The sequence below is a fragment of the Cupressus sempervirens genome, chromosome 10 (assembly GCF_028749045.1).
Source record: "Cupressus sempervirens isolate cs-2001-9-10 chromosome 10, ASM2874904v1, whole genome shotgun sequence".
NCBI lineage: Eukaryota > Viridiplantae > Streptophyta > Pinopsida > Cupressales > Cupressaceae > Cupressus > Cupressus sempervirens.
The window spans coordinates 169,762,189-169,906,367 of record NC_143127.1 but is presented as its reverse complement, the minus strand read 5'-3'; the positions used below and the strand labels follow the sequence as shown (position 1 = coordinate 169,906,367).

General features: G+C 33.8%; 1 protein-coding gene, 1 non-coding gene and 1 pseudogene across 2 annotated transcripts; all 3 read right to left on the bottom strand.

Annotated features, from left to right (window-relative positions):
• Positions 1 to 4,100: 4,100 nt before the first annotated feature.
• On the bottom strand, positions 4,101 to 7,203 carry LOC149533157 (alpha carbonic anhydrase 7-like). Its single transcript, XM_089803736.1, has 7 exons — positions 6,997 to 7,203; positions 6,639 to 6,841; positions 6,347 to 6,453; positions 5,160 to 5,262; positions 4,891 to 5,064; positions 4,743 to 4,796; positions 4,101 to 4,414 (listed from the first exon to the last, which is right to left on the bottom strand). Exons 1-7 carry the CDS (start codon positions 7,079 to 7,081, stop codon positions 4,322 to 4,324), a joined length of 819 nt encoding a protein of 272 aa, XP_089659862.1. The 5' UTR covers positions 7,082 to 7,203; the 3' UTR covers positions 4,101 to 4,321.
• Positions 7,204 to 14,091: 6,888 nt separating this feature from the next.
• TRNAC-GCA (transfer RNA cysteine (anticodon GCA)) lies at positions 14,092 to 14,163 on the bottom strand. Its single transcript has one exon. It is a non-coding gene; the product is annotated as a tRNA-Cys (tRNA).
• Positions 14,164 to 60,503: 46,340 nt separating this feature from the next.
• Positions 60,504 to 104,592, bottom strand: LOC149533155 (alpha carbonic anhydrase 7-like; annotated as a pseudogene).
• Positions 104,593 to 144,179: the final 39,587 nt, after the last annotated feature.

Sequence of the window (144,179 nt, the reverse complement as noted above, 5' to 3'; positions counted from 1 at the left end):
GATTTTCATGGAAAATTTTTGATGAAGATGATACCTACAAGTACTAGACTAACATTCACTAGAGTGCTTATCACATATTTCATTGTTTCAAGATCTACACTAAATTGGCTATCAATTTTGACCATCAATTTTTCTTTCATTTGGGTGAGAGATCCAATCATTTTTTTAGTCATTCAAGACTTGAATATTTCTCTAGGTTTCCTTATTTTTCATGGTAATGCACCCTTGGTTCAATTTCACACCCTTTTTCCTCTTATTCTTGGCATACACTGACAAGCCCATCACTGCATTTTCCTACATGATAAAAATCAAAGAGAAAGTTGACTAAAATGAATCGACGTACTTCAGGGCTTTCACAAGAGGTCTCTATCATTTCTTTACAAAATGATTTATATCTTTTGGTTCAACCACAAGAATCTCTCTCTTATATCCTAACATTACGTTGTATTATTGCAATTCAATTAGGTATGCCCTCTAAGGGTCACCATTCCGATGAACAAAAAATCAAATGATTCCAAGATTTGTAGCCTAAGCTAAACTTTCCTTGTTAGAATTGGAATTTGAATCTTTGTATAAAATCCACTGTGCATCATCCCTCCACCACACTCCTTTTTCGGTGAGCTTTGGGCGCAATCTTTCATAATATACATATTTTCCTTCTTCTTTTTTTGAGTCCTCTCGCAAAATTCTGAATGAGACAATGAACTAATTGAAAAATGTGATGGTTCTAATGTGTGCCATGCATGGATGATTCAAAGTGTAAAACTTAGGATTTAGACATTTTTATATTGCCTTAACTAATCCAATTATTTATTTGATGAAATCAATCCATTTTTAGGTAGTTTGTTCTTTAAATAGGCCTAATTAGGCCTATTAGGCCTTTGAACAATTGACTTTGCTTTTATATAGACATAATGTGATCGTGTTATGTCTAATCTAGTTTTACTAAACAATGCTATCACGTTATGTCTAGTATAAAAGTTTACTCATACAAAGCATAACGCGATCACATTTTGTTAATAAAAAAGAATAATCACATTTAGGCTTGGTAAACTATTCCTTGCATTTTCATTGCTTTAGATATTTTTTCATCTTCTAAGATCAATTCTCATCTTTGACTTCATCATATTTGTAAATGGTGAAATGGGTATTTCTAAAATTACCACCATAATCTCACACATTTTCTTATCTTTCTAATAATATAATTTTATTTTTTTTTGGACAAGATTAGCATTGTGAAGTTATTTTTTCTATATCAATGTCTTGACAATCCTCTCAAACATACATCTACTATTTTTAAAACATTTTGATCGACTAACCAAATGGAAAATAAATTACATATTAATTTTTTAATCTTGATTCTATACACTTTCAAAAAAAGGTGTTGATTTTATATTATTTTGATACAATTTATGCCCATCACATGAAGAGGTATGAAAATTTTAGGATGGGATCACTTCGAAAAATCATAGAAAAAAATTACTCGTCAAAAAATTATAAGAAATACACAACGTCTACATCTCACTCTTACCTATCATCCTACCAAAGTTTTTTTTTAAATAATAAATATAAAGTTATATATTTTTTGAAGCACATGGAAACATCTATGTTATGTTTTTCAGCGAAAAAATAGGAATAGTTTTTCTGCGCATGGGGTTCGACCCTCTTAATCTTATCCATTTTGAGTGCATGACCCTGAAATGGGTCTCCAATGATTAGGTTTACCTAATTTTGGAAAACAAAAGGTGTCCCCTTATACCCCCATTTTTGCACACCATCTTGGTGCACTTACCCATTAAATAAATGTTCTCATATGGTAACACCATTTTTGACCATGATAAGTGACCAATGTTATTTATTTCCCTAGTAGAGTGGGAACCACTACTCATGAAACATGGGTCAATGACTTTGACTCAAAAAATTATATTTAATTGAATCATGATAGCAATATCATAATTTGACTTGTTGTGAAAAATATTTCCTACTTATAAAAAAAATTGTTTAACAACACTTATGAACTAGGAAAATAAATACATGTATTGAAATATTATTTATGTGCATAATTGGTCATTGGCCGATGAACTAATACAACCTATAGTACTCTTTTAGTAAACTCTTGTACAATTTTTTTCTCAACTAGTTTGTTGTACTTGAGATACAAGCTGAAAGTGGGGGTTTTGTATAGAATAAAGAGGGGGCACAACATTTTCAAGACTAGGCATGGAGACCCTTGCTAAGACAAATATAGAGCATGTCATGATTGCTTCTATTGTGAAGGGGAGTGTTGAGGTTGAGACCTTACAATTCATCATCTTACTCACTTAAATCCTTTTACATAATATAACACCAGTATTTTAGCACATGATGACAAGTGTGAGGCTTCTACGTCTTGGCATTCGCCTCACATTTTCCAAAACTAGAAGTCTCTTTGAGATTACGATTTTAAGGATGATTAGGATGCAAGTGGTATGGAATAGGATAAATCAACATAGATGAATTAGTTATCATATATGACACACTAGATTATATTTGACATTGATGGATCATAGATTAATTTGAATAAGGCCAAAGATCCTATATCATTTAGTACCATTATTTTGATGTTTACATGAGCACACCACACATATAATTATGATTCATCAAACTCATTACATCAAAATGTTAATTAAATATAAATTTTATTTTTCATTATGAATAAGTTTTAATTTCAAATAACTCCTTTTTCAATTGTATAAATAATATTTTCAAACATATTTAAAAATAAAAAATTAAAATTAAATACATATAATTACCACCTACTTTACAATCAAATTGAAAGTGTATATCTTTACCTCTTTTTTATTTGAAATAAATACTTTCTAACCTCACTTTTTCCTTTTTTAATATTTGTTGATAGGCATATACTATTATAATCAATTTTGGCTAACTAACTATTAACAAAATTTATTTTAACCAATTAGAATCAACTATTTTGATTTTCTTTTTTAGAGGGTTTTTTTTTTCCAAAGTAATGTGTAAAACATTTAAATAATAAAATGATGAAAGTTAGAGCATGATTTAACAAAAGTGTGCTCAAATGTAGAAAAAATAATAATGAAAGGAAATATGCTCAAATGTAAAGTTTATTTATACAAGTCTTTGCATCAACAATTTATAAATGATAATTATAGGTACTCAATATTCACATAAATGTGTATATCTTGCTTTATCATTGTTTTTGTGAGGGAAGCTATATTAATGTAAAAAAAATTTAAAACATAAGGCTTTACTATTTGCGTTGGATACAAATAGTGTGTTAGTGTTAAGATATGTAGAAATATTTCGAGGACAACTAATAGTAAAAAATGAAAGGAAAACATAAGTCAATAGACTAATAATATGTTATATGTTATGAAAAATATTTAAATCATTTTATTTTACACTTTTATTAATAATGATTAACTAAATATATTACTTATAAATATAATTTTCAATAAATTATTATAAATAAGATTATTTTAAATTTTATAATATTAATACAATGTTAATTTGTTTTTCTTTTAATATTATATCAATTTCATGTAATATTGAGAATAGGAATGGCTATTCCAATAACAGCTATTTTTTGGAATGGGTATAAGCTCATTTTAGAGGCAAAATGGGAATACATATTCCTATTCCCTATTCCAAGTGACGAACAGAAAATCGAAAACGTATTCCAACTTTTCTATTCCTATTCCAGCAACCAAACGAACCCTACGATCACATTTCAAAGGTAAGTTAGTTGGAAACAAAATAAGCAAACGAGGTTAAATGCCAGAACTTTTCTATTCCTATTCCAGCAACCAAACGAACCCTACGATCACATTTCAAAGGTAAGTTAGTTGGAAACAAAATAAGCAAACGAGGTTAAATGCCAGAATTCAAAACAAATTCAGTCTTTAAATACCAAAAATAGTAAAGCTTAAAAAAACCAAGGCAAACAGAAATAAAAGTCATAATATAAAATGGTTTATGATTTTAAAAAGAAGATACCCATGGAATCAACAGCAAGTGAAAAACATTAATCTCAAAGGTGACAGATACGCTCAGGCTATGTTCCAATATAATGTACTTAAAGATTTTTAAATTTTTTTTTTAAACTTTAGATTTCAAAAAATACAGTTTTTTTCTTAAATTGTTTTGTTACAATTGTCTGGTAGATAGCCCCATCCAGCATAATTTACTATTCACCAATCTCTATTCCTCTGCTATACATTTATTTTAATTTCGATTTTATATAAAGATGCCCAAAAGAACATATGAAGTCCCCACTAGCGGCCGAAGTAATGGATTTGTAAAGTCAAATATGCTTGGAATTACGAGTGCGTGGGGTATACAATCCCACAACTCGTCCATTTTCAGATTGAGTTGGCCTTGCATTCTTTCCAAACCCCTGCAAAATCAATCACCACCTTATTATCATTTCAAAAGGAAAAATATCTTACTCTATTGTTTTTTCAAATAAATTTACATGGCAGCCTTTGATTCTGTGAGAGATTTTTAATGGACATTTTCATTTTTCTTGTTTCCTTTTTCTTAATAAGATTCATACATGACTCAATATGTTGATGAATACAATCAATTTAAAACATTTCATCCATAAATACATCTAAAAATCTACAAATTCCATCTCAGACTTTTTGGAAAAAAACTTTTATGAATATAATCAAAACAAAAAATCTAAACAAGAGTTGGAAAAAGCAAAGAGGAGTATGACATACATCATGCACTGCCATTATTAAATTTCTCACTTGATCCCTTGACACAGTTCTTACCTGCATTAACTTCAACTTTATCAGCTCATAACTAACAAAAACTTCTAGACATTTTTAAATTCATAATAACAGCTATTGAATTCATTAAACTTACCTTATGTACAATGATCCAGGTGACTCCTTCAGTACATGGAGGAGTTGTTAGAGAACCTGTGTATCTGTAATATTTTCTGCTCCCAAGCTTTATATGCTTGGGATCTATGATTCCTAGTGTCTCATCAGCATCTGGTTCCATGTCGTGACTAAGGGCTGAGATTTGATTCGTCAGCTGCACATAATAATACATGGGTCTTCATTAAAATATGATACACCCTCTGATCTTATAGAAATTAAGGCATACAATGAGAAAATGAATAGAAAAACCTCTGCAAGGAATGTATCATGTCTCCCATATTTGTATAGGATTCCGATGACCACCGTTCTCTTGTCTTCTGTTTGGTGGACCATATGTATTTCCAATGGATATCTACAATACACCAGGTTTCATCACAACCAAACGTTAAACAACATCACCATATTGTTAATAGAAAATGGAAGACTATAAAAAGCACAAGTCCAGATTAATGTAACAAATCTTAAATCCAAAGGCATCTTTCAACAAAATGTGCCTATCATCATAATGGGACACTTGCATTCTTGGATAGGTTATCCTATGGATGAAGAGATTATATATATATCATATAATACGATTTATTTTTTAATGAACAATTTGTAATAGATTATCATTATCAAATAATTGTTTAATTAAAAAAATTATTTATCAAATGTAAGTCTAAGCCATCACCCATCAAAACAGAATATATATGGTTATCTTGTATGCATCTGTATATTATGTCTTATCAGTCAAAAAATAGAAGTCAAAATATCTTTTACTTTAATATATAAAAAAATAGACATCATAATTCTAAATGTTACAAATAAATATCCTACCTATTACAGCAAATAACTTACAAAGTCTTTTAATTAGTTTTTCTATTATATCCAAATATATATAACATAATAACAAAATATACTAGAAAAGGATTATGAAAGTCTGTTAAAAATTATACTGCAGATTACTACTTTCCTAATATTAACGAGGAAAACTGAATCAGACTTCTTAAAAGTTGAATATATTCTAGCAGATATTTTAACTAATGAATATGGTCAAGTATTTGGTCTTGATTGTAAGTGAACTGTTTTGGTGAAAGCTCTTTTTATACAGGCTGCTTTTCAGACTGGATTGCCACGGATTGAGTTGGATTTAATTCTAATAAATCTGCTATCAGTCAAACAGCGTGTCATAATAATCGGTATGAATTAGTATAATAGATGTATAATAATTTTGCCAAAATTATTTTTCTTTCAATCAGTAGATCATACTTAATCATATTTTCTATTTCTAAATGACGAGGTATCCAATATGATTGAAAATGTTCGTATACTCCTGATTAAAACCAAATACTATCGTACAAGATCTAATAATTCCAAATGACAAATCACTTTTTAAAATGATAGAAATCATTTCCATTTGGGCAAAGGGATAATGGATCTCATCTCATACAATATACCTTGTGCCGTAAAGAGTGTGCTCAGCAGGAGAGTGCCAATGGCATTGCCTGAGAGTAAAGTTAGTTCCATCAACATGAATGGTGCCTGCCCCTTTTGTCCATTTCACCTGTACTATTAAAAATGTTAGCGAAATCAGATTTCCACAATCTATATCAATGAATTCTTATTTCTGAGTTTGATTGCGTAATTTTTTTTATCATCAACATTTCAGATCACACTACACGATCTAAGAGAGCCAATACATTTCGAAAACATATTTTTACTTTTTCAAACACAAACAAAACAGATTACCATGATGTAATGGCCCATGTTCACAAGAGATGCATTAGCTGCTTTATAGCTCTTGTGCAACTTTCCCAGGCTGGGGTATATCTCAATATCTCTCTTTATCACATCAATAGGAGATTGATGTCTACCATCACCACATCTTCTCCACTCTTCCTTGAGATCTCCCCAGTGTGAAGGCCCCCTCACACCATTGTAATCAAACTCCTCTGCTCCAACATTAACCATTCAAACAAATCAAAATAACAAAACATACCCATCCCATTCCCTTCAATCAAGAATTCTAAAAACAAATGAAAATAACATGCATACCCATTCATTCCCTTCAATTAAGAACACAATAAGGGATCAGCATTACATTTACCTGATTTTGCTGCTTCAAAGCCCATAATGAAGCCTACAAAGATAAAAATTCTCAATACAGAATGCATCATCTTCTCCATCTCCATGAATCTGGATACTTTGCTAGTCGAAAACTCCAGAGGCAGAAGTAGTTATTATATTGTCACAAAACTTAATTATAAATTGCTAATGGTTATTAAAGTGGGTAATATGGGGTGTTAATCCCTTTTGTGTTTTTCTGGGTTTGTACATTAGTTGAAGGGAGTGGAAAAAGAATCCAGGGTTTTTCCACTTTGCTTAATTGTTATTCATGCAGCATTTCTGTTGGGTCCTTCATGTCAGTTGAGATTGTGACATTAAAGTTGAATTAGTGATCTGCAACAGCATTCACAACAGCCTCTCCTCAACATTGAGTGGACACTGTGACATTTTCAATGTTTCTTTTGCGATTCCTACGTACAAAAGTGGATTGCAGATGTACGAGGATATGGTGCTTTTCTTCCGCTGTGGGGATGATGCCAATGCCGACCTTAGAATAAAGGCAGTCATATGAAACAGCAGTGTTCCTTTCCAGTCATTTGATGGAACATTTTAAGTATAAAATATTTTCTGATGCAAGAGCATAAGAACAGATGCATCGCTTATGACTAGAGCTTACGAACTATCAGAAATTGAAGGGAAATTAGTTTCTTAATTGAGTTTCTAGACTGATGTACGCGTGAAGGAATTTGTTGTTCATAACCTCTTCGATCTCATGTAATGAGATAAATCAGTACCTTGTTTTAGCACATGATTAGGAAGTTTGCCCAAGAATAGGAGTGGTTTAGATTTTCTATGACTGGAGAAATTTCAATTAAGATATGACACTTCGTTATTGAAGGGAAATGAAATGTCAATAAGATATGACACTTCCTTATTAAAGGGAAATGAGTTTGTTAATTGAGCTTCTAGACTGATGTATGTGTGAAGGAATTTATTGTTCATAAGCTCTTGGATCTCATGGAATGAGATAAATTAGTATCTTGTTTTAGCATATCTTTAGACCGTTTTCCCAAAAATTGGAGTGGTTTAAATTTTCTATGATTAGAGAAATTTCAACAAGTGCCACATGGTGGCTTAATACTTGTCTTTAGTTTTTATATAAATTTATTATACTATGTTTAAAAAATTATTAATAAATATAATTATTTATATATTATAAATAAATTATAATATGAAATTAGTAATGTTTTCATAATAATTATATAAAATAAATAATATTAATATTTTAGTATTTTTTAATGACAAAAGTTATATTATAAGAAAATACCATATTAAAATATAAAAATATAAATCAACGTAATTATATTCAAAAAATCATTAAACAAATATGAATCATATTAGTTTTTAAAAAGAATTAGTTTTAAAATTCATAGGCCAAATGAGCTCACCCAATCAAATAATTAATTTGAACATGTAAAAATAAAAAAATTTAATCACTAGTAAGATATGACACTTCCTATATGATAGAAGAAAGGAAAAGGAATTGGAATGGAATAATGTGTATGATTTTATGGACCATTCATTTTCTCTACTAGTTCAGTAGTGTGAAATAATAAGTGCATACTATATTTTAATTTATTATACATATATTAGTTTTTTTTTTTTCTAAATTCATATAATTATGAACTCAATTATCCATTTCAATTACTTTATTCCTTAATATTTTGGAAGAATTTTCATTGTAGCTATGTACTGTTCTATTTGAAGTAATTATTTAATTTATTTTTTATTAGATGGAAAAATAAATAATTATAGAGATAAATAAAGAGTATAATAGAAAAATATAAAGAGCTCCCTTCAATGGTTTATATTAAAACATAATTGTATTTTATTTTATTTAATATTGATTGTAAAAATTAGTCAATAATTATGTTATATATTTTTTTATAAATAGGTGTGTCACAATACACTATATTATGTTTGATTTTAACTATCTTAAATGGAAAATAATAATCACATATCACATCTAAATACTTACATAAAAGTAGGAGGGAAAAAAATACTGATAAAGACGTGATAAAAAATGGTAAAACATTTTTTAAAACCAAAACTTACCTAAAGAATAATAAATTAAAATTACGTTGTCCTAAAATCTTGGCTTAAGATTATACATATAAAATATAAAAGTCTAAAATAATTAAGCCACCTTACCGATTTTAAATGAGGGAAATGGTTGTGTTTTCAAATTCTGAAGAGGAGTATTTTTGCTAATACTACATTATGTTATCTAAGATAAGCCAATCATTATAAGTGTTATGTATAAATTAATTGAAATTCTCACTCTTTTTGTCTTTGGTTTTGATATACAAGTCTAGGTTACATGAAGAAGATTGTTGATTTAAGGAAATCTCAATTGTATGAATAGATCAATCATACTTGATTACAAGTTTTCTTTGACTTTTTTATTACTTGCAAGCCTTTCATTCAAAGACTAAAAATATGTGAGAAGAAGAATATATATAGCTTCAAGAAGAAAAACTAGAAAAAGAACAGCTTAGATCTTAAGAGAATATATGACTACACCACCATCTTTTTTCATTCATCGGGTAAAACCCATAGGGTCTTCACTAAAGGGGCAATACAATACCATGTGTGTTCATATTGGGAGGTTTAAAATCAGAAAAAATAAATGGGGAGGAATGTATTGCTTGAATAGGGGGAAAGGGGGTATATTGGGGGTGGGGAGGTGGGGGTTTGTATAGGAAAATAAGTTCAGAGGATATTGGGTGGGTATTGGAGGGGGGTGACAAAAAAGAAATTTGGGGCAATATTTTTTGAAAAATAGGTGGATTCTTTTGTAAGAAACAAACACATCTACTATGACTCGGGCTCACTTTATGAATCCCCATGGGTTTTAAGAAACAAAAGATAATTTTAAAATGTTCACTAAAAATAAGGACACAACCACACCAAATGATTAACCATGCTACAAAATAGCATCCACTAAACTCAAAAGCCCAAATAATATACTAAAATAATAATAATCCTAGAAATTTTTGGCATGCAAAGCCCCAAACATATAATGGAGATTTATTCAAACGAAAACACATTTGCAATAATGATATAAAAAAAATTGAATATATAAATGAGAGTGTGATGGAGGGAAATTGGATGGGTTGAGCTAGGCTAAGAACCCTATCGTCCACCCACATTGGAATACAAACACACCAAGAGGTGAGTATGATTGACTAACCCTTGGTGAAAGAGAGTCAATTCAATACTTATGCTCTTGGTTCTTTCATTCCTTGAATTTATTTCTTAGAATTGAGAGGAATGGGCTAGGATTTCTATGCAAATAAATATAACTGACAAAAGCATACTTTCTAAAAGCACAAATTAAGTACAAATGTAAATTTTGAAGAGATTTTGTACACCTATGACTCAAATCAATGTTGCCTTAAAGTGGATCTAATTTTCTAGCATTCAAGATTGCACAAATTGATGTCCTTTCAAATCTAGGTTCCTATACTATTTAAAACTAGACCTGAATTGAATATCAACTATTTTGGAGATGAATAAATTAGCTACGATAATTTGTTATGTGACTGAGTCATCTAGGGTGATTTGATCCCTACAGATGAGATTAAAATTCACAAATATAGAAATATCTCAAAATGAGGAGTCAAATTTCCCTACCAAAATTGAATCTCAACTATCTCTACACCAAAAAAAATAGAGAAATAACATATTTATGTGGTTATATGGGATTCTCCTTAGTAAACCCCACATTATTGTGATCCTTCTTCTATGGATAGCCAATATGATAAAAACAAAGTGTGTGTGTTCAAGTGTGTCTAAGATTGCTATGAGCTAAGTGTAAAAATGTAAAACCTATAGATCTACTCAAGTTTTTAGAGTAAAACCCTATATGAAAATGTAATATTGAATATAGCTGAAATCATGTAATTGAATATAAATATGAAGCCTAAATGTATGGGTCTGAAGATAATGAGAAACCATACCAACTACAAGGGTAGAGTGTTGTATTTTAATCACCAATCAATGATCTCCTAGTCATCTTCATAATTTTGTTAAAGCCTTGTGTTGACAATGTAGTAGTTTAGTGTTTATGCATGGAAATGACCCTTGATCATGGTGCTTGATTCAATTTAACTTGATTTGTAGATCTTCACTTTACAGGATGTCTTCAAATTATGGACCCAACCTTGAAAATTGCTTTCATCTCTTCAAAATGAAGAAAGATGCTTGCTGAATTATGCATTATTAGATGAAAATCTTGAGGAAACTTGATAGGATTTTAAATTTCCCTCTCAACCATTAAGACCCACCCCCAATTTAAATTTTGAGGAAAATATGTGGGCCAAGTCAGTTTTGGCAACTTAGTCCCATAAAAAAGCCTCCAAAGAGATCATAAATGGAGCAGGGATGCCAAATTTCAAGGGAATCAATTGTGTTATTGTATTTGGAAGGAAAATAAAGGGTCACACATGGTAACATAGTGCTTATGTAATCAATAGATAAATGAATAGACAAAATAACTAAGGGGCACACCTAGGAATAAGGGCCCATGGTGATTTTTTATGATATTCAATTAGGAGAAGACTCGTGTTTTGAACTAGGTGTTTGTTAAGTGCAATATGAAGCCCTAAAATGCATGCTAAGATGAAAAATGCTAAGGTAAGTGTTAGTCAAGTGTGGAATTGTACACACCAATGAGGTGCTTATAATTTGTGATGGTGCGAAAAGTAGACCTTGAAACCTTGTTGGACATGATACCTTGATTTTTTCTCTAGCCTAGTGATGACCAAGTTCTACACAATAAGCATTAAATCAAATATGCAATCATAACAAACCACATATTCTATGCAAAACAATTTAGTCAAATATAAGCCTTTTATAAATGAAATATATTCATTGAAATGGGCTCTATAACCTTTCCTTATCATCTCAACAACTTCTAAAATGTAAAATCATAGACACGGCACATGAATAGCTTGTTAAAATGACACTAGAAAATGTGATGCCATGGAATGCAATAACTACAACAAATGTGGTGCTACAAATATTTTAATTATGTTAATCCTTAGTACCTATTGAAATCTATAACTTAAACCTTGAAAATTCCTTTAGATTTGCTACAACCCTTATCACCCAAAGCAATGACAATAGAGAACCGTTAAAAAACATATGCATAGTAAAAAAAAAATTGCAACGATGACAAAGAGAATAACTAAATGAAGTGACAATAAACCTTGAAACCTCACTATGTAATGCCCCAAATATGTGTATTTGGAAAATGCAAGAGGTTTTCCCTATTTTATACATAAAATGCGTAGTTAGAAGCATCAAAGAAGGGCTATAAGAATTCACTTTAAAATAAATGCATAACCACTCCAAACTAATAATGCTACTACTTAGTATACACTAAATCCATTGTCAGGTCATAATACAAAATTCCCTATTTAATGTATAATCCTTAGCATTGAGACCAAGTAGAATGTAATCCATTAAGGAAAAGTATGTCTAGTAATGCCATCAAAACAAAAGCTATGCATAATGATAGTAAATCTTGGAATCCTCATTATGAAGCCCAAAATTTTCTCTTCAATCCATTTGTGACTAATACACTTTAAGCAAAATTAATCTTCACTCTTCATTAGCCACATATCGTATACAAAATCAGCTACTCCAATATGGGCAAAACCTTCTAATTTTGTTGCAATCCTTAGCATCGAGATCCAAGAATGCAAACATGAATAAATACCCTTGTGAAGACAAAAGGCATAAATAAGAACACAAATTAAACACAAATGCTTGTCAATATGATCAATGTATCAAATCATCCCCTACATGTTTACACATTTTACATTCATGGATATCACCATAGTGCAAAATATGACATTGATAATATGAGTAAAAACTCAAACACATGCAACGTTACTTAAATGAATGCCTTTAACAAAGAATCAAGGACTAAGGAACATAACCATTCCTCAAAGTTGATACAAGAACATGAATCATAGGTTGAATGCCTTAAGTAAGACCCAAAGATTTATATGTTGAATCTCTTGACTAAGAGTTCAGGATTGAGAGGTGTTCATTTCACTATCTAATAAAATGTATGAAAACCTCTTTGGCTGAGAGTGAAGGGCATTTCATGAAAGTCAACACAAGATTCAAGGATTATCAATTCCACCAAAGTAGATACAGGGCATAAATCATTTGTTGAACCTCTTACTAAGAGCCAAGGATTGAGGGGTGTTCATTCTACTTCCCAATACAAAAGAATGAGCTACATTTGAACCTCTTTGGCTAGGAGTTGTGGATTAAGATTGTACAAGGATTAAGAAATATATCCATCCCACAATAGTCAACCGAATTTATAGATTGGACCTCTTCGACCAAGAGCCAAAGATTGAAGAATATCTCTTCCACTAAAATCATAAATGCATGATCCCAGCCTCCTCCATTATGATATATTGATATCATGCTCAACAAATCATAATTCCCAATAAATTCATTCAAAACTGTTAAACTTAACCAAAGATCAAAAGCCTATTATCTAACTTTGAATGAATTTCCCAAAAAAAAATCATCTATTCAAGTCATTTAGATAAATTCCATAGGAAATTAATGGGAAAGTGAGTCCAGAAGATTTGCTGGCTCCAGCAGGGATCACCAATAAACGTATGTGAGAGCGTGCTAAGAATTATGAGGTATAACCCTTTGGTAATTGACTTTCTACATTCTTCCATACACTCAGATGGGGTTCTCCTTACAAGGAGACCCATGGAGTAATTCAGACTCTCACAACATTCAGATGCAAATAAGTGACTTGTTTCTAAAATAGAATTTAGGATTCATCAAGTATAATCTATTTCCCTCTTGTCGATCATAGGCCCACAACATCTTGTAATATCTCAACCTTGAGGCAACTTAATTCATGTTCTGGCTTTGGAAGTAGGCAAAACAGAAGTCTTTGACATATGATTGAACGAATGCGTTATTAGATTGTCAAACGTGGTTTAACTGGACAGAGTCGCCAGCACAAACACAAACTGCTACAGATTCTACGTATCAAACACGAACTGCGTAAAAAAGTGAAAACAACAGAAGGGCCCAACCGGGTTCGAACCGGTGACCTCTTGATCTGCAGTCAAATGCTCTACCACTGAGCTATAGGCCCATTAAGAAATGTGAAATAAAATATAAACTTAGTTCCATTTTCATTGGTAAAGGGATTGAGAATTGGAGTTTTTTATTCTGGTATTTGTTATTGTATATTCTTTTGGTTCAAGAAAATCAAAACTGGAATTGCAGTTAAAATTGAAATTTGAATTTTTTAAAATTTGGGTATAAATCTATTTGATCTAATCAAGTTTGAAAATCCATTGTGATGCACTGCAAAATTCACTACCTATCAAATCTTCTTTGCAATTATTTCACACTTAGAACTTCACAGAAGCTCATAAGCTATGAGAACCAAAAGTACTATATTTGCTATATGCACCAAAGCCACATAACATTTAAATAAAAGTTCTAAAAACCTTAAATTTGATGAATTATGAGCGGAATCAAAGGTTTACCCCAAAAATTTCTCTAGATTTTGCCAAAAGGAAATATGTCTCTAGGAAAGCTAGGTCATGTGAGACCGTAGGATCATCTCCATGGCAAATTTGTGCTTGATTGTACAACATCTAATTTCCTATATCAACAAAAGAGTCTCCCAACATAAACAATTCATTTACTTACTCCGCAATGTTTGTACTTTCTTTGTAATGCTTTTACTTTCTTCACTATGCTTCTCCTTGCAAATCAATCGATTTAAACTTAAAATCATACAAGAAGAGAATGAGGAAAGTTATAATGATAATTAATATTACTGACTTGCAAATAAACAAAGAATGATTATGAGGAACATATGTTAGCATTAATACCTCTACACCATGTTAGCAAAGGATTCCTAGTGATTCAACCTCTAATCGTTGGTGACTTGTAATCTGAATTGGACCATTACTCAAATCTAGATCCAACTTTTGATCTACATCTAGCAAAATCCATATGCATAGATCAGATCCAATGCACTACGTTTGCATCTCAAAAATCAAACTTTGGCTCAGATCAACAAGAAATTGTTTACAAAAGTTCATTAATGGCCTACTGAAAAAACTGCGAGATTCAGTGGATTTAAAAATTTGATCAAATTTATGAACTTAAAAAATGAGAATTGCAATTGCAATTCTGATAACACTTATTTTGGTGGAATTGCAAATTCACATTTTGGGGCTGAAATGGGAATACAAATCCTAAGTCCTATTTCTGATTTGGCGCACCAAATTGAAAATTAAAAATGAATTCTAGTTCCCAATTCCTATTCCTATTAAATTCTTGCAAACAAATAGGCCCTAAAAGTTAGAAGATTAAGAATCAACTATGTTCAATTTATCAAAAACATAATAACTAACAATGAAATTATGATTAGACATATATTTCCTTTCCTTTGTTTTGGAGTATATTAAGAATAAAAGTATATGATTGAAAATAGTTATGGTTTAGGGTAGATATGGACTCATTATCTTTATTAACATTTATCTTTACGTATTGTATTTTAATGTCTCATTTGACTTTATTTATATGTATGTTGATTTGTGTTTGTTTTTTGCCATTTTAGGGCATTATTTTGAACTATAAAATTTAGGCCAAGCTATTCTACTTTTTTTAATCATAATTATAAATAAGATTAGGACTTAGGTCCCTAATTTTTCATTACTTTTTTTTATTTTTAATTCTTTATATATTTTGATTAATTTACCATATTTTATCAATATCTATGTTATTAGGGTTTAATTTGAGCATATAAGGTTTCTTTCTAAAGGAGAGTAGCGTATCATTCTATATGATGTGAAGTACAAAGACAATGATAAAGAGAAAAGAAATAATATTAAATTCATTATTCTATTAGCACTAAATTTTTCTATCAATCTTATATGAATGTTTGAAGTATCAGTGATCATGTTTACAACAACATTGAAGCAATATAGCATTGTTTGGTTATGATAAAGACAACACATTACAAATTCCACCTTCCAATAGTAGTCCACAATGGTGCTTATTAGCATACCATTTTCAAATACGAGTGATAAATCTACTTCAAAAGGTTTACCATACATAATCAAATGGTGGTTGTTAATTTTAGTGATAAGAGATAAAAATAAATTAAAACAAAGAGAGAAACACAATAATGCAACACAATTACCATGGGAAAAGCTCTAAATTGGAGGAAACAACCCAACACCAAATTTGATAATCTATTATTGGTCTTTTATCAATCAAATTACATAACATACAATTATTGATTTGTTGAAGATCTTTGATCAATGAAGCAAATCATAGATATTTCCAAGCAAAGGTGTATCACCATTGTTATCATTCATAGCCTTGATATGTAGTAATTATATTTCTACTGTTGTCATAATCAAACTAGATTACTTCATTGTGGAATTTGTTTCCAAGTATATACTATCACTATTTGATGGAATGTGTTGCCTATAGTATATATAATGTTGCCTTATAAGATTCGTTGTCCAGAGTATAATCATTTCCTTAATGAATTCACAAGTAATAATAAATGTTTATTTCCCAAAGTATAATAGTTGCCTTAAGGAATTCGTAGGAAAGAATAAATGTTCATTTCCTAGGGTATAATCATTTCTTTAAGGAATTTGTAGGTAAGAATAAATGTCATAGGTAGTTCATGTGTATAACAAGCCTCATGTATATATGTGAACTTTTACAAGTTTAATTGCCAAGTCATCCCTTTTTGGGGCTGCTATTTTAACACTTTTTCCATCCAAGAAAACTCTCTTTGATGCCAATAATTTTATAAATTAAATTTATCTTTCAGCCTATTAAACAAGGTGATATACAATGTAATTGATTGATAAAAGGGTTTGATGATCCCAACTAGCTATAATCAACACTCCCTCTTAGTTAGGGAGGATCCTAAAAGCATCATAGACTCCTTCTATGATGTCCATAATGCATACCCACAGAGGATGGATGCACATTGCATTTCCCATGGAGAGTGGAAGAGGTCTAAGGCCTCAAGTATTCTCTCAAAGAAGGTCAATAAAAACACTACCACCTTGCATTGCCCACAAAGTGGATGATACAACTAGGTGTATCGGTGATGTTGAGACTCCCTCTGAGTGAGTGTTGTATTCTCTATAATTCCAATCTTATCTCTAAAGTACTCAAACTTCACTCTAGTAAGAATATTGGTGAAAATATCTTATATCTTCTCCTCAATGCTAATATATTTCAATTGAATGGCACCTCTTTGTACCATGTCTAGGTAATATAGTGATAATTAGTTTTCACGTGCTTTGTCCTATCATGAAATATCAAATTGATGGACATCTTTATACAATTTTGATTATCTCAATGAATGACCAAAGGATCAAACATTTTCCAAATCACCAATTTAGGAGCTTGGAAAGCCATACCACTTCCCTTAAAGCAACACTAGTAACAATATATTCTTCTTCAACAGTCCTCATGGCAACTGAGGATTGTTTCCTACAAGCTCATGAAATCATAGTGGAACCCAAACTAAAGCATAATCCTAAAGTGTTATTTTTGTCGGTAACACTACCTACCCAATTTGAGTCACAATAACTTCCAAGGTAATAATGGGGTTGAGATCGTATCTCAACCCATACCCAATAGTACTACACAAAAAATATCTCAATATATGTTTGGTTGTAATGAGATGGGCATGATTTGGTTCATTTACGAACTAACTAAAAGCACTATCCGCATAAAAAATGTTTGGTCTAATGTTAATTAGCTACATCAAGGATCATATCAACTACATGTACTCAGCTGGATCTACAATATCAAAATTAGAAATACATAAACTCAACTTTTTCAAGTTAGTTTCAATAGGAGTTAGCACAGGCTTACAATCCATCATACCAAATCTTTTCAAAATATCTATAGCATATTTTCCTTGACTTAGGATAATCTCATTATATATTTTCCATACTTCTAACCCAAGGAAGTAATGCATTAGTTGCAAGTCTTTCATATCAAACTTCGTAGTTGATTCTTTCTTGCAACTAACGATAAGACTTTCATTGCTAGTTAGAAATAAATCATCCACATACAAAACTAGAATTAACATTTTGTCATTGTATACTTTGAAATAATGATTAGGATTAGCATCACTCTTAAAAAATCCTAAGCTTACCAAATATTTGTCAATTATTTCATACCATGCTCGAGGGGCTTGTTTAAGTCTATAAAGAGTTTTCTTAAATCTACATACACAAAATTCCCTTTCATGGATCTGTAGATGCTTAAAATTATCCCAAAACACTATATTAATTAATTTTAATATCTCTCTTGACACTATAATTAATTATTCATTAATTAATTATATTGATCATATTCTTGTACTTATTTAATTAAATAGGTTCACTTTCCTAATGTATTTGAATTCAATTTCAATACTCCCCCCTAATGTATTAAATTTATTTAATACAAATTGCTTCATAAATCCTCTTTCAAATAATTTCCAATTTATTTAAATCCCTCCACTTTATTAAATTTTCTAATCCTATGATTAAATTAAATCTTATTTAATCTAATCTTAATCCTACCTAAAACCTAGCCTACCACCCATTACTTTCATCTTCCTAAGCCTACTCACTAGCTAATCCCACTCTATTATCCTAAATACCTATTTAAACATATTTTTAAGCCCTAAGTGGTTTCTCACACATGTGTGACCAATTCCTAGGAGCTCATCCTTCATTAAATTCTTCAAAAATGACTCTTTTATCCTAGTCCCCCACTCATTTTCCCAAGGTTGCTCACACATGTGTGAGCAAATTGTGAGCCACTCAAATCATAAAGGCTCTTTTTGCATGGCTTGTCCCTGGCCCATGTGTCTCCCTTCCAGAACCTATGTGGATGCCACCTCCTCAATGTCTCCCTCAAGCTTATAAATAGAGCCCTTATCTCAAGTATTTCTCATCTCCTTCATTGCATTGTTATCATGCTAGTTTAGTTCTAGAGCTTTTTAGAGATTTTATGTTTAAAGCTAACCTTTGGTAGTTGTTTGCATTTTAGCAAGCTTTCCAAATAATGACATTCGATAAAGGTTTCCAAGTTGGGTTGATCAAACTAAAAGTCTCAAGTTCGTATCTTAATCGTGTGTGTTTTTCCAAATAAATATATGTTTTAAATCAATCCAATGATAGTCTATATGGGAAAATATCTTTCTTCTAAAATTCCTCCATAAAACCCATTTATAAATATTTCAAAAGACCCAACAATCCAATAAAAAAAAACCTTAATACATAATACCATTTTCATTAAAATAAAATAAAATACTATTAAACAATAAATAGAATTTCATTAAATTACTCTTCATTTAACAATAAAGTTATAATTTTTAATTTTTTAATAAATATTAATATTAAACTATATAACAAAACTTTTAATTAACTATTATTAAAATTTAATAATAATTACTAAAATATTAATAAATTAATATTTATAAAATAATAATTAAAAAATTATAATATTAAATTTAAAAAAATAACAAATCCTTTGGTGGGGCCCATGATCATAGCCTTTGGGCTCATGTGGCCCCTCTCCCAAAGGGAGACGACTGCTCAAGCAGTTGCAATCTACTTTAGCAACTATGGCCTACTTATAGCAGCCACACATTGCTTGGCAGTGTTGGAGGAAAAAGGTAAGTGGCGGTGGGGGTAATGGCCTGCCTCCCCATAAATTTTATTAATATTATTTTTTTTCATTACATTTTATTAAATGTAATTTTTTAAGTATATTTTTTAAAAAAAATCTTTCCAATACTGGCCTATAATACAACTTTTTCTAGCAAGTCTCTTTTTTTTTGTTTTCTTTTTTAAATAAAGATAACAATGATTTTCTCAAATCAAATTATCAATTTAATATAGATCTAATTTCAAAAACAAACCCTAGACATGTTTTGCATCTAAACATTAATTCCTAAGACGAGGGTTTCAATTAGTTTTTTGTTCACAAATGTTTCAATAACAAAGGACAATGGTCCTCAAAAGAAAACAAGGGTTTCAATATAAAATATGATTTACAAAACAAGATAAATAAACAAGCAAAAAGAAGACAGGGGTAATTCGAAAGAATTTGCTGTGATAATCTCAACAAAATTCCTACCTTGATCTGATGCTAAACCTAATAGACGCTCAAAGAATGCAAAAATTCTCGTCTACCGAAACCCTTTCCAAATTTTGCTCCTCCTAACCTCTGTGCAAAGAAATGAGCTCTAATCTCTTAATAAAGAATTTCTCAACCTAAGATTTCGATTTCACGAACACACATAAACCTTTTCTTTTATTATTTTAAATTATTTAATTCCATGTGCATACTTTTTGTATTTTAATTAGAAATAGTTTATTTAAATTAATCTCAATTTGATATTATTAAGACATATTTGGAAAGCATATTTATTAATTTAACTAATAATAATATTTAAAGTTCATTATTAAAATGAAACTTCTAAATTAATTATTATTAAATAAATCTTTAAATTTATTTCCTCTGTTTAATTCATTTCTCAATTAATTAAATATAAATATAAATTGATTTTTCTTTATAATTTTTTTGTTAAATTAAATCACTTAATAATTTATCTTTATTTGATTTAATTATAACTAAAAATCATAGCAAACCCACAAACTAAATAAGAAAAACCATCTAAAAGATAAAGTACGAATTCAAACTTAAGGGTCAAAATCTCGAATTCACATCACTTGAATTGAAAAGAGTAAATATCCCAAAAAACTAGTGCAAAGAGTAAATATCTAAACTATGAATGCAAATGATACAAAATCAAAATAGCATCATAGAGTTAGTCTCCAAGAGAGTAATGCAAATGCTGGAAGCAAAATAGCACTAAGAGGATGCAAAAACAAGAGATACAAATACAAGCCAGGTAGCATGCTTATATAGGCTAGGAAGAGGGAGGAGGTGGCAACACCAACCAATGAGGAGCAACCATCTATTGGACTAAAGATAGAAAAGTATCTTCCCAAGATAGCTAATGGATGCTCACATGTAGGAAGGTGACACCTCACAACCATTCACCTAATAAGACATGCTTTATTAACCTAAGCGAGATTATTAAAAGTGTAGGAAAAACCTAGCAAAATAGAAAAAATAAAAAACTACACTAACACCTCCCCATAAGCGAAGCTTAGGTGGATGTAGAAATGGGTCCCGGCAACGAGGCCATGTTAGGTACCCAAGTACAATGCAAGAAGATGCAACCTCTGAAAGCGGGGAAAGAGAGAAAACCACATGGGAAAAACCCTCCCCCAAAAAGAGGTAAGAACCTAGTGAAGAACTGAAGAAGTCTCCTGCTAGGGAAATTGTCCCCTAAAACAAGAACAAGGAGTGATCATGAAGAAGCAGCATCACTGAAGCATGAAGAACTGCAAAACTCTGTCAAAATGTTGATCTGTAGAACCTCCATGGAAATAGAAGGCACAGACCATCAACCAAAGGAACTTCCATGAAAATAGAAGGCACGAACCATCAACCAAAGAAGCATAGAACAACAATATAACCTCCCCTTAAGGTAGGTGAGGTGACAGGCAGTTGAAAAGATGGGCCAAAAATCTCCTACAACACAGGAGCCAAACACATCGAGAGTGAGGTACAAACACAAATAAAGGCATGTGTCATCGACACTGCATGAGGAATTAGAGAAAGAGGGCCTATAAGCGGCAAAAAACTATCCCCCCCATGGCACTTTATATAATAGTGCGAGTACAACGAATCACAATGATGAAAAGGATCCCGAAATGCAAGAGTGGCACTTTATCTCAGTGCGTTGCATAAAGATGCTTACAATGAATATCAAAAATGATAAAAAAAAACATAAGGATAAAACAACAGAAGGTAAAGCCCAAAATGAAGCAACTGAAGCAACAAAATTGATCTCCGGACCTGAAACAAACAGAATATCCACCAGAATGCTAAAACACAAAAGACTGAATAGGATGTGTCTAGAATAGAATCTGGAACAACAACTAGCATCACTAGAAAGAGCACAGAAAGAGCTTTCCAGCGATATAAAGAAGTCCAAAATCGGAGATCGGAAGCTCAAGATACGCCTCCCGGAGTGCAAAATAGAATATCTGGCTTTGACTGCCATAACAGGCAACCAAACTACATCAAAACTCAAAAACACATGTACTAGTATCTCCGTCTCAGAACCAGCTTTTCGGCACTTCTTTTGGATTGAAAAAATACCTCCGTATGCAAAAGTTATGGCCAACAAACCGAAGGTAGGTCCAAAATGACCCCAGGAGAGGTGCAAGAAGGTGCTGATGCAGGATGACATCATGCTGACATCATCAGAATACAGCATTAAAATTGACGGCCTGTCAGCCGTCACAGAAAAAAAGGTCACCACGTGGCATCGCCACATGGCATGTACGGCTGATGACGTGGCAGGGGCCACGTGGCAATGTGCCATGTGGCACACCTGCCACGTGTCATGCGCACTGGCTGCTTATTGGGCGGAAAAAGCCACTCTGTCGCTGACGGGGCACCCGTTGGAGACTGCTGACTGGGACTAGGTGGCGCAAAGCAAACGGGCGACGACTTTCGGTGGCGGCGGAAAAACTGAAGCGGCGGTCGAAAAAACCACCGGCAGAGGTGGCCGCAGTAGCGGAGACTGAGCGGTGCCGGGGTGGCCCGGGGGAGGCGCCAACTTGCAGTGGCTCTGCAGCGGCGCTACCGGTGGCAGCGGCCAGCGAGTTGCACGGCGACGGCTGCTGGGTGGTGCGGCGGTGGCCGCCCAGCGGTGCGCTGCGAATTGATTTTTTTTTTTTTGAATTTTTTTTCGCATTGCGACCGTACGATCCGTACGACAGCGACCCTAGAGGGTTAAAAAATCTCAAAAAATGCCCTGTGTCCAAAATCAAAAAGCTTTATATGAATCCTGACTGCAAACGGCCTTCCAGATCCAATGGTGATGTCCGTTTGGGCTGAAAATGCTCCGAAAATTTGCTGTAGTGTAAATCAGACGCCTTTAACAATAAAAAATGGCTCCAAAAATCAAAAATCGACCCCAAAAACCAAAATATGACATGCAAATGCTGGATCAGCTTCTCAAGTCCATCAATGGCATGCTGGAACCTGCAAAATTGATTGAAAACTCCAAATATGCAAGTTGGTTGTCAGATTTGAGATTGAAACCCTAGAGAAAAACTGTTTTTGTCAAAACTTTTCTAATTCTCAGGATCATCCAAAGATGCAAGAGAAGAGCATACTTCGTTTTTCAAAAAACTACAATAAAGTTTATTTGCCCCCCTCGAATCTCTCAAATAAGGAAACTAAAATCTACTCTTGCACATAGAAAAGCTCTGATACCATGTTAGAATCTGAAAAGATTAATAACCCAGAAAACTAGTGCAAAAAGTAAATATCTAAACTATGAATGCAAATGATACAAAATCAAAATAGCATCATAGAGTTAGTCTCCAAGAGAGTAATGCAAATGCTGAAAGAAAAATAGCATTAAGAGGATGCAAAAACAAGAGATACAAATACAAGCCAGGTAGCATGCTTATATAGGCTAGGAAGAGGGAGGAGGTGGCAACACCAACCAATGAGGAGCAACCATCTATTGGACTAAAGATAGAAAAGTATCTTCCCAAGATAGCTAATGGATGCTCACATGTAGGAAGGTGACACCTCACAACCATTCACCTAATAAGACATGTTTTATTAACCTAAGCGAGATTATTAAAAGTGTAGGAAAAACCTAGCAAAATAGAAAAAATAAAAAACTACACTAACACACACACACACACACACACACACACACACACACACACACACACACACACACACACACATATATATAAACAGGCAATGGTGGGGAGTGGTACATTGTGTAGATCCTGACTAGCAGGTGACTATGACTCCCTCCCTCAACTACATCAAAAATATCAAACATAAAGTAAAACATACATGTACACCATACACATACAAGTATGGGGTAAGTAACTATAAAAATTATGTATACCTCATCCATCTAACTATCATCATGAAACTATTGAAATCACTATATGAAACATACAATGCATCATCATCAAAAGAATAACCATGAACACACAAAATAATTGAGTATCAAATAGCTCATTGAATAAAAAATTTAAGTATGAAATAACATCAATCAAATCAGGTAACCAAGTACCACTATATCATAAAACATAACCATAAAAAGTTGGCCTAAAAGAATTTGGCAATATAACATGAAAATTAAACTAGGGGCCGTAGGCACTACACTATTCTTCTACCAAATCCAAATTTAATCCCTTTTTTGGGTCTACATGCTCAATCACATGTCTAAAGAATTGGCCAAGAGAAAATTGTGATTGTATATCAATTGAATACAAAATGTTTAGTTGACTACTCAGTATTAAGAGACAAAGCCCACCTAGTTAATGGGAAAGTGTAGGAAGAACTTCTTGGACCCATGACAAAAGTTACAAATAAGGACTTGAAGAGTTAGGAAGGGGAAAGTGAACAAGGAAAGAAGTAAGATATGCATGTGAGCCTACGTCAGATGATGTTTATGAATACTCGCCATCTACTAGTATCTCAAGTAGTGACAGAAGGTCTTCAGTGCACATACACTCAAAAACAAGTCTTTGGAAGCACTTATATTTTTTAATGGGGGAGATACACCCATTAGATCTGCAATAACTCTATATCTAGAGAGAGGGGGATGATAGGGGTAAGGAAGGAGAGATAGAAAATGGGGGATGGGGGTACAAGAGGAGTAAGAGAGAGAGGGGGGAACCCTAATAAAAATTAATGGTATGGAAAACTTGTGATGGAAGATGGGACCTCCAAGATTATCATGGAAAATTTGTGATGAAGATGGTACCTCCAACTACTAGACTATCATGAAAAATTTATGATGAAGATGGCACTTGCAACTACTAGACTATCATGGAAAATTTGTGATGACGATGGAACCTACAACTACTAGAATATCATGGAAAACTTGTGATGAAAATGACACCCACAATACTATCATAGAAAAATTGTGATGAAGATGGCACCTACAACTACTAGACTGTCATGGAAAAATTGTGATGAAGATGACACCTACAACTACTAGACTGTCATAGAAAATTATGATGAACATGGTACTTGCAACTACTAAACTTCCATGGAAAATTTTTGATGAAGATAGCACCTGCAACTACTAGACTAGCATGGAAAACTTGTGATGAAGATGGCACCTGCAACTACTAGACTGTCATAGAAAATTGTGATAAAGATGACACCTGTAACTACTAGACTATCATGGAAAACTTATGATGAAGATGGCACCTATAACTACTAGATTGTCATGGAAAACTTGTGATGAATATGGCACTTGCAAATGCTAGACTATCATGGAAAAATTGTGATGAAGATTGCACCTGCAACTACTAGACTGTCATGGAAAACTTGTGATGAAGATGATGCATGTAAATACTAGAATTTCATGGAAAACTTGTGATGAAGATGGCACCTGAAACTACTAGACTATCATGGGAAACTTGTGATGAAGATGACATCTGTAACTACTAGACTATTGTGAAAAAATTGTGATAAAGATGGCACCTGCAACAACTATACTGTCATGAAAAAATTGTGATGAAGATGACACCTACAACTACTAGACTATCATAGAAAACTTGTGATGAAGATGACACCTACAACTACTAGACCACCTACAACTACTAGACTATCATAGAAAACTTGTGATGAAGATGACACCTACAACTACTAGACTATCTTGGAAAACTTGTAATGAAGATGCCACTGCAACTACTAGACTGTCATGGAAAACTTGTGATGAAGATGCCACCTGTAACTACTAGACTTTCATGGAGAGGGAAAGAAAGAGGTGGAGATAGAGACTATAAAATTGAGGAACCTCTACAATTATATCCATACGTTCATTGGAGTTCTTATCAACATATTTCATTATTTCAAGATCTACACTAAATTGTCTATCAATTTTGAATATAAGCTTTCCTTTCATCTACACAAGAGATCCAATAATTCTTTTAGTCATTCAAGAAGAATATTTCTATAGGTTTCCTTATTTTTCATGGTAATGCACCCTTCGCTCAATTTCAAACCCTTCTTCCTCCTATTCTTGACATACACATAAAAACCCATCATTGAATTTTCCTACATGATAAAAATCAAAGATTAAGTGGACTAAAATGAATCGACATACCTCAGATATTTCACAAGAGGTCTCCATCATTTCTTCACAAAATGATTTATATCTTCTGGTTCAACCACGAGAATCTCTCTCCTATATCCTAACATTACATTATATTGTTGCAATTCAATTAAGTATGCCCTGTAAGGATCGCCATTTGGATGAACAACAAACTGAATGATTCCAAGATCTGCAGTTTGAGTTCAAGAAGTTACAATTTTATTGTTAGAATTGGCATTTGAATCTTTTTATAAAAGCCATTGTGCATCATCCCTCCACCATACTCCTTTTGTGGTGGGCTTTAGGCAGTCTTTTGTAATACACATATTTTCCTCTCTTTTTTTATTACTCTCATAATATTTTGAACTAGACAATGAAGTGATTAAAAAATGTGATGGTTCTAATGTGTCCCATGCATGGATGATTTAAAGTGTGAAATTTAGAAATTATAAATTTTTAGAGTTCCCTAACTGATCCAATTATTTATTTGTTGGGGTGAACCCACAATAGTGGGTTACACTTTTTCAGAGGAAGAAATTCCTTTGAACTCGTGCAATTACAAATTTTCCATCTATTAGTTTTGATAGAAATCTTTTAAAGTTTCAATAGAAACTATTTATTTTCTATCAAAATGAAATAAAATACAAGTTTCTATTAAAAGTATTAGTGCCACGTAGTTTCAATCAGAACTACACAACTAGTTTTGATCAAAACTATGTAGCTTGACCAGGGTTTGTTAACCCCAGTCTCGGGCTTACTAGTTTCGATTGAAACTAGTAAAGAAAGTTTCAATCGAAACTAATAAAAACCAAAATGTAAATAATTTCACTATGACCCCACATGTCATTTTCAATAGTGGGGCTACAGACAGAGAGTTTCGATTGAAAGCACAATGTAGAGAGGGGCATCCAAAATTATCAAACATCGAAAAAGGTATGATTTTCCCCTTTTTTTACCCATTTTAAATTATTTTAGTTTCATTTTATACATTTTTAGTTTCATTTTATATGCTTTTTGTTTCATTTTATATGTTTTTAGTTTCATTTTATATATGTTTTTTGTATGTATGTATATATCATGTATATATATATATATAGTGTATGTATGTATATATATCATGTATGTATGTATATATATCATGTATATATACATGCATATACCATGTGTATACATGCATATATGTATATGTATATGCACGTGTGTGTGTATATATATATATCATGTACATGTATATATATACATAGATATGCATATATGACATATACATACATACATACATACATACATACATATATATGTGTGTGTGTGTGTGTGTGTGTGTGTGCATATATATACATGAATGTATACATACATATTGTGGATAACACATACATTTAAAATTTTAATGTACACACTTGAACTTGTTTAAATCTTTAGCTTACCCCTAATAATAATTTCAATGAACTAACCCTAACATTAGTCAATGGTTTAGGTCATAATATGAACCCTAATATAAACTTCACCTCAAGGTCCTCACCTAGGTAATCTTAAGTCTAATTAAACCTTGTCTAAAACCTAATCTAGAAAATAAATATAAGCATAATCCTAACCCCAAATGGCACGTAATGCAATGCTAACCCTCATGTAAATTTAATCATAATCTTAACTCTAAACATTATATATTTACCCTAGAATTGACATTGATTCTAACCATAACCATAAAATCTAAATCGTGTTCCATAATCCTACAAGTGTTTAATCTTAGTCATGTAGGCTATACCATAACCATAATTATATAACTATTTAGATTTAACTTCAGTATGACCCTAAACATAAACCTTTAAACCTAAAGTTATATCATTTTAACCCTTGGTACCCCTAAACCTAACCATAATGTGAAGACTAACTATTAATTTTTATAGCATGTTCCTCACTTCTTAACCCTAATATGAATCCTAACTAAAATCTTTAATCTAGATTTACACTAACCCTAAACATTTAATCCTAAAGATCCCTAAACATTATATTAACCCTAACCTTGATCATGATTCTAGCGATATAGCTCTACATCCTAACCACATTGTCCTAACTCTAAGCATAACCATGTAACTATAACTATAACATAAACCTTAATCCTAATACTGAACCCTAAACCTAATTATACTAACTTACTCAACATTTAACACTAAATCCTAAACCTAATCATAATTCTACTCATAATGCTAATGTAAGCTTCACACTGATATTAAACACCAACGATATGACTATATAAACACAATTATAGCACTAACCCTAACTCTAGAACCATAATAGCTTACTCAGTATAGAATACCATATCTGAACACACACTCCTAACCCTAGCCCTAAATATTTTCCTAACCCTAACTTAATGAAAATTTACCATGATTAAACCCTAATAATGACCCTAAACTTAATGTTAATACTAAACCCTAACCCTAAAATTAATCCTAGAACCATAATATAAACCATAATCATGATATAACATTAACCTTGAATTCCAACCCTAATCAAATTAATTTATGTACTATGAGGCATGTGCAACAAGAACAATATGTACTACTAACTTTATAACTCTAAACCTAACTATAACCCTAATAAGTCTTAACCTAACCCTCAAATTAACTCTGAACCTAATACTAACTCTAACTCTAACCAAAGTCCTACTTATATCCCTACTAACCTTAGCCATGATCGTGACGATATACCTATTAAATTATATAGTTCAAATCTAGTTCTATATTTAACCTAGTTATGTGTCAAGTAGTCCACCCATGTGATGTAGACTCTATCTAGACTTAATTGAAACAATTTTATGAAGTGGTGGCACACACACAATGTACACATTTACATGTTATTTTTTTTTCCTATTTACGAAATTCTATGTACATTTACATAACATATGTTCATTTCATGTTTAAACACATATTATTTAATTTCATGTTTACAAAATTCTAGTTTCTTAAATGTCATCAAGTACAATAAATTTGAAGTTTATTAAATGTCATATTTTAATTTAGGATGTACAAAACACACATGTAGTATTGTACATGTTATGTTTGCTTCATGTTTACACATATTATATGTTTAATTTCATGTTTACAATATTCCAGTTTCTTAAATGTCATTGTTCTTGATAAATTTCAAGTTTATTAAAAATTTCATATTTTAATTTAGATGAGAGGTCTCTTCAAGTCTTTCATTATAGCAGGTACAGGGCTTAGTGCCCAAAGAGACATTGAAGAGGGAATGTTTCACTCATTATGTTCCACTTAAGTATGTGAAGGGGTATTCTACCCTTAAGTGTATAGTTCCACAAATGGCTGCACTTATATACCCACACTTCCTTGCTGGTCATGATTGTTATCCAAATAATGACCAAATTCTACTCTATTTTGCACAACATCTTTATGTCGAGGTTCGCTTAGGCAGGTTGGTGAACTACACTAATTTACCATCGCATTTAGAACATGGGTGTGGTAGACTAGTTGATAGGTTGTCAGGTCAACCACTAGCACATATGTTGATTATTAAAGAGAGGGCACCTACTATTTCCCCTATAGTAAGTCCATCAGCTAATAAGGCCATGCGTAGCACCTAGTTGCAGGGGTGATTTAGGGAGCTGGAGAGATTTCCTCAACTATCAGATCTATTTTGAGTGGTGAGGTTGGCTAGTTTTGGTGTCTTGTCAGCATTTTTGATCATCATGTGATGCTTCATCTTCAGGAGACTTGTACAGTACAGCAGGCATCCCTTCACTAAATAGCATAGAGGGTCTCATTGGAGTGTTGGTATGAGATACTATGACTAGTCTTGTTGAGGATCTATTATATTCATATAGATTCATATCAAAGCATCTTGGCATACCCATTTTCGACATCGTGTCCATGATGGTATTGAGACACTTCCTCTGCCACATTCTTCTCATCAATTAGGTAGTGGTCATGGTGGTAGTACACATCATGATCAACCTACTGACCACTTTTTTCTATAGAGAAACATATACATACTAGTACAAACCCTTCAGCCAGTGCAGAGCATGGTCAGAGTTCAGATGTGAGCCTTGATGATGTTGACTTTAGCTTGTCAACCACAGGATGGATGGACTTGTTGATACATGATGATTCTACTTCTATGCCATCTCATCTAGTTAGTCCACTTAGCTCATCATTATTAGGATGTGTACCAGCAACCAGTCATGCTAACGTAGATGTAGAGATGGAGCTAGATGAGGCCCAACAAAATCTAGATATATTGGTGGACACGATAGATGCTAGGTAGTCTGAGTATTATTAGATCCCATCATCTACATAGGTAAATCTATAGTTTTTTTACATTCATGTTAAAATTTCAATTGTTTGTTCAACCAATAATTTATGCATGTATACATATCCTTCTTTTGTAATTAAATGCATATTTTAATTTGATTTTTTGCACACATGTATGTATGTATTGTAGGGGTACATGCCTCTTTTTACTCCATCTTTGATGCCAGATTGTGTACGTAATGAAGACTCGTTCAATGATGTCAGTAGTGGATAGGTGAGTTTTAATTTTTTTTGAATTACACACATGTGATTTTTAAATGTAATATATAAATTGCATGCAATTTGTAAATTTAAAAGAGATTTAATTAAATATGAAAGTATGTACATTGATTTCACTTTCTCTTGAACATATATAGGGATCAACACATCCTAGTGAAATTTTCAATCTTCAGACCACATTGTGAGGAGACGTCATGATGATAGTCATGCACCTAACAATCTATAGTTTTTTTTTATTATAGATTATTTGATCTAGACTTTCATCCAAATTATACATGTTTTTTTAATTTCTTATTTGATCTAGAATTTCATCCAGATTATATATGTTTGATGATTGACATACATATATACATTCTCTAGACATTTCTTTTACATATTAGATTATCTTGGATTATGTTGGATTATATTGGATTATTTTAGATTATGTTAGATTATGTTCTTTTACATGTTAGCTTATGTTGGATAATGTTCTATTATGTTGGAAATTATGTTAGATTATGTTAGATTATATTGGATTATGTTGGATTATGTTAGATTATGTCCTTTTACATGTTAGATAATGTTGGATAATGTTCTATTATGTTGGAAATTATGTTAGATTATGTTAGATTATGTTGGATTATGTTAGATTACATGTTAGATTATGTTACATTATGTTGGCTAATGAAATTGATGTATACATATGAAATTGGTTAGGGTTAGGGTTAGGTAATTAACTTTACATAATTCCTAATTCCTAATAATACAAGTGATATTTACATATGATTAAATTCTACTCTTAATTTCATCCCCTTAAGACAAGTCCTAATTTCATTCCTTTAAGACACAAGTCCCAATTTCATCCTCTTAAGACAAGTGTTTGAAGTTCTTCCCCTCAAGGCACATGTCCTAATTAGTTGCATACAAGTTCCTAATTTCTATAATTACATACAAAATTTCAATGAAGAATAAAAGTAATATATAATTAGTTCAACCAAATTTCAAAATGTTCAAGTTGTTTCTATCTCGTATCAAGTGGATCAGTGTGTTGTTGGATAAAATTTAATATTTTCTCATGATCATCAATATCAAGCCTCCACTTATGTATTCTAGGTCCTTTGACTGGATGAAGAGTTACACCAATGGAAATAACATGGTTACTATACTGATATATCTAGTTGTTAGGTTGATAATTAGTAAAATGAATCTCATTCTTAAGTGCTCTATTTTTCTTCAAATATGTTCCTTGTACAACAACAGAACCTGCATATAGGTCAATCAGATAGTTCAATAAATTTGAATTCATAAAAAGCATAGATGTACATACACATACATGATTCAACTATATGGTAACTTATGGGAAAAATAATTCCATCACTTATTTTAGTCTTTGTTAGCTTCTCTCTTTGTATGGTGCAACACAAAAAATAATAGTTAACACCTTCTATGTTTTTAGATTCTACTATGACTGCAAAAACATTGCCTACACAAAGTATATGTATATAAATTACATGTGTCATGTATATAATTGTGTAAGTGTGTGTGTGTGTGTGTGTGTGTGTGTGTGTGTGTGTGTGAAATGAATTAATCAAAATTATGAAACAAATATACTTGTATGTATATACATACATACCAACTTTGATCAATCCTGAAATATGGTCACAATCACTAGAAATCAATGAATATCATCATAGTTTTCATCCTTAAAATCATTCATATTGATAACATCTAGTGGCACCAAAGTCCATTCACCCACATATCCATGTTCTTGATTAATGCAACCATCATATTTTCCAGCAATGCAATAAGGACAAAAACATGAGTATTCTCTTGTGTATAATAACCCCATATTACTATCTATACTCATAACTAATGCAAAGATCATGTCTTCTCTACCCTCTTGCATGCATGAATTGATCTTCTATTGACACTTAAATGTAAGGTCCATACATATATATAAAAAATGAGTTTTAAACATGTGTGACCATAAATTAGTTATCACATAACATATTAAATATATATTTTATTCAATTATAATATTTAGATTAATCTATACCTGATACCTCCCAAAACACTCTGAATGGTATGACTTGATCCACTTGTGATGGCATGTTATCTGTATTTGCTAGCAACATAAAATGTTCTTTGCACCACTCAACCACATCATGAGCATTATTAATGTGATATCCTTCATAGTTCATTTGATACTTTCTTAAAGCACATTTGATACAATCTCCTGCACCATCATTCTTACCCTTTCCATGTCCACTCTTGAAAAAACTCCAAATGTGTGGTATATTAAGGTATTGATGATATCTACATAATGCATAGAATAGTCTAGCTGATTTAATTGTGTTGCACATCCATCTGACCATACAAAATGTTTTTCCATTTTTATGCCTTTGTTTTTCAAATATTCAAAAAATGTCTTATAATAATGTTCGACAAAATGTATGTCATGTTCTTTGTCATCACTAATGTAAAAGTGATACTTCTTTTTAATTAATCTTGCTTGATTTGCACTTTCCCCACCATCCAAATCAATTTGTGCATGTCGATGAGACACTTGAACCATAATAGCAACCTTCTCTATATAGTAGTATTACACTTGAAGTTGTTTTTGAAAAATGAAGGAGTAATTCTTTGCAAAGTCAACAATAGATAAAATTGTCCCAAGTGGGAAAGTTTCTCTTAGTGTTTGAAACTATTCTTCTTGCCACTTAGTAGAAAAAACATGACGTATATATGGTTGAATCAATTTATGAAAATTTGACATAAATTCTCCAATAGGTACATGTCATCCTCTACATATTCCAACCTTGTTGCTTCTTTTCCAACTTTTGTTTTTGACTTTATGTACTTATATCTCTTACATTTTACCATCCTCATCGTATCAATATCTTCATCTCTCAAAGGAAATTTGGTCAAGCTACCACATGTTTTACAAGCTCCTCTTATGCAATCTATTTCACCTATTGCATAATTATTTGGTTTATCACATAAGATTATTGTTATGAATTGGCTCGGTCATTTATGAAAAGAATTTTGAGAACAACCACTTTCTTCTATAATATTTTGAAACCCTTGATAGGAAAAATTGAATTCAACATGATATTGACAACAACATGTTTCAAAAGATCTATTTATCTTCACAAAATAGGGTTTCAATCTTTCAAACATTGTTTTCCAATCTTTGTGTCAGGATTTAAACTACAAAATGAGAGATACAATTCATGTTGTGTGACATCCAACCAATGTTTTGAATGTTGAAGATACTCCTTAGGCCCAATCCTTTGCTTGATGATATCTCTTCTATTTGGTGAAGGACAAGTATTATCATTCCAATATTGAATGACTAAGTTCTTAATTGTTTCCACAATCCTATCAGATTGAGGAACTCTACACATTAGTGCCCAACTTCCTTCTAATGTACTGTCATCCAAATTGTTTCTCCCTTTCAAATAATGTAATATCATCTTTCGACTATACCCAATATGAGATTATAGTCAAGAGATCTATCTTTTTGGCCATAATTTCTTATTTAAAATAGATGTCAGTACCACTCTTCGTGCAATGGATTTATCTGCAGATCTAGTTTTTTTCCCAATGGAATGTAACCCTTCCTTAACAATTTCAACAATATCTTTTTCTAGTTTAGAATTCTTCCTCTTTTTTATACATGTATCTATACCCAATAGTTTCAATGACTCTTTTAATTCATCTTTAAGAAATGAAATTGATAATAGTTTCAAGCTTTCTCCATTATATCAAGATTCTCAAATTGTGCAATTATTTCTTTAGATTTTTTATTCAATTTCCTCTTTGTATTATGTGTTGGTTGACTAGCATATTCTCTCAATTTTTTCACATCCATTTCAATTAAATGATCTATGTTTCTATGATTAACTTTTCTCTTCAAACTTTGAGCTAGACTAACATTCTCATTTGTTGTTTGATCTTGGGCTGCAAGAAAAATTAAAATAAAGACTTAATATACAACTTCTCTTTAAGGTTCATATATGTGTGTATACATAACAAATGAACTATTAAATACAATTTTATCTAACCTACAAATGATCCTTCTGTGATATCCATTGCTTCATCTTCAATTTCCTCATGTCCAACATTTTCATCATCTACAACTGCACATGCACGATATAACAATAAAATCAAGCAAGTTTGTAAGGAGATTTATCTCTAAAATTTAAAATTAAAGATATAAATTTTTCCTCTAGACCTAGAAATCTAGAGAGAGATTGTACTTGCAAGAGATGTGTGTATACATAATTGTTTGAACTTGGGATGAACCTTCTCTAACCTGAGTGGGTTGTCCTAGTTCACTATGTCCTAAATAAATTCATAATTTAAAACACTATAATTAAAATGAACCCTAATTCTAATTCATAATTTAAAAACCATAATGTAATAAACCCTAATTCTAAATATTCATAATTTAAAAACCATAATTAAATAAATCCTAATCCTAAATATTCATAATTTAATAAAACCTAATCCTAAATATTCATAATTCAATAAACCCTTAATATTAAGTTAATAGTAACCCTAAGTTTATATTTACCATATTCCTAATTGGATTGAAACTCTAATCCTAACTATATACATACAAAAAGTCTACAATATGATTTTACACTATATGAACTAAATATGCATTGGAAAAAAGATTGCACATGTGTACCTTGCCTCCTATAGTATCCTGCTAAAGTTTTTCGATGATTTTTATCTTCTTGTTCGTGAGTTCTTCTTCATGCATATTTACTTTCTCTTTTTCCTTTATTGCCCATGTCACAAATTTTTCTTCCAAAATTTGAAAACAGACAAGTTGCAAAATATTTTCTCCCTCCCAATTGAAGTGCAAATTATTTGATTGGATTTGAATGTTACAATTGAAAAAAAAATTATGTCAATTTTTTATTTTTTTAAAACCCTCTTAAGGCCAACCTTAGTTTTGATTGAAACTACATTAGGTAGTTTCAGTCAAAACTAAGGTTGGGTAAATTAACCACACAGGTCATTCTTTCTTATTTTCGATAGAAACTAGACAATTTTATTTCTATCGAAACTAATATTTTTCGTTTTGATAGAAACTTAGTTTCTATTGAAACTAGGTAATTACAGGTCTTCCCCAAGTGTAATAAGATTTCCAATGTTTTCATGGCTTCCAGGATTAATTACCAGGCTCAGATGGAGCATTGAAATCATGTCATTTTGCATGATAGAAGTACTCTAAATGAGCTTTCTAATGAATATGAACTTGCTACATTTTAAATTTTTTAGGTATACATTTTTGCACGTGAATTGAACAGATGTTCTTTATAAAAATAAACCTATATATTGGACACTCATGGAAAAATAGTAACTAAGAAAAAAAAAAATTAAATTAAATAACTACGGTCTCTGTATTCAAGTTCTCTTTCAATCAAAAAAGAAATTTTGAAAAACTGGGTAAATATATAATAAGTTACATGTGTCAAAAGCCATGTATGTCCAAATTCATGTTAGGTCAACTTTAGACTCTGATAAAATATGAAATACTAAGGATAAAGACATTATATCACCTCCCTCGTTTTGGTATGGATGTTAAGAAACTAAATTTGAAAGAATCGCATTGATATCTATTGTAGAAAAAAGTTGTGTGTAAAAAACAATGTCACTTTTTAAAAATCAGGTTTTTGATAACATACCAATTTTTGTGGGAGAAAAAATAATTCAATCAAATCAATTTTTTAAAAAATTTAAAATATATATTTGGATTCTATATAGAAAATCCTAAAAGACTCTAATTTGCTTCATCTTCAAATTCCTAATCGTTAAATGGCAATTTGCATCCGAAAGTGAAAGTTTTCTTGAAAATTCATAGTTCAGCCCATTGAAATCAATCCATTTTTGGGTAGTGTCTTCTTTAACTAGGCCTAATTAGGCCTATTAGACCTTTGAAAATTTGCCTTTATTTTATATAGACATAATGTGATCATGTTATGTCTAATATAGTTTTACTAAACAAATGCTATCGAGTTATGTCTAGTATGAAAGTTTACTCATACAAAGGATAATGCTATCGTGTTTTGTTAATAAAAAAGCATGATTGCATTTAAGCTTGGTAATAAGCTTGTCAAACTATTCCTTGCATTTTCATTGCTTTAGACAATTTTTCATCTTCTAATATCAATTCTCATCTTTGACTTCATCAGATTTGCAAATGGTGAAGTGGGTATCTCTAAAATTACCACCATAATCTCACACCTTTTCTTAGCTTTATAAACATTTAATTTTTTAATTTTTTGGAAAAGATTAGCACTGTGAATTTATTTTTTCTATACCAATGTCTTGACAATCCTCTCAAACATACATCTATCATTTTTTTAAAACATTTTGATCTACTTAACCAAATGGAAAATAAATTACATATGTATTATTGTTTTACACTTGATTCTATAAACTTTTTTTAAAAACGTGTTGATTTTAGATTATTTTGATGCAAGTTATGCCCATCGCACAAAGAGGTACCAAAATTTTAGGATGGGGTCACTTCAAAAAATCATAGAAAAAATCTACTTGTCAAAAAATTATGAAAAAATACACAACTTCTAGATTGTACTCCTACCAAAGTTTTTTTTCAAAATAATAAATATAAAGTTATATGTTTTTGGAGCACACATAAACATCTATGTTATTTTTTTCAGCAAAAAATAGGAATAGTTTTTTGTTTACGTCATGTTTGGCCCTCTTAATCTTATCCATTTTTTAAAAAACCTTAGTAGTTTAGAGACTAGATTCAGAGTACTACAATTTTGGTATTTTACACATTTTTTTATTTTGAGTGCATGACCTTCAAATGGTTCTTCCAAGATTAGGTTTACCTGATTTTAGAAGGAAAAAAAGGTGTCCACTTAAATACCCCCCCTTTTTGCACACCATCTTGGTGCATTTACCCACTAGAAAAATACTCTCATATGGTAACACCATTTTCGACCATGATAAAGGACCAATATTATTTATTTCCCTAGTAGAGTGGGAACCACTACTCATGAAATATGGGTCAATGACTTTGACTCAAAATATTACATAATTGAATCATGATAGCAATATCATAATTTGACTTGTTGTGAAAAATATCTCCTACTTATAAAAAAATAATTTAACAACACTTATGAACTAGGAGAATAAACACATGTATTGAAATATTATTTATGTGCATAATTGGTCATTGGCCCATGAACTAATGCACCACATAGTACTCTTTTAGTAGACTCTCGTACAATTTTTTTCTTAACTCCATCCCAAACTAGTTTGTTGTACATGAGTTTCAAGGTGAAGGTGGGGGTTTTGTATAGAATAAAGAGGAGGCACATCATTTTCAAGACTAGGCATGTAAACCCCAGCTTGCTAAGCCAAATATACAGCATATCATGATTGCTTCTATTGTGAAGGGGAGAGTTGAGGTTGAGACCTTACAATTCATCATCTTACTCACTTAAATCCTTTTACATAGAACACTAGTATTTTAGCACATGAAGACAAGTGTAAGGCTTCTACTTCTTGACATTTTCCTCACATTTTCCAAAACTACAAGTCTCTTTGTGATTATGACTTTGAGGATGATTAGGATGTACGTGGTTTACAATAGGATAAATCAACATAGATGAATAAGTGATCATATATGACACGCTAGATCATATTTGACATTCATGGGTCATAGATTAATTTGTATAAGGCCAAAGATCCTATATCATTTAGTACCATTATTTTAATGTTTAAATGGCCACATCACATATATAATTTAAATATATAATTATGATTCAACAAACTCATTACATCAAAATGTTAATTAAATATAAATTTTACTTTTCATTATGAATAAATTTTAATTTCAAATATCTCATTTTTCAATTGCATAAATAATATTTTCAAACATATAAAAATTTCAAAAGTAAAAATTAAATACATATAAATTACCACCTACTTTACAATCAAATTAAAAGTATATATCTTTACCTCTTTTTTATTTATTTGAAATAAATACTTTCAAAACTCATTATTTCCTTTTTTAATATTTGTTGATAGGCATATACTATTATAATCAATTTTGGTTAACTAGCTATTAATAAAATTGATTTTAACAAATTAGAATCAATTGTTTTGATTTTTTTTAGAGTTTTATATTTTTTCCAAAGTGATGTGTAAAATATTTAAATAACAAAATGATAAAAATTAGAGGCCTTATATAAGATTTGAAAAAAATGTGCTCAAATGTAAATTTTATTTATTTATACAAGGGTATGTGCAGGATCATGGTCAACCAAACTATGGTCTTAAGTGGCAGTGAAAAATTAGCAAATCAGGGTTATGTTCACTTTACACATAATTTTAAAGTAGTTGTGGGCTTTATATCAAAAAGTTGTAAGAAAAGAATCTATAGAAAATTGAATTTAGTTTTTAAACTACTAGGCCTTATCTAGAGAAAAAAAAAATTTGATTTGTCAAAATTTTGGATTTTAATGCAGTACTACAAAAATTTTAAGGTGAAAATAAAAAGTAGCGGTATGTCTGACCAACTTAATCAAAATCAAATGATAATATCTTTTAATATAATTATAGATATAAAAATTAGACTCATGCTTGAATGTAACGCATATTTTTAGGTATTTTTATTCCAAACAAATAATTAAATATGAATTTTCTACTATAACTTTTTTAGAATAAAAAATGTCGTGTTTGACCACCTTAACTAATTGAAATCTTTATAAAATTAATTTTATTTATTTTCTTCTTATACTAGGTGAAGCATAGAATGTGACGCAACTTTTGGATTTCAAAAATGTTGTACCGTTTGAAAGTTATAGTTATTTTTCAATTAGTATGTCAATCAATAGTTTATAGACATATTCAATAAAAATTAATTAATAAATACTTATCGAACTCAAAAATTAATAGCAATTATATTGATGGAATCTTGAGATTGTTATCAAAAAAACCCTTTTCGTTTCATTAAATTTTGATGAAAAAAATATTGTTGAATGGCTACTTGAAGTCTGAATGTCAGTGAAACATGTCTCAAACACATTTTTTGAGTTGACCAAAGAGGTTTGGTAAATACCAAGCCTAATCGAGTACCCAAAATTGTAATGTCCCATTTTAGGACATTAGGTTTTAAAACTGTACTTTGCATATTTTTCCTATTCTTCTCTCTGATGGTCTCTTACCAAATTTTTTATTCCCGCTTTATATATTTCAATTGTAAGAGTTGTGTCCTTTTATAATATAATAGTTATATTAATTATTAAATTAACAATAATATATATTATATCAATATATAGATTATATTATATAAGTTTAATTATACATTATATATATTATATCTATAATAATATTAATGATATTATCATTCTTAATAGTAATAGTGATATGAATATTATTAATTTAGTTTATTAATTTAATACATTATAATAGAAAAATTGCATGTATTTAGTTATTTATCATTTATATTTATTATCATACGTATTATGAGACTTATATAGAATAGTATATATTAATTGTCTATAATTAATTATATTTATAATTATATTTATATTTAATATTGTAGTTTAATATTTAGTTTTGTTATTGATATTACTTAGTAATATTTCTTATAATATTTATTAAGGTCTTGTTAAAATGGGGACATGCCAAAAATTTGGTGGCATTTTTTTTTCAAAAATTGATTGCCCAAATTTTGGAGGGAAATCAATTTATCAAGTGTTCAACAATTAAATTATTATTATTATTATATAGTATAATATAGTTATATATTTGAATATTATATATTCTATTAGTATATTATTATATATTGTATTAGTATATTAATATATATTAGTATATATTATAACTATTATTATTAAATATAATATAGAAAAATATTATTATTATTATTATATATGATTATTATTATTACTATTATTATTATATAATCTAGTAATATATTATTATTCTATTAGGCAAGAGCCTACAACAGAATGGTAACTTGTGAGCCTCTCATGTGGGAGGTCTTGGGTTCAAATTTGCTTTTTAAAAAATTAATTACAATAAAATAACAATAATTAATCTAGGCTTCGGTCATTTACCGATCAAATATATATATATATATATATATATATATATATATATATATATATATAATTATATATATATATATATAATTATATAATATAGTAATGTATTATTATTAAATATAATACAGTAATATATTTGATTATTATTATTATATAATCTAGTAATATATTATTATTATATTTAATATATAGTCATATATTATTATTATATAATATAGTAATGCATTATTATTATTATATAATAATGGGGTTGTAGGTTAGGGTAATCAATGTAATGGATCAAATGGGATCTTGGGCTAGCATACAACCCCATTTGATCCATAGCATCCATTATCTTATGTCCCTAGGGGTCCTCAAACCCCTAGGTATTTGATTTGTTCGAATGGGTCAAAAGGGGTCATAGGATAACCTATGACCCCATTCGATGCATTTCATGACAACATATGTCCTTAGGGGTTCTAGAACCCCTAGGGACCTATTTGGTTTGTTTGAATGGGTTGAAAGGCATTTCATGAAAATATATGTCCCTAGGGATCCTCAAACACGTAGGAACCTATTTGATTTGTTCCAATGGGTCAAAAGGGGTCATAGGATAACCTATGCCCCCATTCGATGCATTTCATGACAACATATGTCCCTAGGGGTCCTAGGACCCCTAAGGACTTATTTGGTTTGTTCAAATGGGTCAAAATGGGTCATAAGATAACCTATGACCCCTTTCAATGCATTTCATGACAACATATGTCCCTAGGGGTCCTAGGAACCCTAGGGACCTATTTGGTTTGTTTGAATGGGTCGAAAGGGATCATAGGTTATCCTATGACCCCTTTCGACACATTTCATGATATCATATGTACCTATTTAGTTTGTTCAAATGGGTCAAAAGAGGTCATAGGTTATCCTATGACCCCTTTTGACTCATTTCATGACATCATATGTCCTTAGGACCCCTAGGGACCTATTTGGTTTTTTCAAATGGGTTGAAAGGTGTCATAGGTTATCCTATGACCCCTTTCAATGCATTTCATGATAACATATGTCCCTAGGGGTCCTAAGACCACTAGGGACCTATTTGGTTTGTTCGAATGGGTCAAAAGGGGTCATAAGATAACCTATGACCCCTCTTGATGCATTCCATGACAACATATGTCCTTAGGGGTCCTATGACACCTAGGAACCTATTTGGTTTGGTCATAGGTTATCCTATGACCCCTTTCGACCCATTGAAACAAATCAAATAGGTTCCTAGGTGTTTGAGGACCCCTAGGGACATATATTTTCATGAAATGTTCTAGGACCCCTAGGGATATATGTTTTCATGAAATGCGTCAAATGGGGTCATAAGTTATCCTCTGACCCCTTTCAACCCATTCAAACAAATCAAATAGGTCCCTAGGGGTTCGAGGACCCTTAGGGACCTATTTGGTTTGTTCAAACAGGTCAAAAGGGGTCATAGGTTATCCTATGACCCCTTTTGACACATTTTGTGACAACATGACCTACGCTAAACAGCATACACGTGTGAACTGCGAAACTGATTAGAAAATTTTATCGTCATTCGTCATTGCCTTTATTTCACTGCATAAGATAACCCTAAACCGTATATTACTATATTATATTTAATAATAATACATTACTATATTCTATAATAATAATACTAGATGATTATATATTAAATATAATAATAATACTAATCATATATATTACTATATTATATTTAATAATAATAATACAATACTAATAAATACAAATATATAATTATGTACAATTTAGTTATTGATTACCCACACTTGCCAAATTTTGACTTCCCTCCAAAATTTGGGTGACCATTGATCAAAACATAGTCTAGGAAGATGCAAAAGATGTTGGAACAAGCAAAAATGAGAAAATACCAAAATCTATTTTTTCAGTATTTTCTATGTTCTAGTATTTTGCATTTTCGAAGGCCTCTAGGGAATTTCTAAGCTTCAGCAAGGCCATGAAGTCACAATGCTATGCTTAAGACTTTAGGCACAAAATGTAGAACTTTAGAAGATCTTTCCAAAAATTCTGACGATTTTTGTTTTCGAGCTACGAGTAGAAAGTTATGACTTCTACAAGTAGACATATTTTTTAATATAGCTTTTTGTAGTTTTTTTATAGTTGTTTGAATTTATTTTCTAATTAATTATCTTGTGGACTCTTCATTTTCATTTTCAAGGGATAGTGATGACCCTTGGGATCCATCATACTTGTATAAACTCTATTTTCAAATGGAATGGATCACTTTTGGCTTGCAATTCATCTATTGTGGCTTTTTAATATTTTTTCAATTAATTCACAATACTAGAGGTTCTACACTAGGTATTGTAATCTAAATTCTTAATACAGATCAACCATTTTGATGTGAGGCCTCACCCCGACCCTTCATAGCCTCAGTGTTACTTTATCTTTTTTTGTTACTCACGACTCGAGATGTCGAGACATTATCTAATGCTTAGAACATACTTTATTATTTCATGTTGTGTGATGTTATTTTTTAGATATATTTGATGATTGTCATTTAATGTTTTATGTATATGTATGTTGATGAAATTGGTAAATGTACGATTGATGCTTTGATTTAAGAGATTTTAAATGGTTAAGAATTAAGTAGGATAGAAGAAACCCTGATTGATGTATGGTTCAATTTATGTGAATTTCTGATACGTATATATGTACATGTGATTTTCGAGACTACTGATGTGTGCAATGAGTGTGCAGATATTTAGCCGAGAAACCCTACGGAGGAACAGAACTGATCTCTATGTGCTAAATTTGAAAACCTTGTTGTTCGTAATTCACATATTTGTATTGTGAGATGTATGCATGCATCTTCCTTGTTCAGTGAATGTTAATGTTCATAATTATGTTCTTTCAGTGTCGCTTGACACTCGTAAAATGTTTATGTGCTTCGGTGTGCTGTTTAGGGTTAATTGTTTAACCTTTGGACCAAGTTGGTTTAAGTTAGTGTCAGTTTTCTATTAGGTTCTTAATCAAGGTTAGTCATCCCTTAATCCGGATTAGTGCTTAATTTGCAAGTTAGAGTAGTTAGATGAACCTATTTTATTCCTAGATTTTATTTGACTATAAACCTCTTTCCTAAGGCTTTTAAACATGTTATTATTCTAACTAAAGGGTATGGGTATGGGTTAGGGGTCTTTTCCAACCCTTAAGCCCCTTTTTTTGACTTTTGAGGTCACTCAAAAAGTCCCTTTTTGCCTTTGTGCGAAAATTGACCATGGTTATCTTGAGTTACCTCACCTCATCTCCACTTAGGGTTTAACCATGGTGTAGGTTGAGTTAGGAGTTTCTAGATTTGTTAGTAGGTGGAGATAGTTATTGCTCCTTTTGGGTGGTTGAGTTGGAGGCTTATTTAGAGGCCTTCCTTGGATTAGTTGGTTGTTACCCAATCTCTACATTTAGAGAGGAATACTTGAAGGTTGAAGGAAGGAAAGGGATACTCTACTCAAATTTGTTCATTGCCATTACCTTTTTGTGCAGGTAGGAATTGTCATCTCCCTTGTTCAGATTTCAGTCTTGTTTCATGCTTATGCTACCTTGCTATTGTTTCTATGTTTGTATGTTTGTGGGTCTGTTGGGAAGCTTTGGAAACCATGTTATTTTTGGTTGATTTCCTTTTATGTTTATGTTTTCAATTTTGAGATTTTTCTTGCATGGGTGTTTTGGTATTACTCACCCTTGGAGAGGTCAAAAGTGACCAATTTTGGGAAAGGTTTGTTTAGTCGGACTCCATCCAGTGTAGAGTCTCTTCTCAAGATGAGAAGAGGGAGAAAGGGTAGGGTGTTATGGGCCCCTACCTATCAGCACAAACCTTGTATGATTTTGGTATGTTGAAATGGAAGAACGGAAGTTCTTGGTATATAGCCCCGATTGGGCATTTGTTGGTGTTGTGCTTGACTTCTCCTGGTTGGAAGCATCCACCTTTCCCTAGTGTTGATTCATTGTGAATCATATTGTGAAAACCATGTATGAATATGTATGTTCGATTGTCTCTTGGTTATGTTTTGTTGTCACCTAATCAAAATTCTGTTCCATCCATGGTATTAAGAGATGTGTTGCAGAAAGCATTATAAATCCCTTGATGAGGGTCATGAAGAAAACTCAATTAAATTGTTGTAAATGGGATTGTTATCATATGTATCTTAAAATTTCAATTTTGATTGTAGTGGCCACGACGCTGGGTTTTCTTCCTGGTTCTTTCCCGGCTGAGCCCTTGAATTAGGTTGTTAATAAAATGAGTGATTGAGTAATTTTTTTTGCTTCTCTTAAAATTTTCTTTTGTATTTTACATTGTCATATGAATGTGTATCAAAGATAAGATGAAACAATGATGTTCAATTATGCAAGATTCAAAATGTAAATGTATGGCATCACCTTTGAGTTTCGTATGATTTAGTTTATGGATGGTTGTGTTGAAAGTGAAATTGCAAGAACATGCAGGAAAGAATTATGTCAAGATATCCAAACTTAAATTTGAAAACACAATAGAAGAAAGAACTTGGTGTGTTTTGATACTCCCCATCAAAATGAATAGAGCATTACCATTTTGATCTCTTTATTTTCTCAATTGCCTTAAGACTAGTTTAGTCACTATGTTATTCCAATTTTGCTGCATCAGTTATAATAGATAGTTAAATGAATATGTAGATGATTATTTCATGTAATGTGGGTAGCTTTGAAATGCATAGTATTTAGGGATCATAGAAATTATCAACCCAGAATTCAGAAGAGATTTATGTAGGTTTTGATGATCTTGCAATAGTGATTTTGTTGAGCATGATACATCATAGGTGATAAGTTAATATCATTATGTATTAAAAACACCAATCCTATCAAATTCCATAGCAAGACTTAAACCTACAAGAAAGTTTCAAATGCATGAAAAATAAACATAAGCCTGTAGATGCACATAATTCTCTGGAAATTATATGAACAAAAGCAAAAAAAAAAAAAAAACCTCTCCAATTACAGACAATTAAAATATTCACATCACAATAAAATAAAATAAAACTTATAACCTAATGCAATTCATTATGACAAGGATATCATAAACTTTCCTTAGGAGGGCGGCTAGGATATTAAGAGGCATCAGAATTTGTCTTTAAAAAGAATAGAATATATCTTAAACCATAAATTTTATGATGTGAAGTGGTCACATCTTACTAGATGCTCCTAGGTCGAATGGAGAATATCTTACAAAAGTTGCTCAAGTCAATATGGTGACATCACCTTGGGATCACATCAAACCTTCTCCTTAGTTTGGCTTTCGCAATTTTCAAACTCCCATGAAGAAAGTAGTTGGGGTTGACGTCAGCAGTCCCCACTACCTTTTTCCCCCCCCTCTCCTTTATTCCTCTGAGCGCTCAATCAACTTGAAAAATAGGCATTAATTTGGGTATCTAAGCAAAATAGCAAAAGTTTTGCTTTTGCTTGGGTTCTGTTTTCTTCCCAAGTGTTGGCCGCCTCCTCACGCATCCTCATTGGACTGCGCAACTACCGCCCACGCGGGATGAGGGGCCCGACCTGCCATGTGCAGGCCTCGGGCAGTGCGTGCACAGGGGGCTAGGGTGTAGGTGGGGTCTTAGGGTAGTGTAGGGTAGCATGAGTTAGATGTTAATAAGTTAGTTTTAGTTATTAATATTAGTTAGTTATTGTTTATTTTAGTTGGGTTTTACTATTTGTTTAATTAAGTTAGAGTACGATAAGTTAGCATAGTTAATTTATCTTTTAGTTAGTTGTTTTTTTTAATGTAGTTAAGTTTGATAAGATTTAGTTAATGATATCTAGATTAGTATTAGTTAGTAAGTATTTATTAAAGTTGTGTTAGATTTTCATTTCCCTTTTGTTTTGTAAAATTAGTATATGTTAAAGTTGTTAGTAGTTTGTTAGTAAGTAGCTTTAGGTTAGTTAATTTATTAATTTAACGTTTGTATGTGTCCTTTTAAATATTTAAACTTAATGGGCTAGGAAAAGTTAGTAATAGAGTTAGATGGAGTTTAGTTAGTATGTTTTATTTCTTTATTTAGTAATGTTAGAATGGTTTGATTTTAATAGATTACAAAGTTAATTGATTTTTTTATTATTAAAGTTTAAGTATGTTCTGATATTTAAGAATAGATGAAAATAATATTGGAATCTTAATCTGAGTTTAATGGTGGATGAAAGGTTATCTTAATCAAATGATATCTTTTAGTACAAAAGTTTCAAAATAATTAGACCTCAAATTATAATTGTTATTCTATTGATTTAAGGGTATTAATCCTTATTTCTATTTTAATCATTATATTTTATCCTTTAAAGTTAATGAAATATTAATGTGTTTAAACTTTCATTAATTAAATTTGGATTTGTTTAAATTAATTAACCGACTAAACTATGAAAGTTTTAATTTTGATGATCTAATCATATCTATTGATTTTAAACTCAATCTTATCAAATTTGAGCTTTTTAATTTTTAACTTTTAAAAAAAAAAATGTGTGTGTTTTTGCCCTCGTAGTCTGGGCATGACATTCGGGTACTTAATATCTAATCTGATATTCGATCTTGAATCGGATACCCGATATGGGATCAAGTATCTAATCTTGAATCGGATACCCAATATGGGATCGAGTACCCAAAATATTGGCATACTTTTTCCCAAAATATTCTCTATCATTGCAGACTTGACAATCACATTTTTTGGGTCCATTTTCACAGGTTTGGAGAAAAAAAAAATTGGGGCCCATACAATAAAAAAATGTTGCTATAAGGTTTGATTAGGTGTCTAGTATTCTTGTCTAAATGGGGAGCAGTAGGCATCGAAAGGCTAAACATGAAAGGAAGGTATCGAATGAAGACATTGCAACATATAGGGAAAGGGACAAGGTAAATCACTGAATGAAGAGACAAGGTATGTTAAATGTGAATTAAGTTGACGATGTACTAATCAAAGGTGCAATCATAGAGCCAAATAATAAATATGTTCAGTTGGAGAATGAAAATGTACCATTTGATAATGATAACATCAGGATTGAAAATTTGGAGAATGAAAATTTACCAGTTCATAATGTAAAGGCCATGATTGACCATTTTGATAATGAAAATGTACAAGAATGTTACATATCTCCTAATTGTAATTGACATGAAGGTCCTAGAACACCAAAATGGATAATTGAAATTGATGAAATGATTATTACCAATTTGGAAGGGAAAAAATCACAAAGAATCATTTGGTTATGGGCTTCAAGACTATATAAGATATTTTTCGAAAACAAGAAAGTGGTGGAGCAATGTCAACATTTTATGTACTTATTAAAGATGCAAAAGATGAGACCTATGCTTCCCAAATTGAAGATTCATGTCAATAAAAAAATGGAAAGAAATGTCATTATTGTGAAGAATCTTTTCAATGCTCTCAATAGCATTGGAAAAAATAGCAGGGAGAAGGATAGGAGAGTTGCTTGAAGGGTTATTACAACCTCTTTGGTAAGTCATCATTTGAGAAAGGGTAGATATATGAGAAAACTTGTATTGACTTGAACCTAAATCATACTACTTTGAGAAGAGCACTTAGTAAACAAGAGAGAATTGACGATTTGATAAGGAGACTTCCACATATTGATAAGAAACTATTAGATGATGTGAAGAAAGAAATTACATGGTTTTGGTACTCTAGCTCAAGAGTATCACCCAATGCTAAAGACATGATAAAGTTGAGAATTGGTATCTGAGACCGCATGCCACATCCTAAACATTATTTGGAGGTAATTCAAACAATGTTGTTTAAAGCATTTAGACAGAGTCATCCAAGATTGTATATATCACAAAGGGCTTTTGAATCCTTGAAGCCATTTTATTGTGTGCCACTTAAAATTTGAAATACATGTTGTCGCAAATATCATGTGGAGTTTTCTATGCACCATGAATTAACATTCTCCATCCACTCTACTTTGCATAGTAAAGAAATGTTGGAGAATTGTGGTGCTAGTAGGCTTCCAAAATCATCAAGAGACTTGTTAGATCAATTTTTTATGTCCTAGAGTTGATGGTTGTATCTTTTATAGAAATGCTTTCTTAAATGAGAAGTGTTTAGAATGTGGTGTCTTATCTAAGTTTGACACATGTTTCCATGAGGGGTGTGAACAAGATCTTGGGAGGACAATATTTTTTAAAATGGTATTTGAAACAATGAAATACACATTGAAGAGTGGAGGTGAGGCCTCTAGATGTGAATTGGTTGCAAAAGAAATTAGTGTGGCTAGTTTTATTTTAGATTTCAAGAAAAATATTTTCTACAAGTATGCAACGCATTGTCACGGATCTCAGTGGTTGGATCAGCTATTTAGAATGTGTAAGGAGACTTTTCTCATTGGCACTATTATATCAATTGTTGACTTTGCAGAGAACTACATATTGCAGCCCCAAAATAAGACACAATCTTAGTGTTACAACTCCATTTAGATTGCCACTTTTGTCCACATAACATATAGACATGCCCCTAATAGTGCGGAAGATAATTGGAAGACTATTAGAGAGTACCACTTTTACATGAGTGATGATAGATCTCACTCTCATGAGTTTTTGAAACATTGTTTCGAGAACTATTTTGATTTCTTACAGGAGAAGACATTGCTATAGATATACATACCATTTGGTCAGGTAATTGCATAGGTCAATTCAAGAATGTTTGCATGTTTTATTAGTTGTGTAGAATGCATGTAGAGAGGAGGTACCTCATATTTGGAAATTTTTTTAGTCCAATAATGGGAAAGGGGAACATGATGGAGTAGGGGCATGTGTGAAGAGAGCTCTAGTTAAGGAGAAATTGAAGATTTTAGGAGCAAAGCTTGTTGATGCTCATAGCATTGTTGATTGGTGCAATTAAACATTATCACAAGGGGGACTCTTGATTTAGCACTACATAGGTTCTTTTGGTTGGTTGAGGAAGGGTCCATAGGTGATAGACCAAACTATGCAACTGTTAGAGACTCATCAAAAATGCATTCATTCAGGAGCTCTAATTCTAGTACATGGACCATTTGGACACAAGAGCTAGCTTTCTTTTGTCTTAGTTGTTTTTAGTGTGATTGGGATCACTGTGGGTCGAGTAAGTGGGTGGACACATGAGCTCCACATTATCTTACTCCATTGTCTATCATACCCTCTATCTGATATGATGACATGGAAAGTTCACTTAAGCATAACCATCTAGCGGATCTTCTTCAACCAGGACATGTCTTTGCATTGGTTGTACCACAGGGGAATAATGAGAAACTAGATTGTTGGTTAGCACATTATGTAAGAGGTAAAAAAAATCTTACACAACTGATCATAGATGATGATGGATTCACATATCATGTTGGTTCAGTTATTATTTTTGGAACATGGCTGTGGACATACATGCTTAGAAGGAATGTAATTCATGCATTCGAAGACTATCAAAAGCACAAAATAATTCTCATATATTCACATCTTATTATAACGACAAATGTGAAGTTGTTGAAGCATCAAGGAAGATCAAAATTAAAAGAACTTTTCACTATTACTAATGCTAACCATGAAGCCTTGTTGGAGACTCTAAAATAGAGAGAGGACCCTATAGGAACACTCGACTAGGTATATTTACTTCTTATGTTCTTTTTGTTCATAATGATTTGGTGAACTAGTGATTATCTTGTTTAATACAATTATTTACTAATATTTTTAATGATATTGGAATGTAGGTACATCGTGAAGAGTAGCCATGCATGAAGGTAGAAACTAAATAAGGAGTAGAATAAAGAAAAATCTATTCTATTTTTGACATTACGATTTTTGACACTATAATTTTTTATCATTGTGTATTGATGTAATAATGATGAAACACTTGAGATATTGTAAATGTAAACTTCTTGATTTAATTTAAGAAATAAAGATGTTTTCACTTAATGTAATTTATGTGGAGGGACCTAAAAAATGATGATTTTAATTAATACTAACACCAAAATTTGAAACTATTGATCTTGGAACTAATGATTATCTTGTTTAATACAATTATTTACTAATATTTTTTATGATATTGGAATGTAGGTACATCATGAAGAGTAGCCATGCATGAAGATAGAAACTAAATAAGGAGTAGAATAAAGAAAAATCTATTCTATTTTTGACATTACAATTTTTGACACTATAATTTTTGATCATTGTGTATTGATGTAATAATGATGAAACACTTGAGATATTGTAAATGTAAACTTCTTGATTTAATTTAAGAAATAAAGATTTTTTCACTTAATGTAATTTATGTGGAGGGACCTAAAAAATGATGATTTTAATTAATACTAGCACCAAAATTTGAAACTATTGATCTTGGCATTGAATCGTCAGTGCCATTATCTCTGGATGGGTGGGTGAATCCTAGTGACACCATTTTTCTAGCCGCAAAGAGCCTCCATTGTGCATGGCCACCCTGTATCGAAGAGTCCCCAAGGTGCTCTAAGTGTATTTGGAGATCAATCTTTAGAGGGTCGTAACTCAAAGCTTGTGGGGGCTATTGGTGAAACATTGAATTCTACAAGATGGTAATGTCGAGACCTACAATAACATATCTCATTTCTAAGAGATCACATTCCATTTGGATTCGGTACAACAATCTCGCTCAATGCAAAAACTTTTAGTGTGCCTTAGTTCATTGGTGCATCACTACGTAAATTTGAAATTATTGATCTTGGCATTGAATCATCAACGTCATTAGATTCATATGGGTGGGTGAACCCTAGTGACACCCTTGTTTTGGCTACAGAGAGCCTCCATCATTCATGGCCACCCCATACCGAAGAGTCTCCAAGGTGCTCTAAGTGCATTTGGAGGTCGATCATCTGAGGCTCGTAAATGTTGGTGTAATAAGTATTCACTATTTACACTTTACTTAAGTTTACTTAGGTCAATGCATTATTTTATTATTTCTTAGGTGAGACACTTAGGAGTTTGCATACTCATATGACTTTTCATGTTGACAACATTGGAGTAAGCAACTCTAATTCAGCACATGGTGTCTACTTGTTCCATGGATATGCATTTTGAAGAGAAGATTGATAAAGGGAAGTCTTGGAGAGCATCAGTCACTCTTGAGTTGGTTCACACGGTTCTAGCAGGTTTGTTTGCAGTAACATCAATTAGCAAGGGTCACTACATCCTCACTTTCATTAATGACTTTTCACACTACACATGGGTCTACTTTCTTGATCACAAGAATGAAGTGTTTGATAAGTCTCTAGCCTTTAAGAGTCTTGTTGAAAAGCAATCAAGGAAAGCCATCAAGGGTCTTCATATGGACAATGAAAGAATATATGTGAACTCAAGACTTAGAGACTTTTTTGAACTTGAGGGCACTGATCTTCAGAATCCAGTAGCATTCAGTCCACAAAAGACAAGTGTTGCAGAAATGAGGATTAGAACTCTTAAGTCAATGGAAAGTTGTATGATTCAAGCCAAGTCTCTTGATCCATCACTTGAAGTCAAAGCTATAAGCAATGCCAATCACATACTTAATAGATCTCCTCATAGTGTCTTAGATGGAAAGACTCCTTTTGAGGCATGGTATGGAAGAAAACTAGTTGTGAAACACTTTAGAGTTTTTGGTTGTCCAGCATGGGCACACATATCTTCAAGGGAATGCAAGGCACCACCACCAAGGCCTTGTACTTTTATTGGGTATGAAGACAGTGCTAAGGCATATAGACTTATGGATCCTGAGACTCATGAGATATTCATAAAGAGGAATTTTCACTTTGAGGAAAGTTCACCTAGCTTATCCTCTAATCCTCTTCGCACTTCATACACAGTGGAAAATGATAGTGATAGAAGTGATAGTGATTCAACAAATTTAGATATGTGGGATCCTATTGATAGATACAGGACGACATCATAGCATCAATATATTCCACATGCATACATTTCTATAGTGGTAGGTCCATGCAATTTAGAATAGTTGGGTACACCTTGTCTTCCAGCTCCAGCATCAGGGGATCACTACATATCAGATATTTCAGGTTTGTTTGTGGAGTCATACATAGCATATTTGGGAGACATCATCGATGATATACATCTTCTCTTTGATGAAGAAGATCCTCTTTCAGTTGTTGTGAGGGCCCACTTTGACCCTCTTGTCCATTCTCTACATGATCAGTCTTTCTAAGTTGATATGATTGTAGATCCTTATGTATAGCAATTGCAAGAGGTCTCATTATCATTCAAGGAGACACATGGTTCTTTGGGATATGCTCTACATCCATCCTTTCTAGATCTGACCATGTTCTTTTTAGCAATATTGGAAGGGGTAACAGTCAGTATTGACACAGGGACAGTTGAGTAGGTTTTAGAGACTTCATTCATCTTAGGGATTCTTTCCACACATTGGGGAAGCATCTCATTTGTACCTATGATATTGTTTCTTCCAAAGGGGAGGAACATTATTCAGTAGTCATGGATTAGCTTCTACATTGGAGCAGCTATCATTGATCATCATTCTATATTTGTGGGGGGGGGAATGACCTTGTCTCCTTTCTTCTTCTCTCTTTTGGGGAGGACCTTTTCCTCTTCAGGATTATGTTCTTCTCATACTTCTCTATTGTATATACTTGATGTATGTCATAATGAGGGGGTCTTGATTACTCCATCCATCCATGCATCTTGATTTTTTACATCTCTCTTTTTTGGGGAGGGTTTTTCCCATGTGGTTTTCACTCTTTCTCCACTTTATGAGAGATTTTATTGCATTTTGTACATTGGTACCTAACATGGCCTAGTAGCCATGACCCATCATGCATTTTTATCCTAGCTTTCATAAGCTTAAGTGCATTCCCCTAAGTTGCACTTAAGGGGGGGTGTTGGTGTAAATAACTATTCACTATTTACACTTTACTTAAGTTTACTTGGGTCAATGCATTATTTTATTATTTCTTAGGTGAGACACTTAGAAGTTTGCATACTCGTATGAGCTGTCATGTTGACAACACTAGAGTTTGCATAATTAACTGAGTTGTCATGTTGACAACACAGTTATTTGCACTCTTATTTTAGCACATGGTGTCTACAACATGATTTTACGTGTTACACCTTTGTAGGCTTATCCTCTCATCATTGCACTAACTCCTATGCTTAATGGAGGATAATCCACTCCTGGTGGACATGTGCCTTTTTGTAAGACTTATCAGTGTGTTGACTCCTAGTTAGTCTAGAGGCCTTATTTTTTAGGCACTCCTAGTGTACTTGTACATTAATTGAATATCATATTGTTATTATGATCATACTTTGGTCCATTCTATGCTTGTGCTTTAGTTCCTTGATCTTGGGTGATTTTTCCCTAAGGAAAATTCTTACAGTAACTCAAAGCTCGTGGTGGATATCAGTGAAATGTTGAATACTACAAGATTTTCATGCTAAGGTCTACAATAACCTATCTCATTTCTAAGAGATCGCATTCTATTTGGATTCAACACAATGATCTCACTCAATGCCAAAACTTGCAGTGTGCCTTAGTTCATTGGTGCATCATTATGTAACTTTGAAACCATTAATCTTGGCATTGAATCATCAATGCCATTAGCCCCAGATGCAAATGTGAACCCTAGTGACACCCATGTTCCAACCATGGAGAGCCTCCATCATTCATGACCACCTTGTACTAAAGAGTCTCCAAGGTGCTCTAAATGTGTTTGGAGGTTGATCTTCTGAGGGTCATAACTCAAAGAGCATGGGGGATATCAATTAAATGTCAAATGCTATAGTATGATCATGTCAAGGCCTATAATAACATATCTCATTTTTGAGAAATCGCATTATGTTTGGATTTGACACAGCAATCTCGCTCAATGCCAAAACTTGCAGTGTGCCTCAGTTCATTGGTGCATAACTACATAAATTTAAAACCATTGATCTTGGCATCAAATAGTTAGTGCCATTAGCTCCAGATGGGCAGGTGAACCCTAGTGAAACCCTTGTTCCAAACACAAAGAGCCTCCATCATTCGCCGCTACCCTGTACCAAAGAGTCTCTAAGGTGCTCTAAGTGCATTTGAAGGTTGATCTTCCAAGGGTCATAACTTGGAGCTCATGGGGGATATCATTGAAATGTTGATTTCTATAGAATGGTCATGTTGAGACCTATAATAACCTATCTCATTTCTAAGAGATCACATTCTATTTGGATTTGACACAATGATCTCTCTCGATGCTAAAACTTGTAGTGTGCCTCAGTTCATTGGTGCATCACTGTGTAACTTTGAAACCACTGATCTTGGCATAAAATCATCAACACCATTAGCTCTAGATGGGTAGTTGAACTTTAGTGACACCCTTGTTCTAGCTGTGGAGAGCCTCCATCCTTCACAACCACCCCATACTAAAGAGTCTCCAAGGTGTTCTAAGTGCATTTGGAGGTCGATCTTCCAAGGGTCGTAACTCAGAGCTTGTGGGGACTATCAATCAGACATTTAATTCTATAGGATGATCATTTCAAGGTCTACAATAATCTATCTCATTTCTAAGAGATCACATTTTGTTTGGATTTGGCACAGTGATCTCGCTCAATGCCAAAACTTGTAGTGTGCCTTAGTTCATTGTGCATCATTGCGTAACTTTGAAACCACTGATCTTGGCATCAAATTGTTAGCATAGTTAGCTCTAGATGGGTTGGTGAACCATAGTGACACCCTTGTTTTGGTAGTAGAGAGCTTCCATCATGTGCGACCACACTGTACTGAAGAGTCTCCAAGGTGCTCTAAGTGCGTTTGGACGTCAATCTTTCATAGGTCATAACTCAGAGCTCATGTGGGATATTGGCAAGACATCAAATTATATAGGATAGTTATATCAAGGCCCACAATAACCTATCTCATTTCTGAGAGATCACATTCTATTTGGATTCAGCACAACGATCTTGCTCGATGCTAAAACTAAGTGTGCCTCAATTTATTGGTGCATCACTATGTAACTTTGAAACCATTGATCTTGGAATTGAATTTTCAATGCCATTAGCTTTGGATAGGTGGGTGAACCCTAGTGACACCCTTTTTCTAACTGCAAAGAGCCTCCATCGTTCGCGGCCACCCCATACCAAAGAGTCTCCAAGGTGCTCTAAGTCATTTGGAGGTTGATCTTCTAAGGATCATAACTCGGAGCTTGTAGTGGCTATTAGTGAAACTTTGATTGCTACATGAAAGTCATGTTAAGGACTATAATAACCTATCTCATTTTGGAGAGATCACATTCCATTTGGATTTGGCACAATGATCTCGTTCGATGCCAAAAGTTGCAATGTGCCTCAATTTATTAATGCATCACTGTGTAACTTTGAAACCACTAATCTTGGCATCAAATTGTCAATGACATTAGCTTTGGATGGGTGCTTGAAACCTAGTGACACCCTTTTTCTAGTCGTAGAGAGCCTCCATCATTCATAGTCACCCCGTACCTAAGAGTCTTCAAGGTGCTCTAAGTGCATTTGGGTGGGTGAACCATAGTGATATCTTAAGGATTGTAGAGATTATTTCAAATTAAATATATATGATATCATTTCAAATTAAACATTGCATCAAAATTTGATAATAAAGGTTGTTAAAATGTTCTTCACAAATTATTGCATTTGAATTGAATATAACAAACTTGATCAAAATGAATGATATTTCATAAACATGAACAATACACATAATCCACGATAAATTGAACAATACTATACTAAATTAATATGTATATAATTGTGAACATAAATGACAAAAATATATATCAAAATACATGTATCCGTAGACAAATCACTCAAATATATATCAAAGTTCATGTATCCATAGACAAATTACACAAATATATATCAAAATGCATAGATACATATACAAAATATGGTTGATCATGCCATTAGAATGTGTATAATATCAATTTTTTTGAATACAATGTGGCATATTCCATCTCAAAATGTCTCGTGATGCATCCTATGACAACTATACTATCTTATCCTAGTGGTGAATGATCAAAATGTAGCCTCTTCGTTGCACTAGGTGGATCAGATGCCTCCTACATAAACAAAAAAGGAAAACACAAAGTTAGACTACTAAATTTATGTGATTCTATGTATCTAACATTGAATTACTCAAATGCATAATGATCCTTTTTTTAATAAATATTTATAGTATTAAGCTTTCATCATAAATACCTCTCTTGTCGACCTCTTGTGTCGGTCAAGAGTCCTCTCATATGTCCTCAGCAATGCTTGAACCTCATTGAGTGTGGCTTGTATATGTTCAAGTATGTTTGTCAGATGAATCTACAACTTAAACTATGGCATTATAATTCATAGAATACTAAACTTATAACATATAATCAAGAATTCAAACTGCAACTTACCTCTATTGACTCCTCCTCTAGATATAATGGTTGTGAGTAAAGATACAAAACTCTGACGTCCAACCTCTTGTGCACTAGGTGTTTCCTATGAGATACAAAAGACTAGTTGTTAATATCACGAAAATCAACTTTTTATTTGTTTATATAGAATGGGGCTCTCACTACAAATGGAAATGCTAGAGGGTCTGGGACATTGAATCTACCTAGACTCATCACCAATGGTCATTCCCTCCACAATAAAGAATGTAATAAAAAAATTACAAGAACGCATCAATATTTAATCACTTTAAAAGCACCTAATTACCTTTCCCTTATCAATGGGTTGTGTCTCACCCCCTACACTCTACCCCTCACTAATAGGTGATACTTGCAAGAGGAAAGAAAGATTAGAAACCATATATACTTCAATATCAAATAGAAAAAAAATGAGAACACAACATGATGTATCATAGATGTCTCAAGGCCAAATGAAATAGCCGAGAGCATGACTACATCAACCTATATGAGCTCCTCCTCTGTCATCAACTAAACATGAATGAAGATCACATACATGTATAAGTCAATATGGGTTAAAATTACTCTATTATAAAGATAACTTTAATCACATATGTCATAACAAAAAAATGTATACATGTATTGACATAGGAGGATGGCATGCCTCTGCATGCCCCTCCTCTCTCATGTCAGGTTGTGTAGTCTTTGTATGTGCGTCTGGTGTATCCTCCTCAAATACAAATTGATACTTAGAAAGATCACCTATGGGACCCAGACAAACATTCTTGCACGTTATGCAAGTATGGGGCACATAAACATGTGATGAGCTCACCAATGATGAACTCAAGCCAACACCATCAATGTGGGAATGAAACACTAACCTAGCTTGGGATATCAATAGGCTACTCAATCTATGGATGGCTATGATAGTCTAAGAGCTAGCCTCTGCAATGATATTAAGATGTTGCACTGGAGGAGGGGGGCAGACATCAGTAGGGGGGAAAAAAGTGCCAACTTTCTTCCACTGGGCAAAGGGTCTATTTTGAGGAGCTCCTCCTCCTACACCCATGTTGGGCCTCATGCTCTAGTAGTTCACCTTGAGGTGCAACATAAATTTGGCATACAATTTCTTAATTAAAAAGAATGATGCCTCTAAATTGTTGTGTGGAGGTTTTTCAAAAACCATCCACCAACAATCCCAAAAGTACACATGCATAGCCTCATTTGTGCACCATTTAATTGATAAGTTGGGCTTTGTGCATTCTATTGGTTTACCAATTTTTGGGTCCGCAAAATGGCTAACTATATCATCTTTAGTTATATTTAGGGTTGCAACCTCATCATAGTCCAACCCATCATCAAATATGGTATGCATTTTCTCATGCCATTGAAGAGCAACATTTTGCTCATTGGTAAGTGTTTCAATAGTATCCATTATGGTGTTTAACATGGATAACATGGGAGTCAATGTAGGTATATTGCTATATGTGGTTTGCAAAATCCTTAATTCGATGAGATTTTCATATATCAAATCTTCAATTCGAGGAGGGTTTTGAGGGGGTAAGGGATCATTTGGTGGACAATTTTGAGGGGGTATTGGATTGTTTGGTGGAGGGTTACGAGGAACATTGTTTCCTATGTCAATATCATCATTCGGGTTAGCCACACCTATTAAATTGCAAAACAACATTTCTATTAAAAAAACCTAATTTTCAATTTCTATTAAAGAAAAGCTAATTTTCAATGATTTCTATCTAAAAAACCTAATTTATATCCAAATGCAAATGTGTTATTTGTTCTAAATTTTTTTTAAAATCCAAGTCGCAGGTTTTAGGTATCCAATCTTATATTGGATACCCGATAAGGTTTGGCCCAATCTTTTTGCCTTGGTATCAAGATGGGTGGCAAAAAGTCAAAGTGGATTTTGAAACACTTTTAGACATTTTCAAACTCCACTTTTTTCACATCGCCACTTTTTGGCACACCATGATAATGCACATACCCACAAGTCTTTGCATCAACAATTTATAAATGTTAATGATAGGTACTCATTATTCACATTAAATGTGTATATCTTGTTTTATCAATGTTTTTGTGAGGGAAGCTATATTAATGTAAAACAATTTAAAAACATAATGCTTTACTATGTGCTTTGGATACAAATAGTGTGTTAGTGTTAAGAAATTTAGAAATATTTCATTTTTTTTAATTTCAATTAATTGAACAAAGAAATATAAACATTACAAATGTTATTTAATATTTATAGAGTGCAACAACTAATAGTATGAAAACATAAGTCAATAGACCGATAGTATGTTATATGTTATGAAAAATATTTAAATCATTTTATTTTCTACACTATTATTAATAATGATTAAATAAATATATTGCTTATAAATATTATTTTCATAAATTATTAAAAATAAAATTAATTTATATTTTATAATATTAATACAATGTTTTTTTGTTTTTTCCATTTAAAATTATGTCAATTTCATGTAGGCAACATAGAATTCTTCTCAACCAATCTAAGTTTTCAAATTTCATAAATTATATTTATCTTATTCCTATGACAATTAAATATCATATATACTAAGAACACTTTCCAAAGGTAAGTAAGCTGGAAACAAAATAAGAAAACAAGGTCAAATGCCAGAATACAAAACAAATTCAATCTTTAAATACCAAAATTAGTAAAGCTAAAAAAATAAGGTAAGAAAAAACACAGAAATGAAAGTCATACTATAAAAATGGCTTACGATCTTAAAAAGGAGACAACCATGGAATCAACAGCAAGTGAGAAACATCAATCTCAAAGGTGATAGATAGGTGTTGGCTATGCTCCACACAGAATGTACCAAAAGTCAAAAAATAATAATCTTTAGATCTCAAAAAACACAATAATTTTTTTTCTAAGTTTTTATTATTTTCAATTACAAAACATACAGATCATGAAGAACAATTATTAACATTTCAGCAAAATCTATATTTTTTTCAATTTTGATCAAAAGTACATTTTGTATGGAGGATAGCCGCATCCAGAATAATTTACGATTCACCAATCCCTATCCAAATGTTGTTTCTTCCTCTGTTGTGCATTTAATTTAATTTCAATTTTATATTGAGAATAAAGAGGCCCAAAAGAACATATGAAGTCTCCACTAGCTTCCTAAGTAATTGATTTGTAAGGTCAAATATGCTTGGAATTATGATGGCGTAGGGTATAAATCCTACAACTCGTCCATTTTCAGATTGAGTTGGTTGTGCATTCCTTCCAAACCCCTGTGAAATCATCACCACCTAATTATCATTTTGAAAAGAAAAATACCTTCCCAATTTGTTTTTAAGAAAATTTTCATGGTAACCTTTGATTTTTGGGAGAGATATTTTATGGACATTTTCATTTTTCTTGTTTCCTTTTTCTTAATAAGAATCATGCATGACTCAATATGATGATGATTATAATTAATTTAAAACATCTCATCCATAAAATACATTTAATTCTACAATTTTCATCTCAAACTTTAAAAAGAGAAAAATTCTATGAATATAATCAAAACTATAACTCTTAACAAGAGTTGAAAAAAGCAAAGAGGAGTATGACTTACATCATGCACTACCATTATTAAATTTCTCACTTGATCCCTTAACACAATTCTTACCTACATTAACATCAATTTTATTAGCTCATAACTAACAAAAGCGTCTAGACATTTTTAAATTCATAATAATAACTATTGAATCCATTTTACTTACCTTAACTACAATGATCTAGGTGACTCCTTCAGTACATAGAGGAGTTGTTAGAGAACCTTTATATTTATAATATTTCCTACTCCCTAGCTTTATATGCTTGGGATTTATGATTTTGACAACCCTCTCTACCCTGGTTCTATGTTGTCACTAAGAGATGAGATTTAATTCCCAATGTCTCATCAGCAATTGGTTCCATGTTGTGACTAAGGGTTGAGATTTGATTTGTCAATTGCACATAATAAAAGACGGGTCTTCATTAAAATATGATGCACCCTTTGATCTTATAAAAATAAGGCATATAGTGACAAAATGAATAGAAAACCCTCTTCAAGGAATGTATCATGTCTTCCATATTTTTATAGGATTCCAATGACCATTGTTTTGTTATCTTATGTTTTGTGGACCATATGTATTTCCAATTGATATCTGCAATACACCAAGGTTTGATCACAACCACAACTTAAACAAACCTCACCATATTGTTAATAGAAAATAAAATATTTCTAATACATGATTTTATATATGTATGTTTGCACATTCATACATACATACATATACACACATATATATGTGATTTTACTTATAATATAATGTCTTATTTCTTAATGAAAAACTTGTAATAGATAATAATTATCAAAATTTTGTTTAATCAATGGAATCTTCTATCAAATGTAAGTCTAAGCCATCACCCATCAGAAGGGAATATATGTTCATCATGTATGCATCTATATTATGTCTGATCAGTCAAAAAAATAAAGTCAAAATATCTTTTACTTTCAAATATATATAAAATACACATCATAACTCTAAATGTCACAAATAAATATTCTACCTATTACATCAAATAACTTACAAATTCTTCCAATTTATTTATCTATTATATAGTTTTATTAATATTTTTCAAAATAATGAGAAAATATACTAAAAATGATTAATGAAAGTCTTTTAAAAACTATACTCTAAACTACTATTTTCCTAATATTAATGATGAAAAATTAATCATAATTCTTAAAAGTTGAATATATTCTAGCAATAATTATAAATATTAAATATTATAATGCCTATTATCAAGTATTAGGTTTGTAAAAAAATTATTTATAACTCTTTTTAGATGGGCTACTTTTCAGACTAGATTGCCACAGATTAAGTTGGATGTAACTCTAATAATGTTAATCTCATATGGGTTTTGACATATGAGTGACAATACACTAGTCATTTATCAGATAGAACTTAGTTCATGTTGGACAACTAATTTATGTTGAGCATAAGCTATCAAATAGTGTATGTCGAGCGAGATATACAATATGTGTCGAGTAACTAGTAAGTGTTAAGTCACTCAAGTGTTGAGCAGACAATTGATGCCAAGTGATTTAGATGTCGAGTGATCAATGGATGTCGAGTCATTCAAAGGCTGAGTTACAACATTGAAGATATAGTGAATGTCGAGCATTAGAGACTTCAAGTGCCGAGTAAAACAGTATTGGACATAGTTGTTTGTAATGGCACAAACTACTATGTAAACCATTTTAAGCCAAGTTAAGGATTGTTTTGTGATTCTAAATGATAAGAATGAAACTATATTGAGAATCCCTATGCAGTACATGCAACCAATCAGTTAAAGAGATGGATTAAGCAAAAAAATGGATGAATCACAATCATTGATTCATATCTACCCCTAAGTCACCTAGGTCTTCTTAAGGAAGGTAAACCCTAAAACATTGTATGTGTGAAGAGAGAAGTTTGCATGCACAGATAGAGCATTCATGGTGGCTAAGGAGTTGTGAATCAAGTTATACATTGTAGAATTAGTTAGAGGAGAATAGAGGAAAGAAGTTAAAGGACAAAAGTGGAACATCTAATTAGAGAGGATCAAGGATACATGCAAAGAGTTGATCTATTATCTAGCAGCAGAGCGCTAACCATGGGTTCATTACTGAGACATTCTAACAAATGAATTAGTTATATATCTTAACAAAGTAGTCCTAATAGGCTATTCTAAATCCTTTAATAGGGTGCTTACTTCATTGTAAGTTTAATTCCTTTTATCAAGCACACTTTTTACAGGGTGTTGAAATCCTTTAACAGGGTAAGATCTAACAATCTTGTAAGCCTTTAACAGGGTAGACCTTTCATAGAGTAGATAATAATTTATGATCAAACTTTTTAACCTTCATTGGATAGACTTTACAACTATAATAGTGAAGATTTGTGGGTTTCATCCCCATCCCAATTTTACCTTCTCATTGGAGGGTTTCTGAGTAACCAAATATCTTGTGTCATATATGTGTTGAATGTTTATTTGATTTCATGCTATGGATGAACATGTTTGGTTTGGTATTTCAGTTTACATACAAAGTGTAAGATGAATGTGTAGTGAATGATTTTATGGTTAATGTTTTGAAGGACTAATTCACCCCCCACCCACTCTTAGAGTTTACTTTCCCTTTTGTATTTCCAACAATTGGTATCAGAGCTTTGTTCTCTGGAATGGAAAGCTTTGCAGCTTTGAGGAAAGATCTTGAAGATGGAAGTCTACAAGTTGGAAAAGACTATTGAGAATCAAAAGATTGAAATCCATCTTGCCCTACATTAGTTGAATGAAGCAAGACATGATTTAAAGTTCTCATTGAAGAGAAGGAAAGAGATAGATATTGAAGAGAATGACACACATTACCAAGAGGAAGACACTATTGAATTGTTTACAGATGGAATCTCAAGTGAATTTGATGTAGCAGTTATAGATATAATGGAAAAGAATGGTTCCCTAACTGAAGAGGTCAGAAATCTTAAGATAGAATAACAAGTTCAATCAATATTTCTATGTGAGGTGACTGAGCAGAAAAAAGAAAGTTGAAAAAGAAAAAGTCATGATTGAAGATGACAAAAGGATACTACCAATAGACTAGAAGAAAAGACATCAGAGGTGAATAGGATTTCTCACATGCAACTGGGAACAATGAATCAAATGATGATTGCCAATCATGAATTGAATGGAAAGGATATTGAGATCACAACCCTGAAGTTGCAAAATGAACAACTAAGAAATGATCTGAAAAGAAAAAATTAATTTGCTAAAAGTTTCAACAAACCTAGTGAAGCCATCAAGTACTTTGAGAAATTGATGAGATCTCCTAGATCCCATAGTGATACTACTAGATTGGGTTACACAAACACTGAAGAAGGAGGATCATCTAAAAGTGGTAAATAAGGAAGAAAAAAAGGTAAGAACTGCAAACCTACTTTCCATAATTGTGGAAAGATAGGTCACAACAAATGTTTGCAAGAGCAATAATGCAAATCAAAACCCTAAGAAGAAATTCATGGGTAACTGTCATAAGTGCAATAATCAAGGACATCAAGCACATGAATGCAAGACCAAGACATCAAGCACAAAAATATTTGAAGGTTACTACTACAACTATAAGAAGTATGGACATAGAGCATATGAGTGCAGATCCAAGCCTAACTGGTCATCAAACAAGCAAGCCAAGGTAAACCATATTGACAGATCCTACAATTGGGATTACAATACAAGGTATAGTTGTCACTATTTTCAAGAGTATGGACATGTTGCTAAAAATTACATTAGAACACATTTTAGAAGTGACTACAGTAGATGGTTGAGTCAAGCTACATGTTTTAACTATTTGAAGACTAGTCACATTAGCAAAAATTATTCAACAAGGTCAAAAGCGCCTAGCAATGAATTCAATAAAGGAAAAGGAAAGGTTAATGTTAAAGAATTCAAAGTGAAGATGAACAAGACATGGAAGAGAAAGGAAGATTGCAACACATCAAGTTTAGATGGGAGCACTTCATCCAATGGATTAGGTGATCACACCAACCCCAACTAGGCAATCAAGAGGTATGTGTGGGACTGATATTTCAAAGTTCTATTATACACTAGTTCCAAGGATTCAATTCCGAAAAGATCATATATGCATGAATTAAGATGCAAAGTATTGCTAAGAACTTAGAAGAAATCTATAAATTTTCATTTTCTACTAAGCATGAAAAGTTTCATTGTTGCTGACGAGTGAAAGTTTAGTTGTTGTCGAGCTATCGAAGGTGATAGTGTTGGATGAGCTCGTTGTGGTTTCTAAGTGTAGTAGGAATTACATGGAAGTTGAGTGAGTCAAAATTTCTATTAGAGCCAAGCTTATAGCTGTGTAAGAACTAAGCATTTATTGTGAAGTTTCAAGGGCTATATGGTCAATTTTTGACTCATTTCTGATCATTCAAGATTGAAGAGAGCACAAAGAGCTTAAGGAAAATTGGAGAAATTGATTCAAGCATTTTCAAACTAAATTAAACTACTACTCACCACCAAACATCAGATTTTTCAAATTATTTATCATGTGTCAAGCTATGCTATTTGAATTTATGCAAAACCTAAATAGTTGTTATGGCATCTAGCTCTTTTGTTGTTGTGGTTAAGGAAGGATATGAAGTTTTAAATGTATAGTTGATTAGAAATGAGATTAAACAACCATATTTTTGGGCAATTCATGATATTGCATACAAAGGAGACCTATCTGCTATGTTATCTATGATACCACTACAAGCTTAAATGATACAAGTTATAAGGTGTTGCTACACTTGTAAGGTAGGGAGTATAAGAGACATGGAAATCAAAGACATATGGAAAATTATGTGAAAATGGAGTGCTAAAAGATGAAAACAAAATTGTAGAGAGAAAGTGGTTAACTCGTGCCCTAGATTTTTATAGTGTATTCAAGACAGAGTGGATTAAGATAATTCTGAGCAAAATACATGACAAATCTGTATGGTTAGAAGATGACCCTATCAAGATTACAAAGAGGATTATTCAAAGATTAATAGGTTATACTACCCTAGATAGAACAAAAACTATGAGGATTTATGCAAAAGAGACAATTGAAAAGAATACAGGAGTAGTGTGGAACAAGAGAGGGATGACCATAGACACAATCATTGATCCCCTAATTGCATTTGTAGTAAGGTGTTGGAAATACAATAGGGAAAGTGAACTCTGAGAAGGGGGGGGGGGGGTGGTCATGGTGAATCAACACTTCAAAACTTCAACCATAAATTCATTCACCACACATCCATCTCACTATTATGCATGTAGACCAAAATACCAAATTAAGCATATATATCCATAGCATGAAAAAAAAAAACATTCACACATATGACACAAGATATGATTACCCAGAAACCCTCCAATGAGAAGGTAAAATTGGGGTGGGGATGACACCCACAAATATTCAGTACTACAATTTTAAAGTGTATCCAATGAAGGTTACAATTTTTTATCATGAAACATGATCTACCCTGTGAAAGGTCTGCCCTATTAAAGGCTTGCAAGATAGTTAGATCTTACCCTGTTAATGGATTGCAACACCCTATTAGAAGTGTGCCTAGTTAGAGGACTTCAACTTTCAATGAAGTAAGCACTATGTTAAAGGATTTACAACAACCTATCAAGACTACTCTATTAAGAGATTTAATTGATTCACTTAATAGAATGTCTCAACAATGATCCTGCGTTTAGCACTCTGCTGATAGATAACAAATCACCTCTTAGCATGTATCCTTGACCCTCTTCTAATCAAATGTATCTCTTTTATCCTCTAATTCCTTTCCTATGTTCTCCTCTAACTAATCCTAAAATTCATACACTATGATCACTCTTCCTTAGTCACACTTAAATGCTCTGTTTGCAAATGCAAACTTTTCTATTTTCTCACACCATGTTTTAGTGTTTACCTTCCTTAAAAGGAACTAGGTGACTAGGGTTAGGTACGAATCAACAATTGTAAATCATCCATCTAGCTGCTCAATTCATCCTTTTAATTGATTGGTTGCATGTATTGCATAGGGATTCACAATTAAGATTTGTTCTTATTATCTAGGATCACAAAAAAAATTGTAACTCAACTCCAAAATGGTTGACATAGTAGTTTGTGCCATTACAAACAACTATGTCAAAACTATTTTTCTTGGCATCTGAAGTCCCTGATGCTTGGCATTAGCTACAACTTCAATGTTGTCACTTGGCATCTGAATGACTTAGCACATACTAACTGCTTGACACTTGAGTGACTCGACACTTATTGAGTATCTCACTCAACATGCACTATTTGGCATGTTATGCTCGACATGCATTACTTACTTGACATGAAATAAGTTCTAACTTGTAAATTAATTAAGTGTATAGACACTCATATATCAAAACCAATCTAAGATCAAAAATCTCCCCCTTTGACATGAGTAGCAAAAACACTTGGCCATGCATGAATGATCTTAACTTATGAACATAACTCAGATACTCATTATCTTTGTTCAGCATATGTTCAAAATTTCAAAATATTGAAATTTTGCAAAACTTGACATAATAGTCATACCTCAAAATCTTATAACTCCCCCTGAGTTGATTGTGTTGTTCTGAAATTAAACCAATACTCCTATTGAGAAAATATGCATATACTAAACTATGTTGTACTCTATTTCTATCTTTGACTCCCCCTTTGTTTGGTCTCCCCAAAACTTGTATTCATTCTTTCCTTGGAGTCATTAACTCTCTCAAAAAGTTATCTCTCCTTCTTATTTCTTTCTCCAAAACTTATTTTTCCCCCTTACTTATTTCTCCCACTTTTTGACACTTATATCAAAGGGTTATACACATATAGTGTGTTTGTCCAACAAAGTTTAATGGGCCTCAAGTATTATTTTTAGAGCTACATTCCAGTTATCACATGCTACCTCTCATGATTTGATTTGGATAGTTAAGTCAGTAGTAAGGTGAACTAAGCCTTCATGTGTAGAAAGATGGGGATCTTTCTTCACCACTATTTCTGCAAAGACTAGTTCCTTGTGTAGTATCTCCATGTGTGGGGTCAACATGGACTGGATATTGATTAGTGTAGCCCAAATGTTTAGATCTTGAGCATGTAGGGTTGCCAACTGACCTTGGGAGTTCATCAAATTCCTAAAGTTATTTTGACTCTAAGATAGAGAATTGGGTAGAGTAGTCCCTATTTTCTTCATATCTCCCTTGAGATTGTCAATATGTCATTGCACTTCTTGTGTGAACAGAGTTGTTTCATACAACTTAGTGTAAAGAGAAAAAATATTCTCTAGTACTTTCTTTACACTATCAATCTTGGTTACTAATTAAACCTAACTAAATGCAATGGCACTTGAGATATTTTCATTGACTTTTCTTTAAAATTTCCTTTCAGACCATTCAAGTAATTTTACATTTGAATCTAGGTCTGTAGCATTAATTTTTTCTACTATGTTTTCCAACTACTCCATGATAGGGTTGTCTGCTTCATGTGCAGGCAGGCTAAATACATCAAGAAAAATGCCCTTGATATCTTGCAATGCTTGCTTCTACCTATGCTCCCTTCTAAGCAGTTCTTGGTTCTTTTTCTATGCAAGAGCATCCTAAAGTATTCTCATCTATTCAATAGTGATTGTTGCAAGATCAAACTTTGGCAAAATAATCACTTCATCCAAGTTAACATCACCAAATGATGTAATTTCACATGCCTTAGATGTGCTAGGACTAGGCCTTGATGACTGCAATGGTGTAGGTTCTACACTTGGCCTATGAAGAGCTTGACTTGGAGGAGTAGTAGTTTCTGGCAAAGTAACCAGTGCTTGTATTGCTAATTTCTCCTTAGGCTTGGTAGTCAATACTGACTCTTCAATCCTATCCCATTCTTGCTTTTCAATCTCAGTTGCACCTTGAATTTGTGTTGTAGGTACAGGAGTATCTTCTTGACTTGTTTGAAATTGTGTTCCATCTTTCTCATATTTTCCATCTTCTTCTTCATTTTCCTCATCCCTTTCATCTATTGAGACTGTTGGTATTGTATCATTTTGCATCATTGTGCTAACATTAGATGGTGTCTCCTTCGTTTGATACACTACAATAGTCATTCTAGGTTGTACCACTATAAATTAAGGAGGGGCTATAGATATTTCTTGTGTTTGTATTGTTGCCCCTATAAATGCCATTTCTACCTTCTCAATCTCATCCACACTCACTAATACAAGATGACTACATAGTTGTGCCTTGATGGTCGAATCTACCAATATCTTCTTCATAATCTTCTCCTATTAGGGGATTTATATTTTGAATGATAGTATTAGAAACATCTTTGATCTTTACTATATTTGTGTCTACATCTAACTCATGTCTTGGACTGGCACACAACACTAGTATATCTGGTATACTTTTTCTATTTGTTGTTCAACTTTAGTTGTTTCCTGTGTATCTATATTCTTTTCAGCACCTTCCACATGTGCATATTTTGTAGTCTCATCATTAGTAACCTCAATTACTTCTTTCTCACCTTTGTCTACAACTACCTCAATAGGTGTCATCTTAATTGCCTCAGGTGTTGTCAATCCATTTATTATTTTCCATATTTGGGTGGATTTATGAACAAGATCCTTAATGTCATTTTGCAAAATACCGAATGCCCTATATTTAGGAGAAAATATCCTTGTGTACTTCTTAATGGCCTTTTTTATTGTAGCCTTATCCAATTCTAGCATCACACTTTCTAGTGTGGTTTCTCTAATTTGTCTTTTTGTATTGAGACTAAAGTGCCATTTTTGCTCAACTTTTTCATATAGACTCTTGGGTATAGAGTTGGCAAGCTCAATTGGAGTCTTCTTGAATGTTTCCATCATGGCATATATAGACTCTTCTAGTTACTTCATGTCAACCTTTTCAAGTTTATCAAACTCAATATATGTGAATCCAAATAAGTTAGCATTGTTCTTTATATTCTCACACAAATTGTCCAAATCAGAAGGACTGTGACTTACCACTATGAATTGGATATTTCATCAAATTCTATTCTTTCCTCATTTGATTTGGCTAGAGCAATGTACTTTCTCCTTTGTTTCTTCTCTGAATCACCTTCTTTTCTAGTTGTCCTAGCTCTCTTTCCCTTTGGCTTTTTTTACTTCTTGAGCCTGCTTAGTAGTATCTCTTGTGCTGGCCCTAGTAGCAAGAAATATAGGCTTAGGTTGTGTAGGTTTTACAACCTTCTTTGGTTTTCTTATTGCTAGAGCTTTAGCTTTCCTCTTCTTCTTCTTTGTGGCTACAGGAACTTCATTGGCTTCTTCTCCCTCAACATCTTCAATTTTTTCTTCCTCTCTACCTTGGTCTTCTCCTTGACCTTGAGTTATGGTCAGTGGTGCTTGGGTAGGTACATCTTCACCTTCTTCATCATCATCTTCATTGTCTTCTTGTTCTTCATCTTCTTTTTCCCTTTCACCAAATTTTTCTTTGATCTTCTTAAAAAATTTGTTCTTCTTCCTTATTACAGAGGTTGTCTTCAAGTCCATAGTTATCTTACACTTGGCTACATCATAATTACCAAAGGTTGTATCCTTCTTATCTACTTCTTCTGCCAATAAAGCAATAATTGTTGCAAATGTTTCATTCACATTTATCTCATAACCTAGAGGGTTTAGCCATCTAACCCTTGGAACAACATCCTGAACATATGTGAAGTTAGTATCAACTAGAAAGAAAACATCATTGAAATGCTCCTCAACTAGTGACACTAGAATCCTCTGTCTTTGTTTCATTGACTTCTTAAAGTCTTCAAAGGAGCTAGTCATTATAGACTCAAAATTTTCTCCAAGTTTCTCGATGTATTCACCTATATGCACTACAATAGATCTATTTGTCTTCCATGCAACTTTACCAAAAGAAGGAAATGTGTTCTACACGTAGAAAAATATGCAAACAAGTATTGAACCAAAATTGCACTATGTACACTTGGTTTTCCTTATGGCTCCCAAGTTTTCTAATAATTTTTGTAATTGTAACTCAGCAAGGTCATAAGAATGATCCTTCTTGACTATCTTGTAGCCTACGTCAACAACAATAAAAGGTGCATTGTTAAATCTATTAGATTGAAAGAATTTGTGTGCAATTATCCTTACTATAAAATCAATTAGGGGATCTGTGATGGTGTCAATTATCATTCCTCTCTTATTCCACACTGCCCCTGTGTTATCTCAATAATCTATTTTGCATCACTTCTCATGGTCTTAGGTCTGTCTAGGGTTGGATATCATGTTACCCTCTACACAATCCTCTTGGTAATCATGATAGGTCCATCTTCTAACCACACAAAGTTGTCATGAATCCTACTCAAAACAATCTTTATCCACTCTATCTTGAAAATGTTGGGGAAATCTAAGGCACGAGTTAACCCTTTTCTTTCCACAATCTTATATTTATCCTTCAATATTCCATTTTCACATAATTTTCCATATAGGTCTCTGATCTCCATGCCACCTATGCTACCCACCTTACATGTGTAACAAAATCTTACATCTTGAATCATTAAAACTTATGTGGTATCATCGATAGCGCACTCAACAGGCCTTGCATGTATGCAATGCCAGGAATTTCTCTAAAGCTTGATTGTCTGGTCTCATTACTAACTAATTGAACATTTAAAAATTCCTTTCCCTCTTTAATCTTACTAGATGAAGAACTAGATGCCATATTGATTACCTACGGTTTGCAAAAATTCAAATAGTGTATCTTGACACACGATAAATACCTTCACAAATCTGATGAATGTTGTCGAACAGTGGTTGAATCCAATCTGCAAATTCTTGGAATGATCTCTTCAATTTTCCTTAAGCTCTTTGTACTCTCTCCAAATTCAAATGATGTCAAATGAATCAAAAATTGATCATATAGCCCTTAAAACTTCTCAATTAATGCTCAGTGTTTACATAGTTGTAAGCTTGGCTTCAATAGTAATTCCAACTCACTTGGCTTTCGTGTAATTTTCTTCATGCTTGCAACCACTATGAGATCAGCCAACACTATCACCTATGATAGCTCTACATCAACTAGATTTCACTCAGCAGCTTAAGTGAAACTTTTCATGCTTGGCAACAACATGAAAACTAACAAAACTTAAAGATTTCTTCCAGGTTCTAAACAACCTTTTCATCTTTTTTCATGCATATTTAATATTTTCATAACTAAATTCTTGGAACTGATGTATGGTATATCATTTTAGTACCAGTCCCACACATACCTCTTGATTGCTTAATTGGGGGTGGTGTGATCACCTGACCAATTGGTTGAAGTGATCCCATCTGAACTTGATGTACTGCAATCTTCATTCTTCTATGTTTTGTTCATCTGCACTTTGACTTCTTCAACATCTACCTTTCCTTTTCCTTTGTTGGACAATGTCTTCTTATGTGACCAGTCTTTAAGAAACTAAAACATGTAGTCTGACTTAACCACCTACTATAATCACTTCTAAAATGTGTTCTTATGCAATTCTTAGGAACATGTCCATACTCTTAACAATAGTGACAATTATACCTAGTATTATAATCCCAATTATAAGAGTTTACATTGTGCTTTACCTTTGTTTTCTTGTTTAATGACCATGTGGGCTTGGATATTCACTCATATGCTCTATGTCCATACTTCTAATAGTTATAGTAGTATTCTTCAAATAATTGTATGCTCATGGTCTTGGTTCCGCATTCATGTGTCTAGTGTCCTTATTTGTTTCACTTGTGGTAGTGACCCATGAACTTCTACTTGAGATTTTGATTTGTAGTCTTGCTCCTACAAACATTAGCAGTATGTCCTAATTTTTCACAATTATGACAAGTAGGTTTGGAGTTCTTACCTTTGTTACTTCTTTCCTTGCCACTTTTAGACGATTCTCCTTCTTCAATGCTGGTGTATCCTAATCTAGTAGTATCATCATTCATTATTGGATCTGGGGGATCTCATCAATTTTTCAAAGTACTTGATGGCTTCACTTGGTTTGTTGAAACTTTTAGCAAATTCACTTTCCCTTCTTAGATCATTACTCAATTGTTCATATTGTAATTCCAAGGATATGATCACAATGTCATTACCATTTAATTCATGACTGGCAATTATGACTTGATTCATTGTCTCTAATTGCATGTTAGTAATCCTTTGCACTTCTGATGTATTTTCTTCTAATCTATTGGTTAGTATCCTTTTGTCATCTTCAATCATGACTTTTTCCTCTTCAACTTTCTTTTTCTACTCAGTCACCTCACATAGCAATACTAATTGGACTTCTTGTTCTATCTTGAGATCTCTTACCTCCTCAATTAGGACTCCATTCTTTTCCATCAAATTTTTAACTATTGCATCAAATTTACTTGTGTTTCCATCTACAAATAATTTAGTAGTATCTTCATCTTGGTATTGTGTGTCATTCTCTTCAATAGTTATATCTTTCCTTCTCTTCAATGAATGCTTTAACTCATCTCTTTCTTCATTCAGCTAATGTACGGCAAGCTAGATTTCAATCTTCTAATTCTCAATAGTCTTTCCCTACTTGTAGGCTTCCATCTTCAAGATCTTTTCTCAAATTTGCAAAGCATTCCTTTCTAGAGAACCAATGTTTTGATATCAATTGTTGAAAATACAATAGGGAAAAGTAAACTCTAAGAGGGGGGGGGGGGGGGGGGGGGGGGGGGGGCAGCAAGGGGAAAGAGGGGGGGTGAGGGGCAAGGGTGAATCAACACTTCAAAACTTCAACCATAAATTCATTCACCACACATCCATCTCACTATTGTGCATGTAAACTAAAATACCAAATTAAACATGTACATCCATAGCATGAAAACAAATAAACATTCACACATATGAAACAAGATATGATTATCCAAAAAAATTCCAATTAGAAGGTAAAACTAGGGTGGGGATGACACCCACAAATCTTCACTACTACAGTTGTAAAGTGTATCCAATGAAGGTTACAATGTTTGATCATGAAACATAATCTACCCTGTGAAAGGTCTACCCTGTTAAAGGCTTGCAAGATTGTTAGATCTTACATTGCTAAAGGATTTCAATACCTTGTTAGAAGTGTGCCTAGTTAAAAGACTTCAACTTAAAATGAAGTAAGCACTGTGTTAAAGGATTTACAACAACTTGACAAGACTACTCTTTTAAGAGATTTAACTAATTCACTTGTTAGAATGTCTCAGCAATGATCCTGTGCTTAATACTTTGCTACTAGATATCATATCACATCTTTTCACATATCCTTGATCCTGTTTTGATCAAATGTATCTCTTCTATCCTCTAATTCATTTCCTTTATTCTCCTCTAACTGATTCTGCAATTCATACACTATGATCACTCTTCCGTGGTCACACCTAAATGCTCTGTTTGTGCATGCAAACTTCTCTCTTCGCTCACACCATGTTTTAGGGCTTTCCTTCCTTAAAAATATCTATGTGGCTAGGGTTAGGTATGAATCAATGATTATAATTAATCCATCTAGCTGCTCAATTCATCCTTTTAACTGATTGGTTGCATGTACTACATAGGGGTTCATAATTAAGATTCATTCTTATCATCTAGGATCGTAAAAGAATCCTTAAGTCAACTTAAAAATGGTTTACATAGTAGTTTGTGCCATTACAAACAACTATGTCAAAACTATTTTACTCAACATCTGAAGTCTCTAATGATCGGCATCAACTTCAACTTCAATTATGTTACTTGGCATTTGAATGACTTGACACATACTAACTACTTGACACTTACTGAGTATCTCACTCGGCATGCAATATCAGGCATGTTATGCTCAGCATGCATTACTTGTTCAACATGAACTAAGTTATAACTTGTAAATGACTTAAGTGTATAGACACTCATATGTCTAAACCAATCTGAGATCAACATAAGGGTCATTGCACATAAGTTCTTTCAATCTAGTAGATTGAACAATGTACCATGTATAGTTGTACATTTGGGCTATAAGATATTAAACAAGGATCATTCTTATGACCATGCCAAGTTACAACTCCAATAGTTATCAGAAAACTGGGGAGCCATAAGAAAGACAGAAAGTGCACAATGCAAATTTGGTTCAATTCTTATTTGTATATTTTTCTATGTGTAGAACACTTTTCCCTCATTTGGAAAAGTTTCTTGGATGACCAACAGGTCTATTGTAGTACACATTGGAGAATACATAGAGCAACTTGGAGATAATTTTGAGACTGTAATGACAAGTTATTTTGAAGACTTCAAGAAGTCAATGAAACAAAGACTAAGAATACCAATATCACTAGTACAGAAACATTTCAATGATTTTCTTTTCTAGTTGATGTTGATTTCACTTATGTTCAAGTTTTTGTTCCAAGGGTTAGATGGCTTAGGCAATTTCCTTGTGAAATTAATGTGGATAAGGCATCTACATCCATCACTACTTTACTAGTAGAGGAAGCAGATAAGAAGGCTACTGCATTTGGAAACTATGATATAGCCAAGTCTAAAAGCACAATGGACTTGAAGACAACTTCTGTGATGAGGAAAAAGAATAAATTTGTCAAAAATCTCAAGGAACAATTTGATGAAGATGCAAAAAGGGATGAAGAAGAAGAGGATAATGAAGATGATGAAGAAGATACACCTGCCCAAGCACCACTTGCTCTCACACAAAGTCAAGATGAGGACCAAGAAGAAGAAGAAGCAAAATTTGATGAAGGTGTCAAGGGAGAAGAAGCCAATGAAGCACCTATTTCTACATAAAGGAAAAAGAGAAAAGAAAAAAAGTCAGCAGCAAGAAAACCCAAGAAAGTTGTCAAACCTTCACAACAAAAGCTTATGGTTCTCGTCACCAAGGCTAGCACAAGAGCTACTACTAAGAAAATTCAAGAAGTTGAAAAGCCTAAGGGTAAGAGAACTAGTATAGCTACTAAGGAAGATGAACCTCATCAAAGGTAAAGGAGGAAAAATATATCTCCAACTAAATCAGATGAGGAAAGGACTAAGTTAGATGGCAACAACCAATTCAAAATGGTAAGTCACAGTCCCTCTTCTAATTTGGACAACTTGTGTGATAATATCAAGAACAATATTAATTTATCACGTTTCAGACGTCTTGAATTTGATAAAATTGGGAAGGTAGAAATAAATAAAATAGAATAATCTGTGTATGCCATGATGGAAAATTTTAAGAAAACTCCAACTGAGATTTCCAACTCTTTACCCAAAATTCTATATGATAGATTTGACCAAAGGTCACAATACAGTCTCTCAACTGAAAGGAATATCAGAGGGGCTACTCTAGCAAGAGTGATTCTAGACTTGGACAAGTCTACAATGACAAAGGCCATTAATAAGTATAGGGGGAGATTTTCTCCATAATACAAAGCTTTTAACATTTAACATAACAATATTGAAGATGTTGTCCAAAACACCACCCAATTGTGGAAAGTGATATATGGAGTAACAACAGATGAGTCAAACAAACAGACACATGTGGAAGTAGGTGAAGACAAAAATGAACAAGAGGAAGTTGAGGTAACAAAGGATGAATATGTAACGGAAGGACATGAGGAAGGAATTGTAAAAGAAGTAGATATAGAGGCTACAACTTAGGAAGAGCAACATCAAGATCAGAATGTACCAGAGTTACATATGTCGAGTGCCAGTCCCCCTCATGTGGACAAAGCAGATCAACAAGAAGAAATAGTAAAGATCAAGGATGTCTCTGACAACACCACTCAAAACATCAATCCTTAATAGAGGGGGATATGAAGAAGATATTGATTGATACCACCACCAAGGCATAACTATGCATCCATCCTGTATTGGTGAGTGTGGATGAGATTGATAAGGCAGAATTGGCATTTGCAGGGGAGAAAACTCAAGAACTATCCATTTCCACTCCTTAATCTATAGAAATACAATATACCATACCTATGGTAGTTTATCAAAGGAAGGACACAATATCATCACATGTCACCACATTGGTGCCAAATTTTTAAGTACATGCAATTTCAATAGTTGAGAAAAATGGTACACCAATCCAAATAGGTCAAGAAGCTAGTCTTGCACCTACAACACAAGCACAAGGTGATACATAGATCACAAAAAAGGAGAAAGATAGGACTAAATATTTAGTCTTCACTATGAAACTTGAGGAAGTGATAGCAAATTAAACACTAGTTACCCTACCAGATACTGTTACCTCTATTCCTAGTGAAGCACTTCATAGGCCAAGTGTAGAAGCTACACCATTGTAGTCATCAAGGCCTAGTCCTAGCACATCTAAGGTTGATGAAGTTACATCTTATGGTGATATCAAGTTAGATGAGGTGATTGAACTTCCAAAGTTTGATCTCGCATCAATCACCATAGAGAAAATGGGCATATTGTAGGACACTCTAGCCAGAAAGAAACACCAAGAAATGCTCAAAAGGGAGCATAGGCAGAAACAAGCACTGCATGACATCTAGGAAATATTTCTTGATGCATTCAACCTACCTACACCTGATGAAGCAAAGCCAATCATTAATCAGTTGGAAAATACTATGGAGAAGGTAAATGATTAAGACCTAGACACAAATGTCAAATTACTAGAATGGTCTAAGAAGAAATTTCATGCCAAGATTACTGAAAAGATATCAAGTGTCATTGTACTTATTCAAGTTGAGTTAGCAACCAAAATTGATGGTGTAAAGAAAGTGTTGGAGGGAATTTTCTCTCTTTACACCAAGTTGTGTGATGTACATGTTCATACAAGAAGTGCAAAGACACATTGAACACCTGGAGGGAGATTTGAAGTCAACAGGTAAAATCCTACAACAATCTTCTAGTTAAAGTTAGTCTCATTTTAGAATTTTTTTGTCAAAACAAGGTTAGTTAGCAGCATTGCATGCTCAAGATGCTAACATTTGGGCTACATTGATTATCATCTAGTCCATGCTAACCCCTCACATGGAGGTGTTGCACAAGTAACTAGCCTTTGCAGAAACATTAATGAAGAAAGATCCCCATTTTTCTACTCATGAAGGCCTAGTTAACCTTGCTACCGAAATAGCTATTCAAATCAAGTCTCTAGAGGTAGTGTGCGACAACTAGGATGTAGCACTAAAGCTCATAATGGAGGTCCATAAATCATTCTTGGACAAACACACTATTCGTGTACCAGTCATGACATAAGTGTCAAAAAGGGGGAGAATGAATTTTGAATAAGAAAAAAGGAGACAAAAGGGGAGAATGAATAAGTTTTGGGGGAGTCCAAACTAAGGGGGAGCCAGTACAGAGAAAAAGAGCATAGTCATATAGTAGATTTACTCAGTAGGAGTATTTAGATTCAAAAAAGTGCAATCAACTCAGGGGGAGTTATAAAATTTTGAGGTATGACTGTAAGTTATAAGTTTTGCAAAATTTTGAAGTTTTGAAATTGTGTATGTAAGTCTAATACTAAATAGATATTATGTAAGTTATGCTCATAAGATAAGGTTATTCATGCATGACCAAGTATTTTTGCCACTCATGTCAAAGGGGGAGATTGTTAATCTCATATTGGTTTTGACATATGAGTGACAATACACTTAAGTCATTTATCAGATAGAACTTATTTCATGTTGAACAAGTAATGTATGCGGAGCATAAGTTGTCAGATAGTGTATGTCGAGCAAGATATACAATATGTGTTGAGTAACTAGTAAGTGTCAAGTAGACAATTGATGCTGAGTGATTCAGATGCCGAGTGATCAATAGATGTCGAGTCATTTAGAGGTCAAGTTACAACATTGAAGATACAGTGAATTTTGAGCATCAGAGACGTCAAGTGCCAAGTAAAATAGTTTTGGAGATAGTTGTTTGTAATGGAACAAACTACTATCTAAACCATTTTTTAGCCGACTTAAGGATTGTTTTGCAATTCTAAATGATAAGAACAAACCTATATTGAGGATCCCTATGTAGTACATTCAACCAATCAGTTAAAAAGATGGATTAACTAGAAAAATGGATGAATTACAATCATTGATTCATACCCAACCCTAAGTCACCTAGGTCCTCTTAAGGAAAGCAAACCCTAAAACATTGTATGTGAGAAGAGAGAAGTTTGTATGCATAGATAGAGCATTCATGGTGGCTAAGGAGTTGTGAATCAAGTTATACATTGCATAATTAGTTAAAGGAGAACAAAGGAAAGAAGTTAGAGGAAAGAAGTGACACATCTAATCAGAAAGGATCAATGATACATGCAAAGAGGTGATATGTTATCTAGCAGTAAAATGCTAATCGCAAGATCATTGCTCAGACATTCTAATAGGTGAATTAGTCAAATCTCTTAACAGAGTAGTTCTAATAGGATTTTGTAAATCCTTTAACAAGGTGCTTACTTCATTGTAAGTTTAAGTCCTTTTATCAGGCACACTTCTAACGAGGTGTTGAAATCCTTTAACAGGGTAAGATCTAAAAATCTTGTAAGCCTTTAACAGGGAAAATGTTGACAATTGGCTATATGCAGTGTTGTAATTGTTGTCATTAATGGCAACACATGATGTACATGTTGTAGAAAGATATAGGAAATAAAGATACTTAGCTTTTGGTACTCAAAAAATTGTCCAAGTATGAAACCGATTCACAACAGTGTATTTTTTTGATGTATAACTTGTTTATATGATGTTATCTAAGAGAGAGAGGTCAAATGGAAATAATATACATATTGATGATGATGTGTATAACCTCAAACATCAATACAGATGGTACAAAAAAAAAGATATTCACAATTTACTAGTGAATAGAACAACAAAATTAAAGGTAAAATAATTATTTTGTTTACAAAATAATTACTCGACCAATTAGGGATGACATCCTAGATATTTACTCTAAGTTGGAAAAGTATATTATGGTCTTAGCTGACCTAGTAGAAAGTTTAGAAAGGCCATGTTATTTATACAAAGGATATCTTGCAAGATTAATTTCTCTTTTTTGATGTAAAAAGCATTATGCAAACTTTTTGTGAAGCGATATATACAAGTCTTTGAGAACCTAATTTTGTGATTTGAGATTCAACTAAGGTTAGAGATCAATCGAGGAAGAAGTTACAACATCTATACATCTATATTTGAGGACCCTAAAGTTCAATTATGTGTTTGGGTAGTGAGCTCTTCCTGTAATTGAAAGTGCATGTTTGGGCAGTGATCTCCTCTTGCATCAATTGTACTACAACTCCTAATAGGGTTGGAATCTCCTAATAGGGATTCAAAGTCTCCTAACAAGGACTCCTATGTACTAAATTATTTTATAGACTCCTAACAAGGTTCATCCTCTAACAAGGAACATTTATATTAGTACATCATCTAGTGGGCATCATCCCCATTGGGGTTTTCCCTTGGCCAAGGTTTCCCTAATTAACAAAATATGGCATTATGAGTTCTCTTTATGCATGGTTATTATTACTGTTCAACATTACTTGTTTACTTTCTTATGCATGGTTCAAAGTAACTAATAATATCCAATTGGTGACAAAATTTTGTAGAATATTGATTCAACATTCCCCCCCCCCCCCCCCCCCCCCCCACCTGCCCACCCCCCCCCCCCCTCCCTCCTCAGTATTCTCTATTTCTAACAATTGGTATTAGAGCACAATTACTCAAAAGAGGCTTAATAGCTTGAGTAAGATCCCTATGGATATGGAACAGTTGATGAAGAACCTTGAAGGACAAGATTGAACATTTCAAATCTAAGCCTAAATCTATTGAATCTAAAACTAGTGATGATGAATATTCAAAATTCATTATAGAGTACAAGATCTTGAAGCATGAATTGAAGATTACCAATGTAAAGTTGAGTTTGAGTAATGATCCTAGCAAAGTTGATATGATTTTAGGACTAAAAATTCAGATCATAGAACAAGTCAACCAAAGAAGACATCTGAATTTGAAGCATTAAAAGAAGATCATGAAGAACTTCAAAAGTACAACATTATTGTGAAAGGTTAACTAACTCAAAGTTAGGTACATCTAAAAAAGATTTATTCTAGCAGAGAAAAGCTTGATGAATCAATATCAATACAAAGACCTACATGATAAGACTAGTCTTGGTTATCTATTTAACATGTCTACAAAGAAACCTAAAAGTGGATTAGATCTGAAAGTGAAATATAAATTTGATGATAAGATTGAATCCAATAAATCTTTTGATAAATCCAAAGAAGTTGAACAAGAGAAGGAATTTGAGAAATTGGATGAACCTAAACAAGTGGAATCTCCTAAGGAAACTAGGTATTTATTTCATGGTAAGTGTTTTTCATGTAAGGAAATTGGTCATATGAAAAGAAATTTTACAAATAAGTCATTTAATCATGTTACAAATTTTTATTATCATAATTTTCATGGTATGGGTCATTAAGTAATTAACTGTAAGAAGCCTAAATATGATAATGATAGAAGAAATGGTAGAATTCTCAGAAATACTAACCCTGCAGATAGAAGAAGATCTAATGAAAGGAAATCAAGAGAAAGAAGACCTTTTGATGAAAGAAAGCAGACCATGTGTTATAAGTGTAACAACTCTGGACACATGTCCCAGAATTTTGAAGCACCTATTGATTAGCATAATCCTAGAAGTAGAAGCCGAATATATCAGTTATGCAACAACTTCAAACATACAACAAAGTAATACAAAATGGTTAGAAGGAAAAATGGAGGGAACTTCGGGAATGACAAAAGGAATCATGAAAGAAACTTTAGAAATAGAAGCAATAATGGAAGGAACTTCAGAAATGAAAAAAGGAGAATCATGAAAGTAAACTAAGAAATAAAATGAAGATCAAACAAATGTAGTCAGTGAACTTTGACAAGAAATTAATGAGGCATTTTTTAAAGGATTAGATATTTCAGAGAAAAAGTTAGATGATGATGAGACAGGAAAATTGAAGTCTACAATAGAGTTTGATTCAACTAAGTTCAATTAAGCTTGTTCATAGAGCCATAATTTAAAAATTTATTTAGAGATCGAGCTATAAGTAGTGAGGTTGAGAGAAGATGTGTCTTGATGAGTTTAGATGGTAGCTAAGCTTGCTTGAAATTTGAAGCTTATTGTAACAAGTTACAAAGGAAATATTATTACAATAGAGAAAGTTTATTTTGTGATAGAAGATGAAATCTATGTTTCTACAAAAAAATTTGTGGAGCATTGTCATGATGAAAGGAAGTTATGGTGAACCTCAGATAGCATTTGAAGATCAGACAGAAGATCTTGAGTAGATATTTGATTTCAAAATGAAATTAACAAATTTTTTGAGTTAGAAAGGTATGCAATTAATGCAAGTTCTAGCTGAATAAATGGAGTATGAACTTGATTATTTCCACATTACAATTATCTCATAAGCTTAGAGCACCCAGAAGAGAATTGACAAAGTGATTTCGAGCAAAGCCCTACTTCAAGAAAAAGGTATTTTATCATTTTCCACAAAGAAATTCTTCGATAAAATTCTATTTGGTGTAATCATGGATATGTATGTAGTTTAGAATGTTGAGAGACCCAAGTTAAAGGTTGTTCCTATAAAAACCCTAGAGGAAAACCCTAATTCAACTTTATCAATTACTCTAGACAACGTAGTTTTCTTGGAAGATGTAGGAAGCTACCTGTGTAGTAAGTTTGAAACTATTGGAAGTGAGTTTATGAAAAAAGATATGGAAATTATTTTCAATCATGATATGACTATTAAGCTCACATATGAGCATCTGAAGGATTTAGACTTAGTCAAATATCACTTATACTGCAAACTTGATACTGAAGAGTGGACTCAGATTATATCAAGTAGAATTCATTATGGAAAGATTTGGATGGGAGAAGATGTAGTTGAAATCTCTACCAACCTTATTCATGAGGTCATTGGTCTTAGCAAACAAGGCAATGTACCTATTTGTGAGAAACTAGTTAAGAAAAAGGTTGAGAGTTATACTAAAGCAGTTTATAATGGTAAGGCAATGGTGATCAGCACCATCATACAACATGATGTAAGGTTTTTGAGCGGAACCATTACATATTCTATATGTGCAAGTTCTAAGAGTGATGAGTTGTCAGCAGGTTTTATCTATGCATCCTATAAGATTTGTCTTCAGAAGGAGCAAGTAAATTTAAGTGAGATTCTAAGAGTACAACTCTTTGAGAATTTGGAAAAGATTAAGAGAACTAAGAATGGTGTATTCAGATTCTAGTCTCTAATTAATTATATTTTATTTCATTTACTTAAGAGATTTCCATTTTTATCAATTACTGATATTATGAGCAATGAAAGATGCACCATGGACAAGATAGTAGATGTGTGCAGAAGGCATCCTACAGAGAAAATCTTGAATAGTGGAAATTTGATTATGAGGACATTTCAAAATAAGATGAAATAGAGATTCAAAATTGTCTCTGTAATTGTTAACAGATTTAAGAATGATATATGTTTTATGGTGGATACAAAACTAACTTATATTGAAGCAGTTGAACCTCGAGAAACATTTCTTGAGCCCTTAAGTTAGGAGCTAAGTGATGATGTAGCTATTGGTTCTATTTATTTATTTTTGAAATCTAATATAGATCAAGTATCATATAGATTTAGAATATATGAGGAAATAACTCAATTAGCTTACTATTTTGGTGTCCACAACACACGCCCCATTCCTCAATAGGAATGGGGACCCCCTACTTTTTTCGACTCCCAGACTCATAGTTCGAGAGTCAGGAGAAGAAATTTTAGTTAGGAATTTTAGAGTCCCAAAATAAAATAAAAATCATCACGCATGCATGTGCATCGAGGCACAGCGCGCTTTGCAAAAGAGAGAGAGGGTTATAAAACCCTCCCTCCCCTTCTTGCCTTGCTCATTTTTCACAAGAGCAAGGAGGGAGAGGTATGGAGACACCCCCACCCCCCATTTTTTTTTCCTTCTCAGCATGCGTGCACATGCATGGGAGGCAGCATGCAGTGCCCTTTTGGGCACGTGCATATTGTACTTGAGTGGAGCACCTATGCGTCGCACTACTCACACCCCATTTTGGGTGTGCGTGACACGGCACCCTCTCGCACCCCCCTCTTGGGCGCATAGTGCGATAGCACCGTTGTGCCCCTTTTGGGTGCAAGGCGCAGCGCTGCGTGCACCCCTTTGGGCTGCACGCACGGTAGCACTGTTGCACCCCTTTTGGGCATGTGGCAAAGCATTACGTGCACACCCTTTGGGTTACATGTGCAAAAGCATTGCAATGCCCCTTTTGGGTGCACAGTGCAGCATCGCGCATGCCCCTATGGGCTGCGTGTGCGGCAGTGTCACTATGCCCCTTTTGGGCATGTGGCGCGGAGCTGCACATGCCCTTTTGGGCTGCACACACAGTGCAATGCGCGCCCCTTTGGGCTATGCCCAGCGCTGCTCATGCCCCCCTTTTGTGCATGCATAAGGCGCGCACCACCCTCATGCAAACCTTAGCCGCGCACGCCACCTCGCCTCCACCCACACACACCTCATTTTTAAATTTAATTTTAGTTTAATTAGTTTTAGAAAAACAAAAACAAATAAATAAGTTCCCAAGGGGGACTTTTTTTTCTTTTACGTTATTTTTCTTTGATATCCAATAATTAATCATGTTTTCTTTTTCCCATGACATGCAGGTAGTATAATTATATGGCATCCACATTTGGATCAGTAGCAAAACCAGTTGTGTACAAGTTTCGAGGCGTAACCCCAAAATCAAAGTTGCACGATGAATACTTTGAGATCAAAGACACAGAACTTGGATACACGAACTTGGAAGAATTCTTGAGAGTTTGTAACAATCCAACTGAAAGATCATCTTTGAGATCTGTCCTAATCTATTATGGATTAGTAAATGTAGCATCACATCCCGGGACTATGTAGTCAGCTGAATTGATTATGACCCTATCTTAGCATTTTGTTCCTGATGAAAGGGTGGTAAAGGGCACCACTGGGGAAGTGGTCTTGTATCTATGACCTAATAATATCAAGAGGGTTTTTCATCTACCTAGAGTCGATCAGTTCATCAGGCTTTCATATGAAGCAGCTGAGAGGTGGCATAAGGATCATTACCAAAAGGCCATCGACATCCTATATTCCTCATACTTCATTGAGAAACCACCTCAGGGGAAGACAATTAGCAAAGTGGATTTGACTTGAGGATACATGAAGGATGACATTGGATATTCAATCATTCTCCTGAGTAGAGTTATGGGATTGTCCATAGCAAGTCATCTTGCTCCATTCATTTTCAACTTCATTAAGACCATCAAACATGCAAAGATGCCACTGGATTGGACCACCACACTTAGTGAGAAGTTGTGTGACTAGTTGCGGATAGTAAAGGACAAGAAGAAGTTCTATATGACTTCTTATGTGGTATATCTGCTTGTAGCAAGGACAACCAACTATCTTGGGTTGTACAAGAAGGGCAGTATGCAGGATCCTAATGCATGGTCGTATATAGTCTATCCTCAACTGGTGAAGAAGAAGCTCTCACCACAGAGCAAGGAGTACAAAATTGTGAACGATGCCTTCATCTTTGCCATCATTCAATTCATTGAAGGGGATTATGGGAAGAGGTTGTCCGATGAAACCAAGACATAGATCACAACTCTCGATGCATATTTCATCTAGTTTCAAAAATTCACATACATTCAAGTTGGTGGTGCATCCATCAATCCAAAGAAACTCCCAAGGTACCCAAGTGACAAGTTGGTTCTAATGAAAATTTCCCAGCAGATTGAGTCAGCTTATGAGAGGATCAGAAAACAACAAAGGCCTTGTTGGGATTGGCCTTTTTTAATAGGAGCATATTAGGTAAAGAGAAAGCAAGATATCTCGACTTTTGAGTGGGAATGGGAGAATTATCATGTTGAAGAATATAACTCTCCTTGGCCATTCTTCGACAATGTTGGTAAAGTGGAAAACTTGGCAGGAAAAGAGTTCTACCATGAGGATGCCATTGAAGATCATTGGATGAATACCACAAATCACTATGATGTTCATATCAAAGACTATTGTAGAATGACTTTTTATTTAGTAGAGAAGACTCTCCACTTGACCATCCTGGATGAGATAAGGCTAGAGGACTCGCAGGAACTACTGGATCCCCTATTCAATGCAGATAAAGTGGGCGAGAGGCCCATTCTGAATGCAGAAAATGATAGAGAGGAAGGAGATGATATTAATCATTGAGCAAGACATGTCATTAGAATGATAAAGAGTTGGATCAAGAAACCCTTTCCACTTGATCCAATTCTAGATACAGTGATATTCCATGCACATGCTCGCCCAAAAAGGGGAAAGGGAAAGAAAGTCACAGTTCCTATCTTTGCACTCCAATCTCCTATCAGGCCAGAAATAGTCTACCAGCTTGGTCATCTAGTGGGATACTACCATCATTCAGAGAAGAAGGAAAAGAGGAAGAAAGCCTATCCTTAGAGGATTCAGGCAAAGCATGTTGAAGAACAGGCCCCTTCGCAGCAATAGGAATCCGCTCCCCAAGAACCCCATGTAAAGAAACTTGGCAATAAAGAATATAACCGTTTCCACATAACCCATAATAGATCTAAAATAAATACACGGAATTAAAATCCACATGCAAGAGAATAGATGACATACCCACAAAATTGTGACACAAGATATACCCTGGGAAACCCTCATTGAGGGAAAAACCCAGCCTCCAAAAGCATCCATCATCATGTATTATTCAGCAAAAAATACCATTGTCATACAACCATGGAAGCCTTCATGGCCATAGCCACAACCGAGCAAACTATGTGAACAAGCATGAATCCACACATCCCATGCCATGCTTTCAACCTTCACAAATGCTCCCTTGGCTAACCTGTCAAGCCTTGTCCCGCTCAACTCTTGCCTTTCTCTTCTCCTTGTCACTGTCTCTCCCTATACAACAACTACCCTTGTGGCTGCTTATATAGTAGCAAGTCCCACAAAACCACCAAGTGGTATTACATAAACCATGTGCTAAAACCATGTGCTACCTAACCCACTGACCCCACATTTAATATTGGGCATTTAATTCTTTTCCCCCAATATTAAATAATTACATGAAATATTATCACAATGTTACAATACAACTCATCAAGAATATTCCATGGGAATCTTTACATGTTGCACGTCCATCTAGGTACAACATTACATAATAAAAATAAAATAATAAAATAACAATATTATGCAATGTGTACAACACCCATTATCTCAACAATCTCCCACTTGTTGTATACATTGCATAGGGTCAATCCGTAGCCACATAAATGAACAAGGGAACAATCCCTACCAGCACATCCACCATCATGGATCAAAATACACCAAGTGCTCCATCCTGGTACCCGCAACAAAATCAAAGTATCCAGCATCTCGAACATGAATGATCTCACCTCCTATTATGCCACTCCCACTGGACATACATAGAAGCCATCCAAAGAGAAAACCACCCAACCTGTCACATTAGAAGATCATAAAATCCTGTACCAACTAAAATTTCAAGCACAAAAACCTGATCCAAAGGTAATCACATGTATCTGTAGTTGTCAAAATATCCATAGCTGAAATAGCACCCACAGCAAAGTGCCAAACCCATCCAACTATCGATACCTCAAAGGTATAACAAGTGAATCTTATATCACCGACATATCCAATCTGGAACCTGCAATCACAAGCCTCAAGAGCAATACCTGCCACATATATACCAAGAAGCTCCCACTGCAAAAGATAATGTCAAATCTATAACCAATCCACTCAACACATCTCAAAGAAGTGATTCCATGTAGTATCAAGGAAATCCATAATACATAATCCAATATCCTGCAAGAATAACTCTCATAACAAGTCTCCAACAGTCTCTCAAATTCTCCACAACCAACAAAGGAAAGAGAAAGAAATAACCATGCCATCTCTCACATGACATACATGAGCACAAACCAGTGATCACAATCTCCAACCAATCTCAAATCCAATGTAGGAAAAAAAACTGAACATCCAGGAAGATAACCAAGACCAGAGAAACCATGCAAATCATAACCTGTATCATGTCCTTCTACACACACCTCTAGATGTAAACTGTGCAAGTATGATCTCCTCCATAAAACCCCAACAAGAAGCCTCTCACAAGAAGATCAAACTCAATAAACCATTCCTAAACCAAGGAATAACCATTCCTAATCCAAGGAATAATGCCCAATATAAAACCATCTCCCAAACTCAACCAGCATAACAACATATGCACATGGAGATAACGAATGCTAAACCATCTCTCAAATGAACCCTCCAGAACTAACTCATGTACCATAGCTCAAGATCCATATCCATGAAAGACAAGCATAAATATAATGCACTTGAGAAAAACAATGGGCTATACCTCTCAAGTAGCAAACCGCCGAGTAGACTAAGAGTGGGGAATGAGAATGCTCATCAAGATACCCAAGTCTCCAACCAAGACTCATCTAAGAACAATCTCCTCTCAAGTCCATATCAGGTGACTGCCCCTCGGACTTCCTGTTGAAACCATCAACTGTCCCAACAAATACTTCTCTAATCCAAGAGAAATCAGCGTCACCACCGTCTCTAAGTATCCATGAGCACCTGTAACCAATCAATCCATGCCAACTCCAAATGCAACATAGCAATATCATGAAGTATCCAGCTTATGATTAGTGTACTCAATACCAAGAAACTAAACCAAGATCAATGTCAAAGTTCCAACCATGGCCTCAAGAACATAAACATGACAACATGATCTAACCATCTCAACTAAAGAGATAACATGCTCCATATGAATATACCATAACATGTCACAACTCTAAATGCGTATCAAGAGTATACCATGACATAATAATGAAACCATCCTCACACCAAGGATAACATGCCAAATAAAAGCATAAACCACACCTTTGCCAAGAACCCTATGAGTTCTCAAGATGCAACCATCTCCACACACCATGAAGAAAACCATCTCCACATACCAGGAAGAACCATCTCCACATACCATGAAGATAACCAAGAACTCCATGAGTCCTCAAGATCTAACCATCTTCAAACACCATGAAGATAACAAGTGCACCATGCAAATGTCAAAGACGCTTCTGCAGCAACAGGATCTAAGATAAACCTCCAACATCTGCAAACACTCAATAAATATATCAATGCCAACAACTCCCACTCAACTGTGGTACCAAGTCACCTATGGCATCATAAAATCCATCCTCTCCAAACCAAGAAGATATAAACCAAACCAGGAACTAATCCTGCACTGTCACCCCATCACTGTCACAAGCTCCCACTAAACCGTGTATCCAAGCTATCCATGACATTATGATGAAAAATAACCATCCTCTAACCATGAGAATCAACCAAGGCATCAAACCATCAAAGAACTCAAAGTGCACATCATGAGCTCCTCAAAAGAAACCAAATAACCATGATCCTCAACCAAGAAGATATACCACCATAACCAAATTAGAAAATCCAAGCTAATGAACATCAAGGATGTACCTGTATATCCAATCATGTCATGCCAAAATCCATGACACCATGATCACATCCATGAACTGAGCATCTGGCTCTCAAAGTATGTCCAACCTGTCAGCATAGTCAACCGCAATCCTCCACCATGACTGTACCTGGTAACAACATCTCATCCCTTCTACATGAAGAATAAAATCATGTGACTTAGGGCATAGACAACCCAAAAACCAAGCCACCAATCTGAATATGCATCAATAATGAAAGATCAATGGGCAAAGACAACCCATAACCAAGCTATAAATGCAACCTGTAAGTATAGACCGCTTACAACACTGCACAACTTGTAGACCCAACAAGTCATCATGCATATCCAAACCAAACACTGATAACCATATCATCATGAGACCAATCTGAAATATGAACTGAGTATACAATGACATCAAATCTTAAATCTCCAATGCCATAAACTCACAATGTTACCATAGTCAAAATATACCTATAAACTGTTCAGATCAATATATCAATAAATAAATCATGCCAAACCTACACCAAATTTGAACCAATGTGTAGAGCTCTCCAAGAGCTTTCCGTTGACTACTCGAAGTCCAAAATCCGACTCCGTATGCCCAAGTTATGCCCTAATCCGTGCTCAAAATAAACAACATCTGACTTTAGGGCTCTTAAAACCTGACAAAATTTCAAAATCATAGAACCAAACTTACACCATCTTGTAGTGCTCTGAATTAGCTTTCCAACGCCTGTAAGAACTCTGAAATCTGATATTCTGAGAGAAAGTTATGGCCGTTTTACTAAGACAGTCTTTTTACCATTTTCAGTACGATTTTTCATTTTTTATTTTTTCAGTGACGAAAATTCCGACAGGATTAAATTTGACGGCCATCATGGGCTGAAACCAAAAAACTCTTTCATTTCCTCTGAACATGGCCAAACTAGGGCATAATATATATCAAATTTTATGGAAATGTCGACCCGGATCCAGTGGTGAGGTCTGTTTTTACCCAGGAGGTCATTTCTGCAAGCTACCCCCAAAAACCCTCATTTAAATGAAACATCCGAAAAAAAGAAAAAAAATTGTCCAACAATTTCCCATGCCCAAATATTTTAACATCCCATCATAACAGCAAACCCAAAATCCTCAGATCTGCAATAATTATTCATATATCTTGTCATTTCTTTTATCCTCTCATGCATTCCATGGATTCAATCTAGGGTTACAATAATAAAACCATAGCTCTGATACCACTTGTAAAGAAACTTGGCAATAAAGAATATAACCGTTTCCACATAACCCATAATAGATCTAAAATAAATACACGGAATTAAAATCCACATGCAAGAGAATAGATGACATACCCACAAAATTGTGACACAAGATATACCCTGGGAAACCCTCATTGAGGGAAAAACCCAGCCTCCAAAAGCATCCATCATCATGTATTATTCAGCAAAAAATACCATTGCCATACAACCATGGAAGCCTTCATGGCCATAGCCACAACCGAGCAAACTATGTGAACAAGCATGAATCCACACATCCCATGCCATGCTTTCAACCTTCACAAATGCTCCCTTGGCTAACCTGTCAAGCCTTGTCCCGCTCAACTCTTGCCTTTCTCTTCTCCTTGTCACTGTCTCTCCCTATACAACAACTACCCTTGTGGCTGCTTATATAGTAGCAAGTCCCACAAAACCACCAAGTGGTATTACATAAACCATGTGCTAAAACCATGTGCTACCTAACCCACTGACCCCACATTTAATATTGGGCATTTAATTCTTTTCCCCCAATATTAAATAATTACATGAAATATTATCACAATGTTACAATACAACTCATCAAGAATATTCCATGGGAATCTTTACATGTTGCACGTCCATCTAGGTACAACATTACATAATAAAAATAAAATAATAAAATAACAATATTATGCAATGTGTACAACACCCATTATCTCAACACCCCAAGATGGTGGAGCTTCTCATATCCAAGTTGAATTTCCATTACCTCTGGTTTTTTTGAGTCAACAAGAAGAGGGAGAAATTCTAGAGACATCCATTCATCTAGTGCATGAAGAGCTTGCTTCTCCTATGGTTCCACAGAAACAAAAGAGGATCAAGGTTAGAATGAACAAGAGGCAAAGAGTTCATAAAAGATTAGTGCCTAATCTGTTTGTTCCTAAAACCATTCCTAAGGAAGAATCAGATGAGGGGGAAATAGAGTTAGATGAGGAGGAGGAGCAAGTGCCCCTACAAAGGAGAACTCGGCTGGCCAAAGCTACAGAATTAGAAAGAAGGAAGAGTGTCACGAATACCCCACCACCCACCCAAGCTAAAATGGTAGAACTCTCTTCTTTGAAAGATGAAGTACAACGATGGGTGAATGAGTAGAGGGAATTAGGTGATGATGTTCTCTCCATCCCAGATTTTGATTTCATGCCAATGGGTATAGAATTGGTTGGAGATAAGATTAGAAATACTCCTACAGGTGAACTTCAACAGCAAGATTGGACACAGATGCCACCCGAGACACAAGGTCCTCATCTCACTACCCCATCTTCACCTCAGGTTATGATGGTAGATAAGGTTTCAGTGACACCTCAACCTCCGAGTTTAGAAGAACATGTTTAGAAGGAATCATCATTACAAGGAGAACTAGAACCAAGGGTTACTAATGAGCTATCAAAAGAGGCACATGTAGTAGAATGTATACAACAACCTTCTCAGGAAGTTGAGGATCAAACTACGAGATCTACAAAAATTGAGACTACAGAAGAAGAACCCTCACAATAGGAGAATCTAAGCAAGAGTAATAGAGGGAAGGCAGTAGTTGAACACATCCCTTCATCATCTAGAGCCAAGGTTATAGAAAGACATATTCCAAGATGGTTTCAGAAAGAGATAATGAGAAGTGCCAAGCATCAATTAAGTGCTTCAAAGGATGATATTTGTGATATTCTGGAGATTTTGAACAAGCCTGAATCTCCATTACATGATACACCGCCATTTTCATTCATTACTACTATACGGAACCAAGACTTATTTGAACAAGTGGCTCACCCTCCAAAAGGTACATATGAAGAAGTTGTTAGCCTTCAGGACTATGAAGTGAAAGATATCATGTTAGGAAAGCCTACACGGGATACTTCCTGATAGATGATGAATATGGGAGTTAAGGAGGTTCTCACCCATATGGAACAGGATGAGATTGAAATCAGAACACTTCAAAGGCAAGTTGAGATCTTAAAGGGATATCTAGCTGAAGTTATTGGTCCTCTTGATTCTAAACACCTTGAGGAGACTTTGAATACCATTCTTAGAGAAGGGGAAGGTGTATGGCTCAGTCCATTTTTGAGAGCTTGTCAGGATTGGCGAGACAGCCTTGAGGATAGGGGTGTCACTATAATCATAGGAAGTCTAAAGTTATTGCATGCTACACAAGAAAATGTTAACAAGATCGTGGCAATTTTGAGGCAGGACTTCAGCATCATGGATGAGGTATGAGTATGGAGCAAGGATTTACAAACTCTATAAGCCATAAAAGGGCAAAGGTACCGCATTCTGATTGATGTATATACCAGAGAAGAGTTAGACGTGATAGATGATTGGATAGAAAATATTACAAATGGAAATAAAGTGGTGGAAACATTGCATGATGAGATACATAGGCTCTAGGACCAAGTCCAAGAGTGAATTTTGGAAGCAGAAAAGTTGTACAGTGATGCATGCTTGGACATTTTTGAAGATGAAGAATGAGAGAAACTATTGCCAGTTGAGGTAGTTGTGGAAAATTTTAGAAAGACTTTAGAGGAAGCATCCAGTGATGAAGACATCAGACAAGCCTTCAGGACAGAGGAAGCACTGTTAGAGTTGGATACCAAACTTGGAGATTTTATAGAAACTCAAATTGAGGTGGACAACTACAGACAGAAGGTCAAAGACAAGTATGAGGCTTTAGATCTTCCATATGCTACTAAGATTACTAAGATTATAGAGAAATTCAAGGGAAAACATCCAAACATATCTTTAGGATAAAGATGAGCAAAACCTAGATGCCAGAATTTCAATTTTGACACTTAGTAAAATTTTGAGATTTTTGACCCAGTCGAGGTCCGTAGCTCCACAATTCAGAGGTGCTCCGACAGTTGACTGCCAGTTCCATAAATGGCACTTTCCATGCATCAAGAACGCATTCTAATGGTAGTTTAACTCTGACACATGCCTAATGAAGGGGCAGCTTTTATTTTTGGTGTCTCCATGCACTTCTACTTCAACTGATGGCTTCCTCCTACTTTCTCTCTCATGCTTTCATTGTTTTTGACATGTAAAGGGCTCATGCATCCAAATAATGAATAAAATATGGATGGAGTCCCTCTAAGCACCAGTTAGATTATCAGTTTGTATATATTTAGTTTGTTTTAATGTTTTAAAAGCATTTCATTGCATCAAGATATCTCTTACTCTCAACACAAATTGAGGAGATGATTTCTTATAAATACCCCATTGTAAAATGTAACAAGGGCCACTGTTATTATGCAATAAAGTTATGCTTTTGGTGCTAGCATTCAGAGTATAGTTATTCTTGCCTGAATGTGTCATTATTTTGTGAATTTTATTCATGAGATTGTGATTGAGCCAAAGGTTTATTGTGTTGTTTCTAGTTGTGCAATCTTTTAGTTCTGGTGTTTGCTACAGATATATCAATTCTGCTGACATAATGAGCTTGAGAAGAGATCACCCGATTTGTGTCTACATAGCTTTTTGTCTCGCATGAGCACACTTTCCATGGCCTTGTGATTTGATGAAGAGTAAAACATCATTCGATTTGTTAAATATTCTCACCGACGATTTCATCAGTGGATTCTAGGAAGCGTTGCTCCTATTTTCATTGGTTTCCTACCGATTTCTTTGAAGGTTTAACTCGCAGCATGTTGTGTTCTATAGCTTATGTTCATTTAGGAATTTCAATTTCAAGTTATTTGATTTCATGTTATTTTCTTTTAGTTTTTTTATTTGCTTTGCTAACCCCTTCTTAGAGTAGGACCTCATAGTAGCTGCATTGTTAGAGTTGCATTCATTGAAAAAATAGAAAATACAAAAATATTGTTCTTTTGGTGTGATATTTTGAGATAGCGAACAGATTTTACTTCGATTCCAAAATAAAAGATTTTTTAGAACCAGCAAATGCCTCCTTATGAATACTCACATTTATCTTCTACTGAGCGAATTTTGGTATGTCGCAAGACAAACACTGACCTTGGAGTGGATACTTAAAAAGATTTGATTTTCAAGAGAAGAATTACACTATGGATTCCTGTCGTTGACCTCATGCAAAATGAATGCCCAACACTTACCAAGCATCATTAGAGAAAGCATCTCATAAAAAGATTGCAACTATAATGAAGAAAGCACTATTTGAGGCTAGTATGTCAGAAGAAGAATCGTAAGCAGTCAGACAAACAATCTCTAGATTGAATCAAATTGGTGAACAAGTTGTAATGTATGTGATACCTTTGTTGGTTGGCCAAGCATCTATGTATCTATTGCAGAAATTCCCACAGAACAGAGCATCCCATATGTTGTTGTATCAGTCGAGCAACAAAGTGGATCTAAAAGGTAGTCAAAAAGAGTTAAGCAACAAGCTATTGGACTAGAGAAAAGAAAGAAGACGTTGTTGAAAATTAAAGACTCCAGTGATGATGAAGAATAAGAAGAACAAGAAGACAAACAACCAAAAAAGGTTATTGTTTCCAAGTAGCCAGTAGGTAAAACAAGGCAACCCTAGAAACCAAAGATAGAGAAGATTAACACAGTCATTGTTAATGAAGGAAACTTTGCTCAGATGAATAAGTTTTATGATTTGTATATAGATATTGACAAAGATCAAATTGATATCTCGACTATGAGATTTATTATTCTTAGTAACTTGAAACTTCAAGACATTAAAGGTTTTGTCAATCATGAAGTCTATAATAGACTTATAGCAAAGAAGGCACCAATTCGGGAAGAAGATATGGAACTTCAAAAATCAATGATAAGAACTATGTGCAAGACTGAAGATGAAGAAGAAGTAAAGAAATCAATGGGCAAACTAGCACCCTATTTATGGAATAAAATGAGGAAAATTCTATTCATGGGTGGTAATAAGGATGTAATAAGAAGTGAAACTATTGCAGTTATCAATAAAATGATGATTGAGGTAGAGACAACTCCTACCACTATAGAGAAAACTTTGAAAGTATTAATAAGTGGTGATGCTATGAAAACTGATCAAACAAATCTTACAATTAAGATTGATGATAATCCTTTTGTAAGATATGATCAGCTTGAGCCCCATTCTGAACATATTTAGGATCAGTTGAGACTAATTGAAGACGAGAAAAGACAACTTGTAGAAGAGAAGAAGAAGATTGAAGAAGCCAAGCTAAAATTGATTGAAGAAGAAAAGAAGCAGAAAGAAGAAGAAAAGAGGAGAGAAGTAGAAAAAGAAAAGAAAGAGAGGAGAAGAAATAAGGAGAGAGAAAATCTAAGAAGGTAGCAAAGAAGAAACAAGAGGAAGATGAGGTGAAAGCATCTAGCTCATCCACTCCTATATCTCTTGCTGACCTTATAGGTGATGATGATGATCAATCTAGCTTGATCTCATCCTTGACAAAATTGATTGAGAAGAACAGAAAAGTTAAAAGTCTACAAAGAGCATTAATGAAGGTGATTGATAGATTGCACAACACCCTCATAGCCAAGCATACAGAAATAAACCCCAAACAGAGAGCTCAAGCATTTGTAAAATAATTTGATGATGAGTTTACAAATTTGTTGAATATTGTTGAGTCCAAGGCTCAAATTTCACATGATGCTAATCTTTTTAGCACCATTTGTCAAAACATTCGAAATGATTTGCTGAGTCTTGATACTTGTATCAAGGAACTCCGAAGATGTCAACAAGTTGGCAAGGTACTATACATCAAGTGTACTTTATCTCATAAGTTGACCAAAGATTTAGATAGTAAGATTCAAGGGAAGTTGAGTGAGCTGGAAGCTCTAACAAGTTAGATACAACAACCCTCTTGCAGAGTTGATGATTTGAAGGACAAGTTGTTGGTGTTCACACAGACATCAAGAAACTAGAACATGAAAAAGAGAAGATTTTGAGAAGACCATCAAAATTCAGAGAGTTTATTTCTCTAAAGATATCAGTCATTTAGAGACAGTTGGAAGAATGTGTCAAAGCAAAGGACACTTATGCAAATTTCACCTACTCTTACCTTAATGCAGTTGAGATTGAATTATATGCCTTATGTACAATGCTCACTAATGTTGAAGCAGCAAAGGACTCATGGCAGAAAGGTATGAATAGTTTGAAGGCTAATTTTGATGATTGTATGAAGACAATAGTAGTTCGAGGCAACAAGAAAGAAATTTTGACAGTGTTTGAAAGTATTTGATAGATTTTTTGGACTTTCTGAACTTTGTCATTGATGTCAAAAGGGGAGAAGTGTAGAAGAAAATTGTGTAGTAAGTTATGTATGTAGTAATCATATAAAAAAAAGAAGCATTTGTAATATGAAGTATATGTAATGTAATAGATGATAAGTATTGTAAGTTTTGATAAAGTTTTGTCACTTAGCCAATTTTCCTTACTTTATTGCCATCAATGCCAAAGGGGGAGATTGTTGACAATTGGCTATATGTAGTGGTGTAATTATTGTCATTAATAGAAACACATGATGTACATGTTGTAGAAAACTCTCAGAAATAAAGATTCTTAGCTTTTGGTACTCAAAAAATTGTCTAAGTATGAAACTGGTTTACAATAGTGTATTGTTATGATGTATAACTTGTTTATATGATGTTATCTAAGAGAGAGAGAGAGAGGTCAGATGCAAACAATATACATATTGATGATGATGTGTATGACCTTAGACATCAGTAGGGATAGTACAAAAAAGAGATATTCATGATTTACCAGTGAACATAACATTGAAATTAAAGGCAAAGAAAATTATTTTGTTTACAAAATAATTACTTGACCAATTAGGGCCAACATCCTAGATATTTATTCTAAGTTGGAAAAGTATATTGTGGTCTTAACCAACCTAGCAACAATTTCAGAAAAGGCATGGTATTTATGCAAAGGATATCTTGGGAGATTAAGTGTGTGTAAAAAGTGTTATGCGAACTTTTTGTGAAGCGATATATGTGAAGTCTTTGAGAACTTGATTTTGTGATCCAAGACCAAAATGAGGTTAGAGATCAATCAAAGAATAATTTATCGCATCTATACATCTATATTTGAGGAACCTAAATTTTAGTTATTTGTTTAGGCAGTGAGCTCTTCCCATAATTGAAAGTGCATGTTTGGGCAATGAGCTCTTCTTGCATCCATTGTAATACAACTCCTAACAGGGTTGGAATCTCCTAATAGGGATTCAAAGTCTCCTAACAGGGACTCCTATGTACTGAATGCTTTTATAGACTCCTAATAGGGTCCATCCTCTAACAAGGAACATTCATATTAGTACATCATCTAGTGGGTATCATCTCCACTAGGGTTTTCCCTTGGACAGGGTTTCCCTAGTTAACAAAATATGGTGTTATGGGTTCTCTTTATGCATGGTTATTATTATTGTTTAGCATTACTTGTTTACTTTCTTATGCATGGTTCAAAGTAACAAATAATATCTAGTTGGTGACAAAGGTTTGTAGAATATTGATTCACCACCCGCCCCCCCCCCCCCCCCCCCACCCCACTCCCAGTATTCCTTGTTTCTAATAGCAAACCTTTCACAAGGTAGATCATAGTTTATGATCAAACATTATAACTTTCATTGGATACACTTTACAACTACAGTAGTGAAGATTTTTGGGTGTCATACACACCCAAGTTTTACCTTCTCATTGGAGGGTTTCTAGGTAACCAAATATTTTGTGTTATATATGTGTTGAATATTTATTTGATTTCATATTATGGATGAACATGTTTAGTTTGGTATTTCAGTTTACATGCAAATTGTGAGATGGATGTGTGGGAATGATTTTATGGTTAAATTTTTAAAGGACTGATTCACACACCACCACCCCCCCCCCCCCCGCCCCTCAGAGTTTACTTTCCCTATTGTGTTTCCAATGTAAATCTCAAATGAACCATCATAATAGTCTGTATGAATTAATAAAATAGATGTATAATAATTTTGTTTTAATTATCTATATTTTTCAGTCTGTAGATCATATCTAATCACATTTCCCTATTTATAAATGATGGGGTATTCAATGTGATTGAAAATGTTAATTTAAGAATATACTCATAATTGAAACCAAAAACTATCATACATGATCTAATAATGCTAAATGATAGATCACTTTTTCTTTTAATACTAGAAATCATTTCCATTTGGGCAAAGGGATAATGGTCTCATGTCATACAATATACCTTATGCCATAAATAGTGTGCTCAGTAGGAGAGTGCCAATGGAATTTCCTGAGAGTAAAGTTAGTTCCATCAACATGAATGGTGTATGCACCTTTTGCCCATTTCAGTTGCACCACAAATATGCTTAAGTCAATCTTTATATGAATATTAAAAAAAAATTGAGAAATCAGATTTCCACAATCTATATCAATGGATTCTTATTTTTGAATTTGATTGTGTAATATTTTTTTATCATCAACATTTCAAATCACACTACATGATCTATCATCAGAATGCAAGAGAGCCAATACATTTCTGAAAACATATTTTTACTTTTTCAAACACAGACAAAGTAGATTACCATGATGTAATGGCTCATGTTCACAAGAGATGCATTAGCTTCTTTATAGCTCTTGTGCAACTTTCCCAGATTGGCGTATATCTCAATATCTTTGTTTATCACATCAATGGGAGATTGATGTCTACCATCACCACATCTTTGTTGAGATAATGGGTATTGCACACATTGCATAATATTGTTTATTGTATTATTTTATTTTATTATGTAATGTTGCCCCTAGATGGACGTGCAACATGTAAAGATTCTCATGGGATATACTTGATGAGTTGTATTGTAACATTGTGATAATATTTTATGTAATTATTTAATTTTGGAGAAAAGAATTAAATTTCCAATATTAAATGTGGGGTCAATGGGTTAGGTAGCACATGGTTTATGTACTACCACTTAGTAGTTTTGTGAGACTTGCTACTATATAAGTAGTCACAAGAGTAGTTGTTGGTGTGAGCAAAAAGGAAAGAGTCAAATGAGACAAGGCTTGACAGGTTAGCCAAGGGAGTATTTGTGAAGGTTGGAAGCATGGCATGGGATGTGTGGATTCATGCTTGTTCACATAGTTTTCTCGATAGTGGCTATGGCTTTGAAGGCTTCCATGGTTGTATTGCAATGGTGTTTTTGTTGAATAATACATGGGGATGGATGTTTTTGGAAGCTAGGTTTTTCCCTCAATGAAGGTTTCCCAGGGTATATCTTGTGTCACATTTTTATAGGTATGTTGTATATTCTCTTGCATGTGGATTTTAATTCCATATTTATTTCATATCTATTATGGGTTATGTGAAAATGATTATATTCTTTGTTGCAAGTTTCCTTACAGGTGGGATCAAAGCTATGATTTTATTATTGTAACCCTAGATTGAATCCATGAGAATGCATGAGAGGATAAAAGAAAGGGCAAGATATATGAGTTTTTATTACAGATCTAAGAGTTTTGGGTTTGTTGTTATCATGGGATGTTGGTAGATTTTGGGCATATGAAATTGTTGGACAAAAGGGTTTTTCAGATGTTTCATTTAAATGAGATTTTTAGGGGGAGCTTGCAGAAATGACCTCCTAAGTAAAAATAGACTTCACCATTGGATCTAGCTTGACATTTCCATAAATTTTGATATAGAATATGCCCTAGCTTGGCCATGTTCAGAGGAAATGAAAGAGTTTATTAGTTTCAGCCTGTGATGGCCATCAAATTTAATCTCGTCAAAATTTTTGTCACAACAAAAATTGCAGTGAAAATGATCAAAAAGAAAATCTTAGTAAAATGATCATAACTTACTCTCAAGATATCAGATTTCAAACTTCTTATAGGCATTGGAAAGATAATTCAAAGCACTACAATTTGTTGTAGGTTTGGTTCTGTGATTTTAATATTTTTTTAGGTTTTAAGGGCTTGAAATTCAAATGTTTTTTATTTTGAGTACAAATTAGGGCATAACTTGGGCATACAGAGTCAAATTTTAGACTTCGAGTAGTCAACAGAAAGCTCTTGAAGAGCTCTACACATTGGTTTAGATTTGGTGCAAGTTTGGCATGGTTTATTTTGTGATATATTGATCTAAATAGTTTATGGTATATATTGACTATGGTAAAATTGTGATTTTATGACATTGCATGTTTGGATATTTAAGATTTGATGTCATCGTATACTCAATTCATATTTTAGATTGGTTTCATTATTACCAATGTTTAGTTTGGATATGTATGATGACTTGTGGAGTCTACAAGTTGTGAAATGTTGTAAGCGATCTATACTTATGGGTTGCATTTATGGCTTGGATATGGGTTGTCTTTGTCCATTGATCTTTCATTATTGATGCATATTCAGATTGGTGGCTTGAATTTGGGTTGTCTATGCCCTAAGTCATATGATTTGCTGATTTTTTTCTTCATGTAGAAGGGATGAGATGTTGTTACTAGGTACAGTCATGGTGGAGAATTGTGGTTGACTATTTTATGCTGACAGGTTGCACATATTGAGATCCAGATGCTCAGTTCATGGATGTGATCACGATGCCATGGATTTTGGCATGACATGATTGGATATACAGGTACATCCTTGATGTTCATTAGCTTATATTTCTAATTTGGTTATGGTGGTATATCTTCTTAGTTGAGGATCATGGTTATTTGGTTTCTTTTGAGAATCATGGTTATTTGGTTTCTTTTGAGGAGCTCATGATGTGCACTTTGAGTTCTTTGATGGTTTGATGCCTGGTTGATTCTCATGGTTAGAGGATTGTATTTTCATCATGATGTCATGGATGGCTTGGATACACAGTTTAGTGGGAGCTTGTGACAGTGATGGGGTGACAATGCAGGATTAGTTCCTGGTTCAGTTTGTATCTTCTTGGGTTTGGAGATCTTGGTTTCACTTGGTATTGACACTTTGGTGTGAGTGTAGACCTAGAGGATCTTCATGTAGGAGATAGATTTTATGATGCCATAGGTGACTTGTTACCATGGTTGAGTGGGAATTTTTTGGCATTGATATATATTTATTGAGTGTTTGTAGATGTTGGAGGTTTGTCTTAGATCATGTTGCTACAGAAGCATCTTTGACATTTGCATGGTTCACTTTTTTTCTTCATGGTATGTGAAGATGGTTAGATCTTGAGAACTCATGGGGTTCTTAGTTATCTTCATGGTGTGTGGACATGGTTCATGGTATGAGGAGATGGTTTTCTTCATGGTGTGTGGAGATGGTTGCATCTTGAGGACTCACAGGGTTCTTGGCAAAGTTATGGTTTATGCTTTCATTTGGCATGTTATCCTTGGTGTGAGGATGGTTTCATTATTATGTCATGATATTCTCTTGATACGCATTTAGAGTTTTGATATTTTATAGTATGTTCAAATGGAGCATGTTATCTCTTTGGTTGAGATGGTAAGATCATGTTTTCATGTTTATGTTCCTGAGGCCATGGTTGGAACTTTGACAATGATCTTGGTTTAGTTTCTTGGTATTGAGTACATTGATCATAAGTTGGATACTTCATGATATTTTTATGTTGCATTTGGAGTTGGCATGGATTGATTGGTTATAGGTGCTCATGGATACTTAGAGAGGGTGGTGATATTGATTTCTCTTGGATTAGAGAAGTATTTGTTGGGACAGTTGTTTGGTTTTAGCAGGAAGTTCAAGGTGCATTCACCTAATATGGACTTGAGAGGGGATTTTTCTTAGATGAGTCTTGGTTGGAGACTTGGATATCTTGATGAGAATTCTCATTCCCACTCTTGGTCTACTCGATGGTTTTTACTTAAGAGGTATAGCCCATTGTTTCTCTCAGTTGCATTATATGTATGCTTGTCTTTTATGGATATGGATCTTGAGCTATGATACATGAGTTAGTTCTGGAGGGTTCATTTCAGAGATGGTTTAGCATTGGTTATCTCCATTTGCATATGTTGTTATATTGGTTGAGTTTTGGAGATGGTTTTATATTGGGCATATTCCTTGGATTAGGAATGGTTTATGAGATTGATCTTCTTGTGAGAGGCTTACATCCATGATTAGTTATATGGTATTGTTTGAGTGTTATTGCGGCTTCTTGTTGGGGTTTTATGGAGGAGTCATACTTGCATAGTTTACATCTAGAGGTGTGTGTAGAAGGACATGATACAGGTTATGATATGCATGGTTTCTCTCTTCTCTTGTTTATCTTCTTGGATGTTCAATTTTGCTTACATTAGAGTTGAGATTGGTTAGAGATTGTGATCACTAGTTTGTGCTCATGTATGTCATGTGAGAGATGACATGGTTATTTCTTTATCTCTTTCCTCTGTTGGTTATGGAGAACTTGTGAGAGCATTGGAGATTGGTTATGAGAATTATTCTTGCAGGTTATTGGTTTATGTATTATGGATGTCCTTGAGACTACATGGATTCACTTCTTTGAGATGTTGTGAGTGGATTGGTTATAGATTTGGCATTATCTTTTGCAGTGGGAGCTTCTTAGTATATATGTGGTAGGTATTGCTCTTGAGGCTTGTGATTGCAGATTATAGATTGGATATGTTGATGATGTGAGATTCACTTGGTATACCTTTGGAGGTATTTATAGTTGGATTGGTTTGGCACTTGTTGTGGGTGTTATTTCAGCTATGGATATTTTGACAACTATGGATACATGTGATTACCTTTGGAATAGTTTTTTTGTGCTTGGCATTTTAGTTGGCACAGGATTTTATGATCTTCTAATGTGACAGGTTGGGTGGCTTTCTCTTTGGATGGCTTCTATGTATGTTCAATGGCAGTGGCATAATAGGAGGTGAGATCATTCATGTTTGAGATGCTAGATACTTTGATTTTGTTGCAGGTACTAGGATTGAGCACACGGTGTACTTTGATCCATGATGGTGGATGTGCTAGGAGGGAGATTTTCCTTGTTCATTTATGTGGCTACAGATTGATCTTATGCAATGTATACAACAAGTGGGAGATTGTTGAGATAATGGGTATTGCACACATTGCATAATATTGTTTATTGTATTATTGTATTTTATTGTGTAATGTTGTCTGTAGACGAACATGCAACATGTAAAGATTCTCATGGGATATACTTGATGAGTTGTACTGTAACGTTGTGATAATATTGTATGTAATTATTTAATATTGAGGAAAAGAATTAAATTTCTAATATTAAATGTGGGGTCAATGGGTTAGGTAGTACATGGTTTATGTAATACCACTTAGTGGTTTTGTGGGACTTGCTACTATATAGCAGCCACAAAGGTAGTTGTTGGTGTGAGAAAAAAGGAAAGAGTCATATGGGACAAGGCTTGACAAGTTAGCTAAGGGAGTATTTGTGAAGGTTAGAAGCATGGCATGGGATGTGTGGATTCATGCTTGTTCACATAGTTTTCTCAGTAGTGGCTATGGCTTTGAAGGCTTCCATGGTTGTATTGCAATGGTGTTTTTGTTGAATAATAAATGGTGATGGATGCTTTTGGAGGCTGGGTTTTTCCCTCAATGAGGGTTTTTCAGGTTATATCTTGTGTCACATTTATGTGGGTATGTTGTCTATTCTCTTGCATGTGGATTTTAATTTCGTATTTATTTCAGATCTATTATGGGTTATGTGGAAACGGTTATATTCTTTGTTGCAAGTTTCCTTACAATCTTCTCCACTCTTCCTTGAGATCTCCCTAGTGTGAAGGCCCCCTCACACCATTGTAATAAAATTCATCTTCTCCAACATTAACCATTCAAACAAATCAAAATAACAAAACATATCCATCCCATTCCCTTCAATCAAGAATTCTAAAAACATGAAAATAACAAACATACCCATTCATTCCCTTCAATTAAGAACACAACAAGGGATCAACATCATATTTACTTGATTTTGTTGCTTCAAAGCCCATAATGAGGCCTACAAAGACCAAAATTATCAATACAAAAAACATCATCTTCTCCATCTCCATGAATCTAGGTACTTTGTTATTGGAAAACTCCAAAGGAAGTAGTTATTATATTATCACAAAAATTAATTTAAAAAATTGCTAATGGTTATTAAAGTGGATAATGTGGGGTGTCAACCCTTTTGTATTTGTACATTAGTTGAAAGGAGGGGGGAAGGAATCCAGGCTACTAAATCTACAGTTGTTCCACTCTATTTAATTATTATTCTTGCAGCATTTATATTGGGTCCTTCATGTCAGTTGAGATAGTGACATTAAAGTTGAATTATTGATCTGCAACAACATTCACGACAGCCTCTCCTCAACATTGAGTGGTCACTTTGACATTTTTTTATGTTTCTTTTGTGATTCTTGTGTACAAAGGTGGATTACAAATGTATGAGGATATGGTGTTTTTCTTCTACTATGGGGATGATGCAAATGTCAACCTTAGAATAGTGTTAGGATATGGTGTTCTTTTTCTGATGGAATATTTTAAGTATAAAATGTTTTCTGATGCAAGAGCATAAGAAAAGATGCATCATTTATGATTAGATCTTTGTGACTATAAAAAAGTATTGAAGGGAAATGGGTTTCTTAATTGAGTTTCTAGGCTGATGTACGTGTGAAGGAATTTGTTGTTCATAACCTCTTCAATGTCATGTAATGAGATAAATCAATACTTTGTTTTAGAATATGGTTAGGAAGTTTGCACAAGAATAGGAGTGGGTTAGATTTTCTATATGATTTGAGAAATTTCAATAAGATATGACACTTCCTTGTATGATCGAAGAAAGGAAAGGGAATTGGAATGGAATAATGTGTATGATTTTATGGACCATTCATTTTCTCTATTAGTTCCATAGTTTGAAATAATAAATGCATATTGTATTTTAATTTATTATTCATAGATTCAGTTTTTTTCTAAATTTATATAATTATGAACTCAATTATCCATTTCCATTACTTTATTCCTTAATAATTTGGAAGAATTTTCATTGTATCTATGTGATGTTCTATTTGAAGTAATTATTTAATTTTAGATGGAGAAATAAATAGTTAAAGAGATAAATAAAGAGAGTAGAATAGAAGAATAGAAAGAGCTCCCTTCAATGGTCTACATTAAAACATAATTATTTTATTTATTTATGGAATATTGGTTATAATAATTAGTCAATAATTATGGTATATACTTTTTTATAAATAGGTGTGTCACAATATACTATATTATGTTTGATTTTAACTATCTTAAATGGAAAATAATAATCTCATATCACATATGAATACTTACATAAAAGTAGGAGAGAAAAAATATCAATAAAGAGTGATAAAAAATGGTGAAACAATTTTTTTTTAACCAAAACTTACCTAAAGAATAATAAATTATTGAAATTACATTGTCCTAAAATCTTGGTTAAATATTATAAATATAAAACATTAGTCTAAATAATTAAGCCACCTTACCTATTTTAAATGAGGGAAATGGTTGTGTTTCCAAATTTTGAAGAGGAGTATTTTTGCTAATATTACATTATGTTATCTAAGATAAGCCAATCATTATAAGTGTTATGTATAAATTAATTGAAATTCTCACTCTTTATGTCTTTGGTTTTGATATACAAGTCTAGGTTACATGAAGAAGATTGTTGATTTAAGGAAATCTCAATTGTATAAATAAATCAATCATACTCTATTAAAGGTTTTCTTTGACTTTTTCATTACTTGCAATCCTTTCATTCAAAGACTAAACGTATGTGAGAGATGAGAAGAAGAATGTATATAGCTTCAAGAAGAAAGACTAAAAAAAGAACGGCTTAGATCTTAAGAGAATATATGACTAACCACCATGTTTTCTCATTCATTGGGGAAAATCCATAGAGTCTTTACTAAAGGGGCAATACAATACCACGTGTGTTCATATTGTGAGCTTTGAAATCAGCCAAAAATAGTGGGGAATATATTGCTTGAATAGGTTGAAGAGGGGTATATTGGGGGTGGGGAGGTGGGGGTTTATATAGGAAAACAAGTACAGAGGATATTGGGTGGGTATTGGAGGGGGGTGACAAAAAGGAAATTTGGGGCATTATTTTTTGAAAAATAGGTGGATTCTTTTGTAAGCCACAAATGTATCTACTATGACTCAGGTTCACTTTATGAATCCCCCGTGGTAAAACCCTTATCTTATACTTTGTCTTAACTTGTTTGAATGATTTATGATTGAAATAGCTACCTAGATTGTCCTGAAAAGAAATCTCTCTCTCTCTCTCTCTCTCTCTCTCTCTCTCTCTCTCTCTCTCTCTCTCTCTCTCTCTCTCTCTCTCATGTAATTAAGGTCAATTTTTTCCTCAAGCTTGGATATATTGATCTGGTCCAACATTGATCATATTGTAATTTATCGAGTTATTGAACATTGCGATTAAGATTTTGCACGGTTTGTTAAGCCCAAAGAATGCTTTTATTTTTCTATTTTTTGGACATAACAATGATAGATAAGAAACAAAAAATAATTTAAAAAATGTTCACCAAAAATAAGGACACAACCACACACATTGATTTTAACCATGCTACCAATTAGCATCCACTAAAACTCAAAAGCTCAAATAATATCCTGAAATAATAGAAAACCTAGAAATCCTTGGCATGCAAAGCCCTGAACATATAATTGAGATTTATTCAAACAAAAACGCATTTTCAATAATAATATGGAAAAATTGAATGTATAAATGAGAGTGTAATGGAGGGAAATAGAATAGGTTGAGCTAGGTTAAGAACCATGTCGTCCACCCACATTGGAATACAAACACACCAAGAAGTGAGTATGATTGACTAACCCTTGGTGAAAGAGAGTCAATTCAATACCTATGCTCTTGGGGCTTACATTCCTTTGTTTCCTAGAATTGAGATGAGTGGGCTAGGATTTATATGCAAATAAATATAGCTGATCAAATTATGCTTTCTAAAACTACAAATATAAATTTTGAAGAGATTTTGTGCACCCGTGACTCAAATCAATGTTGTTTCAAAGTGGATATGATTTTATAGCTTTCAAGATTGTCCACAAATTTATATCCTTTCAAATCTAGGTTCCCATTATTTAAAACTATACTTGAATTGAATATCAACTATTTTGGAGCTGAGTAAATTAGCTACGAGAATTTTTTATGTGACCTAGTCATCTAGGGTGACTTGGTCCCTAAAAATGAGATTGAAATTCACAAATATAGAAATATCTCAAAATGAGGAGTCAAACTTCCCTACCAAAAATTGAATCTTGACCATCTCTACACTTGCAAAATAGAGAAATAACATATTTATGTGGTTATATGGGGTTCTCCTTAGTAAACCCCACATTTTAGTGATTCAACCTCTACGAATAGCGAATATGATTAAAACAAAGTGTCTATGTTCAAGTGTGTCTAAAATTGCTATGAGCTAAAAGTAAAAATGTAAAACCTATAGATCTACTCAAGTTTTTAGAGTAAGACCCTGTATGAAAATGTAATAAAAAATACCTGAAATCATGTAATTGTATATATATATATAGCCTAAATGTATGGGCTGAAGATAATGAGAAACCATACCCAGCTGTAAGGGTAGAGTGTTGTATTTTAATCACCAATCAGTGATCTCCAAGTCATCTTCATAATTTTGTCAAAGCCTCATGTTGACAATGTAGTAGTTGAATGTTTATGCATAAAAATGACCCTTGATCATGGTGCTTGCTTCAATTTACCTTGATTTGTAGATCTTCACTTTATAGGATGTCTTCAAATTACGGACCCAACCTTGAAAATTGCTTTCATCTCTCTAAAATGAAATAAGATGCTTGCTAAATTATACATTATTAGATGAAACTCTTGAGGAAACTTGATAGGATTTTAAATTTCCCTCTCAACCATTAAGACCCACCCGCAATTTAAATTTTGAGGAAAATATGGGGGCCAAATCAGTTGGGGCAACTTAGTCCCATAAAAAAGCCTCCAAAGAGATCCTAAATGGAGCAGAGATGTCAAATTTCAAGGGGATCAATTGAGTTGTATTAGGAAGGAAAATAAAGGGTCACATATGGTAACATAGTGCTTATGTGTTCAATAGATAATTGAATAGACAAAATAATTAAGAGGCAAACCTAGGTATAAGGTACCACATTGATTTTTAATGATATTCAATTAGGAGAAGACTCATGTTTTGAACTAGGTGTTTAAGTGCAACATAAAGTCCTAAAATGCATGCTAAGATGAAACATACTAAGGTGAGTGTTAATCAAGTGTGGAATTATACACACCAATGAGGTGCTTACAATTTGCAATGGTACAAAATGTAAACCTTGAAACCTCGCTACATGATGCCTTGATTTTTTTCTCTATCCTACTGATGACCACTACACAACAAGCATTAAATCAAATGTGCAATCATAAAAAACAACATATTATATGCAAAAAAAATTAGTCAAATATAAGCCTTTTTATAAAGGAAATATAGTCAACAACTATTGAAATTGGCTCTATAACCTTTCTTTATCATCTCAACAACTTCTAAAATGTGGAATCATAGACACGACACATGAATAGCTTGTTAAAATGACACTAGAAAATGTGATGCACCCATGGAATGTAACAATTATAACAAATGTGGTGTTACAAATATTTTAATTATGTTATTCCTTAATACCTCTTAGAATCGAAAACTTAAACCTTGAAAATTCCTTCAGATTTGCTACAACCCTTATCACCCAAAGCAATGATAATAGAGAACCATTAAAAAACACAGGCATAGTAAAAAAAAAAATTGCAACAATGACAAAGAGAATAACTTAACAAAGTGACAATAAACCTTGAAACCTCATTATGTAATGCCCCAAATATGTGTATTTGGAAAATGCAAGGGGTTTTCCCTATTTTATACATAGAATGCGTAGTAAATAGAAACATCAAAGAACAACTATATAAACTAACTTAAAAACAAATGCACAACCATTCCAAACTAATAATGCTACTACTTAGTATACACTAAATCCATTGTCAGGTCATAATTTTAAAAAATCCATATTTTATGTATAAACCTTAGTGTTGAGACCAAGTAGAATGGAATCCATTAAGAAAAAGTTTGTCTAGTAATGCCACGAAAACAAAAACAATGCATAATGATAGTAAACCTTGGAATCCTCGTTATGAAGCCCAAAATTTTCTCTTCAATCCATTTGCGACTAATACACTTTAAGCAAAATTAATCTTCACTCTTCATTAGCCACATATCCTACACAAAATCAGCTACTCGAATACGAGTAAAACCTTCTAATTTTGCTACAATCCTTAGCATCAAGATCCAAGAATGCAAACATGAATAAATACTCCTGTGAAGACAAAAGGCATAAATAAGAACAAAAATTAAAAATGAATGCTTGTAAATATGATTTAAAAGTTTGAATAAATCCAAATGTTACTTACAAACTTAGGCCTCCATATATCATATCATCCCCTACATGTTTACACATTTTATATATGGATATCACCATAGTGTAAAATATGACATTGATAATATGAGTAAAAATTGAAACACGTGCAACATCACTTAAATGAACGTCTTTAACAAAAAGTCAAGGACTAAGGGACATAACCATTCCTCAAAGTTGATATAATAACATGAACCATAGGTTGAACATCTTAAGTAAGACCCAAAGATTTTGGGATATTAAGCATTATTTATTATCTTAGTGTTCACCCAAATTGAGCCCCAAAAGCAATATATATTAAGGGGAGGAAATTACTTTTGACTTGTGGATGATATATATATATATATAACTTCTTGCTCTTGACATTTACTTTGTCAAATTTCAATTTTTAATTAAATTTTTTTTAAACTGCTAATTAAATAAAGTGACTGATTAAAATATCACAAAGCATTAATATTTAAAAGCGTTAAAAATATATATTTTTTAACGAAGGTTTTTATATCAAACCTATTTTGTTTAGTTATTTGATATAGGAGCATAAACCATAGATGAAACAAGGACTCAAGGATATATCCATTCCACCAAAGTAGACACAGGAGCATAAATAATATGTTGAATCACTTGACTAAGAGTTTGGGATTGAGAAAATGTAGCAAAACCTCTTTTGGCTGAGAGTGAAGGGTTATGGGATATATCCATTTCATGAAAGTTAACATAAGATTCAAGGATTATCAATTCCACCAAAGTAGATACAGGGTCATAAATCATATGTTGAACCTCTTGACTAAGAGCCAAGGATTGAGGGGTGTCTATTCTACTACCCAATACAAAAGAATGAGCTATAGTTGAACCTCTTTGGCTAAGAGTCGTGGATTAGGATTGTGCAAGGATTAAGAGATATATTCATCCCACGAGAGTCAACCGAAGTTATAGATTGGACCTCTTCAACCAAGAACCAAAAATTGAGGAATATCTCATCCACTAAAATCATCAATACATGATGTCAGCCTCTTCCCTTATGGTACATTGGTATCATGCTCAGCAAATTCTAATTCCCAATAGATTCATTCAAAACTGTTAAACTTAACCAAAGATTAAAAAGCCTATTATCTAAACTTTGAATGAATTTCCCAAAAAAAATCATCTATTCAAATTATTTAGACAAATTCCATAGGAAATTAATGGGAAAGTGAGTCCAGAAGATTCTCTGGCTCCAGCAGGGACCACCAATGAACTTAAAAGACAATAGAAATCCATTCACGTATGGGACAGCATACTAAGAATTATGAGGTTCTACATTCTTCCATACACTCAGATGGGGCTCTCCTTACAATGTCCTCGGATGGAGGAATCCCATGGCAGAATGGAGCTTTTGAGTAATTCCAACGCTCACAACATTCAGATACAGTAAGTGACTTGTTTCTAAAATAGATTTTAGGATTCATCCAGTATAATCAGTCATGTGGAAACCCCTTTCTATTTCCCTCTTGTCGATCATAGGCCCACAACATCTTATAATATCTCGGCCCTCACGCAACTCAATTCATGTTGTGGCTTTGGAAGGAGGTGAAAAAGAAGTCTTGGACATATGATTGAACGAATGCGTTATTAGATTATGGAAATGCAGCTCAAATGAGGAGTGGTTTTTACGTATCAAACACAAACGAAGAAAAATGAGAAAACAAGATGGACCCAACCGGGATCGAACCGGTGACCTCTTATAATCTGTTTTTTGTTTGGATGATTTTTCAGATGTTAAACGCTCTCCCACTGAGCTATAGGCCCTTGATGCACAACTTTCTAAACTATTAGAAACAAACAAATGCAAAAGAAAATTATAAACTTACTTCCTCTTTCATTGGAAAAGTAGGTCCGTCGCAAGGATAGGAAAGAGGAATAGGGATGTAATATTGGAAATAGGAATGACTATTCCAATAACAACTTTTTTTGGAATGGGTATAAGTTCATTTTAGAAGTAAAATGGGAATATATATTCATGTTCCCTATTCCATTTGACGAATCAAACGGAAAATACAAAATGTATTCCAAAATGTATATCCCTATTCCAGCAACCAAATGGGCAGGGACTATTCAGTTGCTGGAATAGAAATTGGGTATTGGAATTTTTTATTCTGGTATTTGTTATTCTAGACTCGTTTAGTCTAGAATTAGAATTGTAGTTGAAATTGAATTTTGATTTTTTTTTGAAATTTGGGCACGAATCTATCCAATCTGATCAAGCTTGAAAATCCACTGTTTTGGAGTATATTAAGAATACAATTATATGATTGAGAATAATTATGGTTTAGGGTAGATATGGACTCATTATCTTTACGCATTGAATTTTAATGTCTCATTTGACTTTATTTATATGCATGTTGATTTTAGTTTTTTTTTCGCCATTTTATGGTATTGTTTTGAACTATAAAATTTAGGCCAAGCTATTCTACCTTTTTTTTCAAATCATAATTATAAATATGATTAGGACTTAGGCCCCTAATTTTTCATTACTTTTTTCATTTTTAATTCTTTCTATATTTTGATTAATTTATCATATTTTATCAATATCTATGTTATTAGGGTTTAATTTGAGCGTATAGGGTTTCTTTCTAAAGGAGTGTAGTACATCATTCTATATCATGTGAAGTAAGAAATGAATCAAATCACTAAGAAAACAATGATAAAGAGAAAAGAATAATATTATTCATTATTCTATTAGCACTAAATTTTTCTATCAATCTTATATGAATGTTTGAAGTATATTTGATCATGTTTCCAACACCATTGAAGCAATATAGCATCATTTGGTTATGATAAAGGCAACACCTTATAAATTCTACCATTCAATAGTAGTTCATTATGGTGCTTATTAGCTTACCACTTTCAAATATGAGCAATAAATCTACTTCAAAAGGTTTACCACACATAATCAAATGGTGGTTGTTAATTTTAGTGATAAGAGAGAACAATAAATTAAAACAAAGAGAGAAATGCAATAATGCAACACAATTACCTTGGGAAAACCTCTATATTGGAGCCAAAAACCCAACACCAAATTAGATCATCTATTATTGCCCTTTTATCAATTAAATTACATAACATACAATTATTGATTTGTTGAAGATCTTTAATTAATGAAGTGAATCATAGATATTGCCAAGCAGAGGTGTATCGCCATTGTTATAATTCACAACCCTGATCTGTAGTAATTATATTTCTATCGTTGTCATAATCAAACTGCATTACTTCAATATGGAATTTGTTTCCAAGTATATAATATCATTATCTTATGGAATTTGTTGCCAATAGTATATATAATTTTGCCTTATTGGATTCGTTGCCCAGAGTATAATCATTTCCTTTAGGAATTCACGGGTAAGAATAAATGTTTGTTTCCTAGAGTGTAATCATTACCTTAAGGAATTCCCAGGTAAGAATAAATGTTCAGTCCAGACTATAATCATTGCCTTAAGGAATTTGTAGGTAAGAATATATGTCACGGGTATTTCATGTGTATGTTTGCAATAACAACCTCATGTATATATGAGAGCTTTTACAATTTAATTACCAATTCAACCCTTTTTGGTGCCACTATTTTAACACTTTCTTCAACTAGATCGGCCATCTTTGGTGCCAATAATTTTATAAATTCAATCTATCTTTCAACCTATTATACAAGGTAGTATACAATGTAATTGATTGACAAAAGGGTCTAATGATCCCAACTAGCTATAATCAACACTCCCTCTCAGTTAGGGAGGATCTTAAAAGCATCATGGACTCCTTCCATGATGCCCATCATGCATACCTATAGAGGATGGATCTACCTTGCATTTCCCACAAAGAGTGGAAGAGGTCTAAGGCCTCAAGTATTCTCTCCAAGAAGGTCAATAATAAACATTGCCACCTTGCATTGTCTGCAGAGGGTGGCCCCACCCTGCATTGCCCACAAAGTGGGTGATACAACTAGGTGTAGCAATGATGTTGAGACTCCTTCTGAGTGAGTGTTGTGTTCTCCAAAATTCCAAGCTATAATATGGAGTACTCAAACTTCACTTAAGTAAGAAGCTTGGTGAGAATATCTTTTGTCTTCTCGTAGTGCTAATATATTTCTGTTGAATGTCACTTCTTTGTACCATATTCCGAATATAGTGATAATTATTTTGTACATGCTTTATCCTATCATTAAATATCGGATTGATGGACATCTTTATACAAATTTGATTGTCACAATGAATGACCAAAGGATCCAAAGGTTGTCCAAATAACCCAGTGAGGAGCTTGCAAATCCATATTGCTTCCCTTAAAGAAACACTAGCAACAATACATTCTTCTTCAATGGTACTCGTAGCAACTAAGGATTGTTTCTTGCAAGCCCATTAAATCATAATGGATCCCAAATTGAAGCATAATCCTAAAGTGTTATTTTTGTCGGTAACACTACCTATCCAATCTGAGTCACAATAACCTTCCAGGTAATAATGGTGTTGAGATCATATCTCAACCTATAGTCAATAGTACCACAAAAATATCTCAATATATGTTTGGTTGTAATGATATCAACGTGATTTGGTTCATTTATGAACTAGCTAAGAATGTTATCTACATAGAAAATATCTGGTCTAGTGCTAACTAAATACATGTACTTAGTTGGATCTGCAAAATCAAAATTAGTAGCACATACACTCAACTTTTCCAAGTTAGTTTTCATAGGAGTTAGCACAAGATTACAATCCATCATACCGAATATTTTCAAAATATCTATAGTATATTTTGCTTGACTTAAGATAATCTCATTATATATTTTTCATACTTCTAACCCAAGGAAGTAATGCATTAGTCCTAAGTCTTTCATTTGAAATTTAGTAGTAAATTTTTTCTTGCAACTAATTACGATAAGACTTTCATTATTGGTTAGAAACAAATCGTCCACATAAAAAACTAGAATTAACATTTTGGCATTGCATACTTTGAAATAAAGATTAGGATTATCATCACTCTTACAAAATCCCAATTTTACCAAATATTTGTTAATTCTTTCATACCAGGCTCAAGGGGCTCATTTGAGTCTATAAAGAGCTTTATTTAATCTGCATACAAGAGATTCCCTTGCATGGATCTTATAACCTTATGGTTGCTCAATGTAGACTTCTTCCTCAATGACATCATTTAGGAAAGTAGTCTTTACATCCATTTGGTGTAACTTCAAATCTTTAGTTGCAACAATGGCTTTAATAGATCTAATAGAAGTATATTTAGCTATAGGTGCAAAACTTTCCTCATAATCTATTCCTTTCTTTTGAGAAAACCCATGAGCTACAAATATTTTAATCTTTGGATCTTGGTATAATCTCTCATACATCATTCTTGATTATGGATTCATACTCTCATCCATCTCATCTTTCCTTTCTTTCTATTGCATGGATTAATTGGTGCTAGAGGATTCATATTCAATAAGATTGCACATCAATGCAACATAGTTGGAGAACTTTTAAGGTCTCCTACTCTCCTTGAAGGTGCCTTGAGGGGCTACAAATTTCTTAGCTTCCTAAATTGTGTTTCTTACCCAAAGTGGTCTTTTCTTTTCATTGTAATGTCTCTTGGTCCCTCTGTAGGATCCATAATCTCAATGTGATTTAAAGGTCATGGGGGTCCTGCATAATCCCTATGAAACTCAACATTATGGTCAATGTCCATATCTTGATATCATCAACATTATTTTCATTCCCAATAAATAAACCTTTAGATTTCCTTAGTACAACACTCTCTTATAGAAACACAGAAGTTGTCAAATATTATCAAAAGAAGGTTAATATTGACAATAAATGTTAGAAATTTTTGTTGGAAATAAAAATGGGAAAGTAAGTTTTGAGAGGGGGGGTTGAATCAACACTTAAAACTTTTTCCTCTAAAACACATCACCATCATCCATCTCATAACTTAACATATAAACTGAAATAACTTAACATGCATCACATCCATAGCATAAAATAAATAACACATAATACAATAAATTGGTTACCCATAAACCCTCCAAGGAGAAGGTAAAACTAGGGTGGGGATGACGCCCAAAAATATTCACTACTATAGTTGTAAATTATGGCCTATTATGGCTACAAAGTGTTGATCATAAGCTATGATCTATCATGTGTAGGGTCTTCCTTGTTAAAGGCTTACAAAGATTGTTAGGTCTCACCTTGCTAAAGGATTTTAACTCACAATTAAGTAAGCACTCGATTAAGAGATTTACAACACCCTATTAGGACTACTTTGTTAAGAGATTTACTTTGTATCACTTGTTAGAATGATTCAACACCTAATCATTCAGTTAGCACCTCACTGCTTGATGTCAATTCTCCTCTTTATTGTTTGTCTCTCGATCCTTTTGATCAGATCTATCCTTTCTAATCCTCTTACTGTTTGTCTCTATTTCTCTTAGACTAATCTTGCTTTGCATAACTCTATCATATTCATCATAGCCACTGTGAATGCCTTCTCAACTCTTAACATTCATCTCCTCGTGCTTCCTTAAACTGTCTTGGGTTTACCTTCTTAAATAAACATTGGTGGAGATAGATTAGGCCAGAATCAACGACTGTGGTTGATCCTTATTGTTTCCTAAGACTCCCCTTAATATGATTGGTTGCTTAGGGATTTTAAATATGACTCCATACTTATCTCTTATAATTGTTAATTCATGATTATGTCAGCCAAAAATGGTTTACATAGGAGCTTGTGCCATAACAAACAACTATGCCAAAAATTGTGTTGGTGTTTTTTGTACTACCAGGTTGCTCCAAACCCAATACTAGGATGCATAAGATAAAAATAAGCCTAAGGATTAACTAAATCCCATATTTAGCAAGATTAGTCTCAACTCTGGACCAACTTCAATAGAGTACAAAGAACTCTCTACTCTTTTGGCTCTGTAGGACCAAGGTGGGTGCACCTCATGGATATGAGTGTGACTAGTTATTTTGATTTTCTCTTCAGACGCTTACTAATACTTCTTCTTTCAAACCTATCCCCTATAGCAGATATTGGTCACAATTTCTCCTTATATTTGCAACAAACTCCTTCATTACAATAGCAAGTTATAACCAGAAGGAAAGCTATCACAACTAAGTGTTGACCAGCAACTTTAGTTCTTCCTTACATAAATTGAAAATTGATTTTTGATTGATATATGTATTCTACAACCATATGAACCATCAACTTGCCACTAAAATTAATTAATCAGTGCCTTATCCATTGTTATATAGAGCCAAAACCAACAACTTTAGACCTATTTAATTGACTTGCATCTAAATTTGTCAACAATTAACTCTAAATTTCATCCTTATCATATCCCTCTCATATACCAAAAACCCTATCAATCATTGAAAGCATTTACTTAACTTCTTTTAATTAAAAGCAATCAATAAGAGACACACAATTCATCCAAATTGCATTAAACTGAAAGAACTTTGTTTACTTCAATCCCAAGGTCACTGATATACAAGAAAGGAGACAAAACTTAGGGTCACAGATATGCATAACTCCCTTTTGTATTAATTTCCTTTGAGAACAAAATACAATACTAATATAGACTCAAAATATAACTCAAAACTTGACAACTTAATCATTCATATTCACTATATCTTCAAGTTTACAATACTGAATACATTCATAAAATTAACAAAATTGGACGGACTGTGAATGAAATAAAAAATTAAATTTCTCCAGACTTTCGACCTCTACTCCACATCTTGGAAATACTTAAATAAGAGAGTTGCAACAAGCTTTAGATGGGAGGAAAATTTTCAAAACCTTAATGGAAGAAAAAGGTTTCAAGACATATACAAAAAATTACAATTAAAACATTTCTTTGTGCGTGAACCAAAAATAGGAAGGTAGTTGTAAAGTCAACAGATGACCATTTATTGTTAGAGCTTTAACTTCAATCATTTTTTCTTCTACTATCTTCAGCCCATAAATTCTCAACTACCTTTTTTCGGTAGAGCTTTAATCTCTTCCATCACTTCCCAGACATAAATTTCTCTTTTGGTGGGCCACTCAGTTGTTTTAACTTATTCTAAGTCATGTGTGGCTTTAATCCACTTGGCATCTATTATAGCTTTTGACGACAATGAAAACTTATTTAAATCTATTTCAGCTTTGAATAAGGAGTCAATCGAATTGTTGAATGGGACATCACTATTATCTTCAAAAATTGAAGTTGTGGCCTCTTGAGTTAGCACTGCATTGAAGGAATCAAACGAATCATGCCAATCTCTCAACTTGCTATTAGCATCCAAAATTGGTGGGATAATCCCCTATGATAGAAATTTCATTTTTCCTTATATTATTTGCATTTTTCTAGTAAAGAAGCCAATTAATTCCTTTACCATCTCTAGACCCTCCTTTACTGTAATAATTTTTGTAGGAAAATCTAGCTTTTTAGCCATCAACATAATCAGCCTCTCTAAAAATTGAATGTATGGCCCCCAAAGATTGAATGTGGGTGACAACCATGCAAGTGCTTCATTGTAAACCTTCTCAGCATCTTATAAAGAAATGAACCAAGCATGAGCATGTTGAGATATAGTCTTCATATTTTGCACTATGTGGCCTACCATGCTCTTAAGGACAATTGTCCTTACCTCATCGCCTTGCTGTGTTGGTGGAGCATCCATGCTCATTCTTCTAGGCTCTATTTTCTCTATCTCCAACTCTTTTTTCTATGTAGTCATCTCTACTATGACACTAGCTAGTTGTTCCTAAATATCATGTTCTCTGGTCTGTTCTATAGTAGCCATTTGTTCCACATTAGATAGTTTCTCTCTAAGAGATGCAAATTCAGCTTATAACCCTTGAATCTTAGCCTCAAGCTCTTCTATTTTCTCCTTGTAAACATGACTCTTCCTGAGCTCATCCTCATAGAGCTTCCTAACATCAATGTAGTCATGGAAGGCTTTGGCTAACCTTGTTTCTATCTCCTCCACTTTAGCCTCATTCATAAGCGAGAAGTGTTTCATGGCTTTGGAGATTTTTGTACCAGAGGTACCTATTGACACAAAAGATTGCACCCTTGCCTAAATTTATTTAGCTAAAGGAAACATCATGTAACATGAAAAACAATCTCAAAAGCGTGGGACTTCACAATTAGAGATTGAGGCTCCAAAGAAGATTGACTTCCTTACTATCAGGGCACACCTAACTATTTCTTGAGAGGAAAAGGGAGAAGGAGGTGCATGAAAATCAAACTACCTATTCTACTCTAGAGGAGGTGATGCACCAAATAGTATTTGATATACTTCCTTTTCATAATTGCACTACAATCCAATGGACTTCACAAGACATGCCACTATTTATATTCCTTAATCTTGTTACCATAGAAAAGCCAAGAAGATAACATAACCAGACAAGGAATACAAGAAATTCACTTAATAGATTAGTTAACCAAAATGAACATGATCATATGCTATTGAAATGCTAGAATACATTCAGAAAGATGAGGTCTAGTAGATGACACAAATCTAACTTGCTAAGAATGGATGTAACAACAATGATTTCTATTGAATAAGAGGCAAAAGCATTTATAGAGAATATCTATGAAAGACTAGAAAAAGAGAGATCCTTAGATCAACAAAAAAACTTGCCTTTATAGGGTGTAGGCATAACCCAAATACAACCTTGAGTCTAAACTCCCTAAATCATGAGATTGGATTACGGATAAGAGAAATAATTGAGAATCAAAAGAAAATCTAATCATGAAGTGCAACTACTCACAAGAAATGATAGAAAGAACAAGGTAAATCATGCACTCAGCTGCAAGAGATTAAATAAAAATAGAAATGATCATGGAGTACGTTTAAGAGGCATGGATTGCAGCAGCATTGAGGACACCAAAAAATGGTCACAGATGAATTAGATAATTTCTCAGTTTCTCTTCCAATTGTTGCATGTATTCTTTACATTGTGCCAGATTAGCTTCATCAGCAAGTCAGCTAGATTCAATTCTTTTATCTACCACATGGCCCTATAATCTTCAAATATTCCACCACCTCACCCAGATTTCTTCTTTTATGTTATCCTACACCTACTAAGAGCTTCATAGCTTCATGACTTATTTCCTTTATTAGATGTTTGACCTTGCGAAGCTACGACATTGACCATTCATACCATTATTGCAATGATCTCAAGTTGGCATCAAATGTTTGTGACCCTACAAAGTTGTAAACTTAACTGCCAATTTTGCCTTTCACGTGGTTGCAACTTAAAGCCTGATTCCATCTTAGACACTCACAACCGTGTGAAGTCAAACCTTTAACCATGATCGCTCTGTCACAACCATCATCTGCTCCTTTCTACTGACCGTTATGACCATGTGAAGCTATCATACTGACTGTGATCACACCATCACGACTTAAATATTAACTTTGATGCTAACCTTGTGAACAAGTAATCAAAGAAATCATTGCATTGCAACCTAAACTCTAGTTAACCATTAACCTTTTGCAACAGTGCGAACATAGCCATTTCATAGCATCGCCACTTGAATCATTAACCCAACTTTCAACCTTGCGAATGAGTGATGAAGAGATTTTGTTGTCTCACAAACTTGACCTCAAGTTAGGTTTGACCCTCTGCGATGGTGCAAAAGCACATGAAATTTGACTGCTAGAGTTAGACTTTGCACAGTCGCAGCCTAATTCTATTTGAACTCGAAATTGTCTAAGATCGTGTGATTGGGTTAATTGCTCCATTACAACTTGAAATATGAATGTTAGCCCCTTGAGTTGTGAAACTACACTGAGAGTAAGCTTAACTATTTTGCACATTCGTAGGCTCATTGATGGTTAAGTCTTAACTGTCTGTGACTGAGTGAAGAGGGATAATCACATCATCACAGCTTGAAATGCCTCCTTCGATATGAAATTTATAAGTCTTAGGGATATATAAAATAAAATTCAAAAAAAATTATTGTATCTTCATTGGCTTGCATGGAAATAAATGAATGGGTCAAATGAACATGATCACGATTGTCACCCTAGATAATTGAGAAATTAGGAAGGGGGGTAGAAATGGTTAACAATACCCTGTAATGTCCACACAATCATGTTCCACTATTCTATGCTCTACACATCCATTAGATTGGGCTTGTTTGATGCAGGAGCCATGTTACATACTACTAGGGCTTTGGTTCAGTGTTAAAGCTTGATCCTCTTTGCAGTCCACTAGCACCATATGCCTCATATGAGATGGCATTATCTTGTCTTCTTATTTGGTCAAGCATAAATGCTTGTTCCAAATCCCAACTAGGCACTAGAAGCATTCCACTCCTCTACACTAAATCTCTTGCATCCTCAAGAGTCATTATCTCACTGGTTGGATTATAGGCATCCAATTTATCAATTAATTCCTACTTCTTTTCATCTGACTCCCCTAGTTTCATATTTAACACCAGTTCACTCATCATCTTCTAAGAATTTTTGGGCTTGAATGATCCTATCATCCAACCTTGCTACTCCTAGCTCCAAGTCAATCAATGTATTTTCTATTGTAGTGGCTTTGTCTTGGATGTAGCTTTGTCTTAATCAGCAAAATACTTACTCTTAAGATCTACAATGTCCTATGTTTCACTTTCTTAGGAATGTGCACTACATTCTACCTTTTCTTTAGTTTTGTGACACATGATGCCACAACAGGCTCATCTTCTTCAATATTTAGGGTTACATTGGATTTAGGGTTGTCAGGGTTCACCCTTTCTTCTCCTCTAAGTGGTTCTAATGGCATTTGTGCCATAATTTTAGCATGGTTGACCACCATCTTCCTTATCCTCTTTAGGTAAGGGACATCCATGTAAAAGCCTTGGAAGTTGGGATTTGTTCTCTTCAATTCCCTCTCTACCCTCAGTACATCATCAAATTTGGACAATTTTTCAACTGCCTCCCCCTCAACAACAATGTTTGGAATGAGATCCTCATGAGGCAATTCCTTTGTACTTGGTAGCACATAATTTCTAATTTCTTTGATGGTATTCCTCATTCAATTATCAGGGTCATACATCCTATAAGGGCTAGTTGACAGATTATAGTAGTGGAGGAAATGATGAATTTGATCTATAGATTCTTTTCCAATTGAAAACTCCCCTACCCTAAAGTGCCTACATTAGAATGTGCCTCTATGCACCTTAGGTCCTAAGTACTCTCTATTTACCATGAATAACTGCCACATAAATTCAATGATGGCTAGTCTAAGGGGGAATGAATTTTGGCAATATATGGGGTGGTTGAGGACAACCATAAATTCTCATTAGGGAGAAAGTAGGAAATACAAAAACATCTCCCCAACTATGATCTAATCTTTTACTTTTAGGGAGTAGGGATGGTCTTAAAAGACTCTTCAAAATCTTAGGTGCCCTAAAATAACCTGTGTCGAACATTTTCATTATAACAATACTGAAATTATTTTAAAATGAAACAGAGTCAAAGTAGTGATAGGAACCATCCCATACTGATGTCCATAGTTGAACTAGCAAATCTCCATTTGCATCAGATGTGTGATTAATGAAATCTAGGCTTATGTACCCCAGATTCATGTACAAGATGAGGTGCATCAGCGACGAGTAATGATGGAACTTGAAATTTCTCATTTCTCCACTCTATGGTAGTCCAATATTCTCTTTCATTTTCTCCAAAATATACTCTACATAGTCATATTCTCTACCATGGTAGGAGTCTTGTACATCTCTAGCAATGATGAATTGTGCTCCATACACCATGTCAGTCCCATCTATGTCAACTACCTTGTGGACACCATATACTATCTTCACAAAATAGTTTAAAATATGTCTAAAAGCATCTTCTTTTCCACCTTTTTAGGGTAATCACCCACTTGTTTGAGGTATATGGGGATATGTTGTAGTATAGACTTACCTGTGTAAGCTTTGGTGTTTCTTTAAAATTTCTCTTGTAGGTCAACCAAGCCTACAAGTTTTCTCATAGCACCATCTAATCCAAATGCTTCAATAAAAGAGGCATGGTCCAATGTGCATAGAATGGTTCCATCCTACCTGTGGAATTATTTAGTGGCAAGGTTGTATGATTTGTAGGGCCTTTACTAAATCAACATCCACAAATACTTCTAGAAAGATAAGTTTCACCAGATTATTCTTCCAAGGATTACAAACAGGGATCTTCTATGCTCGGTTGTGATAGAAGCATTTGAATAGTTTATAACCAATGACTCCAGGGCATGTAGCATCTCTGTAAAATGTATAAGGATCTTTCAAATCTTGACCATTTGCAGAGATGGAATTTGAGGATTCTGGAAACAACTTAATCCATTTTTTCAATAAACTAGTTAAGTTTCTTCTACTTGGGTTTTCCTCCTTTGGAAGTTGAAGTTTTTGCAACTTTCATCTGAAGCTTGAATCTCTTCCACCTCTTTGTCAGACATCTTGAAAGTAGACTAAAAAACAAGAAAACTCTGCAACTAGTTCTAAAATAATAATCTGTTCTCACTAAAAATTTTGCAACTATGACTACTAGAAATTTCTTCCCTCTGCAAATGGTATTGAATTACTGGCCTATGGAATATTTTTATTATGTGCATATTTTCATCAACCTTCTCTGTGCATTGATATTATGCATGCTCAAGCTTTAAATTTAGTGTTGTCTGTCACCTCAGATGAAGCGTCCACATAACTATCCAGCTCAATAACCTTTTTTTGACATTTAGTCAAGTTTGTTATTAGTGACAACACTTATTTAGATTTTGTATGGCTACCAAGCTTACTAAACAGTCTACAATGTTTTCCATGTAATTCAGTAGCCACCGAGCACTACAGTTCGTACCGAGCATTCTAGTGGTTACCAAGTGAATTCGGTTAGTGTGAAGTGCAATACTTCAAACTGAGTAGAATCAGGTAGTGTGAAATCTAGCAGTTCAACTTGAGCATTTTAGTGGTTACCAAGCTTTGCAATTTCTACTGAGCTAGTAGTTCATGTAAAGAAAAGTTAGTGTTAACTGAGTTGTATAAAGATTAGTGTTTACCGACTACAGTCATGGTAAACATGTAATTCAATTTATATCGAGTTACACAGTATTTACCAAGTCACCAGTGCAAACCGAGTTCAAGACTACATTGAAGTGATTAGTATGGACAGAGCTTCTACTTCTATCGAGTGCATGATGATGCCGAGTAATGACAATGGATGTTGTGTATCAGAACTTTACCAAGTCAGTCTTCAGACTTCAAGTATCTACATATGGGTTGACTTTGTAATATTGGTGTTAACTTGTATATTTTCTGACTTTGTAGTTTTGTAAATTGGATTGATATATATGTAATGTATTGTATCATATCCAAGGCAATATGTAAAAAGTAACAATAATGTGGAATAGAAGCATGTGAATGTGAATCAATAGCAGACAAAGTGTATTGTAAGGCCATATCAAAAAAGGAGCAGCAGAGTCATATCTATCATATAAAGGTGATCAATACTTCAAAGAATCTCTATCAACAAATCATTTGTAAGTCAAAGATCAACTATTTCATCCAAATAGTCAAATCAGTCCAAATCCTTTAACAAGGTAGACTTAACAATCTTTTCTCAAATTTCTTTACTAAGTGCATAATTAATTGTGTGTTTGTAAAACCTTTAAAAAGTTGGACCTAGCAGTCCTAATTGCTCCTAACAAGGCAGATCATTAGAAGTGATCATTGTAAGCCTTAACAAACCAACTTTATGTTGCAGTATTGAAGTTTTGTGGGTATCATCCCCACCCCAATTTTACTTTCTATTTGGAAGGTTTCTAGGTCACCAAATTATTGTGTTCAAGTGTTATGAATGTTTTATGTTTTCAGTTTCTTATGCATGCAATTAGATCTAATTTAATGAACTAAATGGTAATTGGATTATTGCAATTAAGATCTAAATTTGGTAAAGTTTTTTTGAGGTTATTGATTCACCCCTCCCCTCTCAGTAACCTAGCTAGTCTTGAATATTTCCAAAAATTGGTATCAAAGCTTTGTGGTTCTTAGGATAAAGTTTGATAGCTTGAGCAAAGATCAAGGACAATGGAGATATTCAGACTTGACAAAGCCATTGACAATGAAAAACTAGATCTAGAAATGTCCATTGCACAACTCAAGAAAGCTAAGGAGCAACTTTCTCAATCCCTAAAAAGAAGGAACTTGCAAATCAAATGAACGATCATTAGTACATTGAAGAAAGAATTGAAGACTTTTTCCCTTCAAGCAGTTCAGATGAAGCAAATGATGCAATCAAAGAACTCTTGGAGAAGAATGGTTCCCTACAAGAAGAAGTAAGAAAGCTCAAAAGAGAACAAGAAATTTAGTTAGTAAGGCTATGTGAAATCTTGGAACAAAGGAACAAGATGAAAGAAGAAATGGATGGAAGAAACAATGAAATTTAGAACCAATCCCTTCAACATGCAAATCTTATGGATCAAATCTCCAATGCAAATGAGGAAATCATGAGCCAAAGATAGACCAATGAAAGATTAAGAGATGATCTAAATTTGGAAAGACAAATCAATGAAAGAATAAGAAATGAGTTGAGATCTTAAAAGTAAATCAGTGAAAGATTGAAAATTGACCTAAACACTAAAAAAAAAATCAATGAAAGAATGATGAAATCCCAAGCAAACATGAATCAATTGAATTAGCTAAATGAACAAAATTTCTATAGACAAAAAGGTAAAGTAGGAATTGGATACAAAGAAGAAGGTGAATCCTCCGAACAAGGTGCTCAAAGGAATCAAAGACCTACTTGCAATAACTATGGTAAGATAGGCCATACATCAAACAGATGTTGGAGTAATGGTAAAGCAAAATTCAATGGTAAATGTTACAATTTCAATCAGCATGGTCACAGGGCTAATGAATGCAAAGAGAAACCAAAATTTGAAGGCAAATGTCACAAATGCAAGAAACAAGGTCACAAGGTATCAAATTGTAGAACTAAGTCATTCGACCTAGTAGAGCAAATTGTGAAAGCAATATTCGGTTGGGACTACAACACTTGGTATAGGTGTCATTTCTATGGAGAATATGGACACCTTGGCATGAACTATGTTAAACATCACACAAGGAAGAGAGACACCACCATGAGATGTTTCACTTGTACTGAACTTGGTCATGGAGCTAAAAATTGAATGAATATAGGCAGAATTGAAGATGAGAAGAAAGCAAAAGTAGATAACATTCAAAAGAAAATGAGGCAGCAATGGATTCCTAAATCTACTGAGGAAGCTAGTTCAAGTTATAATGGTCATGTCACTCAGGAAGTGGGTAACTCCACCATTTCCAACTAAATTCTTAAGGAAGAATTGGAACTTTGTTATCATGTTCACATTCAAATAGTTCCAATTGAAAGGAAGCAAAGATCCAAATTAGTATTCAAGATACAAAAGGATCATCAAGTGAGATTAGTATTAGTTATCACTGAGTTACCCTCTCTACTGAGTATGGCTGGTTCATGGACTCTATCGAGCAAAGTCAGGAGTAACAAGAACATTTTTGATTACCGAGTTATGAAGCCTTTACCGAGTGATCCGAATAGATAGTGGATGACAACCTATCACACATAATGATGTCATCACCACTACCTTCATACTGAGCATTAATGGAAAATTTTTAACAAAAAGCAAGAATTTGAATTAATTTTCACTAAGAATTATAAGTGTTATTGCGATCAAGTGAAATACAGAGCAATCAAGCAACTTTGAGCAAAATTTGCAACTAAATTCTTCAAAGTTTTTAATAGCTTACCAAGTAGCCATGATAGCATCAAGTAGCAGTAGCAAAGCAAGGAAAGGGTCAGAGATGTTGGTCCAAGGAGTAGAATGGAAAGCACCTGATTTCAAACTTCTCCCAAAAATTGTTGAAACCCTCGACCCAAACGGAGTGCAGTCATAGATCCCTCCTAAGGTACTACTCATTAACAACATCTAAACTCATTTCAAGTGTAAAATTCAAGAAATTGGAACCCTAGAGATGGATGATGCCCTAGGATAATTATGTGTTAATGGTGTTCTTAAACCTAAACATAAACATCTGGAAGACAAGGTTTTAACCCACATTCCCCATCTACCCCAAAGGTTCTAAATAAAATGGATCAAATACATCCTAATCCAAGTTCACAATGATTAGTTATGGCTTGAGCAACCAATTTTGATCACTAATAAGATGATTCATCGTATCACTAACCTTCCCATGCTCTCTAAGGCCAAAACCACTAAAACCCTAGATTGGGTGGAGTTAGAAAAGAAAACCCTAGCCGAGTGGGATGGTAGAGGCATGAAGATTAGTAGTGTAACTGATGTAGAACTTAATTTTGGCATACCTATGATAGCTCACAAGATCTACAGTTCTAGCAATCTCAATAGTGTGTCATGTGAAATAGTAGACTTGGCATACAAGGTTGCGAAGAACAATCTGTCATATGACCTTGCAGTTTCATTGTTGAAGCAACTCAACAAGAACATGGAAAGTATTAGAACTTCCAAAAACAACCCTTGAAAATTTGGTTCTTTGTTGACATGTTTATTTTTCTATGTTTAGAAGTTTTTCCCTTCAAAAGGCACAGTAGTATGGAGAAAGGATGTGCCAATGTTATATTAGATTAATGAATATATTGCAGAAATACGAGAAAATTTTGTTAGTATAATGGACAATTATTTTGATGTCTTTAAGGAGAAAATGAAAAATAGATTTATGATACCCAAGAAATTAGTTGAAGATCATAAAGATGATGTTTGCTTCATGGTAGACTGTGACAAAGTCTAGATTCAGGCAGTAAAACCCAGAGTTGTATGGGTAAAACCTCTTTTGTATGAGGTGAATATAGATGAAGCAAAGAACATTATTAAAGCCTTGATAATGAACCTATTGATTTAAAGGCACCACACTTTGGAACATATGCTGAGGTCAAGGCAAGGATAGAGCTTGAAATCAAGCTTCCACAGGCAGTTAACAAAGGCAAGAGGAGGATAACAAAACTAAAAAAAAGAACACCTCTTATTTTAATCAAGGGTAAAGGACAAGATGTTGAAGAAGTAGAGAATGAAGAGAAGTCAAAAAAGGAAGAAGAACCAGTGAAGAAGAAAGGCAAGGTGATCATCACCAAGCCACCCAAGCGATCCACTGTTGTGTTCACCAAAAGATCAAGGAAGAAAGGCAGTGAAGTTATCTATAGCAAACCTCCTCCCACCTTCCAAGAAAAATTAAAACAATTGGAATAAGGTGCAAGCATAACCAACTTCAAATCATTGAAGTATGAAACCTGGATAGAGTCTGAGAAGAAATAGGTTGTAGAACTAGTGTTAACCAAGATAGGAAAATGGAAATACTCACTAGATCAAATAGCCTCCCAAATCTCTAACGAATTACTAGATAAAATTAAGCCAAGATGGGACTTTTCTATGCAAACAACAAAAGATATCTATGCACAAACTCTGAGGCAATTGCTACCAAGCATAACGAATGTTGAGGTAAAAGAGTCCATAAAGAAAAATGAAGATAAGATGACTCTTAGATTTAATACTTGTTTAATTTTGATAAAGGATATAGAGCATGTGGTTAAGAATGCCACAAGTATGTGGAAGAATTTTTATCACTTGCATAAACAAAGTAACTTTCTAGTAGAAGTTAAGGATGATTACAGTGATGATGAGGAAGAAGAAACATACACTGAACCCACACATTTTGAAAATGAAGAAGTTGAAGAAGACAAAGAGGAAGAAGCTACTGAGGAAGACAAAGAAGATGATGAGGAGATAGATCCTATTAAGATAGCAACCATAGTCATTACCTCACTTCCTCACTCTCAAAGAAAACTAGCAGCTACATCAAGCTTGGAGACAACTTTAGCAAGTTTGATTGTGACAACTACAGGTACTTCAAATGTCCAATCACTCTTTTCCCCCACACAGCTTAGTACATCACTGATAGAAGTTTCTACCACTTCATCTACTGAGTTGCAGCCTCCCTCTTCTTTAGCTATCGAGTTAGCATCATCAGCAATGAGTATAGTATGTTCTACAATTTTGTGTTCTTCTACAGTAAGTATGATTTTGGATACTTCTATAAATAATTCAATTTTGGATTCAATAAGCATACCAGTTAGTATTCCATCTGTTGGTACTATATATATTTTCACTGCTAGTCCTACTATCTCTACTATTGTTTCCATTCTAGATTCAAAGGCATTAAGTACGAGGACAGTTGAACCTAAGGCTCAACCGAGTACAAGATTTTTGAGTAGAGGAAAGGAGATAGAGCAGGATATAGACCTAGATGAGGAGATTGAAATTCCCAAATGGGATGTTGATAATATTACTGTGGATCAAATGCATATAGCTGGTCAACTCCTCCAAAAGAAGGCAAAATAGAAGAAATTGAGAGAGGAGAGAGACAGAGAATATAAAATCATTGATGAGGCTGAGAATATTTTGATTGAGGTGATAGATGTTGAAGTTGATACTTCTCAACACATTTTGTTCCAATTAGAAGAGGTAGTCCAGAAGTTTAATGAGGACTCTAGTGGTCAAGATAAACTAATTGAGAAAGTAGAAAAGAAATTTTATAATAAAGTGCTTGAGCACATTGCTCAGCAAATAGCTATCCAACAAGCAGAGTTTTCATCAGTTTTGACCAATCTTGAAACCTCTTGCACAAATGTAACGTCACTTTTTGGGAAGTTATGTAATATTACCAAGTATACAAAGGAGATAAAGAGAAAACTGACAAAGATTGATAAAGATCTGAAGGTTAGTGCACATCAGTTGCAACTTGACTCTAGTTCAAGCTCTGCACATCATATAAAAATCAAATTCTTGTCAGATATGCAGGCAAATTTGTTGAGAGAAGAAGTAAGCATCTGGTCTTCACTAACAGATATTCAGAATATGATCCTTCCCATCATGGATACAATGCAGAAGCATATTGCTTATTCAAAAACATTGATCCATGACAACAACTTCTCCATTGCAGATCACATGATAGAACTCTCTGCAGAAGTGCAAATTGCTCTACATACATGCAAAGTTTTGCAAGAGAACTAGTATAAGACATTAGCACTTATTCTCAAGGTACATTATGATTTTATTTCTCATATTGGTGTCTCCATGTAAATAAGTTTTGAATAAATCTTTGGCATTATTGTCAAAAGGGAGGAGAGACACTTAGTATGTATATATGAGGAGAGACACTTATTATGCTATATTTATATATGAGGAGAGACACTTATTACGGTATGTATATTGTATGGGGGAGAATCATGGAAAGGGAAAAAAGTGTATATAGTAGAGAATTTGCAGATACAATATAATGTATATACTTACAAATACAAATTTTGAAAAATCTCAAAAACAATATACCATACCAAGCCAGTACCACACTAAGATGTATATAAGTTTTGGTTGATAAGTGTTTTTGTCACTAATGCCAAAGGGGGAGATCGTTGACATTCAGTCAAGTTTGTTATTAGTGACAACACTTATTCAAATTTTGTATGGCTATCAAGCTTATTGAACAGTCTACAGTGTTTTTCATGTAATTTAGTAGCGACCAAGCACTACAATTCCTACCGAGCATTCCAATGGTTACCAAGTGAATTTAGTTAATGTGAAGTGTAATAGTTCAAATTGAGAAGAATCAGGCAGTGTGAAATCGCAATTCAACCTAAGCATTTCAGTGGTTACCAAGCTTTGCAGTTTCTACCAAGCTAGCAGTTCATGTAAAGTGAAGTTAGTGTTAACTGAGCTATATAAAGATTAGTGTTTACCAAGTGCAGTCATGGTAAACATGTAATTCAGTTTATACTGAGTTACACAATATTTACCAAGTCACTAGTGTAGACTGAGTTCAAGACTATATTGATGTGATTAGTATGGACTAAGCTTCTACTTCTACCAAGTGCATGATGATGTCGAGTAATGACAATGGATGTCGTGTATCAAAACTTCACCAAGTCAGTCTTCAAAACCCAAGTATCTACATATGGGTTGACTTTGTAATGTTGGTGTTAACTTGTATATTGGCCGACTTTGTAGTTTTGTAAATTGGATTGATATATATGTATTGTATTGTATCATATCCAAGGAAGTATGTAAAAAGTAACAATAATATGGAATAGAAGCATGCGAATATGAATTAGTAGTAGACAAAGTGTATTGTAAGGCCATATCATAAAAGGAGCAGCATAGTCATATCTATCACATAAAGGTGATCAGTACTTCAAAGAATCTCTATCAACAAATTAGTTGTAAGTTAGAGATTAACTGTTTCATTCTAACAGGTGAATCAATCCAAATCCTTTAACAAGGTAGACTTAACAATCTTTTCTCAAATCTCTTTATCGAGTGCATACTTAATTGTGCATTTATAAAACCTCTAACAAGGTGGACCTAGCATTCCTAATTGCTCCTAATAGGGAAAATCATTAGAGGTGATCATTGTAAGCCTTAACAAGCCAACTTTATGTTGTAGTATTGAAGTTTTGTGGGTATCATCCCCACCCCAATTTCACTTTCTATTTGGAAGGTTTCTGGGTCACCAAATTATTGTGTTCAAGTGTTATGAATGTTTTATATTTTTAGTTTCTTATGCATGCAGATAGATCCAATTTAATGAACTAAATGATAATTGGATTATTGCAATTAAGATCTAAATTTGGTAAATTTTTTTTGAGATTACTGATTCACCCCTCCCCTCTTAGTAACCTAGCTAGTCTTGAATATTTCCAACACCTTACTTTACTCTAATTTGATTGGTCACAGGCAATCTATCATTTTCTAGCTCAGAAAAGTAAAGTTCACTTTTTCATGTCAAACTAGGGTTTGTGATCTTACAATACACTCTAAAAAAGAAGCTCTTCATATTATCTTAAGTGGGGAACTTTGGCTTCATGATCTTACGATCCTTTGAATTCAAACCTTTATCACATTATCGTAAGCTTTGAAAATGGCTTTCACGATCCTAAGATATACCATTATTTGTGTCTTTGGAGCTTACCCTTAAGTCTATTATGATCTCATGAGACACAGTTTATCTTTAGATTAGAACACTGGAAATAGTGAACACTTTCAAAATTCATTAAGTTATGTTGAGCAGTTAATAAACCCTTTTCATATCATCTTATCTTACTTTTCTTTACCTCATGATCTTACAATCATAGTTTATTGGATCATAGCATAACTTCAGTAGTTAACTTTCAAACCCTTATGATGTTATGAACACAACTTTGGTGTAACATCATGTCTCAACTTTTTATTTCTTACGGCCTTTCGATCACAATCAATAAAATGACTTCATAACATCGGAGATCATCTTTAACTACTATCATTGACCTACGACCACATGATGGTGGTTATCCTTTCTCCATCATAGCCTCAAAAGCTTTAATTTTCACCTTTACAATCTAATGATCAGAATTTCTTCATAGCTTTGTAAAGCCTTTGAATTGACCTAGAGATCTTATGATCTACTGCCCCTTGTAGCATCAGGAGATATGAACTGCCACGTATCTCAAAATTGTATGCAAATGTGCTTGGCCCCACCTTGCTTTATCATTTTTATCTTACGATCACTTCTTTATCGTGTCATCGGACACCTCAAAATCTACTTCCATGATCCTACGATCACATCCCTTTGTACCTTTGGAGGTCTCCTTGGAAGCCTTTATGATATCTTGATCTCCTATTTGTCATAAGATCGGAGCTCTCCACAATCCTTTTCATTTTTAGGTACTTATGATATTATGACAAACTTATCCTCACATGGTCATTAGTTCCTATTTTACCCTTTATGATCACATGATAACCTATTTTTCATAACATCATATACTTTTATTTCAAATCCTTCCATCAGACACTTAAGATGACAAGACACAAGGAGTTGTAAGATTAGAGACTTCATTTTAAACACTTATGATGCTATGACCAAACAATATATCTTAAGATCATGAGATTTAACACTTTATCCCTATGATCCTTCGCTAATCCTTAGATCATAACATCAGGAGAGGGAAAATTTGAGTTTACGACTAGATGCCTAAACCTTGATCGTAATATCATATCACATGATTTGAATGACATACAATCTCCCACTTGAAAGAAAACCTAGGGTAAGGGTAAAAAGATTGTGGATTTTAATAAATAAAAATTCATGATAGGGTAGAGATACAACCTTAGGATATAAAATTATTCCACTAGGGCAAGATTTTAAATGATGGGCTAGGGAAAAAGTAATCACATTAGGGTTTTTTCTAGAAAATGATAACAAATAAAACAAAAACCCTAATAATAAAACACAATTCAAATTAGTTTCACAATAAATTTTCAAATTTTTGGCATAGTGAAAATAAGGGCTATCAAACTATTCACTCGACATCTAAAGGCTCTGATGCTTGGCCTTCACTATGCTCTAAATGTTGTAACTCAGCTTCTATAGAACATGACACTTACTTATAGTCAGCACCAACTAGTCATATTACTCAACATGTACTATCTGGAAATGTATGCTCAACTTACTTTGATCACTCATCTCACATTGATTTCTCGACTCACTCTGATCACTCGCCATGCACTATGCATTCGACTTGCACTATAATCTTGCTAGTCGATGACTATGTATTTTGTCACTTCCTTGTCAAAACCAAAATGAGATCAATAATCTCCCCTTTTGACATGAGTCGCAAAAACACTTTGTCATGGCATATACATCCTTATTTTTTGCATAAGTCAAACAATTTATATTTGTTGTTCGAATTCTATACAAAAATTTCAAAATTTGCATTTGTATCAAAAATGCTATCTATCCTCCATACCTTATTACTCCCCCTGATTAAATACTTCATTTCTGTTTCTACTTCTATTACTCCTGTTGAGTAGATATCTACCTTTACAAAAAAATTTCCTCCAAAATTTTATAATCCCCCTTTTTTGACACTTATTTCATTTGGATTGTATGCTGGTAGTGTATTTGTCCAAGAATGGTTTGTATAGCTCCATTATTATCTTCAATGCTACATCCCAATTATCACTTGCTGCATCAAGTGAATGAATCTATATTTCAAGATTAGCAATGAGGTCAACTAAGCCTTAATGTGGAGAATGATGGGAATCTTTCTTCATCAGTATTTTTGCATAGGCTATTTCCTTGTGCAATACTTCCATATGGGGTGTCAACATGGATTGGATATTGATCATAGTAGACCAAATATTAGCATCCTATGCTTGTAGCTCGGCAAGCCTAATCTAAGTTGAAAATAACCTCTAAAAATGTAACTAACTATTACCTAGAGATTGTTGCAGTTTGGTACCTGTGAATTGTAAATATCCCCATAGCTAGTCAATAGCTCGTTGAGTCCCATTAGTAAATATCTCAACATTGCATAGCTTTGTGTATAGAGAGAAAATATTCTCTAACACCTTTTTTACATTTTCCATTTTGGTTGCTAGATCAACCTATTTGAGTGCAATATCAGTAGATATCTTCTCCAAAACCTTGGTATGAAACTTCCTTTCAGACCATTCTAATAATTTGGCATTTGTGTCTAGGTCTTCATACTTTATCTTGTCCATAATGCTGACAATTTTCTCTATAATAGGCTTATATTCATTTATTTCTAGGAGGCTGAAAGCATCAATGGATATGTCTTTGATTTCATGCAAAAATTTCTTTTGCTTATGCTCCCTCCTTAATATTTCTTACCTTTTCTTCCTTTGTAAAGCATCTTGAAGAATACTCATTTCTTCAATAATGATTGTATTCAAGTTAAACTTTGGTAGCTCAATCACCTCATCTAAGCTTACATGATGTAACATCAACACTCTTGAGTGTGCTAGAACTCGGCCTTGATATTTGCAGTGGAGTTTCTTGTGTACTCGACCTTTGAAGAGTTTGACTGTTGAAAGGAGATGTAGAAGTTGGTAAGGTAACCAATGTCTATATGGCAATTTTCTCCTTAGGTACAACAATCTACTTGTCCTCTTTAGTCTTTTCTTCATGTTTTTGAACTTAATCATGTGATGGTGGAATAGGTACATGAATTGCTTCCTTACCCTTGTTCACTTTTGTTCCATCCTTCTCAACAAGTACTAGAGCTAGTAAACCTAAACTATGTAGGCTTGGCACTGATATACTTGTAGGTTGTGCTTCTATCTCTTTCATCTAAATAATAATTGTTGGCATTGCAGATGGTGTCATTGTTGTAACATATTTCTATTCAAGGTTTACACTTTGATCTATATGTGGATCATGTGATTCCTTTTCCTTTACCTCAGTAGTTTGTGGGGGCATAGTTGATGTGACTTGTTGCTTCTCCCCCACAAATGTAAGTTCTACCTTTTGTATCTCATCCACTCTCACCAATATTGGATTACTGCATAGAATTGTTGCATTAGTAGAGTCTTGTAGTGTTTTCCTCAAATTGTCCTCAGTCAAAGGATTTACATTCTGTGATGTAGTATCAGGAACATCCTTGATGCTCACTGAGTCCTATAGACTCTCTTAGTCACCATGTGGGGGACAAACACTCAATACTTGTACATCCTATTGCTCTTCTCTAGTTGTGGCTTCCTTTGTTGTTCCTTCATTTTCCTCCATAATACCTATCATCACAAGAGTTTGCGCCCTTGCCTAAATTTTTTACCTAAAGGAAACCTTGTAAAAAATGGAAGTAACCTCCAAGTTGTGGGACTTGAACAATGAGTTTAAGTCTTTGGAGAAGGCCAGCTTCCTTTGCTATCAGGGTGCACGTAGACTACACTTGGAGAGGAAAAGGGAAGAAATCATACATGAAACACTTACCTAATCTATTCTAAGGGGGGTGATGCACCAAAATAGAGAATTCAACCTTGTCTCTACCCCATACATGCATAATTAACTATCATGACATCAAAATGTATAGATTTGGACTTGTTTAATCAAACAATCACAAGAAGATCAGATAACCAGATGAATGACACAAGGAAGAAGAGTTTCACCATATATCATTCATAGGCCAAAAAGAGATATAGTCATGCAAATGATAAACAACCACCATACATTGATGAGAGGCAAATGAATCTCAAACAGTATATCAATGGCTAAAAGAGATAAGGTAGAATGTCATAAAGTTCAAAGATAAAACGGATTTACAATGTGCACGCTGAAACAATGCCAAAGGAAATAGAGAAGAGTTGATCATGACAAGGGTTTGGAAATGTGCCTTTATAGTTCAAGCATAACCTATAGATTGCTTCACAACATTAGTAATGCATTTAAGACTATCAAAGGGTGATTAGATGCAATCTAGATGATAGATTTGATCTGGTACACCTTCAGAGGCATAAAAGTCATCAAACCCTAACTAGAAGAAACCCTGAAGGTGACATGAAGTGGCTACATTAATGCAAAAAACTCTTCAAATGGACAACTAGTCAACATGGAACATGTCTTTCATGTCTTTCTAGCATGACATTCATTCGAGAGTGGTTTGGATCAATCATGGAGATCAGATCGTGCAAGAAAAACTACTTTCTTCCATCCCTTGCTCGACAAATCATTAAGAATCAACAATCAACCGGATCAAGCAACTAGGATGATCCACATGGACCAATACTATTATTTCCTCTCGCTCACATGCAAATTCTTCATGAGTTTACCACCTTATCCTTTTGACCATGCTATGTTTTAAAATTAACTATTGTTTATCCTGTGAAACTGTGAATTTAACTACGACTGTTTACTCTCTAACCGGGCCAACTGAGATGCGTGTGCACTCGTTGTTATGTCACCATGGATAATGACCTTGTATCTTTGGCTAGCAACATAATAATGACACTTGATCTGCATTCATTCTAATAGTCCTAAAGATGTATTAACACTATCAGTACTTTGACCAATCAAAACACTACCCCGTGCCAACTCATCTGACATCTTTCCTTTTTCCTACGACCCACAATAGAAATAGGACCCACATGTCCACACGTTACACCATTATTATCTCACTAAGGAAAATGAACATACATTTTTGAATAGTGATATAGCAACAACTATTGATTGTCCTTAATCTGACAGTGGACAAAAATACGTTGAGAAACTAGCCCACTTTCATGAAGCACAAATAAAAACTCACTAGTTGTACCTTGTCTGACAACTCCACCAGTCACAAAGAAGGAAAGGCCCATGTAGGATATGTGGCACACTATCACTTTTTTGTTAGGACTTTGGGTCATGTAGTTTTTGACAATGACAAAGTGACGATCGTAGATCTTGGAAGATCAGATGGACGAAAGGGTGCAGGCCCGCTAGAACTTCAATAATGCATGATCACTTAGAGACTTAGGAAATAAATATAACCTAAGGTCTAAAATTTATTTAGTCTGACATTGGGGCTTTTTAATATTAAAATAAATGTAACCGTTGGGCATGTTTGACAACAAAACCTAAATTTGGCAAGAGGTCAAATATGATCAATAACTCTAGTGACTCAGAGGACATGCAAGCCTGTCATGCATATGACCAGTGACCTTAAGCATCCATTGATCTATGGAGTCATAAAAAACATGAAAATCCACTCTCCAAAATTAGAAACACTAAGGAACTACAACCTCTGTAATGACAAACTCTAAAAACTCTACTTCTATCTTCTCTGCAAAACTTCTTCAAAAACTGTCATTCTAGAGGAACAACACCATGTGCACCCTACACTTCTTGGAAAATTGGAAAGAACTACAAGAAAACTATTGTAACTATATACACAAAACTCCTCATTACCAATAGTGGCATGTTATGATGGTTGAGTTGTTGAGTTGTTATCCTTGCCATCAAGGTTCAAATTTAATGAGGATGAGATCCCCTATTTGTGGCCTCACTAGTTCATAGCTCTAGGTCAAAGTGTTTACCCCTCTTTTAGGAAAAAAAAAAAAAAAAAAAACATTCATCCTCATCAAAAAAAAATTTTAAGATGTATTCTATTGATTGGAATAGGCAAAATTTCACCATTAGGCCTACTTAACTAGAAAGCATTTAACTAATTCAATTGACTATTACATAGGGACCACTCCATATTGCATCAAATGTTGAATTTCTCCTTGGTTTTTCTCTGTCTACATCCCACTTCAACACAAGATCATCCTCTTTGAAATTCCTAACCTTAGCCTTCTTGTCAAAGGACTTTTTCATCTACTACTGATGTGTTTCCAAGGCCTGCATAGCTTGGTTTCTCTTCTCTTCCAACTCCATCAATTTTGCTATCATCATTGTCATAAAATCATCTTTAATCAAATCCATTTAATGAGATAATTCCAGGGAAGGGAACTCCAATGAGATAGGAAGCCTTTCTCCCCTTCCATAAACTAGCATGAAAGGGTAGTTCCCAATGGCCCTCTTAGGTGTTATTTTGTCAGCCTAAAGGGTTATTCTCAACTTTTGGTACCACCACCTTTGATTATCCTCTATGGTTCTTTTCATTATTCTAATAGAATTATTATTGGATGATTTAGTTAATCCATTACCTTGAGGATAGTAATTGGAAGATGTACTCAAATAAATGCCATGATCTACTACCCATGTACATATCTGAGCTCCTACAAATGATTTTGCATTATCTGAAATGATGGTGGAAGGAGTACTAAACCTTGTGATGACTTCATCTAAAAACTCAACAATTAAATTCTTAATAGCATCCTTTAATGCAATTTCCTCTATCCAACTAGTAAAATAATCTGTACCAACTAGAATCCATTTATGGCTAGAGCTAGAAGGAGGGTTAATAGGACCTATAAAATCTAATCCCCATTGAGAAAAAGGTTGATCCACTTGAATAGGATGAAGTGGAAGGGTTGCAAGTCTTTTCTTACCTGAATAGAAGGCTATTTTTTCACACTTCCTAACATTCCTATGGAAATCATGGAACAAGGATGGCCAATAATAACCTACTCTCATTATCTTTGTGGCAATGATTCTTGTGAAAAAGTGGCCACTATCAGGACCATCATGAAGCTCCTTAATCATTCTCTTAGCTTGATCTACATCAATACATCTTCACAAAGCTCCATTGAAGTCCCTCCTAAAAAGAATACCATCAACTATGGCTTAAGGGATTGACTACAATCTAAACTGTCTTCTTTTAGCTCTATCCAATCCTTGAGGATATCCATTTCCTAATAAGAAGGTCATTATGCAATCTATCCAACTCCTTGGATTCTCATCTCTTACTTCTTATTGTTCTATCAACACCAAGGAAACTTCTTCATTTGATTCTTGAGATGAGACCATCTACTTGCATAGTCCTAACCCTCTCACCAATTTAGTGACCTGGATGTCCACATCATACTCCATCACTTTAGTAATCTGACCTACTCTTTTCACATTGATGTCTTTGCTCAAAAGGAAGTCCTTGACATTTGCATGGGGCACTAGCAAATGCATTTTATTTTGGGATAGAAGATGTCTAAATTTCTTCAAAGATCTTATGACTGCAAGGACTTGTTTCTCCACATAACTATAGTTACCCTCATATCCTTTAATCCCTTCACTAAAGAAGGAAATGGGTTGTTCTTCATTCTTATCATTCAATTGAGTCAAAACAATAGAAATACTTGACTCACCTCCTAAGGTGTAAAGAATGAAATATCTCTCAAAATTTGGATTGATGAGAGTACAGAGGATGAGGCTATGGCTACTTTGACCTCTTCAAAACTTTCTATCCCTTCCTTGTTCCATGCAAAGACCATGTTGTTCTTGAGCATAGCTATAAGAGGTTTCACCATGGTAGCTAAATTAGGAATGAATCTCCTGACAAATTTTATCCTACCAAGAAAACTCTACAGCCCTTACTTGTGGTTAGGAAGAGGGAGAGCGAGAATAGCCTTAGTTCTTTCTAGATCAAGAGTCAAACCATTCTTGGATACAATGTATCCTAAAAACTTTTCATGGTTAGTGGCAAAGACACACTTACTTGGATTCAAAGATACTCCGTACTCTCTACACCTTAAAAAAAACTTGCCTGAAGTGGCCAAAATGATCTATCACATTCTTTGAGTAAACTGTAATGTCATCAAGATAGACCAATACAAATTTTTCTATCATATTCTTAAAGTCCATCTCTATTTCCTTTTGGAAAGTGGCACCTATATTTCTTAGCCCAAATGGCATCTTACTATAAGCATAGGTACCCCACTTTGTGGTAAATGCAGTCTTGTATCTATCAGCTTCCTTGACCAACACTTGATTGTAGCCTAAAAATCCATCTAGGAATGATAATCTTTCTGAACCACTGACCTTGGATAGGATTTGTTCCATGGAAGGAAGGGGATGATGATCCTTTAGGGAGGCTTGGTTAAGGCTCTAAAGTATACACATAATCTAATTTTTGCACTCTTCTTCCGAATAGGGACAAGGTTTTTTACCCATGACAAGTGCTTGATAGGAAATATAATATTAGCCTCAATCAACTTAGATAGGTCCTTCCTCATTAATGGTTCAATTTTAGGATTCACTGGCATTTTATTGTGTCTTACTAGTTTGGCATCTTTCCTCAAGTTTATGGTATGCTGAAATAGGCTTGGGTCAAAACCCTTTAGGTCATCATATTTTTATGCAAACACATCACTAAATTCTTGCATAAATGAATGAAATTTTCTTGTTCAACTTCAATACATACCTTTCCCATGTTTAGGGACCTTCCATCAGCAACCATGACTGGTATATGATTATTCTCACTTGTAGCAAGGTCCATACCTCTATCTCTTGCTCGATCATCAAGAGTAAAAGCACTTTCTCAGGTAATCAAAACCTTAGGCAACTTGTTGGAATGGAGATTAATGATTTGATCCCCATATTGATCATGTAATCTTGACTAATTTCTATTTAGAAACTCTGTTTCATTCTGCAAGAAACTCACAATTTGTGCATCAGATTCAAACACTTTCCAATTGACATTATTATCAGGAATAGCAGGCCTAACCACCACTCTAATTTTTTGCTTCTTCTCATCTTCAAGGCTACTTGGCACATCATAAGATGCACCTATTGTTGCAAGTCTATCAACATGTCTATTCTCTTTCATAGGGATGCTTTGAATATTAAATGAATCAAAACCTTCAAGAAAATCCCATACTCTATGTTTATAAGACTTGAGCGAACCATTCTTGGTGACGTTCTAATTTTTCACTTGATGGACAATCAACTCACTATCTCTATATACACTTAAGGCTTTAATTCCTCTTTTTTGAGCAAGTAGAAGACCTTGAATCAATGCCCCGTACTCGTCTATGTTACTAGTACAACTGAATTGAAGCCTAAATGAGAAGTAGTACCTTTCTAGTGTAGGAGAAACCAACATCACAGCAACCCCTAATCCATTTTTATCCCTTGATCCATCAAAGTACATACTCCATATCTTACTTGTGTTCCCCTTGGTCTTCATAAGGTTAGGGACAAGAGAATCCTTTTCAAGTATCCAATAAGTACAAAGGCCTATCTCTAGAGTTTCTGATATAGGATCAAACTGATATGCATTAGCCCATTCATCTAAGAGAAAATTAGATATCCATGTCCAAGAAGTGGTAGACTCTTACACTATATCATTTTCATCTATCTCTAGGGTAGTGCAATTCATATCGATGAGATTAGGAGTGCAGGGCTCAATATGATTGAGTGCTAAGGGCTCTGCTTTGATTGAAGCTTTAGTTACATATCTTGTTCTAAAAAACATGTCTGACCAATCAAAGGATATGTAGCCACCTATTTGGGTAGTGAAATCTCTTGAGAGATAGATGGAAAAGTGTGGCTTAACTTCAACAATGGATATATCTTCAACTATAGTACAACTAGACTGGCATGCATGTAGGGCAATTTCAACATTCCTAAGGATTCCTATAGTCTTGACAATACTACCATCCAATTGCAATACATCCCTAACAATGGGCTCATATTTCATTCCTAGGACATCAACAACATTCTTAGGCATCACTAAACTACTAGCCCCCGAATCAATCATGCAAGCTTATCCCCTATAGTCAGAGAAACATAAAATGGAGGGGTTCTAATATTTTTACTTGTTTTTACCTCTTTTGATCGTTGTACAAGACTTGTGGCACTCTCCATGCTAGGTGGCAGATCCTTTGGTTCAATGCTCTCCAATTCTCGTTATAACAACTTCTTTTGCATAGGTATAATAGCAACAACATCCCACATGGTAATGTTCACATTTTTTTTCTTCATCTATTCTTCCAAACTCAATGATGCATTAGGTACTTTGGTAGGAACCTTGGGAGTTGCATGTGTAGGAGGTTGAGATGGAATAACTTGAGGACCCTTCGCATCTTTTCTGATATTATTTTGCCTTTGTTTTTTAGGAGCATTTGATTGATCATTTACTGCTTGTACATGAGGTATTGCATTTAATGTTGAGGCCTAATTATGAGGAGGAGGGGTAGCATCTTCAATGGCTCTTCTCTTGTTCCTAGTGTTGTGAGCAAAGGGATCTTGATTCACATGACAGTGTTCTTCTACTTGATGATTCATGAAGGAACAATCACCTTGTTGTTGCAAATGCAAGGCATCATTGGGTTGGCTTACCTTGTATGATTGCCCTGCTATGGGTTCTTGAGTGGTCAAAGCTAAATAGGATTCAACCTTTTGACACATACAATAGGCATAGGAGTAATTGTAGGAGGGACAAAAATCCTAATCTTGAGTCATATTGTTATGAGGGACTAAGGCCTAGCTTTGATTTTCATTTGAAGTAGAAGCATGACCATTATTCAAATTATAATCAAAAGAAGTATTCCCTTGATTCTGATTTGGAGACCTACCATTCAAAGGAGTCTAATATTGTAGTTGAGGAACCTTATTGCCTTGATCTTGTTACCTCTCCAAAGTCACCACTTTGTTGCTCACCTTTTGAATCACATAGAAGCTATCCTCCAATTTCTTATCTTGAATTTGCAACTTTTTTCCAATATCTTGCATTAGGGCCTTCAACTCTCCTAGCTCACTAGATGGTGTAGAAGTCTAAGGGGCTCGAGCAAGGGGTTGTGATGTGGGAGATGCTAGAATAGAGGCTACTATTGGTTGGTGATTTGGCATATCAGGGACGAAGGGCATAGGAGGCCTTGGAGCTAGCTTACCTCCTTGTATCATAATATTCTCTACCCTTATTGCTATCTCATAAGCATCAAGTAATGTATCCCCTCCCATGGTTTAGATTGTAGTGGCAATATCACTATTTAGGGCTCCTAGATAATGCAAGAAGGCATTACTGGGGGTAGGCTTCATTAGAGTTGGTATTCTATCCCATGTTTTTTGGAATCTATAGTTAAAGTCAGTCATGTATTCATGGGGTGCCCTCTTTATAGCAATCAACTGCTCTAGGAGTGAAAGATAGTCACTTTTATCTTCAAAATGTTTGCATAGGGCTTCTCCCAACCCATCCCAATCTATTATAGAGTTATGAGGCAATCTTCTATACCATTGGAGTATTTTTCCTTTCAAGGATGAGGTCAAAAGCCTAACTGCTACATCATCTTCAATTATTCCATGGATATTGCAAACATTAGATATTTCTTGAATGTGTTCTTTAGGAGAGGTGGAAGTTTCACTAGTAAAGTTAGGTACACTTTTAAGGGTTGATATTGGTATATCATGTCTTTGGGTTAGCAAAAGAGGACTTCCACCATTGAAGGTGGAAAATGTATGTGCTCTAGCTATATAAACAAGTGGCCTATTTATATGAGTAGAGGGTATTCTAAGTTGAGTCCTATCATTAGGAAGAGTGGAAAGAGACCTTAAAGGTGAATAATTTATTGCAGCACTCCTAACTGGTGATAAGGATAAAAAAATTATCTTCCTTCTAGGGTTTTAAAATGAAAGTTCAGTATATTGGAAATTACCTCTAGAAGATGCCCTTGTATGAGTTTTGGACATGAGACAACAACTTTGGTCTGAAACAAGATGTATTGTTGTGGTAGAGTCACCAAGTACTTGAAAATGAGCCTCTTGAAGGCCTAAAACACTAAGAGCAACACTATCATCTCAACATCAACTTGAAATTCTTCTTTGACACTAGTGAACATGAGATCTTCTGATATGAATGTCCCATCAAGCGTGCGAAAAACATCGTCACAAAATTTTGCACCCTTGCCTAAAGTTTTT

Coding starts and splice junctions, on each gene's coding strand:
- LOC149533157 (XM_089803736.1), bottom strand. CDS start 7,081: ATGGAGATGGAGAAGATGATGCATTCTGTATTGAGAATTTTTATCTTT. Junction 6,842..6,996: donor CTTTGAAGCAGCAAAATCAG/GTAAATGTAATG, acceptor ATGTTGGAGCAG/AGGAGTTTGATTACAATGGT. Junction 6,454..6,638: donor ACATGGGCCATTACATCATG/GTAATCTGTTTT, acceptor TTAATAGTACAG/GTGAAATGGACAAAAGGGGC.